The 125,242-nt window shown below is 42.8% G+C and overlaps 2 protein-coding genes across 7 annotated transcripts; one reads left to right on the forward strand and one right to left on the reverse strand.

Moving 5' to 3' along the window:
• Window positions 1–1,821: 1,821 nt before the first annotated feature.
• On the forward strand, window positions 1,822–35,370 carry P2RX4 (purinergic receptor P2X 4). Its single transcript, XM_074297800.1, has 12 exons — window positions 1,822–2,056; window positions 10,282–10,429; window positions 18,833–18,904; window positions 19,076–19,148; window positions 19,767–19,863; window positions 29,395–29,475; window positions 29,858–29,999; window positions 30,257–30,393; window positions 32,619–32,712; window positions 32,844–32,909; window positions 33,958–34,053; window positions 34,665–35,370. Exons 1-12 carry the CDS (start codon window positions 1,923–1,925, stop codon window positions 34,692–34,694), a joined length of 1,170 nt encoding a protein of 389 aa, XP_074153901.1. The 5' UTR covers window positions 1,822–1,922; the 3' UTR covers window positions 34,695–35,370.
• Window positions 35,371–43,376: 8,006 nt separating this feature from the next.
• CAMKK2 (calcium/calmodulin dependent protein kinase kinase 2) lies at window positions 43,377–110,491 on the reverse strand. Of its 6 annotated transcripts, none has more exons than XM_074297812.1 (17): window positions 110,356–110,491; window positions 83,848–84,351; window positions 79,141–79,188; window positions 77,906–77,959; window positions 76,457–76,508; window positions 74,977–75,110; window positions 73,702–73,738; window positions 68,918–68,939; window positions 68,688–68,776; window positions 67,102–67,301; window positions 66,400–66,453; window positions 61,320–61,393; window positions 60,686–60,773; window positions 59,208–59,336; window positions 54,932–55,032; window positions 49,724–49,766; window positions 43,377–46,585 (listed from the first exon to the last, which is right to left on the reverse strand). In XM_074297812.1, exons 2-17 carry the CDS (start codon window positions 84,292–84,294, stop codon window positions 46,412–46,414), a joined length of 1,746 nt encoding a protein of 581 aa, XP_074153913.1. In that variant the 5' UTR covers window positions 84,295–84,351; window positions 110,356–110,491; the 3' UTR covers window positions 43,377–46,411. The 6 variants fall into 6 exon arrangements, with proteins under 6 accessions (XP_074153913.1, XP_074153922.1, XP_074153931.1 ...); XM_074297821.1 differs by lacking the exon at window positions 110,356–110,491 and adding an exon at window positions 109,649–109,671; XM_074297830.1 differs by lacking the exon at window positions 110,356–110,491 and adding an exon at window positions 109,091–109,366.
• Between the last annotated feature and the right edge of the window lie 14,751 nt (window positions 110,492–125,242).

A 125,242-nucleotide genomic window follows, 5' to 3' on the forward strand; every position in this document is an offset into this window, starting at 1 on the left:
CTTCCTAGCTGTGTGACCCTGGGCAAGTCACAACCCCAGCCTCAGGAAAAAGAAAAAAAAAAAGATGATCACTCTAACATAATCAGTAATAATCTTTCAAAAACTTGGCTCTGCTCCATCACATATTGACGGATTTGTGGATAAGGTACAGCAGCTCATCCCTGATGCTCTACCATCAGGGGTTCTCAAATAAAGGCCGAGGGCCAGATGGGGCCCGCTGGTTTATGGCAAATGGACTGAGGGGCAGAGACAGAGGGTAAGCTTTTGTTTTTACTATAGTCTGGCCCTCCCACAGTGAACTGGCCCCCTGTTTAAAAAGTTTAAGGACCACTGGTATAAATGAATAAATCACATTCTGCAGAGGCAGTAGCAATATTGCTTATGTAGAGGACAGAGGGCACATTCTGAGTCTGAGCAATCTCCTAGGGGACCCCCTACTCACACGGGTTCTAACATTAGCCAGGGGAGCATGTGTCCTCTCAGAGTTTAAAAAACAAAGCTACATTAAGGGTCAATCACACTTGTATTAGAATGGCTTAACTAAGGAAAATGAATAAAATTCATCCCCTACATATAAATTCAAGGGGCATGTCTAGCCTAAAGTCCTTCCACTAGGTCCCCTCTCCACCACAACTACCATGGAATAAATTGCCCATCAGTAAAAAGTAGATTAAAAATCAAATACCCAAGGCAGAGAAAGGTGCCTTGTAAAAATGGATAAATGTCACCTCTTCATTAGCCTATACAGTGGGGCTAGTTTAACGAATTGCCCTGCACCGTTTTCCAGGTCTGGGAAAGAGCTGCCCTGGCCCCCTGGACGTCTCTCAATAGGACCACATCCTCCTCAGCATCCCGGAGATCAGTTGCTTAGCAACCAAATGCCTCTGGGGAAGTTCAATAATTGAGAGAGAGAATGAAAAGGGGGTCTCGACTTTGGTGGGGTGGGAGGGCGTGGATCCTGTATTTTAAAAAAAGCTCTTTGCGAAGGTGAGCCATGATTAACATCTCCAATGGATGCGGGAGATTAAGCATTCTGGGATTCCCCCCCCCCCCCCCCCCCGGGTTAAAGCACACCTTTCCTTGTGCTTTAACCCAATCCCCAGGTTTCAGGGGTGAAATGATGGAACTTAGAGGTGGAAAAGGACTTGGGGGGGCAGGGGAAGGGGGAGGCTGGGCCTGTGAACTCCCTGGGAGTCCTCGTAGGTAAATCTCCTCCGTGAAGTAGCTGAGGGGAAGGAAGGAGGGACAGAGAGACGGACTCATGCCTCAATGTGAAATACAGAGGCTGGATTAGATTGTCTCTAAGGCCCCTTCCCGCTCCATAAGGTGCCAGGAGGAACTCGGGGCCAGCCTCGTGGCTTCCGTCCCTGGCCACGGCCCTCAGCCTTAACCTCGAGCCGGCCTCGAGCTGGTAGATGAGAATGCTTGTGTTTTTAAGAAGTTTCCGTCAGCCCCTCAAAGAGCGGCCGCCTCGGAGGCAACAAGTGCTGGGTTCGAATCCTGCCCCTGACCCAGGCTGGCCGGCCCACACCGGGCGAGTCCCCTCAGGAGCCCCAGGAAGTGCTCCAGGGTTTCAGTTACTGCTGCTGGGCACGTGGAGGGAGAATCCACGCAGGACCGATGAAACTGATTTGGTTTCACATCGATAATCACAGGTTCGGACCCCGGACGCGGTCCAGCTCAGCTCTGCTTTCACCTCCAGCCCAGGGCGGCCGGAGGCTCTCCACGGAGGGGGTCTCCGGGGTCTCGCGCTCCGCAGGTCAAAGCGGACTCAAGTTCAAATCCTGCCCCTCCGCGGGCGCTCGGGCTCCGAGGGGCGGGGTGGGGGCGGAGCCGGGGCGGGGCCCGGCCGCTCCCCCTGCGCTCGGTTCGGCCGCCACCGGAGGCTGCAGACTGGGAGCTTGGCCCCGGGCCTGCGGACCATGGCGGGCTGCGCGGCTTCGCTGTCGAGCTTCTTCTTCGAGTATGACACGCCGCGCATCGTGCTCATCCGCAGCCGCAAAGTGGGGCTCATGAACCGCGGCGTGCAGCTGCTCATCCTCGCCTACGTCATCGGGTAAGCGCGCGCCTGGGGCCGAGGCGGGGACTGCTCGGGCGCGCGGCCTCCCGCGGTGCGCGCGCGGCCTCTCTCCGAGAGCTCGCCTTTCCGGACTCCTTGGGCCCGCGGCCCCAGGGAGCAGGTGGAAGCGCTCAGGCGTACGACCGCCCCCCGGAGGGACTATGTGGGACCTGGCGGGAGGGCTCTCCCCTCCTCGGCCCCTCGGGACCACCCGGGGCCTGCCCGGAGCGCGCGCCCGCTCTCCGTGCGGGCACGTGGGGACGAGGACCCAGGAAGGGGTTAACGCCACGCCCCCTGCGGCAGTCCCTCCCCCGTCCCCGGGACGACCTTTCCTCGCGCTGGGAAGTCACGAGTGGGGAGGCCCCGGGGAAGCGGGAGCCTCGGGTGGGAGAATCGAGGGTTTCCGCGAGTGCAGGTGGGAGGGTGAGAGGGAAGAGACCGAGGTCCCTGCGCTGACTTTTTCCAGTCACTCGACCCAGCCTGAAGTCCCCACATCCTCTGCCCCTCACCCCAAAACCTCCCTATGTCCGGTTCAGTTCTGCCCCTCCCCCACCCCCTGCGGATGTCCAGCACACCCCGCCCCCAGGGTCGGCCTCAGCCCAGCTCCGGCGGGACGCGACGTACCGATCCGCTCCCCGACTTAACTGGCTGCCGGGTGCTGACCACACCCCCTCCCCGCAGTGAGATCTCTCCGGGACGTTCGCTTGAGGTTTTGCCGTTATTTTTCCTTCCCGTCTTCCCCGTCGGAATCTGTGAGGGAGTTCCGCAACAAACAAGTATTAATCGCCTGCTGTATGCTCATGTGAGCTCAAATGGGACTTCAGAAACTAGCTGTGTGACCCTGCTTGCCTCAGTTTCCTCATTTGTTAAATGAGCTAGAGAAGGCAAGGACAAACCATTCCAGTCCCAATAGAGGCAGGGACACAGTCCCGTGCCAGGCACGTAATAAGTAAGCACTGAGGGCAAAAACTAGCAAAAGGATCGTCCCTCCCCCCCCCCCCCCCAACCCGGAGCTCACAGCCTCTTGTGGGACACAACCTCCTAACAATTCTAACAAGCTCTCTACAAGATAACTGGGGGGAATCCACCGAGGGAAAACATTAGAATAAAATGGGAAGACTTCCTGGAGGAGGTGGGATTTCAGCTGGAGGACTTGGAAGATTAATTACCAAGGGAGCCTGGGAAAGATTTGAGGACGAAGAGCAGTCCGGATAAATGCCCCCAGCCTAGAGAGAGCGCCCTGTTTGAGCAACATGAGAGGCTTCCAGAAGGCCAAAGTGAATGGATGGAAGAGTTCATGATGAAAGGAGAAGCGGTACAGGATAGAAGTTTGGAAAGCTAGGCTATGAATAGCTTTGAATACCAAGGAGAGGTAAATTTACCTCTATTACCACATTTGAGCCTCACAATAACCTTAGGAGGCAGGTATTGTTATTATCTCCATTTTACAGATGGGGAAACTGAGGCAGACAGAGTGTCCAGGATCACCCAGCTAGTATGTGTCTGAGGCTAGACTTTGCGACTCCAGGATCTGCATCATCTGAGTTGTTTTGTGGGTTTGGGGGACTCTGGCTTTGAAGCACATTGAAGTAATGATACTATTTTAAAACTTTTTTTTTCTCTTTGAGATTTTGAAGCTCAAGAAAAAAAGATTTCTTGGCTTTTCTAGCAGAATCTCTGTGGTGCTCGTGGCTTTTAGCAATCAATTGCCTTTCTTTTTAAAAAAAATTATTAGTTTTTAACATTTACTTTTATAAGATTTTTATTTCCATTTTTTCCTCCCTCCTTCCCCTCACCCCGTTCGGAGATGACAATCAGTTTGATATAGGTCATACATGTATAGTCAGATTAAGCTTATTTCTGTATTAGTCACATTGTGAAAGGAGAATTAGAACAAAAGGGGAAAACCAAGAGAGAAAACGCAATAACAAAAGTGAAAATAGTATGCGTCAATCTGCATTTACACTCCATAGTTTTCTCTCTGGATTTGGAAATCATTTTCCATCATGAGGTTTTTGGATCACTGATTGTATTGCCGAGAAGAGCGAAGTCTATCAAAGCTGATCATCCTCACAATGTGACTGTTACTGTGTTCAATCTTCTGCTTTTTTGTGGGATTTGGTAGGACATTTTAAATGGTTCCCCAGTGCCCATCTACTCAGTCCTCCCCACCCAAGACTAAATGACCCTGGAGAATAGAAATAAGCCTTCTCCATCTTATTCCCACCCTACTTAGCATGAGGGCCTCATTTACCGGTGCCCAGTGAATATTTGTACAGTGAAAAAATGACTCCAGAGCCCAGTTCAACCCAGCAAGATTTGTTTCATGTCAGAGTTATTAAAATGATCTTTCCTGCTTGGCTCTAAGATGGGTCATGTGATTGACAAGCATTTATTAAGTCCATGCTATGTTCCTGGCATTGGGCAAAGTTCTGGAAATACACAGAAACAGCAATAGACAGTCCCTCCCCTTCTCGAGCTCTCGGTTTAATGGAGAGAAGACCAGATATAGAGGATAAAATGGGGATGGGAATGGGAGGCACTGAAATTAAGGACCATGAAAAGCTTCTTGCAAAAGGGAAGATTATAGCTAAGAATTAGAGGAAGCCAGGAGGCAGAGATTAGAAGGAAGAGAATAAAAGGATTGAGGGGCAGCCAGTGAAAATGGCAGAGCCAGGATATGGAGTGTCTTGGTGAGGGAACAGCCCTAGAGAGTGACGTAGATTACTAAAATGTCAAATGACTTGCTTAGGGTCACACAGTTGGAATTGTGTCTGTAAAAATATAGTCTTTCCTCTCTCTCATCCTGCTTAAATCTTTAGTTATATTTGCTTGTCACAAAGTAAATAATAAATGTTTTTGGATTGATTGTTACTGGACTGAAGAGTAGGGAGGGAAGAAAGGTGTACAAAGACTAGAAAGGTAGGATGGGTAGCAGTATCTTCCATCTCACAAATGGGATCCAGCTCCCAAACCAGAGTCAGAGAAGGTCAGGGAAGGCACCCACCTGAATGGAACTTAATGAATTGGTATTTTGCCATTCCTTCTGCCTTTTCAGTCCTATGTGAGCAGGAGCTAAGACTTGTTTGCGTCCTTCCTAGAAGATCTATAAGCTCCTGTAGATCAAAGATAAAATTCTCAGTTTGCTTTAATCATTTCTGTCTACTCTGTTTTCTCAAGTCAGAATTCTTCAGGGAGACCAGCGAGGAAAATCTCTATTTTTCAATTAAATTTCTGGATTCATTCTCCTTAATGATTCTTTGCCTCTGGCAAAGTCCATGCTGACACTCAAAACGATTCTCTTGCAAAAAGCAGCTTTTTAGGGGTAAATTTTAGTTTTTATTATAACTTTGACAAACAGAAACATTTCCATCCACAAGAAAAAGTGAATTGTATATGAAATCATAAATATTACCCACAAATTAGTTTTAAATATATGTTAAATTTAACTTATTAGCAATACTGTACTGTAAATTTAACTTATTAGCATACCCTTTATGAAATTCATTCTGTTTTCTTATATATCTATTTATAGATATTTATAGTCATAATGTATAATGTATATTTATATGTTTAATATTATATAGCATAATGGAGGATGGGAAGCAGGTTTTAATATCCATCTTCTAGAATCATAACCACTCTTTGCACTCATCAAAGTTTTTAAGTTTTTTTACAAATGTTTACCTCATTATAGTCACTGTATAATTTGTCCCCCTGATTCTGCCCACTTCATTCTGCATCATTTCATACAAGTCTTTCCAGATATCTTTAAATCTTTTTTTCATTTCTTATTCTATCCCTTTAAATAATATTCTAATTATATTCCAGAATATAATTGCAAAAATATAACATTATATTCACATATTAGGAAACATTTACTTACATAAGTATCTGTCTTGCCCTTTAGAATATATACTCCTTGCAAGTAGGGATTATGGGTTTTGTTTTTTTTAACATATATATTTGTATCTCCAGTGCTGGGATTATAGTTAGCCCTTAATAAATATTTGCTGATTAACTGACATGATATAATGACATAATAGAACTTGTTTCAAGTTCTTTCTTGTGCCAACAAAAGGTGCTATTTTATAAACTTTTTTCGAACATATGGGGTCCTTTCCCTCTGCTTTTGATCTCTTTGGGATAAAGAACTAACAGTGTTATAGATTTTAGAGACATAAACATATTTCCAAAATGATTGGATCAGCTCACAGCTTCATCAACAGTGTGCCTGCCTGACCTTAGCCTCTCTAGCAATTGTAATTTTTTTTTTGGGGGGGAGGGTTCCTCTTTGCCAATCTGATGGGCTAGAAGATACAACTTTAGAGTTTTAAAGATTTGCATTTCTTATCATGACTGGAAGCATTTTTTCATACAACTGTTGATAACATATCTCTTCTTTTGAAAACTGCCTATTCATACCTTTTAACTGTCTAACCTATTAGAGAATGGCTCTTCTTAGTATATACTTATTACAATTACTTATATAGGTTGAATACAGACAAAAAGTAGTCATTTTTTAGATCAGTGAACAAAGGACTTCCAAAATGAATTTCCCAGACCCAAATTCTACAATTTTTTTTCACTAGCATTTTAGTTTTCATCACATGGGATGGCCCAGGTATGATTGATTTGAGGCCATATATTTTGAGTTGCATTTTGATTGTTAATTAGTGATGGTAAGATATTAATATTCTTGTACTGAGTGAACATTTCCATTAATTTGAAACAAGCTGAGGAGTAACTGATAGAGGTAACTCAGAAAGAGAAACAAAATCTAAATTCCTATTTGTATTTATAGCATTGGGACCAGAAAGTTCTCTTCTCAAAGAATATCAATTTATACTTGTCTTATTACTTAAAAAGTTTTCTGATGTTCATCCTCTGCCATCAGCCCTTTTATCTTCCTCCCTGATAGTCAGGGTTTAAAAAGAATACTTTATTTAGCATGCTTAACATGTATGAGACTGCTTGCCATCTAGGGGAGGGGATGGAGGGAAAAAAGGGAAAAGTTGGAACAGAAGTGTTTGCAAGGGTCAGTGTTAAAAATTTACCCATTCATATGTTCTGTCAATAAAAAGCTATAACAGTTTTTAAAAAGGATAGTTTAACTTTCTTTATGGTTGTCAGAGAAAAGAAATATTAAAATCATACTCCATAGGTACCAGCCTGCCAGAAATAATGTTTATTCAGTTATCAATTTAAGCATTGTTCTGCTTGTGAGGGAACTGTTCAAACTAGAAGAATATGTCATGGCTTCATGCATCCCTTCCAATTTGAAATAACATTTACAGGATTTCTAAACAAGGAAATTTCACAATATGATAAAACACAAGTTATAGAATTCAGGATAAGGGAAAAGTAAGCATTTGGTTTCATCGATCTACAACAATAGTCACTTAATCTTAAATAATCATTTTCCTAAAACCACTGAATTTCTCTCCTCAAACAGTTCTTCCATTCTGGTGACAAGTGGCCTGAAGTAACTGTGACTGTCCCCCAAACTTCATCCTAGGTCATCTTCTACATCCTTCTAGATTATCTTGCTTAGTAATCTTGGTAATCAGACCCCATGGATTTAATGATCATCTTTTTGTCTATGGTTTTCACATCTGTTTTCCAGCCCTGACCTCTCTCTTGACCTGTAGTCTTTGAAATACCAATTGCCCATTGAATATTTAAGCCCTATGTATACATATATTGTATTTAATTTATACTCTAACATATTTAACATGTATCGGTCAACCCACCATCTGGTGTGAGGAGGGGAAAAATTAGAACAAAAGATTTGGCAATTGTCAATGTTGTAAAATTACCCATGCATATATATGGTAAATAAAAACTATTAAAATATTTTAAAAAAACAATATTTAAGTCCTGAAGCCATCTCAAACTCAACATGGACAAAATAAATCTTCTTGTCTTTTCCCCAAATATTTCCCTCTTCCAGACTCCCCTGTAACTATCAAGAGTAACATCATTCTTCTAATCACCCAAGCTCCCTTGTTGTGTAATCCTCAGTTCCTCACTAACAATTCACCCTACATTTTCACATTGTCACCAAGATCTGTCATTTCGATCTTCACAACCTGACTGCTGATCTTAATACCAGAGCCTCCTGGGTTTTTGGTCTCATGTTGTTTTACATTCCAATGGATCTTATCTCCTCCCCCCCATCAAACTCCAGTGGCTCCCTATTACCTCCTAGATCAAATATGAAATCTCGTGGCTTTTAAAGCCCTTCACAGCCATGCCCTTTCCTACTTTTCCAACCTTGTTACCTGCTCCCCCCTCAGTATACTGTAAAATAGTAACATCATCTTTGCTCTTCTTCACAAAAGATATGGCCATAACCCAACTTTATAACTCCTCACTTGTAATCTCCATGCCTGAAATGTTCTCCCTCCTCACCCTTCAGATGTCGGAGCTACTGCTGAGGTGGATCAATCCTGGGCCTCTACCCTTTATCCTTGTCCACATTACTACAAGGGAAGAGATCTTCCTAGGCTAATCAAAGACTGGGCAATAGCTCTTCTTTCATAATTAGAGATTGACTGATTAATAAGAGTTTCTCTTTCAAATTAGTTGAAAGCTCTCAAGGATAGGGTAATTTAAAAATATTTAATGTTCTTAAAATCAATCATTAAACATTTATTAAATGTCTACTATATGCAAGAAAGGCAAAAGACAAATCCTTGATTGGAGAGACAATGTGGAAGCAACTATGGAGAAACAAGATACAAACAAGTAGCACAGGGCAATCAAAGGTGTAAGAGGATCAAAAAAAATTGGCTGGGGGAGCTTAGTGTTCTATGCACTGTACCCCCTGTAGCTTCCGGGGCAGGTATTGAAGGCCTAACAGGGTTTCTGCGGGGGATCCAGAAGGTGTTAGGGAGCCACTGGAATCTATTGAGGAGGATAATGACATGCTGGGACCTGTGCTTGGTGGCTGACTGGAGGAAGGACTAGAGTGGGGGTAGTCCTGAGACAGGCAGAGCCCTCAGCAGCTATTGCCATAGCCCAGGTGGGAGGTGATGAGGGTCTCTCTTCAGAGGAGTAGCTGTATCAGAGGAAAGGAGATTTCTTAAGCTCATTCCTCTACTTCTCCCAGACCAGGAAAACAAGCATTTTCATAGGAAAGGGAGATAAGGAATCCAGAATGTGCTGGAATGTAAATCCCTTGCAGCCAGGGATTATCGTATGCATTTCTGTAATTCCTGCAAATCTGGTGCAATAGGCAATATTGGTATTCAACCTACCATTAATGATTCTGAAATGGGAGGCTCTCATTATCAGAAGTTACCAGGAGGGAAGGAGCTATCTCTTCATCTTATTGCTTGTACTACAGCCATCATGATGGGTGCCATAGTGCATAGACTGCCTGGACTCAGGAAGACTCATCACTTAAACTCTGTTTACCTTAGTTTCCCCATTTGTTAAATGAGCTGGAAAAGGAAATGGAAAGCCACTCCAGTATCTTTCCCAAGATAATCCCAAATGAAATTGTGAAGAGTCAAATATCATTGAATAATTTAATAAAATCATTACTTTCCCTCTTTCCCTCCTCCCACTCATCTTCCATAACCTTGCATTGGACCACCAGAATCCTATAGGAAGCTTTCGCCATATCTTATACTAGCACTGTACAATCACTTCCCAGTATCCTTATCCCATATCCCTAGAACTGCTTATCCCCTCTGCCAGCTCACCTTGATACATCATCTCCCCCATTAGAATGTAAGATCCTGGGGCAGCTAGTTGTTGTAATGGATAGAGCACCAGCCCTGAAGGCAGGAGGACCTGAGTTCAAATGTGATCTCAGATACAACACTTTCTGGCTGTGTGACCCTGGGCAAGCCACTTAATCCCAGTTGCCTCAGAAAAAAAAAAAAAAAAAAAGAAAAAAAAAAAAGTAAGCTCCTTGAAAGCAAGAACTGTTTTCATTTATATCCCTAGAGCCTGATATATATATATATATAAATGCTTTTTCCGTCTATCTAGAAAAAAAATAAAAAATCTGGATCTAACCTTCAGAAGACCTGGAATTAAATTATATTTCTGCTAATTATGTCACTTCCCTTGTCATCTGCAAAATGCAGAGCTTTGGACAAATGATCTCCAAGGTTCCTTCCAACCCTAAATCTAAGGGATGTGACAACTTGGAGAAAGCACTAGCCCCATTATACAAAGATATATGTAATCAGCTTTCTATTTTGCAGGTGGGTGTTTGTTTGGGAAAAAGGCTACCAAGAGATGGATTCAGTGGTCAGTTCTAGTACCACAAAGGTGAAAGGCGTGGCTCTGACCAATACCTCTGATCTGGGGCTCAGGGTCTGGGATGTGGCAGATTATGTGATCCCGGCTCAGGTATGTTTCACACTTTGTCCCTTCCTCGTACTCACTCGTGCCTTATATTTATTTGCTTTGCAGCTGTGTTTAATGGTTATTAGCCCCGTGGCCATCCTAAGTTCCTGCTGACAAACTTTTTTTTTTTTTTTTTCTGGTCTGGACACATGATTTTAATAGTGGGTGGTGAATTCCTGATGTGGAAATCTCCTTCCATTGTTGCAAATCAGGAACTTTTTTGTAACTTAGCACCTCAGCAGAGAGTTCAAGTGAACATGTGTCAAGGGCAAGACTTGGACCAGTCTTCCTGACCCAGAGTGTCCATCCATCCCTTATGGACAAAATGAAAAGCAAGCCTAAATAAATAGTCAATTAGTGTCCATTTAGTCTGGAGGTTTGGTTGGATAGTGGGGTAATCCTTATTGTCACTTCTTCAGCTACAAAGCTTTAAGGGTTAAACAACAACTGCAATATTTAAAACCTGACATATCAAGAGAAATCGATGTCAGGCCCTGAAAAACATGAAAATTCTTGTGCTTTGAGTTTATTTGGAAGCTAGAGAAAGTTAATCTTCTGTGCCTGAATTGGTACAATATTGTAGTTTTTGTTTCATCGTTTCAGTCGTGACATACTCTTTCATGATCTCATTTTTGGGGTTTTCTCAACAAAGATATTGGGGACGCAGGGTTAGATGACTTTTCCAGGTCATACAACTTGTGTGCTTTTGAATTCAGGTCTTCCTGATTCCAGGACCACAGCTCCCTCCATTAGAGCCACCTAGCTGCCCCAATATGCTACACTATTATATAGAGCAAAGAATTACATTTGTAGACTAACAGCTTTGATAGTAATTAGCTGAGAACAAAACTGACCCAGAAAGATAGGACCCATGAAAGGATGAAGATTGAAGGAAGCAATTCAAGAAACCAATATGCCAAAGATAGTATAGAAAACAACTCTGAACTCAAGAACGCTGATCTATGCAATGGCTGACCATGATTCCCTACAACTGAAGGTCCTACCTCTTGAGCTGATTGACCTGAGATACAGAAGAAGAGAGACATTTTCCAATGTGACCAATGTAGAAATTTGTTTTTGCTTGACTGTGTGTTTGTTACAAAGGCTTTGTTTTTCTTTTCTTTTCTCTCTCTTTTTTTTTTTCCTATTGGGAGTGGCTGGGAAGAAGAAAGGGGAAAGGGATATAATATTGAGGGGGGGAAAAAGAAAAAGAAAAAAAAGACATTAAAACACTTTTTTTTAAAATACACAGAATAGAACAGATAGAAGGACAGAAAGAAACACCCACAAATAAGACAGCTTTGAAAGTTATATATTGAACTTATCATGTATTTCTAAGTAAAACAAGTACTCAAAAGAGATCCACAACTTCACATGAAATATTTTATTTGATGTTAAGTTCAAGGAAAAAAAGAGAGAGAACAGGGAAGTTAGAATACTGCATCCTACTCTGACATGTTCTGCTTTTTCTGAGGACACACAGTCTTAAATTAGAAGGGATTTCAGGGACATCTTGGCCAATGTGGGCCCCAAAATCAAATCCATTCTCTTCTTGAAGACTTCTAGTAAGGGGAAATTAATTACTATCATAGTATCCAGTTAATTTGGAGCAGCTTTAATTATTAGGAATTGTTTTCCTTATACTAAGTCAAATTTTTCCTCTGCAATTTCTGCCCATTGTTCCTAGTTTTGTCCTCTCCAACTGAGCAGAGCACATCAAAAACTTCCTCTACAATACGGCTCTTCAAAAATCTAAGGTCTTTCATCATGACCCTTCCCTGAAGGGTCATCATTTCTCCAGGAAAAATAGCACACATGCCTTTTATGCTTTTTTGGATCTACCATTGGGTTAGCCATCCCTCCCAGCCTTATTTGCCAGTGTGATAGACATTCTATGAATGTCCTTATCCAGGTCATTGATAAAAATATTAAATTACATAGGCCAAGCATATGTTTTTGTTTCAAAGAAATGGAGGTAGTCAACTAGAGCTGTCCATCCAAGGTTACAACCACTCATTAATTGACTATTCTTTGGGTCCAGTTTTTTGAATCTACCTAACTATACCATTATTTAACCTGTTTCTATCTTGTTCACAAAGATTGTATTAGAGAAATTTTGTTCTTTCCAGCTCTGAGATTTTGGAATTCTTAAGTTAAAAGATGGTGTGACTAATAATAAAAAAAATTGCAAATCAAAATAATCCTGAAGTTTCACCTCAGCAAATTGGCCAAGATGGAAATAATCAATATTGTCAATAGATAGGTTGTTGTGTAGTTGTTCAGTTGTGTCCAAGTCTTCATGACCCTGTGGACTATAGCATGCTACACACACTCACACACACACACACACACACACACACACACACACACACACACACTACTATCCATTGGAGTTTTATTGGCAAAGATAATGAAGTGGTTGCTACTTCCTTCTCCAGTGGACACCTTTTGTCAGAAAACTTCACTATGATTTGTCCTTCTTGGATAACTACGCATGACATAGCTAATTGTTTCCTTGAGTTACTCAAGCCCCTTTGCCATGACAAGACATAATTCAGGAGGGGGATATATTGTTAGTGAATGAATGGTACAATTATTCCATAAAGCAATTTAGAGTTAAGCAAATAAATGAGTAAAATTTCCATAAACTAGAGGTATTATTGCTAGGCTTGTGCCCCAAAGAAATCACTGACAAAAAAGTCTCCAAAAGTAACTTTTTTCGTGGAAGGTAAGAACTAGAAACAAAGTAGATGCTCATCAATTGAGGAAATACCAAAAAAAAAAAAAAAACCCACTATGATTCATAAAAATAATAGAATGTTATTTTGTTGTAAGAAATTATGACCACAGAGAAGCAAAAGAAAACTGGTATGAACTGTTACAAAGTGAAATAAGCAGAGCCAAGAATATACATTGTGTATTATACTGCAACAATATAACTGAAAGAACAGTTACCACAAAACAGTAGAAAAAGTATGTGGTGGGAATAGAAAGAACATGATCCTAGGTTCCAAATGATCCTAGAGATAGAAGATGGATTCCTCTGTTCCTTGAAGAAGTGGGGGACCCACAGGTGTGGAACATTGAAAATAACATCCAATTTTTAAAACATATTGACTGCTTTACTTTTTCTTCTTCTTCTTCTTTTTTTTTTTTTTTTATAAGGGGCAGTTTGGGGAGGGAAGGAAGTGAAGAAAGCTGAAAAGGGAAATTCAGGGAGTATAAAAACAAAATATACTAATAATGTTTTAAAAGCCAGTGTGAGCAAAAGGCAAAATAGAAGAAGGTTGTTCTTGTCTAGCGACTAGTTTTCTAAGCTATGATCTCTGAGTTAAGGGGAAAAAAAGTCCTAAAGTAAACATTAACATTTTACAACTTTTAATGACTGTTGTTTCCTCTTTGGAACAACAGAATATAATTTGTACCTTTTACTCCATGTAGTTTATATCACAAATGTGATCACATGGAGATAAGCTGCCACCCTTAATTCAGGACTGATGGAAGAATTTTTTTTGGAGGATAATCTTGGACTTACACTTTCATCCATGTGGACCAATCAGATCATGGTAATTCAGATCTCATGGGAGACTTAAAATTATGCAAAGAAAAATATGCAAAAATAAATACCCTAGAGTCTTGCAAATCCCCCTCTCTTCAAGCCTATTTATATCAATCAACTTTTTTTAAGAATAGGAAGCTGTGCATTTTTGGTTTTCTTCCCAAATTGTTTTTCCATTCTTTCTAAATCTGATTTTTTTGTGTGTGTGAAACAAGATAACTGTATAAATATGTATACATATATTGTATTTAGCATATACTTTAACATGTATGAGACTGCCTGCCATCTAGGGGAGGAGGTGGAGAGAAGGAGGGGAAAAGTTGGAACAGAAGTTTTTGCAAGGGTCAATGTTGAAAAATTACCCATGCATATGTTCTGTCAATACAAAGCTATAATAATAATTTAAAAAATAGAATAGGAAGCTGTTGATTCTCATGATTGCTTATCTTTTATCTGAGGGCTACCCTGGCAAGTTGGCAGTTTTATCACCTGGTTAGACATCAGATATTTAATCTTGTAACCATAGAAACTCTTAAAGGTGAGGATTGGGATCTAGGATCCCAGTCATTTGAGTAGTACCTATGCACATAAAATCACAAGTCCTTCAAATATTAAGGTGAGTATGAAGTTCCAGAGAAGGGAAGAGTAGTTAGCATTCTGAAAATGGAATTAAAATAAGTATTGCGGTTAGATAGCTATTGCATGCATAGATTGCAGGTTTTTTAATGAGAACTTAATTTGATCAGCACAGTGCCTGGAATATATAGTAGATTCTTAATAAATGCTTATTGATTTAATTTGACTTTGACCTGTTCCTGAGAATTCAAGGACCTGCCATGTCTTCTTGTAGAAAGACAACATAGGTTAATGAGTAGAATCTGGATGTAGTATGAGGAAGGGCCAGATCTGAATCCTGAATGATCTTGGGCAAGTCCCTTGTTATGGGCCAGAACTCTGTATTTAAAACAAGGATTCTTACAAGGTGCTAACTCAGTGGAATTGAGAAAGACAATGGTTATCTAATTTAGCATGGTGCTTGATAGTTCTATAGTTCAGTATATGTACTTAGTACTTAATATATAGTTCCACAAGATTCACACCTCTGATAGTGTAATTAGAATAGAGCATATAAGCTGGGACAAACTCAGCCAGGGTCAGACAATGCAACGGCCTCTCAATCAGAGAACAGCAACTGCCTCTCAGTCTCCTTGTATCATCCTCTCACAAGAGGAGATCCATTCTGTGTTGGATCTCCAGCAGCCACTGTCAGGTGGCTCCCATGTATTCCAACAGCTCTCCCGTGTATTCCAATAGTCCCTTTACCTCTGAATCTCAGTAAAACAGAAATGAAAATACCTGTAGTCTCCACTTCCCAGGAGGATTGGGAGGGTCAAATGAATTAGCATTAGGAAAGTGCTTGGCAAACCTTAAATTGCTATGGCAATGATAGCTCTATCTTGTCATTAGTATTGATATTTTTATTACAACCATTGTAAGGTAATACACAGCCACAGTGCCTTCTATGGCAGATCTGAACAAAATGCTTTACAGATTATATAAAAACTCTCCTTTCTTAATGGGATTAGAGATTCATTAGCTTCTTCACAAATAAACTTTACGAGTTCCTTCTGTATGATTTCTTCCTGTTTCTATTATTCCCTTTCTGCCCATTAAAAGCTCTTCTATTCCTTCTTTGCCCAGACTGAATAGAGATTTTTATTTGTATTGAATACAGTGCTAGTCCTAAAATTAGCTGTTGGTTCCATGTTGATCAAGCTATCTGTGAAATAATAGAGGCAGTCTGGGGCAATATGGGAGTGCTGGGTTTGGAGTTCATATGTTGGGTTCATGTCCTGCTTCTCAAACTTAACAGTTGTATGACATTGAGCAATTCATTTACACTAGTCCCTAAATTAGGAGGCAACTCCCAGACTGAGTAAATCATGGATTGATGTTTGGACTCTGACAGACTCCTTATGGCGTTGACTCTGTCTTCCTCTGTTTACCACAGAAGCCAGTAAGAGTTTTATAACTCAATTCTCTTCCCTCTCTGTTCTGCAATCAATCCCAAAGTGATTCTCCCAACTTAAATTCAACAAACCTTTATTAAGTCCCTCCTATGTACAAAGCTCCAGGCTGGCCAGATGGGGAGAAAGAGAATAGATGGCATTATTTTTGCCCTCAAAGAACTTGTAATTCACTGTAGGGAATGATGTATAGATAAACATAATGCAAGGCAAAGCATGAAAGAGATCAGGTCGACATTCTCCGAAAATTTGAGGAGGGAGGAGAAAGCAGTTTCAGTTTCAAAAATTGGTTTTAGACTTAAATACTTCTCAGAAAATTCAGATTGATCAGTTAATACTGAAGTTACAGATTTTCAGGATTATATTTCACATATCTTCATCTCCTTTCAGTTTCTTTGGGGAAAGCAGCATGGTATAATAGAAAAGGTATTGACCGCTTGGTGGTGCAGTGGCTTGAGTTCCAGGCCTGGAGTTGGAAGGACCTGAATTCAAATCCAGCCTTAGACACTTATTGCTGGGCAAGCCATTTAATCCTGTTTGCGTCATCTGTAAGAGGAAACCAACACCCCAGTATCTTTGCCAAGAAAACCCCAAATGAGGTCACAAAGACTTGGTTATGACTGAAATGAATGAACAACAAGAAAATTTAATTGGGATTCAGAAGACCTGAATTTAAATCTTGGTTCTGTCAATTTTTTTATTTTTAATGATAGCTTTTAATATTCAAAATACATGCAAAGATAGTCTTCAACATTCACTCTTACAAAACCCTGTGTTCCAAGTTTTTTTTTTCTCTTCTTCCCCCCCCTTCCCCTAGACAGTAAGCAATTTAATATAGGTTAATCATGTGCAGTTCTTCTATACATATTTCCACATTTATCAGCCTGCATAAGAAAAATCAGATCAAAAAGGGAAAAATGAGAAAGGGGAAAAAAAGCAAACAACAACAACAAAGGTACACATACTATGCTATGATTCACATTCAGTCTGTATAGTCCTCTCTGGATGCAGATGGCTCTCTCCATCACAAGTCCATTAGACTGAATCACTTCGCTGTTGAAAAGAGCCAGCTCCATCAGAGTTGATCAGAACATAATTTCTTTTGGGCTCTGTTATTCTGTGTGATCTGGGATAAATCACTTCATTTTTCCAGTTCTTCAACTGTAAAATAATGGGCTTGGATTTGAAGACTTCTTAGATCTGTTCTAAATCTCTGATCCTGATTTTATGAACTAAAAGGACTTGTTGAAAAGAAAGAATCCCAGCTCTACCACTCTAATGCCTATGTGAACCTAGCAACTTTTCTCCTATATTTGTATTTCTCAAATTCTGAATCTATCATTCTCTTTTTCAGAGTCTGTGAAACTGAATTGAAAATGAAATTCTGACATTCCATATTTCTGACTCTCTTGTTTTGCCTTACAGATCTCTTTTCTGCAATCTTATTTCAGAATCGTTATTTAAAAGAATTTGGAGGGTTGTGAAGATGAGCTTGTATGAGTCCTCGCCTTTACTCTGCCATCTTGGCTCCACTCTTCTGCAGTCTTATTTCTATCCAAATTTTAGTTTTAATCTCTGTCTTTATTTCCTCCTTTAACTTCTTACATCTCTTTTAAGCCATTCTAGAGTTTTTCTGGTGTTCTCCTACACTTTAAAGATCTGGTTTCTCTTTCCTTGAAAATTTTCTTATCACACTATGTCTTAACATCCTATTCTCAAGTCATCTGTCTCAGCATAATAGTTCTTTATTATGTTATGACTTACTAGTTGTCCACCTTCATCTTTATTTCTTGTAGTCTCCTTCTTGTTTTTTCTATTTATGTCTTCATTCTCTTCCAGTCAGATTAAGGGTTGAAATTAGTCAGTTTGAAAATTTACTCAGAGAGGCAGCTAGGTGGTGCAGTGGATAGAGCACCAGCTCTGAAGTCAGGAGGATCTGAGTTCAAATGTGACCTCAGACACCTAACACTTCCTAGCTGTGTGACCCTGGGCAAGTCACTTAACCCCAATTACCTCAGCAAATAAATTTTTTTTTAAAATTCACTCAAAGGACTAAAATAAACTCTTGTTTAAAAAGAAGATTTTATACACATAGATACAAAGCAAGTTGAAAATATCATGTGACATACTGCTATGTGACTAAATGCCTAAAGGATACAGGCCAGTCCTGTGGTTATTTGGACCTGGCTGGCAGAGATAAACAAAGACTCAATGTCTCATACACACAGATGTTTGGCAAACACTTGTTAGTATCTTGAGAGAATAAGAAAATGGATTTCAAAGCTGTTTCAAAGAAAATGATGAAGGGAAGATGAGGGACAAGACTTTCAGACCTTTCTTGTGGTAGAAGATCAAACACATGGTTATCCAACCTGACAAAGAAAACACAGACTTTGATCTTATCATAGCTCTCCAATCAGGAATAGTGTGCTAAGGACATTAAATAGGTTCTATGAAATGTACCCACAAAGTTGGATAAAATTTGGAAGAGATTATCCAAAGAAATGTGTAGGTTGTGAAGAAATCCCTCTACATCCTACCATGCTGGTCATGATGACTGATCAGCACCAAGCCTAGATAACCTGAGTACCTGGGGTGAAAGTTTATATAAGGAAAGAACAGTCACTTCTCTAAAAGCATGTATCTTTGTCAAGCGACTCTGAATGATGACTCTTTCTCATAGGGAGCACCAGGTTGCTTTCCACTATGGCACTTGAGAGCAGCCGATAGTATGTAAATCGACAACCAGTTGACTTTTCTGTCTGTATGTGTGGGCTATAGGAAGATGTCAACATCCTTGTCTTTCTTCCCATTCTACAGCAGGAAAACGCACTGTTTATCATGACCAACATGATTGCTACCTTGGATCAGAGACAGAGCACCTGTGCTGAGGTAGGTGATAAGCATTCCTGTAGAACAGGCTACCAGCGATGGTCTTCTTCCTTGTGCCTTATTCTTTTGAGTGCCATAGGTCCTAGGACGTGGGTACTGGCTGTGGTTTTGAAAGTAAACCCACATGGGGCCTTATTTTTCCTCATTTTTCCTCATTTTTGTCTTCTTCAGCTTCCAAGTGCTAAAACTGAATGTAAATCAGACGATGACTGTACTTTTGGCTCCATTGATGTCCATGGCAGTGGTATGAGCTTATCTCCCATGGTGCACTTCATAGAATCTATTTGATCTTCTTAGTGTTAGCTTCTTGGCTAGAAAAGGCCAGCAGGCTCAAAGTTCATGTTTTCTTTGTGGGTTCAGATAATAGCCACGTGTTACATTAGAACAGCAGTCACTAACACTTAGAAAATCAAGCCCTTCTCAATGTGACTTTCTGTAATGGAGAGAATAGCCTTGAGTTTTTTTCTATTAGAGAAGTAAGGCCGTCTTACTTTAGTATGGAGTTATCCCTTCTCTGATAGGAAAAAACTTAAGGGCCCAGAAGTCTTCAGGATTCCCTGGGATTGTCTTATAACAAGACCATATTTAATAATCCAGATCTCTGGTCCTCTACAATTTTCTCAGACCCTGGAAAGTATCTATTTGCCTTGAGAAGTAAGTAATTCCCTTGTGAGACCATTGATCTCATGCTGTTACACAGTTGAACTTCATGCTGATGCCCAAATCTTTACAAGTTAAAGTTGCTTGGTGACTTGATTAAGGTACCCATGGATCCAATAGTAGAAAATGGGGGAGTGGAGAAGTTGGGGTGTCTACAGTATGGTGAGTACTTGTCTCATTGTTCCTCCTTATCCTGCTCCAGGAGTGGCAACTGGAAGATGTATAAACTATAATGCTCATGTGAAGACATGTGAGGTGATGGCTTGGTGTCCAGTGGAGAATGATACTTATGTGCCCCGGTGAGTCATGACAGATTGGCCCAGACCTAAGGCTAAGGAAAGTGAAGAGATCAAAAATTATAATTTGTAAGGGAGGAGTTTGGTCTCATTCAACAAATATTTACTGTGCTAGGTGGTGTCCCAGATGTTTCCTAAAAGTTACCAGTTATGGCCGAGTAAAAACTCCTAGAATATTTTGAGCTAGAAAAAGCCTTAGATCTTTTGATCCAATCTGCTTATTTTAAAAAAGAAAGGATAAAAATTGTCCATTCAAGTGCAAAAACATTAATCAAATCAGTTTAGGAGAGAAGAATTATGACTAGACAAAAAAATAATGCCCAAGGTAAATGACTGGAGTTTTTGGTGAACAGGAAGCCCAGTAAGTCAAAACAGATAAATGATACCTTAAGGAAAAAAAAAAAAAAAAAAAAGCTAACGAACTCTTTGTTATTGTTTGATTGTTTTCATATCTGACTCTTTGTGATGCTTTTTGGAGTTTTCTTAGCAAAAATACTGGAATAGTTTGCCATTTCCTTCTTCAGCTCTTTTTACAGATGAGAAATCTGAGGCAAACAAGGTTAAATGACTTGCTCAGAGTCACACAACTAGTAAGTATCTGAGGCCAGATTTAAATTCAGGTTGTTCTGACTCCAGACTCGGTATCACCTGTACCACCTAACCCTAACCCATAATAGCTATTGGGACACTTAATAAAAGTAGTATGTCCAGAACAGAAGTGATAGGCTTGCTATCCTCTGTAAAGCCTCTAATCCAGTAAAAATCCCAGATCTTTTTTCAGAACAATTGCTGTCCAACTGTGTCTTCCTCATTTTTTATTTTGATCTTTTTGTACCCAGTTATAAATCTTTATATTTATCTGTACTGAACTTTATCTTATGAGATTCAGCTCTTGACCCAGCAAGGACCCTTTTGGATCCTGATTCTATCATTCACTAGGTTAGCTCTTTCTGCTCTTTTACTGTCACCTTCAAAACTGATGAGCAAGCCATCTCTGTCTTTATCCACATCACTGATTTTTTTAAAATGTTAATCAACATCGGGACAAACACAGAATTCTGGGACACTTCTCTAGAGATTTCCTTGAACATCCATATTGAGCTATTAACAATTATCATTTGAATTCAACAATGTTACCAGCTCTAAATCCAGCTAATGATATTGCCATAGAATCCAAATTATCTCCATCTGGAGAGTATAAGATAGGTACTTTTACCCAAAGTTTTGCTAATGAAAATAAGCTCAATATACAGCCTTCTTCTTACCATCTAGTTTAGTAATCCTTTCAAAAAAGGAAGTGACTAGTCAAAAATACAAAAACATCCCGTCCTTGATGACGCCATACTGCCCCTTTGTAACCAACACTTTTCTTTCTCTATATTTCATAACTCTTTAGTGATTTGTTCTAAAATTGACTCAGAAACAAAAGTCACATTCACTGACCCATAGGTGACAGAGTCTACTCTTTCTTCCTTTTTTAAAAACTGGGACATTTGCCCCTTTTCCAATTTTGTGGTCCCTATCCACCTTGCCCGTTCGAGCATTCCTGACAGTGACTCTGCAATCCCATGTGCCTGTTCTCCCAAGACCCAAGGACAAAGTTCCTCCAGCCTGGGCACATTGAATTCATCATGGGAGATGGGTGTGCTCTTTCTTATTCTGTCATCAGAATATTGGCTCTGGGTTGCTCAATCTTTTCCTGTTCTTTCTCTGGCAGAAAAAACAGAAACAGAAGCAAAGTAGGCGTTGAACAGCTCTTTCCATCATCATCTTCAGTTATCATCCCACCCAAGCTAAACAAAGATCCTGGACCTTCTTTGTTCCTCCCTTTTCTCCTAGGGGAGTCTTTTTGAAACCCTTCTTGTTTGCATACTTTAAAACACACCCACAAAATCAATAGCATTTTTGTGTAGTAAGAATAAAATCCAAGAAGTCATATTGGCAATGGAGATTCCATTCAAAATAAGCACAATATAGATAATATATTAGGCAACTAAGCTACCAAAAAAGGCAAATGCTTGTATTTATCCAATTACAAAGTGCTCTTTAATGAAATAAAGAACTTAAAAAGCTGTTGTCTTCAGCTTCCCTCCCCAACCTCAGCTCATAATGATGAGTTTTAGCATTCCCAGCATTGGATTTTTTTTTTATTATATATATATATATATATTTTATAATATTATCCCTTGTATTCATTTTTCCAAATTACCCCCCCTCCCTCTATTCCCTCCCCCCGACGACAGGCAATACCATACATTTTACATGTGTTACAATATAGTCTAGGTACAATGCATGTGTGTGAATATCATTTTCTTGTTGCACAATAAACATTAGAATCCGAAGGTACATGCAACCTGGGCAGACAGATATTAGTGCTAACAATTTACATTCCCCTCCCAATGTTTCTTCTCTGGGTGTAGCTACCTCTGTCCATCATTGATCAACTGGAAGTGAGTTGGATCTTCTTTATGTTGAAGATTTCCACTTCCATCAGAATACATCCTCATACAGTATTGTTGTTGAAGTGTACAGTGATCTTCTGGTTCTGCTCATTTCACTCAGCATCAGTTGATTTAAGTCTCTCCAGGCCTCTCTATATTCCTCCTGCCCAGCATTGGATTTTTAAAATATTATCTTTTTTAAAAAATTCCATTTTACATGTAAAAACAACTTTAATATTCCTTTTTCAAATTTTGGGAGCCAAATTCTCCCCCTCCTCTCCATTCCTCATTGAGAAGGTGAGCAATTAAAAAAGGGGGGAGGGAAAGGGGCAGGTAGGTGGCGCAGTGGATAGAGCACCAACCCTGAAGTCAGGAGGACCTGAATTTTAATCTGGCCTCAAACACTTAACACTTCCTAGCTGTGTGACCCTGGGCAAGTCACTTAACCCTAATTGCCTCAGCAAAAAAAAAAAAAGAAGAAGAAGAAGAAGGTGAGCAATTGGAATAGACCTTTTACAGGACCAACTCTTACTACCATCCTATGATAAGGCCTTACTTCTACCTTCTGTATTAAGCTTTAAAAAGCTGGTTGGTGAGTGCCTTATGTATCTACAGCATTCCGTCAGAACATCCCTTTTTTCCCTCTTCTCTGAAATTGTTTTCCTTTGGGTCTCCTAAATTGAATTCTCCTATCCCTCCAGAACTGATTTTTCCCTATAGCACTTTGGGATCCTACATATCTTTCCTCCGAATCCTTTGAAATCTACTTCCCCAAGTTAGAAGGTGTGTGTCAGACTCTGCACAGACTTCTCCTTCTCTATATTAAACTTTAAGAAGGCGCAATCACTTGCCCCCAAAGTTCTCATTATTTCCACCCCAGCAACTAGTTTCTTCATATTATTTTCAGATCAATCAACATTTATTGTTGTTGTTTGTCCTTCGTTCTCGAAGAGGACCAGGACATCAGGGAAGTGATGCAAGTGAATTGGAATGAAGTGATGGAGGGCTGTGCAAGGTCACCAGCCTCACTTTTCCCTCCAGAGCCATCTGGTTCCAGTGGCAAGATAAAGATCAGAACAACTAGAGATGGCCCCAGATGCAGTGGGAGACCTTGGCCTTTTTAAGCCAACATTTATTTAGTGTTTTCTATATGTTAGTCACTGTGCTAAGTTTAGGGGCACAAAATAAAGCAAAAACAGTCCTTCCCTTAAGGAGCTCACATTCTAATGGAAAAGATGCTACATACAAGATCTGTCCAGTGTTACTGAACCATACTCTTGGAACAGCCAAATGACGCAATGGATAGATTCACTGGCCCTGGAGTCTAGAGGACCTGAGTTCAAATGTGGCCTCAGACACTTAACACTAATTAGCTTTGTGACCCTATAATTAGTCCCAAATGCTTCTCAAAAAAAATGTAAAAGAAAAAGAAAGATATTCTTAGAGGGAAGGAATGAGAAGTAGGGAGGGTGGGAAAGGATTCCTACAGAGAGTGGGTCTTAAAGGCAGGCAGGGAACCTAGAAGGCAGAGGTGAAGGGGGAGAGGATTCCAACCATGGGGAACAGATAAGTAGACCAATATAGCGATGTCAGAGCATGTGCAGAGAAGTGAAGAATAAGCAACCAGAGAAGCAAAAAGGGTCTTTAAGTGACTAACAGAGGACTTTATGTTTACCCCTGAAGGTGATAGGGAGCCACTGGAGTCTGTGGAGGGAAGGACTTATATGTTAAGGACCGTGTTTTAGGGAAATCACTTTGGCAGTTGAGTGGAAGGGGGTAGAGTGAGGAAGACTTAACTGAAAGGCCTTTTGAAGAATAAAAATATCATTAAGGCAAGTCAAGAAGTTGTCGGTCCTTCTGCTTTTAGCAGAGGAAGAACTCTGATTAATTGAAGCAAAGCCTGGTTAATTGAAGCCCTGTGGCTCTACTATGGTATGTTTCTATGCAGGTTTGTGAGTTATTTCCAAAACTCTTCTATTTTCCTTTTTGTCCAGGTGGCCTGTAGTATATTCTAATGGCCAGATGACTTTACTTTCTCCTTCCATTGGCCTTGACTTTTAAATATTCTCTGAGGTAGTTCCCCTCTCTCAATTTTGGACTTGCTCTTACAAACAAACTTTTAGAATATGCTGCTATCTTACCTCAGCTTTCTTTTTTCTCTCTCCTGTTTCTTTCTCACCGATCCATAGCCATAAATGTTCTCATGGTGGATTTTATCGTCATGTCTGAGCTTTGTCCCTTATGTTAGGACCAACAGTTCCTCTTGTTTCCTAAATTCTGGCTTTTGGATCCACCTTGAGGAGGCTTTGGATTTTGCTATTAAAGGCCCTTCCCCCCCCCCCATCTTTCTAGCCTTCTTATACCTTGTGTCATTTCCTTCTCCTTGCAACATACCCCTCTCCTTGCAACATACATTTCAATCAAGTGATATCAAGTTCCTGGCTGTTGCTCTCACCAGATTCTCCATCTCCAAGCTCCAGGCATTTCCCCTGGCTGTCCCCCATGCCTGGAATGCTTCCCTCCTCATCCCTACTTCCAGGCTTCCTTAGATTCCTTCAAGTCTCAGATAGTATTCCCCTTTTGTAGGAAGCTTTTCCCAAATCTCCTTAATGCCATCCCTTCCCGTTATAGATTGTCCAGTTTATTTTGTCAGTAGCTGTTTGTACAGAAATGTTTTTGGGTCTTCCCCATTAGACTGGGAAGTCCTTGAGAACTGCAACTGTCTTTTTGACTTTCTTTATATCCCTGGTACTTAACACAGGGCCTAGTATACAGTAGGCACTTACCTCTGGCTCTTTATGCTGTTCTTTTTCCTTCTTTATATCTCCTATCTATGGGATCCCTAGGCCAAGCCCCATTGGGTCATGTTTGGGTCCTAATTGAATCAGATTCAATGTAAATAGCAGTCATTTTGGCTTTGGCTGGAAACCCTGAGAATCTTCCCCTCTTAGATTTATTCATTCATTCAGATTTGGGGGGGGCTAGTTGAAAGAAGAGATTCTTTGTCTCCATTTCTACCTCACCTTACTCATTGAATGGGTGTTGCCTCAGTCAAACTGAGACCTTTTGAAGATCTTAGCTTAAAAAGGCCAAGGTCTCCCATTTCATCTAGAGCCCTACTCAATCATCCTGATCTATGTCTGGCTACTGAACTCCGATGGCTCTGGAGAGGAAAGTAAATCTGTGATTGCACAACCCTTCTTTACTTAAATCCAATAAACTTTCATGTCATGGCATCCCCTCCCTGATGTCATGGTTCTCTTGGAGAATGAAGGACATCTGTGAGATCTAATTATGGGGATACACACAGGAATTCTTCTCCCTCCCCTGCTTGATTCAATCTGCAAATCTATTCTTGGATGCTTTTGGCAGGTGGATTCCCTTTGGAGCTAGGTATCATCACTCCTATATTTTAAACTATGGTCCAGGAGTGCAGCTGCAATTCCCAGACACCACCATCTTAGCTGCTGTTTATTTCCCAAATTACTTTTTCTGTTCTATATTCCTTGCCTTCAAGGGCCAACAGTGAAAAAAAAAAAGTTTCTTGCCCGAGGCTTCCTAATAGTCTGCAGTATTTTCCAGCTTCCTTCTGGCAATGCCATTAGTATCCATGGGAATCACCAGAAATGAGTGGTTGTATTCCATGGCTGGCATCCATTTGGGTAAGTCTTAGGAGGCTGTTGTTAGACCTTGGTTACATGCCCAGGAAGACAGCAGAGCACTGTGATTCTTAATCAGATCATCAAAGGAAGCAGAGAATCAGCAACTCTAGCTATTCTCCTTTCCCCTGACTCATCCTGAGTGATGGCTTTCTCATCCGCTAGCTCCTACAGCCGCTGGCTCCCTCCCTCCCTGCTTCTTTCTTCAGAAGAGCCCTGAGTCTCTCTTTAAGTTCTGCCCTTTTCCTTCCCTTTCTCCTCTGGGTTAATGTGAGCATCTTGTCAACTGGGGAGGGAGGTGGCTGCTCTCAGATCCCATTTTTCCCCATCGATGCCTCCCTTCTGTTTCCCATGAGATCACTTCTTTCTCTCTAATAGCCTGAAGACCTATTTTGCTCTGAGTCCCATACTCTTGTCCTCTAGGGGAGAGGTCAACCTCCAATTAGAGAAAAGTCACTGATCTGTGACAGAAGTATCAAAAATCTGAAGGCACATATCTGGAAGCAAGTCACTGCAGAGTTTTTCTACTCGTAATGATAGAGGGCAGCACCAAGCTCCCAGTTCCCCAGGCTTCCAACCTAGGAATCATCCTGGACTCCTCCTGGCTCTTACCTCCCATATCCAAGCTGTGGCCAAGACCGTTCGATTGTGTCTTTGCAGCTTCTCTCAAATACACCCCTTCTCTCCTCTGACAATCCCATCCCCTGAAGTAGACCCTTGTTACTTAGCATCTGGATTGTATGTAGTCTGTTTCTATTCTTTTCACTCTAGTCCATTCAACCCCCAAAGTGGTTTTCCAAAAGTGCATATCTAATGATGTCACCTCCTCCCAAATAAACTGCAATGGCTCCTTATTGTCTTCAGAATATATATGTATATATGCTGCGTTTGATATTTAAAGGTCTTCATAAACCAGGGGTTCTGAAACTACGGCCCTCGGGCCAGATGCGGCCCACTGAGGATGTTTATGTGGCCCACCGGGTTATGGCAAATGGGCTGAGGGACAGAGACAGAATGTGAGTTTTTGTTTTTTCTATAGTCCGGCCCTCCCACAGTCTGAGGGACAGTGAACTGGACCCCTATTTTAAAAGTTTGAGGACCACTGTCATAAACTGCCCCCTCCCTCATGTCCATTTTCTTTACCCCTTACTCTCTAAGATATATTCTTTGATCCTCTGAACCTGGCCTCCTGGTTATTTTATAATAAAATACCCTACTTTCAGCTCTGGGCCTTTTCTCTGACTGTCTCCAGTGCCTGGGAGGCTTTCTCTTCTCTACTCTGACTAGAAACCTCCCTGGCTTCCTTTAATTCCCTACTTAGAATCCTACTTTCTATGTAAAGCCTTCTCTAGCGCCCCCCCCCCCCCAATTCCAGTGTCTTCTCTCTTTTAATTATTTCGTATATCATTTGTTTTGTTTGTGTGATGTCTCCCTTGTTGGACTGTCAGCTCTTTGAGGGCAGGAACTGTCTTTTGCTTCTTTTTTAATTTCCAATCTTTAGCACAATGCCTGGGACATAATAGATGTTTAATAAAGATGATGGATTGATTGATTGATTGAGATTTCCAGTATTTTCATTTCAGTTTATTTTTATCTCCTTGTGAATGTTTATGCCTCTTGTCACTTCTTAATAACTTATTTATTCCATTCAGCTCTTTTCCTTAGTCTTTCCAATTCCACAGTCACAGGTACCTATCTGTCAGCCTTGTACCAATCCCCTGTTTCATCAATTTGCCCACCCACCGATCCACTCCATCAAACTGCTTCCCCCTCTAATTGTTCCACTGATCTTTTCCTACTTTATCTCTTCTACTTTTCCTTTTTGAACCTACCTATTCACGTATTACTCCTTCATTCCCTTATAGAACTAGATTCATTATCTCTTTACCCCTCCCCTGCCAAAATCTCCCCTCTTCTCAATCCCCTTCTAATCATTGAAGGCATCGTCAGCCTTCCAATCGCTTTTGCTCATACTCATCTCTTTATGTGCACTCAACTCTATTATCACATCTTGTCATTTCTACCTTAACAATGTCTCTTATAAATGTCCTGGTCTCTCAAGAGTCACGAGGCTACCAAGTGCTGTGTTGAACACTGTGCTAAGAGACTGGGGCAAGAACTCTACCTCATCTGATTTTGTGTCACTCAAAGTTCCTACCCCTACACTTTGTATACAGCAAGTGCCAAATAAATGTTGATAACAACTTCATATTGCTTAGATTAGGACTGTGCATTATCAAGAAAAATCTATAGACTTAACTCCTCTTACAGAAATGTATCAAAGAAACTAGGCCATTTGGAAATTGAGGAAATGCCCCTCACTGGCTTAATGAGCTATGATATATCTTTCTGATGGAATATATATACATATATATATATCATATATATATATATATATATATATATATAGCATATAGCATATCCATTACCAGAAAGAGAACTGGTGAACTCTGAGTGTAGATTAAAACAATGCTTTTCATCTTCTTTTTCTTGTTTTCTAGCCAATGTGGAACTATGTTTTGCATGACTTCATATGTATAATGGGTATCATATTTCTTGCCTTTGCAGTAAGTGAAGGAGGGGGTAAAGTAAAAGGAGGCACAGAATTTAGAACTGAAAATAAAAATTTTAATTTTTTAAAGGAAGATGCAGGGCCCTCTCAGGATCGCTTCAGGCTTGGTGAACAGAAAGCAGCCAGGAAGTGAAGGGGCACTCCTTGATGGTCACAGTGCCAGGAGAGGCATGCCCACAATGAGCCATCAGAGAATGGTATCAGTGTGCGGACAGACTTAATTTTGGTTGAACTTATAAACCCAGACCTGTCACAATGGCTACTAAAATCAATCCCCAAGGTGGAGCTGTAAATGTTGTCATAAATGCACAGTGAATGACCCACCTCCTCAGCCAGTACTCTAGCTTGTTTATTTCCTCTTTCCCCAGGAAAAGCGACTATAATGGAACATACTCTTCTGTCATTTTGATTGAAGTTATGCTTGTGAACTCTACAACAGAGTATGTTCGCTTTCAGCTTAGTCATTTAGTCTGACTCTTTGTTCCCCATTTGGGGTTTTCTTGTCAGAGATACTGAAGCAGTTTGCTATTTCCTTCTCCAGCTCATAATACAGATGGGGAAACTGAGGCAAACAGGGTTTAGTGACTTGCTGAGGGTCACATGGCTAAGAAATGTCTGAGGCCAGATATGAACTCATGAAGATGAGTGTTCTGATTCCAAGCAAAGTGCTCTATCCACTATGGCGCCATCTAGCTGCCCCATACTCATAAGCTAGGAAACTTCTCAAAGTGATTGAAAACCTCTCTTGTCCCCAACATTTAGCATCCTTCTTTGTGTAGTTGGAGGCAGTGGTTCTAGCTGAGAGAAGGAAAGGAGAGACTAACAGAATAGCCTGAAGCTGTCTGTGTTTGTGTGATTTCAGACCTGCCTTTCTGAAGGCCGCAGAGAATTTCACCCTCTTGATTAAGAACCACATCTGGTATCCCAAATTTAATTTCACCAAGTAAGTATTGGGTCCTTCACTCCTGATGGCAGAGCTCTTAAGCCTGTGCCAGCCATGGGCATTGGTCCTCCCAAGCTGGAAAGATCCAGGGTAAACCATGTCCATCATTAGCTAGGCTAGTCCTTCAGAGAATGCTCATCACCAGGGTTGGCCAGCAGCGAGGTCTGTGGGGTGAGGGAGACAAAGCTGTCCCAGAACTGTCTCCTAAGAAGGCGAATAACCTGTTGGTACTGATGGAGAGAGATGGAGTTATGACTTCTCGAAGGATGTCCTCAGGAAGAGCATGAAGCTTGACTAGTGTCCTGGAGGAATGCTGTTGGTAACCATTTCTCCCTCTCCCTTCCTTACCTCCTATCTCCCTTTTGCTCCCTTCCTCCTACAGGAGGAATATCCTTCCCAACACTAATGCTACCTACCTCAAGTCCTGCATCTATGACGCCAAGACAAACCCCTACTGCCCCATATTCCGTCTCGGCCAAATAGTGGAAAGCGCAGGGCAGAGCTTCCAGCAGATGGCCGTGGAGGTAAGTGCAGGCTTTTATTCTGTCCCAGCTTTTTCCTGAAGGAGCATTTCTAGCATAGCTCCACAAGAGAACCTTCTTGGGATTGATAGCCACTCTCTAGCTCGTCATCTGCTGCTGACAGGAGGTTCTTTATAACTCTTTAAGTGGCTTTTTAAAAAAATATATTGATTTTTTTTTTTACGTGATCAGATGGTCTCAGTATATTAGCTTTGCTCCAAGATGAACAAATGACCTCCTTCTTGCTTTGAAACATGCAGGGAGGTATCATGGGCATTCAGATCAACTGGAACTGCAACTTGGACCTGGCCGCCTCCCACTGCTTGCCAAAGTATTCCTTTCGCCGCCTTGATAATCAAGACTCTGACCACACTGTCTCTCCTGGCTATAACTTCAGGTGGGAGGGGTCATAGGAATTATTTTTTATTTGCCTAGATGTTTGGGGAGTTGGGGAGAGAACAAACATTATTGATCATCTGGGATTAAGAAATAATGTGCATTTCTAATGCCTGTGCCCTTTGAGAACTAGGCCAGAGAACTGGGCTTGTAACTAGTTTTGAAAACTGCTGCAGATAAATCCAAGTTGAATTTGGCACATGCATTTGGAGGATTTGTGAAATAAGTAAATTTGAAGTTTGAATCTCAACTGTGCCATGAGGACCAGTCACATTGGACAAGTCACTTCATCCATGTGAGCTCCTTTCTGCCCCAGTAAAATGCAGGATGGATTGAAGGTTCACCCAGTTTTCTGGATTCCAGACCCCTTGGGCAGACAGTTGGGAGAAGCCTGTGAACCCTTGCTCAGAAACATTACTTTAAATGCATAAATAAGATAGAATTATTGGGAAAATATATTATGAAATGCAATTATCAATGTTTTATGAAAGCTCATTAATAGACCCTAGCTTAAGAACCCCTGGCTTGGTGTCCCACCAGGGGACAGCACACAGATGTTAACTCTAGGAGGGCCCAGGGGTTATCTCACACTTATGTAAGATTTTTGGTGAAGCAGTAATAGAGCAAGGTATTCTTGTCTTCCTCTCCCTTTCTGAAACAGCATGATGTGGGGCAATGTAAGTGGTTTTTATTTGGTTTTTCTGTGCAGCCTTCCATCAGCTCCCCTTTTTTGCATGTAAACTATATCAGAGGCCCAGCTGGAAAATGTCTCCTGGCCTCCTCAGCAGTATTCTGTGCTGTGTGGTCTCCCTCTTGTGGTGAATCGGCAGCTTAGACACAGAACCCCAAGTGAAGCATCTAGAGGAAAAAAGTCCTCTTTTACAGTAATGGCCAGACAATAAACTCTGATTTTTGGATGCAGAGGTGATACCATGTCCTTGAGCATGAATGGATTTGTACGTGTCCCAGCAGAGGGGCTGGCTTTGGGTGCAGCTGAACGCTCCTGCTCCCAATTTTCTGTGCCTCGGGGCAGTGCCCACCAGCTCAGTCTGTGGCCACACACAAAGGGACTTCCTGAGGGCAAGATACCAAGCTAAGCACTAGAACATAGTGAAGGGAACTGTGGCCTCCGGAGCACTGCCATTTCCCAACCAGCCACAGGCAGTCACTGCCCACGAGCTAAATGGAGGCAGGTTGAACATTTCATAGTCAAGTCACCTGATGCTTCTGGCATATCCCCATAAGCCTTCAGTGGAATGGCTTTGCCTCTTTCCCCCTTTTTTCCCCTAAAAACAAAGGTCACAAGATGGAACTGGCTTCTTGAATAGGTGATTCTATGTGAGCATGGAGGGATGTAGCTGCTTTCTGCGGTTGATTGAATTAAAACTGTATTAAAACATATTTAAAGGAAGTAGCAACTAGATAGTGATAAAGATAAAGATAATTATCTAGTTGCTACTTCCTTTAAAAATGTTTTAATTTTTTTAAGTGGTCAGGTGATCCTAATGTATTAGAAATAACACTCAATGGCAATTGAATGGTATAGCCAGTCTTGAAACAGAGCCATATGCACAATAGGTACTTAATAAATTGAATTGGTTTGAATTGGTACTGACTGTGATGAAGACAGAAAAAGGAACTTTCTGATGCCCAAATATTGAACCTCCCTCCCTTGTGAGGAAGGCTTTGTCTTGGTCTTTTAGATAGATTATAGAGAAAGTGGGCGAGTAGGTAGTGCAGTGGATAGAATGCTGGGCCTGGAGTTAAGAAAAATGAGTCCTTCTGAATTCAACTCTGACCTCAGACACTTCCTCACCATGTGACTCTAGGCAAGTCCCTTAACTCTGATTGCCTCAGCTTCCTCATCTGTAAAACAAGCTTGAGAAAGAAATGGCAAACCACTCCAGTAGTTTTGCCAAGAAAACCCTAAGTGGGGTCACAAAGAGTCAGAAATGACTGAACAAGAAATAAAAAACACTCAATTAATTACTGGAACTCTCTTCATTCATTCATCAAGTCCCTATCATATACCTAGTATGTGCAAGGCACTGGCTCTGCTGCATGATATTATAACTCCTTAAAACTCATTAAACGGCACCCACTGCTGCTATTAACCTACTAATTGGTGTGAGCAAATTGGGAAGCCCCAGAGTTAATGAAGAGGCTGGGGGTCAGTTCTTGTAGCATCCATAGGGTTATGCTGAAAGATCCACATTTCCTCCCCAGGTTTGCCAAATACTATAAGGATGCCAATGGCACAGAAGTCCGGACCCTCATCAAGGCCTACGGCATTCGCTTTGACATCATTGTCTTTGGAAAGGTAGAATCCAAACTGCTCTCCCGTCTCAGCTGGTTTTAAGCCATAGACCTTCTGAGAAGCCAGAAGAAACACTTCTCCTGCCTTTTTCCCTTCTCCTCTTGATCCAATCTCAAATGTTTCTTATTTATCAGGCTGGAAAATTTGATATCATCCCTACCATGATAAACATTGGCTCTGGATTGGCACTGTTTGGAGTGGTAAGAAGCCTGTATTTCTTCTATGCTAACCAAAATGGTGGGATGGTATCCCAGAGAGGCAGATCACACTGTAATCACCAAACCCCTTTGGCAAGAAGAGACTGACTGTGGAGATCTTTATTCAATTTTCTCCTAAATTGGAGAAGATGGGCAGAATTCATACCAAGGCTCCTTCCCAGAGCTATTGTCATCAGGTTGGGAACCATCCTGAAGGAGCATGAGCTTCCTGGGAAAAGAGGGTGTTCCTTCTTCCTATGGGTCACCAGGCAGAAGGCGGATGACCATTTGGTAGGGATGTTATGGGTAGAGTTTTATTTAAGTGTGGATTAGACTTGCCTCTGAGGTTCATTTCCGTATTAGGTCTTCTAGACTAATTCTCTGATCTGTTCTTCTAGGGTCCATAAGCAGCTGAGGGATCCATTATAGGTGGGTGGCCCTGGAGTCTGGAAGATCTAAATGTGACTTCCACCCTGCACACTCAGTCATTTCAGTGCTGTCCAACTCCTCACAACTTTGGGGTTTTCTTGGCAATGACTCTGAAGTAGTTTGCCATTTCCTTCTTCAGCTCATTTTGACAGATGAAACATCTGAGGCAAACAGGGTTAAGTTACTTGCCCAGGGTCGTATGTGAGGCAGGATTTGAACTCATCTCTTCCTGACTCCAGACCTGACACTCTGTGTACTATGGCACCACATGACTGTGTAACCCAAAGTAAAATCATCTCCCTTCTCTCAACCTATTTCCTCATCTACAAAATGGGAAAGATTGGAGAAGGAATGGCATTCCATTCCAACAGCTTTGCCAGGAAAATCCCAAATGAGGTCACAAAGAGTTGGACACTGACTGAAAATGATGAAACAGTGACAAAACAGGAATGATAATGATGCTTCCCAAGACTATGATCCAATGAGATTATATACTCATTGCCCTCTGAATCTTAAAGTACTCTGCTAGCTGTTATTAAAAGGAAGGAGGGAAGCAAATAATGTAGTGTTAAACGAGAGGAGCTAAGTCACTCTGCTCTTCTGTTGTCTTTCATTCATTCAGGCCACAGTTCTGTGTGATATCATAGTCCTCTATTTCATGAAAAAGAGGTTTTATTATCGAGAAAAGAAATACAAATATGTAGAAGACTACGAGCAGGTAAGCAGTCTCTTAACTTCACAGGAACTGTGAAAATGAACTGAGGTAGATTCTTACTTTCACCTCCAGGCTCTTAGGAGAAAAGAATAGTATGGTTCTTATGGCCATCATGGTGAAGGCTCCCAAAGTGATGAATGAATTACATGAAGGAAGCAGCATTTATTAAGAACTTACTAAGTGCAAACACTGAGCTAAGTGTTAGGGATGCAAATGCAAAAGCAAAGACAGGCTCTGGCTTCAAAGAGCTTATGTTCTTGAAGGGGAAACATCAACAAGGAAGCAATGGCCAAGGTGGGATGTTTTGACCCTGGCAGTTTCAGGGATGATGACTGGAGCCTAGATTGGCGTGTTCCATCTAGCAACAGTGGCAAATTTGATTATAATTCCAGAATTATCAAGGAATAAGAGGAAGTGTGCAGACAATTATGGAAGTTATCAAGGAGATGATGGGAGAATTGGGAGTAAAGCTGGGGCTGGGCTGGGGCTAATAAAGTCAGAATAATCTGCTCAAAATGAGAGCTACACACAGGCGAAAGGTGTGCTAACAGAGCAGCACATTCATCCAGAACCAACACCTTTATTGAAAGGGAGTCACTTGTGCTTCTTTGCAGGGACTCACTGAAGCGTCTAGAACTGAATAACGAAGTTAGCCCCATGGCGTCCAGGATCAGATTCGGCCTTATCCTTACATTGCCAAGGAGTTATTGCCTCTGCAGGATGACAAAGGAGGGAAAAATCGGTTGCCCTGGTGGAGAAGGCCGGTCCTCCTCTCACAACTGCAATTCACTGCCTACTTCTGGGTCTTCAAGATTGCTGTCCTAAGGGTCACATGCTGGACATCTGTTTGCCCGCAAATGGGCTGTTACTTGGTCCTGTTTTGCTCTTCAAGTTTGGCATTCCTTTCTGTTGTTACAACAGAAAATATCCTGAAGGCAGTTGGTCCTAAACACGCTCAGTATCATCAGTGTATTTTATGGGATATTGGATAATCCTTTCCTATTGCCATTTTGATTCCTTCTTTCTTCCAAAACTTTGAGCTCCCTTACTTAGCCTTCGAAAAAGGTCCCATTCTCCCAGCTTCTGACAACCACATCTCTTAATCTAAACACACAAGTTCAAGTACTGTTGAGGAAAAGATCACCCAGGAATACGGTACCCAAGATTATAGGGTCCTTTGAGCTGTTCACAACTTATTTCTTATGAGCCAGAGAAATTTTCCACGTTATTTTGATGTATATTTAGGAGTATTTCTCTTTGTTCTGATTCCTTTGTAACTAAAGACCTAGAAAAAATAAAATATATTTTATCAGTTGGCAATATTATATGACTGAAAGGCTAAAGCTTCCATAGGATTTAAAACTGGAATGAATCTTAGTTGAAATGAATTTAATGTAATTGTTTGACAGATATGGAAACCAAGGCCCACCAAAAAAAAGGAATGACTGCCTTGAATCAGACAGATAGTAATTAGCAGAGCAAGGAGTGAAACCCAGATCTCCAACTTCAGATCTAGTGGTCCTTCCACCACCTTGAGCTACCTTTATAGTATAGAGTCTGTTCTATTGTACATTTTCCCTCATTAGGCTCAATAATCTGTTCCATGAAGATAAGTTTCAGATGTATTTATCCAGTTCCAGTTTCTCTTCTGAGTACCAGACATACTGCCTTTTGGATAGACCAAATTAGGAGTTTTTTAGGCATTTCAAAATCAACACAATTCGTTTTCTTCTTCCCCCCAACTCCCACACAAATTCAACTCTGTTCCTAACCAGGAAGGGATCTGTCAAGGACACTTTTTGCATTATCTACATTGCCCAAGGCCCACTCTCAGAGCCATACACAACTTCTGACTGAAATTTAGCCCACATACCCAGTGCATCATCAAGGGAGCATTCCAGCATGGGAAACAGTGGAGAGACGGATGAAGGAAGAAGCATTCATTAAGGTATTCTATGCCAGGCACTAAACCAAGTGCTAGGGGTACAAGTGCAAGCCTCAAGGAGCATATATTCTAATGAGGGAAGACAAGACATAAGAATGGGGTGTCAGCCTGGTTTGGATTCATCCAATAATTGATACAATATCACATAAGATAAGATGAAAACTCACTTTTCAGAGGGGGCAGAGTGAATATAGTGTCAGGTGGGAAGGAGTTGAGGATGCCCAAAGATCCAGGGATATGTTGTATTAGAAAAACATCTGGTCATTTTTTCCTTTTAAATCTGATTTTTCTTGTGCAGCATGACAAATATGGAAATATATTTAGAAGAATTGCACATAGTTAACCTATATCTGATTGATGTCCAGGGGAGGAAAGAGGGTAGGAGAGAGGGAGAAAAATTTGGAACACAAGGTTTTGCAAGGGCGGATGTTGCAAACTATCTTTGCATGTATTTTTGAAAAATAAAAAGATATTATTTTTTTAAAAATAAAGAAACAGGAGAGTTGGAACTGGAAAGTTCCTTGGGGGACATTGAGTTGAACCTCATCATTTTACCAAAATGGTAATTGAAGTTCAGAGAAGGTAAAAAAATATATCTAAGGTTACATAATAAGTATCTGAGGTAGAATTTGAATCCCTGACTCCAAGTCGAGGGCTCTATCTACTACACCAAGATCTGTGATTTTGTCTTTTGATTTTTATATTTAGGTTTGAGATGAAGTACAAGTGAAAATATGACCCCAGCCACCCAAAGAAGAGCTGTTTGCTAAGTTGCTAGTGTCCAGAGCTAACCAATGCAGTCCTCCTTTGAAAATTATCCAACTTCCTGACCAGAGGTTCTTAATCAGGCTGCATGAACTTTTTTTTTTTAATAATTTTGAGAGTCACTTCAATATAATTCATTTCTTTATAATCCCATACATTTTATGCATTTAAAAGCAATACAGTGATCCAAGATAATTCTGAGGGACTTGAGAAATACTATCCATCCCAGAAAAAAAACTGATGGCATCCTAGTACAGTTGAAGCATACTATTTTACTTTCTTATTTTTCTTAAGGTTTTTTTTTTGTCTGTTTTCTTTCACAACATGTCTATTTTGGAAATGTTTTGCATGACTACACATGTATAACCTATACTGAATTACTTACATTCTCAATGGGAGGAAGGAGGACAGGAGAAAATCTGAAACTCAAAGTTTTAAAAATGAATGTTAAAATTTTTAAAATTTATATATTTATATAATATAAATACCTATATTTATGTGCAATATATTTTATATATTTACATAATATAAGTATATATGTTTATATTATATATCATATATATTTATATAATATACATATATTTATATACAATATATTTTATATATTTATATAAGTATGTATGTTTATATTATATAATATATATTTATATGTGATATATACATATTTATATATAATATATACATCTTATGCATATAATATAATACAAATAAATTAAAAATAAATAAAATCAAAATTATTTTGAAAAGGGGTCAATGTGCTTCTCTGAATTCCCAAGGGGTCCCATAGACAAAGAAGATGAAAGACAGTCCTGCTCTAGAGTCAACTGAAAATATTTTAATATTACTTCCAATTTCCTCTGAATGGCTCTTGTATGTGTGTGGTTATAATATCCAGTTTAGATTCATTTAAAGAAGGGACTGGTTTTACCTTTTATGCTCTCAGCCCTTTCTTTGCACAATACCTGACACATAGTAGGTACTTAGCAAATGCTTGCAGACTGACTATAAGTTCCAGCTTTCTAATCATTCTATTCTAATATGATATAAGTTTAAAAAAAAAGCTCAAATCTTGCCTTGTAACATACATACTATTCATTTGACCTTGGCCAAGGCTCTTTCCAGATTCTTTCTGTGTACAAATACATGCAGTGGCTTTGAAGTTCCCCTCCAGCTTCGAATCTGTGATCTTATGAAAGTATGGTGGCAGAAGTCCAGGGAGGAGGGAGGAGCCTTTCTCACTCTGACGAAGCATAGCCTGTCCCTCCCATAGTCAGTTAGTCCTATCTTGAGCTCTTGGAAAATGTCTTCCATGGAATCACACCTCCATCTGTTGGGCTGCTCCAATATTGCCTCTAAAGATTTCTGAGGGCCCTGCAACCTCATCTTCAAAACTACTAGTATAAAATGGGAACGGAAGATGTTTTCACTCAATACCTCAGCACCAGATCAACCTTCCTAGTCTCATGCTTTCCCTGCAGATCAAGGACTGCTTCCTTCAGGCTTTGGATCTCATCCTGTGATCAAGACCAAGATCAGAATCTTAGGTCCCAAATGTCAACAGATTCCCTCATTTTATTCAAAGTTCCCCATTTTATGGGGCATCTCTTTGCTTTCCACCAGCAGCAGCTGGAAATGGAGAGTCTGCTAGAAAGGGCCTGTTAGAGTTTTATTAATATAATGGAGTCAGCCAATAAGCATTTTGTTATTTTTACTGTGTGTTGGAGCTCTGGAGAGACAAAGAAAAGCAAAAAAACCAAACAATAAAAAACAATCCTTACGCTCAAGGAAATCACAATCTAGTAGGGGAGTCAGTCAGACAATTAATCCATATAAAGCACCTACTACGTGCCAGGTACTGTGGTTAGTGTTGAGAATACAAAAAAAGGAGAAAGACAGTCCCTACTCTCAAGGAGCTCACAATCTAACTGGGGAGTCAGTCAACCCATATAAAGTGCCAGGCACTGTGCTAAGTGGTTGAAGATACAAAGAAAGGGGAAAGACAGTCTCTACCCTCAAGTAGCTCACAATCTAATAGGAAAAAGCAAGAAAAAGAAAGTGAAAGGGAGAGAGCATACCCAAAACAGAGGAAAATGAAATCTAGAAGACTGCAAAAATGATGGTGGCCCTAGGCAGCAGCCTTAAATGGAGGAGATTCCTGACATCCACTCTCCGTCCACTCCAATCAGAGAGAAAAGAGGCTCTCTACCGCACAAATTCTGAGGAGGTGTGACCTTCAGGGATGATGTGATCTTCAGGATGGTGTATTCTAAAAACCATGAGGAAGTCCCGAGAACTCCATATGCACGTAACAAAGCAAACAAGATATACTAGCTGTCCCAAAAGTCTTATAGTTAAAAAAATTTTCATTGCTATCTTTGTTTTTTTTAGATCCATTTATTTTAGTTCCAAATTCTCTCCTTCCCTCCAGTCCCTCTCTCACCCATTGAGAAGATAAGCAATGATACCCATTATATATCTGAAATCGTGCAAAATATTTTCATATTAGCTATGTTGCCAAAAAAAGAAAAAAATAACCTGTTTCTATTTGCACTCAGAATCCACCAGTTCTTTCTCTGGAGGTGAATAGCACAGTTCATCATGAATTCTTTGGAACTGTCTTGGATCCTTGTCTTGATCAAAGCAGCTAAAGCTTTCACAGTTAATCATCTTTATGATATTGCTGTTTGTTGATCCGTCGTTTTTTAACTGGGTCTGAAGCTGATATTGGTTTGCCATTTCCTTCAGCTCATTTTATAGAACTGAGGCAAACAGGGTAAAGTAACTTGCTCAGGGTCATACAGCTAGTGAGTGTCTGAAGCTGGATTTGAACTTGGGTCTTCCTGACACCATAACCAACTACCCACTGTTACCACTAAGCTGCCCTAATATTGCAGTTGCTATATACAATGTTCTCATGGTTAAGTGTTAAGTGTTAAGCTTTAGTAGATTATTAAATGAGATTATCTCTCATATATAGATCCCAGAGGAGAAACAATGTCACTGGCTGAACAGGGGGGTGGGGTTGGGGCTGGAAAGGCCTTCAGGAGATAGGATTTTTATTGAATCAGGTCCTGTCTCCATCGTTACTACCTGTGTGACCCCAGAAGCCCTGGAAGCTAACAGGAATAGGGAGAGCATTTCAGGCCTGGGGACACAAAGAAACATAGTGTCATGTGTGAGGAAGAGCAAGTTGGCTAGTCTGTGTGGAAGGAATAATGTAGAAAGACCAGCATTCCACTCAGGAAATGGATCTTGTGGTGTGAGGAACAGCAAAGAGGCCATTGTCAATTGGATCTTGGAGTAGGCAGGGGGAGGTTAAGGAACCTGGAAGGTGGGGAGAGGCAGAGGATTTCTCTTTGATCTAGGAGGTATGGATTGGGCCAATTAGCACGGTAAAACCTATCTGGGAATCAGGAAGACCCGAATTCAAGGGGTCCTTCAGTGAGATCCACTGCACCAAGCAACTAAGCACATGAGCTTAGACCAGGTGTCTGAACAACATGAATAGAGGGAATGTCTTTAATAGGATTTCTTTCCCTACACTCATGAAATCACAGGCCCAATTTCTGAAAACACACCTGCAAACAAGAACAAGAGAGACAGTGCCCTTAGCTGGCATGGGCAAAACAAAAAGCTGCAGAAAGCATATAAAATCTATTCCCCCTCTCCTGGGCACATCACTGGGAAAGGAGCAAAAAGCCCAGTCTTCACCCTTCTTGGCTTCTCTGCATGTTGCTGCTGGTAATCACCCTCCCAAGCTGGGTATGGTCCCATTTTTCATTACTCTTCTCCTGTCTCTTTTCTCTCTTCTATTGGACTGTGTCCCCCTCCTTGTCCCAGGATCTACATCTGGGCTGTCCTGGACCCTTCTCTCTCTAACCTTTCCCGACAATCTCATCAATTCCGATTATCAATAGTCCTGATAGCTAATATTTATAGAGTTTTTTTTTTTTAAGTTTGCAAAGAATTTTACAAATATCTCTTTTGGTCCTCAAAGCAATACTGGGAGGTAAGTGCTATCATTATTTCCATTTTACAGATTCAATCTTCAGTCTCAAAGACATTGACATCAGGAGGGTGATGGATTTGAGTGGCGCAAAGCTTTGCAAATTACCTGCTTCATTCTTTCCTTCAGTCATCAGAGTCCAGGGACAAATCATAGGTCAGGTCAACCAGTGATAGCAGATAGCAGTTAAGTGACCTGCCCAGGACCACACAGCTCAGTAAGTGTCTAAAGTAAGATCTGGATTCAGATCTTACTGATTTCAGGTACAAAGCTCTATTTGCTATGTCACTTAGCTAACCCTTAAATTTTATTTAAATCAAAATTTTGTCGTATTTTAAAGATAATTTTAAAAATTATTTTATGCAGAAGATTCCAGTCTTCATGCTTCTTTAAAATTTCAGTCGCCAAATCAACTACTGCCTCCATGATTTTTCTCCTTGTTATCACCTTCATTCAGGCCCTCATGGCCTCCTACCTCGATCACAGTAATAGCTGCTGGTGGGGCTGTCTCCCCCGGTCCCCATTTCCAATTCATTCTCCACTTAGGTGCCAAAGTGATCTAAAACCTAACTGTGTGGTTCCCTACTTCTCTAAGATGTCAGATCCTCTAGCTGGCTTTTAATCACTGGCCCTTTCCCACCTTTCCAGTCTTCTACCCCTTACTCCTTGCTATATTCTTCCATCCAGTGATACTGGCCTCCTGGTTGTTGCTTGCACAGTACAACCATCTCCAGGCATTTTGTCTGACTGTCCCCCATGCCTGGATGCCCTCTTTCCCCATCCCCACCTCCTAGTTTCCCTGGCTTCCTTCAAGTCCCAGATACTATCTTCCCTCCTACTGGAAACCTGTCCCGATCCCTCTAATTTCTAGGGGCTTCCCATAATCCCCAATATATAGTGCAGATAGCACATTTGCCATATTAGCTTGCTTGTGATGGCTATTATTTATATAGCATTTCCAGGTTTCCAGAGTACTTTATTTTTTTTTCTTCTCCATTTTTAAAATTAATTTTATAATTATAACTTTTTTTTTTTACAACATTATCCCTTGTACTCCCTTCTGTTCTGAGTTTTTCCCCTCCTTCCCTCCACCCCCTCCCCTAGATGGCAGGCATTCCCATACATATTAAATATGTTATAGTATATGCTTGGTACAATATATATGTACAGAACCGAATTTTGTGGTTGTTGTTGTTGTTGTTGCAAAGGAAGAATTGGATTTGGAAGGTAAAAAAAACCTGGGAAGAAAAACAAAAAAATGCTAACAGTTTACACTCATTTCTGGGTATAGCTGATTCTGTCCATCATTGATCAATTGGAATTGGATTAGCTCTTCTCCAGAGTACTTTATATGTGTAATTTATTTCCTCCTCACAACAACCCTGGGCAGTAGGTACTACTACTATAACCATTTTACAGATGAGGGAACTGAGTCAGGTCAGATTTGAACTTTAGGTCTGATTCTGGGTTCATAAGAGACATTAAATGAATATTCATCTTGACATGCTAGATATTTTTACCTGAAAATTCTATGTTATTTTTGTTGTTCAGTCATTTCAATCATGTCCAATTCTTTATGACACCATTTTGGGTTTTCTTGGCAAATATACTGGAATAGTTTGTCGTTTCCTTTTCCAGCTCATTTTACAGATGAGGAAACTGAGACAAGCAGGGTTAAACCATTTGCCCGGGATCATACAGCTAGTGTCTGAAGGCAGATTTGAACTCAGAAAATGAATTTTCCAGATGCCAGGCCTGATGCTCTATCCACTAAGTTATCTCTGGACTTCTTAAATTGATTTTCAAAACAGAGTTTATCTTTTCCCCCAAACCCATTTCTCTAATACCCCTATTTTTGTGAGGGTATCACTCATACTCCCTTCCAGCTACCTTGGTTCACAATCAATCATTCCTAACTCATCCCATTGATAAATACACAATATTTCACTTCCATTTTCAGATGCCAAATCTCATCAAATTCTATCTCCACAGCTCTTGTGAATAAACTCCCTAGTTCCTCTCTCCTCACATGTTAATAACTTCAGTCTAATTGCCTTCTTGCTCTCCTTTCTGATCCATCCTTACAAAATTATCATATAGATATTTCTGAGGAATAATTCCACCTATATCATACCTGTACTCAAGAAGCTTCAATGGTTCCCATTGGGTTCTGAGATCAAGTATCAACTCTTCTGTTTGGCATTTAAGCCCCTGACATTCTAGCTCCAACCCATCTTTCCATATTGGTGCCCCCCATCCCACCGTAAATACTTGTTAAATGGAAAGGGGAATGGTTGTAAATTTGCATATTCTTGCATTGTAATCTAAGCTTCTTGAAGGCAGAAGCTGTTTTTGCCTTTCCTGGTATCCCCAAAATTTAACAGCCCCTAGCTTACTAATATTGTGCTCATTTATTCATTGTATCCGAGAATACAAAGGTTTTAGAGATGCACGGGAAGATTTATATGAACTAATGCTAAGGGAAGTGAGTGGAAACCAAGAGAACAAATCAGACGGTAACTACAATTACATAAACAAAACCTGAAAACAGTGAAGGGGGGATTGGATTCTGAGGAGAGGGTTTAATGATCACAGCAAAGTACAAGACGATTTTGCTATCTGTTTATTCAAGTTTACAGAGAAGCTTCAACATCTGTGGAAAAACACCAAAGTTTCGTTTTCTCTTAAGTCCATGTAATTTAAGTGATAAATACACAGTATTTAACTTTGTACACCTGATAAAAGGAAAATGCATAGTAAAAAGGACTAGGAATGAACACAAGCATCGGGCATTAAATAGACCATGGAATTAAAAAGGTAGTGGCGATCTCTCAAAACCTGTCACAACCAGTGGTGGAAACCATAGAGAAGATGGAACCAGAGTCAACCTTTTTCTTTTCCATGGCATTTCAGGAGACCTGTGAAGATCACAGCTTTCTAACATTTAAAGGAAATCTAGCCACTGCTGCCAAAAAAATTAGAGAAGGGTAATCCTAACCTAGGGAGAGGAGTTATACCTTGTATGCTAATATTGGGGATCTGCACGGCCCACACATTGCCATTCCAAAGGAAAATGAAGAGAGTAAGAGAAAAGAGGCACATGAGACGGCCAGAGCATCCGCTCTCTTATGCTAACCTGGAAGTTTTTTCTCCCCTGTCTCCAAACTCCCAACCCCATCTCCCCCATTCACTATTAAACAAGTTACCTCCACCAAGCTCAGACCTCAAAGACAGAAGGTTGGCAAATGATGAAAATAGGTTCTGGGGTCACCAACTTAGGAACTGGAAAGAGGCCTTGCATTGTCCCCCCCAAAAAAAAATTTACATATGAGGGAACTGAAGTCCAGAGAGGTGATGGCCCACGATTACTTCATTGACCATACAAGACAAAATATGAACCTTGGTCCCTCTTGGCCTTTGGGGGAGGGGGAGGAGTGGAGGGGAGGAGGCTTCCATGCTTTCATTAACATTTATTATTGGACTTTTGAAAAAAAAATCCCAAGGTGCTTAATGATCACTGTCTTCCTTAATAACTGTGCTTAATTTTTTTTAAGGACATGAATTCCAAAGAGTTTGTGCCAAAGGAAGGTTCTAAGCCTTGAGTGCCCCCTGCCTATGGTGTCCATGAAAACCAATTGGGGTGGGATTGAGCTGGCCAGAGTCATGACTCAAGTCACAGCCTCTTGGACAATTTACCATCTGTGTGATCTCCAGCCAGTCTCTAACCTCAGTTTCCTCACCTATAAAATGAGGAGGGAGCTAGACCGGATGACCCCGCAGATCCCTTTTTGCTTGAAATCCCTGATCTTTGGCTGACCCGCAGCACAGACATCAGAAACCGCAGCGAGACCCGAACCCCTAAAACTGAAAATCCATGGCTCTGCCCGACGCAGCTGTGCAAACACGAGGGAGAGTCGCTAATGGCTGGGTGCTGCTTGGCCACCGCACGCGAGCCGGACGAAGACGAAGGTTCACAGTCACCACTTCCGAAAGGTGCTCCCACTCACCAACAACAGGGGGCATAGATGAGTGCAGGGATTTGTATCAATTTTAAAATGTGCTGGAAGAGGAAATATTCCGTGGTGGAGGACCATCAGGAGAAAGAATGAAGATCGGATGTCAGCATGGCACAGAATGACTCAGCCCTTGGCTCTCCTGACATCCAGAAAGTCTGCCCAAGCACCGCTCGAGGGAAAAGGGACGGAGCCCCGGCCTCTTGGGGAGGCCCGGAGAGGAGCAGGGCACCAGGCCCAGCCTGCCTCTGTGGCTAGTGAGCCGTTCAAACTAGAGTGAAAAGTAGCCCCAAGAAAGCGGCTCGGGCACCTGAACAATTCCACCCACCCCACTCTCAAAGTGTGTAAGAAAGGTGTGCTTTGAAGCCAAGAAACAAAGGTGGAGCCTTTCTAATTCCCCTTCCTTCGGGGCTCAGACCGGCCCGCGTGTCCCTGGCAGGAAGCAGATTCCAAGTTATAAAAGAATGCATAGTCATGCTCTTGGGGGGAAGGAAAAAAGGACATGATCTCGCTTTCCCACCGCCAGGAAGAACTGCCTCAACGTCGTTCCGGGTATGTACAATCTCCTCCGGGAACGGACGGGAAGTAGCGGTTTCCCAGCAGGCTTTACCCCACTGCAGGAAGGATTCCGCTCAGCCCCGGAAGTGGGCTGTGACAGCTCACCAGCTATCCAAGGAGGTGGAAACAAGACATGAGAGGCTTTCCGGGTGCACAAGCGAAGATACTGGAGATCGGGCCCCCCAGCACTTCTAAAAGCCCCGTTCCCTGTGGGAAGCTCTACAGAGAGCCCTTTTTTGAAATCCACTAAGCCGACGTCTAGATCGTTTCTGAACTCTAAATCCTAACCTAGTCAAATAATTAAAAACCGTAAGCCATGTAATGTACATGGAAGCGGAGGATTTCACCCTGAATTTGAAAGTTTACAGTAATAAACCTACGAGCTCACAAATCGATTTCGGAAATGCTCTCCCCACGGAAGGCTGACGAAAAGCAATGGACCACGCCCCACCCCCACCCCTGCTGCCGCTCCCCCTCCCCCAACCGCAGAGTCCTTTCATGAATTGGTTTTTCCTAAGGTAAAGTTGTTGAGGTTCCTTCCTCCCCCCACAAAGGAACAGCCTTCACCAGGGGGAGAGGGAGGCGAAGGTAAACCAAAGTCCTGGGGATGGAACAGTCTCCGGAGCTGTTCGGACTCTGCCCAAAGCCCGGAGGCCGGAGCCCTTTGGGTGGCAGATTTCCCGGGTGGGGCCCACCGCCTCTGCTGTTTCCCGCCCCGTGGCCAAAGCCTCGCCCTTGAGTGCGCCCGCCAGCTTGCCACAACTTGCCACATCGGGCATCGAAGCGCTTTCCCCGGAGTCTCCCCACCTACACCCCCCCCACACGGTGTCGGCAGCCTGCGGCTCCTCCCTCTGGGCCCTCCTGCCGCTGGCGGTGTCTGAGTCCCGGAGTAGATGTCATGCCTCCCCCCGCCCCCCGCCCCCTAAAACGACAAGAAAAGAAACAACCAGAGATGAAGGCGACGCTTTACACAAGTGGTCAGTTTCGGTGGGACATGCGGCTATGGAGACAGCGGGTGTCGGCGGCCCGGCCCGCGGGGTGAGCAGGCCGCTCGGCGGACGTGCCCGGCGGACCTTAATCGGTCTCCATCGCCGCTTCTCCGGGCGGAGGCAGCGGCCGGTGCCCGGCGTCCGGCAGGCGGTGTGCGGCCCGCGCTTCCACTAGGGCGGCCGTTTTCACCAGACCACCTCCTCCTCCCCGACATGCGGCAGCTCGCTGCACCTGAGGATGTCCTCGCTGCCTTGTTTCCTGCTCGAAACAGAGAACGGAGAGTCAGTGAAGCTTCCCCCTCCCGGCGGCAGCGGCGCCCCCGTGCGGACCATAGAGACGCCGCACTGCACACTGGCTCCCCAGCCCCTCGAGCTGGCTTCGCTTCCGAGGTCCAGCAGGGGGCAGGCTCAGTGGGTGGGACTGGCCCGGAAGCACTCCCCATTACATGATAGGCGGGAGAACCAAGAAGCCACGTGGAGAGGTAAGGCGCGAGGGAGCCGGGGCCCTGAGCTTGGTTCTGCTGCTGCCCACCCACAACCTCACGTCTTCGCTCCGTCTCCTCCATATCTGGAACGATCTCCCTCCTTCACTCCAACCTCTGATGTTCCCGCTTCTACCACAGGAATTCTTCCCCAGCTGTCCTAAACTCCAGAGCCTCCCTCTGTTAACTACTTGCTATCTGTCCCACGTGGTGTTGGCTCTGCATGTTGGCTGGGCCCTCCCCCAAGCTCACAAGCTCCTGGAAGGCAGGTAGTGCCCTTTGTCCCGTTTGTGTCCCCACAGTTTAGCGCGCACACTCCGGGCTGGGAACTGAATAAATGTCTACTGGTGGAATAATTTGCTACACAAGAAAAATCGGATCTAAAAAGAAAAAAAACTGAGGAGAAAAACAAAAGTGCAAGTGAACAACGTCGGAGGGAGAGAGAATGCCACGCGGCGAACCACGCTCGTTCCCACAGTCCCCCGTCTGGCTGTAGATGGCGCTCCTCATCACTGAACACGTGGGACTGAATAATCATCTGGGTGTTGGAGAGAGCCACGTCCGCCAGAATTTTGTTCAAATAATTTGAAATGACTGATCACAGAAATAGAAACCAGAGGTCTGGCCCTAGCTCCTACTTCACAGATAGTGAAAGTGAGGCTCAAAAAAGTTAACTGATGACCAAGTTCCCGCACACATGACAGCGCTGAGAGGCAGTGTGGGTAAAGCACTGGGTTCAAATTCTACCTTTGACACTTATTAGCTGTGTGACCTTAATAACCTCTGCCTCAGTTTTCTCATCTGTAAAATGAAAGGACGGACTTGATGGCATCTAAAGTCCCTTCCAGCTCTAAATGTATGACTTTGTGAACCAGGATTTGAACCTGGCTCCCCCAGTTCCAAATCTGGCACTCTTTCACTACTCCACACGATGAAAGGTGTAGAGGTGGGAACCTCTGAGCTACCTTCCTAAAGCAATAGTTCTCTAATTACCAGCCCCCAAACGGACCCCTCAAAACCACCTTGTACCCCTGAGAAGCCACATCTCCAACAAGACAAAGCAGGTTTGGGGGGCTCCAGAGACTAAAAATGGTCTAGAACTACAGAGCTCCCTAAGACTTGAGAAAAGCTGGAAATAGCACCTCTTCCCTCAAGGGGACGAAGGCTCCCACATCCCTGAGTTGAAACCATTCAAAGATAAACTTAAAAATTCCAATGATATTCTAATTTTTGTAATTGTAGATTGGGGAATAGCTCAGAGTGGGGAAAATGCATTTTAGAGACTGGCATCATGGGATTAGAGCTGGAAATTCATTTAAGAGAATAGTGACCATCTAGTCCTCAAACTTTAAACAGGGGCCAGTTCCCTGTCCCTCAGACTGTGGGAGGCCGGACTGTAGTAAAAACAAAAGCTCACACTCCCTCCCCCCTCAGCCTATTTGCCATAACCCGGCGGGCGCATAAACGTCCTCTGTGGGCCGCATCTGGCCGGCGGGCCGTAGTTTGAGAACCCCTGCGTCTAGTCCAATGTCCTCATTAAACAGATGAATAAACTGAGGCCCAGAGAAGGTCACATGGGTGTAATAAGACAAATGATTATTTGAACCCAGAACCTGTGACTCCAAATTCCATGTTCTTTCCCTCCACACCAACTAGGAAAGTATAAGGCAAATAAGCCATTTCCCAATATGTACCAAAATATATAGCAGCAATTTGTTGTGAAAGCAAAGAACTGGAAACGAAGGGGATGTCCATCAATTGGAAACTGACTGAATAAGATGTGGCAGAAGAATGCAATGGGATAGTATTGTGTGATAAGAAAAGACAAAAAAGGACGGTTTCAGAGAAGCCTGGGAAGACGCGCATGAACTGACGCAGAGTGAAGTGAGCAGAACCAGAACAATTTGGACAATAACAAAAAGGATGCAATAAAGACAAATGACTCTGAAAGGCTTCTGAACTTTTAAGTAACACAATAACCAACCCTCCCAGAATTCCAGAGGCCTGATAAGGTAGCATTCAATCTACCTCCTGACAGAGGTGAACAGGCTCTGGAGTCAGGCAGAGTCAGAGAACCATTTTTGATACAACCAGTGCAAAAATTTGTTTTGCTTGACTGTGAATATTTGTTATGAGGGTTTTTATCTTTCAATTAAGGACAGGAAGGTGCAAGCAAGAGAGAAAAGCAGATGATTGCTAATTGAAAAGAAAAAGTTATTGCCCCAAAAAATATTCTCAGGAACCCCATTTCCCACTGCAGTAAATCCTTTCACAAGGTCCTTTTTAAAAATGTCCTTCAAAGAATGAATAGTGAAATAATATTGACCTAAGGGGCTAGGAATGGGAAGGAAAGAATATCTTACGGATTGAAGCTCCCACCACCAACTGGATGTCTCCCTCTCTCCCTTCCCCTCTGTCTCTAGGGTCTTGTCTCCAGTCCCCTGGCAGCAGCCAAATCACACGTTGATCCCCATGCAGAATTCTGGGTGCCTGAGGAGGGTAGCTCAGATGCCTCTCCTCTAGTTCCATGCAGCAGCAGGTCCAGGACTGCATGCACTGAGCCCTGGGTGGTCCCAGCCCCTCAGTCACCTTTGTGAGAAGACATTTGGTACCTTCCAAAGCACCCTCACACCAGTGCCAAAGGGATCCTTAGAGAGTCAGTCCCTTACAGGTCCTAGCCCCTGGCTTCTTTCTCCACCAACACTCCATAGCTGGGGGTTCTGGATCAGTGTCTCAGCTTGCCTGGCTGCCCAAATAGGCTGAGTGTGGAGGGAGTGTGCAGGCCCCTTGCCCCCCAGATCCAAAGGCCCACGTGCTCAGCAGCCATCCCCGTGCCCCCAGGGATGCACAGGCAAACAGAGGCCTAGGCGGTCGGGCGGGTGGGCAGGCAGGCAGGCAGGTACAGCTGGCTTTACCTTGGACTCCAGGAAGGGCTCACATCCCCCTGTTTGTTTTTTTCTGGAATTGGGGGAAGGGGAAGGAAAAGGGACATGAGAAGGGACCCATGAGAACTTCCAAAGATCCTTCCCCAGCCCAAACACTCGGGTCCCAGGCAGGAGGAGAGGGCTTCTCATTCCCTAGTCTGATTTCCACTTTTTTTTCTGGATGCTGTGCCTTGGAACCTACTCATTCCTTTGACTTTTGTTCAAAACAAATCTATGACCTGCTGGTAGCCAAGATTCTTCTTCCTTCTCAAGAGTTCCCTACCTAGTTTGTCCTCTTCCTCTCTACCGTAATCTTGCCAGTATACTTGGAGACTTCAATATACTTGTTGCCATCCCTCTCTCTCAAATGTCAGGCTTCCCATTCCATTAATATCAATGATATCCTCTTTCTTCCACCACCGAGCTGCACACACAAATGGACATAGCCTTCAATTTATCAGCCAAGAGTTCCACCACTGATATTTCTCTGTCCTACCATAACCTACTATTCCCCCACCTCTCCTTGCACCTCATTCATCCTATTTATCCTCTTTCTCTTTTTCTTAAAATCCAACCTCAAGTCCCATCATCCCTTAGTGTTCTCCCAGGGCAACATTCCTGGTATGCCTTCATTTTCTTTCCTCCTTAATCACAGCCCTTCAGTTAACCAATTCAACTCAACCATCCTCTGCCCTCAGATTCCTTGTACCCCATCTGATTTTCACTACTCGTATTTTGTGAAATCTCATCCCTGCACCACTCCCCACATCAATCCGCTCTGCTCCTATTCACCTGCTGCCAAATCAAAGGCTCACAGTCAAACTGGGGATACTATATATTTGTATTATTTAATCTCACCTGGACCCTCAACACTGCAAACTGCTAATGTTGTCTGCAATGCACCTTCCCTCCTCCTCTTCCTCTTCTTCCACCCAGAATGTGCTTTCCCACTCTTATGACCCTAGCTCTGATTAGTGATGATTTATCCTTTCTGACTGGGTCTCAGGCTACTTCTGAGACTCCCCCTTCAGTCACCACAACTGCTCAAAATCCGCCTCTCTGGTTACTACCTTCCTACACCCCTTTAGAATGTGAATTCTGTGAGAATAGAGATTGTCTTTCTTGCTTGTGTTTAGCAGGGTAATAGTAAGTAGTAATATGTGAATAAAGAGAAGGGGACAGATACAGAATTAGAGCTGACAAAACTTGGTAACTCATTAAATGTGTGAAGAGTTGAGAGTTCCTTTGAAGTTGGGAAGCTGGGTGAACAAAAAAATAAAAATGACCTTCATAGAAAGAGGAAGTTCAGAAGTCAGGTGGGTTTGGGCAGGAAGATAATAAGCAGTAAGACTTAAATTTTTTTTTCCTTCATTAATTCATTCAGTACTCCCAATTTTAGCCATTCAAAACATTTTCTTTTCCCCCTCAAGGTGTCTAAGCCATTCTTACTCCAATTCTTTTCAGCAGAGGGCCAGCATCATATTTCAGGGGGGAAATGTTCATCAAGAGATGAAACAAGTGGAAAACATGTTCATCAAGAGATCCCTGTCCTTTCCACTTTACATTTCAAGCCCCCTCAATATTATCTTTGATTGTCTCCTTTTAAACCCTCAGAGAAAAACATGGTTCTCCTTGCCAAGGTCAACCACTCTACTCAGGCCACAAATCCTACTGTTCCCATCTCTTTTTAGGAGTCTGCCCCTTAAATTCTCTTTTTTTCTGCTTAATTTTAAAATTCTTTATATATTTGTTCCCTTACTTCATCCCTCTGATACCCTCTCCCATTATCTTCTCCTTCACTCTACTCCCTGATCACAGAGATGGCCCTTCCCTTTGTCAAGACCAACCCTACTCCATGTGCCCTGACTCCATCCCTTACTATGTTCTCCAAAAGAATCATCCCCATTCTCATTAACTTTTAGTCTTTTCCCATCTACTGGCTCCCCCAGCTGAACTCCATCTTTAGTTGGTCCCTCCTTTCTCTCTTCTCGCTCATTTCTAAATCTTTTGCAGTCTACTTTCTGACCTCATCACATTAAGTGAAACGGCTCTCTCTAAAGTTACAACTGCTCTTTTCACTGCCAAATCTAATAGCCTTTTCTCCATCTTGATTTTTGACCTTCTGGCATTGTCAATTACCATGGTCCTCTGCGTATCCTAAAGGTTCTCTAAGGATTCATGACTCTTCCCCCGCTAATCTTTGTTGAATTATCATCCCAATCTTGTTCCCTAATTGTGAGTGTTCCCCAAGACTGTCCTGGGATCTGCCTTCTCTTCTTAATGACTTCATCGGCTCCCATGGGTTCACTGACCACCTCTATGTAGATGACTCTCAGATGGACATACCCAGTCTTCATCTCTCTCCTGTGCTATAATCCCACACCGCCAACTGCCTGGGAGATAGCACCAGCTATATGTCCCACAGGCATCTCTAAAACAGGCCTAAAATCCAATTCTTTCCCCCCAAATCCACCTTTTTCATTTTCATCCTTTTGGCTACCCTGCTTCCCAACCTCAAAGGAACTCTCAATTTCTCACACGTCTAATGAGTTACCAAATCTTATCAGTCCTAACTGCACAGCATCTATCCCCTTCTCTTCTCACACAGTAATCTAGGTTACGCCCTTATGGTTTTAATTTGTATGATTGTAATAACCTCCTATCTGATCTCTCTGCCAAAGTGATTTCTCGAAATGACAGGTGACCATGTTACCCCTCCCACACTCCAGTAGTTCCCTATTACTTTGATGATTAAAAAAAAAAAAAAAAAACCCTTGTTTGATATTTAAAGTTCTTCATAGTCTGGTCCTTACCTCATCTTCCAAGGCTTCTTATTTGCTATTTCCTTCCCCGTCTCTTTTTTTTTTAATTTAATTTTTTTAAAGTAATAGTATTTATTTTTCCAATTACATATAAAGACAAATTTCAATATTTATTTTTTGAAATATTTTGAGTTCTAGATTTTTCTCCCTCCTATTCTCCTCTTCCCCAAGATGGCAAGCAATCTAATATAGTACCTCAGAACAGGCTGTCCCCCTTGCCTCCTTCACCTTTGCTTTCCTTCAAGACTCAGTTTAAAGCCACTTTCTGCAGGAGACCTTACCTGCTTTTCCCAGACACTAATGTCTTCCTCTCTAAGATCCCTTGCATCTCTTCATTACGGATCTTGCACATGACTGTTTATACACATGTTGGCATCCCCACTGGAGTGTAAGCACTTTAAGGGCAGGGAATCCCTTGCTTTTGTCACTATGTCCCCAGCACCTAGGCCAGGGCCCAGCCCAAAGGAAGCACTTAGCATCTGTTGACTAGTTGAGTGGATATAGAGGTAGTTTCTGAGAAAAACCCCTTATCCCAACTTGGCTCATCCTGGCTGTGTGACCTTGGACAAGTCACCTCTCAGTAAGTTACAGAGAAGGTAAAAATCCACATGCAAAGTAGAATTTCCCAAGCTGATGAAATGAAATAAATACTTTGTATTCATTTCTTTATATAATACAAAAAAACAAAACAAAACAAAACAAAAAAACAAAAAACTGAGTGTTCACTATGTGGCAGGCATTGAGCTAAGCCCTGGGGATACAAATAAGAAAAGAAAAGACAGTTCCTTTCCTCAAAAAGTTTACAATCTAATGAGGGAAGATAAAGCATAAAAGGAAGCTTTCAGGGAGAGGAAGGAAATGGGAAGAGAAAGTGTGATTAAGGAGTGGAATCTACAGTGAAAGTGATGGGAAATGGAGAATTAACTGGGCTTTGGGGCTGTCTATATGGAGGCTTTAGGAGGAGCATAAATTTTTATTATATAAGAATTTTTAAAAGTGAAAAAATTTCACACACCCCAATAAAATGGGAGCTCCTTAAGGGCAGAGGCTGTGTTATTTTATTTTTGGCTTTGTATCTATCCAACCTAGCAAGATGCCTACCACATAATGGGTATTTAACAAATTTTTGTTTAATAAATGAACAGGCTTCAAGAAAGTCTGTACCAGAATTGAAACGGGCTACTGCTTCTTTGTGATGTACTGAAAGGCTTCTTGATTAAAAAAAAATAGCTTGGTAAAAAAAAAAAAATAGCTTGGTTAAAAAAAAATGTTTGCAAAGCATTTTATTATATATGTTACTCCAACAACCATGGGAAGGTAGATGCTACTTTTACCCCCACTTTACGGATGAGGAAACTGAGTCAAACAGAAGTTAATTTTCTTAGGTGTCTAAAGCAGGATTCCAACTCAGGTACTCCTGATTCCCCATCTAGCCCTTTGGGCACTGTAGCACTTCCTACTCTGTAATCATACTCTATATGACTAAGTCTAAAAAGTTACCATTTGAGATTCATTTTTTTGTTTTCTAAAGACTTTTCTTTTGCCAAAAGTTCCACCCCAAGAGGAGTTATGCCTTGTCTTCAACTGCCTCCTAGTGGGGATTAACTGAGAGCAAGGCCCCCAAGAAGGGAAGATAGCCTGGAAGTCAAGAAAGGAATGGAGAAAGAAGAAGGAGGAGGAGTAGATGGGATGGAACCAAATTCCTTCATTCACAACAATGCTTATCGTTGCCTTCCCCTACCAAGAAGTGCCACTGGGTATTATGTGGGAGTGGAGTTCAGGGGATCATAGAGTTAGCATGAAAATGGTCCTTAATGGCCATTGAATCCAAGCTGTTCACTTTATAGATGAGGAGTCTAGAAAGCTTAAATGACTCAAAATAACTAAAAAGGAGCTGAGGTAGGATTTGAATTCAAGTCTTTTTGATTCCTCACCTCCTACCTACTACACCATACTGCTTTGCATTCCTTCCTCTTCCTCCAAGGTTTAATGGGGCTTCTAAAAGTCATCTTCACAACAGAGAGGTACAAATACTCCCCATTTCACAATGAAGGGCCATGTGAACTTACTCATGGTTGTGAGGCAGATGTTCCCATGCCCAGAGAAGACCCCTGCCTAAAGATGACAAAAAAGCCAGAGGTCTTCTCCTTCAAGGTTACCAAGCCCCTGTGAAAGCTGGAGGGGGGAGGAAAAGAAGGATAGAAGAAGAGAGGAAAACAGAGACAGAAACAGAAAGAGATAGAGAAAGACAGAGACAGGGAAGGGAGGAGAAGGAGAAGGGGCAAATGGGAGAGACACATACAGAGAGACAGGGAGAAAAGAAGAAAGAAAAAGGAGAAGGAGAGGAAGGAGGAGAAGACAGGAGAAGGGCACTCACATGAGCAGGTTTCCAGGGGCAGACAAGGACCGTTCTTCCCGCCGACTGCCCTCAAAAGGGTTCCCAAAAGATCGTTTACGGATCATCGTCTTCACAAGGATCTGGAGAGTGAGAGAAGAGTATGTTTGTGATTGCTCAGGCACCAAGGGCAGCCATACCCCTTCTACCTCCACCCTCGGTCCACGGCCTCCTTGAGTCACCCTGTTGTGACACTCTTACTACCAGGGATCCACCTTATTGGAATCCTTTAGGCAACAGACCTTGCTCCTATCTGGGAAAGGCCCAATCAAGGACCTAGCAGCAGGCACTATTACCAAGACCCACCAACTCTTCTTGCAAAATGCTCCTTGTTTCTAGCATGGTGTTTAGCAAATAGTAGGTGCTTAATAAATGTTTTCTGACTGATGGATCACTTCATTTACAAGGATTACTACTAGAACTGGCTCTCATCACTCTTACCTTGACTGTTCCATAACATCAACCATGTAACTCAATCCCCCAATCTATTCTCTCTTTGTGTTGATAGGCAATGTGTATAGTTGATAGAATCCTGAACTTATATAGGAGAGAACCTGGGTTCAAGTCTTAACTCATACTTTTACTACTCTGTGACTCTGGGCAAGAAAGAACCTCTCTGGGACTCGTTTTCCTCATCCATAGTATGAGAAGTTTGAATTCAATGACCTCTAAGGTTGTTCCCAGTTCTAAACCTAGAATTCTAAATCATCCTTCACAAATTAGCACAATGTTTCAAGGATCCATGATTTTGTCAGGGGTAAGGCATCTTCACTCATACAGACTGCAACCCTCTCAGCCTTTAGGAGCTAGTTACTATGGTCAAAAAATATACAATTCATAGAAACCTGAAATCCACAATTTACTGGTATCTGCTTATCCTACTAAGAAGAATATAATTGAATATATCTGAATTTTTGAATTGAAAGCCTTCTATCTGAGTTTCTTCAAAACTTCTAGCTGGGATCTAGTACTTTGTTTCAGAATCCCTCCTCATTCTGGCCTTCCTCCCCAGGATGTCCTCTGGGGTATAAATGTCCAGCTTAAAAGACAGTGTCCTAACGGACTAGAATATTTTAGAGGGAGTCTGCCCAGTTGGGTACAGCAGAACCATCGCCTCTTTTCTTCTGGAATCCAGACTGACTACTATCAATTTATATTAAACTTATGCTCCCCTAAGAACTTCCAGGCCTCCTATGTCCTATATTGATATTGATTGTTTGGATCCATGTGCAGGACTTGACATTTATCCCCACTTAATGTAACCTTGTCACTTATGATTGCTGGATCTAAACACATCAAACTCTTTTAGAATCTGAAATCTATCAACTCAGACATAGCTCTTCCTCCTAGCTCTGTGCTGCAATCTATACATCTGATTTTTTTTTTCATCTAAAATCTAATTTTTTCAATTTAAAGTTTTTAATTAGAAAAAAATTAATTTAAAAATTAGCAATCTTAGACATCCCTATTTTACCTTGATACCTTTTGCATATGGGGAGCTCAGTCAGTGTTTGTTTTATGGATTCATCCTCTTCAAGTAGTCTAGAAGTTATAGACAAGCTCAAGGCAACTAACACTGTGCTAAACTAACACTGTGCTAATTGTCCTGCTGGAAACCCTTTCTGGGTCTCCATTATTCTGTCCATCTTCCTCTCGGTTATTTTCCATCTATTCTGCCTATCTCTGGTACATATCCATAAACACATTTTCTCAATTCCTTGACAGCACAAACTATCTCTTTGCCTTTATTTGTATGCAAAGCAGAGGGGCTGACACATGATAAGACTGTAAATGCTAGTTGACTGAATCCTTTTTGGAGGAAGACAGATGGAGGAGGCATATGGTATCAGGACCAAGGACAGGGAAGTGTCCAAATTGAGAGAGCAGTGGGAGCTAAGGCCCAGCCCATAACATAGAGACTTGTGGGGAGGTGGGGGGGAGGGGAGAATTTAAGACTTCATTTGAAATTGCTACAAAGGGCCTGGCAGACCTAGCTCTCAGGAATCCTGGGCTGAGCCGGAAGAGATTTTGAGGGTCATGTACCCCATCCAATACTTGAACAAAAATCTCTGCAACACTCCCCAGTAGTCTCTGGGCAAAGATCCCACCTCCACCTCAGACACTCACTAGCCATTCCATCCCAGGCAAGTCATTTAATTTCCTTTTGCCTGAATATCCTTAACTAGAAAATGAGCTAGAACTAGAATCCTATGAATTTCCATATTTATAACAATTAAACATTTATAAAACAATTTCCATAAATGATCTCTTTTGATCCCCAGAATAAACCTGGGAGTTTGGTGTTATTCCTATTCCCATTTTACAAATGAGGAAACTGAGGCAGATAGAGGTTAAATGACTTATGCTCAATAAATAAGTGTCTGAGAAAAAATCTGAACTCGGTTCTTCCTGATTTTAAGATCAATGTGCTAACCACTGTGCTCTAAGCTCCCACTTTCTCCTAGAGGAGTCCACTGCATGTTGTTTGTTTGGTTTTTGCTTGAAAATTTCCTCTGCCATCAAACCTAAATCTGTATCTCTATAATCCCCCTCTACTGTTCCCACTTCCACTGCCTGAGTGGAAGGAAAATCTTCCAAATGGCAGCTGAAGGCTGAGGTCACGTTCTCTACTTCTCCCCACTTATGTCATCTTCTCTAAGCTAAACACCTGTCCTGTCCCCTCCTCCCTGAGCTATCTCGTGGCTGGTGCTCTCTGGACGTCCGTCTCCAAGGATCTCCAAGTTCTACTTAACTTCCCAGGAGATGGGGCACAGGAGTGAAAGATCACCCCCCAGAAACCTCATAAACTGAAAACTCAGACCCAGCTGCTCTCCCCAGAACAGTCTAGAGCCTTTGATCCTCTTCATCAGGACCAAAACACTGACTGCATCTCCGAAGCCTCCCCAGCCCCAAAGGAAAGACCCAGAGGGATGGCTCTAGAGTGAGCAGGCTCACACCACCAGGCGTAGGAGAGGCACAGAAGAGTGAAGAGGGGGGTGGGTTTTAAGTTGAGATTGACATGCAGAGACCCTAGTGAAGGAGAAGAGGATGTTCATGAATTCCAGACCCGGGAGATTCAAAGGCTGAGGGGAGAATGAGAGAGATACAGAGTGAGTGTGTGAGGAGGCAGGGGCGGAGGGGGGGGGGGGGTCCCAGCGGGTGCAGAGCTGAGTGAGGGAAAATCTAGGATCCTTTCTCCTCCTGCTGACAAGGGAAGCTCCTCCAGCCCTTAGGAAGCCTACAGTGGCCTGCACGCTGACCCTAATGCCCTTAGACACCTCCAGCAGGTCTCTCGGCTATTCTGATGAGCCATCCCCCAGCCAGTATAATAACTGCTGGGGACCCCATGAGTGAAGGGCAGGGATTTGATGGGCAGATGGGTGCCTTCCTGGCAACCCACAGGAGGGAGCTGGGACAGAACCTGCTTGTCCATATGGCATCTGAGCAGCCATTCTCCAACTGGCCAGAGAGCAAGTTCCTCATCCTGGTGCTGGCTCACCATCCTGAGAAGGCAGGACGGGAGGCCTGGGCCCAGGGCCTGGGGGTCCCAAGCTCCTCTACACCCCCTCTTCTGAGGTAATCTGAACTTCAAGGCATAAGGGCATCAAGCAACCCTAAAACAAACTCCAGACTTGGGAGACTGTGAGCCCCATCCACTAGGACAGAGAGGAAGATTTGTCCAGGTTTTTTCAGGAGAGAGGCTGTAGAGTAGCTAAAATATCCACAGGGTGCCAGGGAGATCAAGTCCCGCTGATAATATACTGGCTGTGTGACCCTGAACAAGTCATTTAACCAGGCAAGTCTCCAATTACAGAGAAGATGCCAACCTGCACTGGTAGGGAGAGTTTCCTCACTTGGGAGTTCTTATATCAATGAAATTGCAGATTCAGTCCCCATTTGCAAGGGAAAGCCCAAAATCTCTCCCAGAGAGAGAAACCTGTTCAGGGTCCTCAGCAAGCTTTATATTAGCCCACTTAGGACAAAGAAGGCTCCTCTCCAGCTCAACAACCCATCTCCTTCTCCCCCCTACCCCATCTCCAATTAATTGGTGCATGACATTCAGGGTTTCCCCAAGTTGGCATCCCTGTCTCCAATCTTACAGAAGTAGAAGTGGAGGCTCTGAGACAACAAGGGATTAGCCAGGAAGCTAAGACCCCGCTGCTCCCAGATGCCTCTCATAGGCTCTCCCTAGGCAACGGCTCCTCCTGCCTTCCTCTGTGTCTCGGTCTCTGCACTCAATGGGCTCTGCCCGCCTTACCACGGTCGCCAGGCTGGGGATGTGTTTGACAGAGTTCTCCACCTCCTCTTCCGTCACCTCCACCAAGGTGCAGTTCTCATCCTCCGTTGGCAGCGGCTCCGCCCCGTGCCTTGTGACCCAGGGGTGTAGCTTCAATGAATAACAGGAGGGGTGAGGGGTGGGGAGCACCTCCGGGAGGATGGAGAGCAACAGGGATGCCCTGCCAGCGTGACAGAAGGAGCATGCAGGGAGAAGGCCAGAGAGGGGAGAGCCCCCCAGGCAGACATGCAGGTGAGTGGGCCAGCCAGGCAGATGGATGGTGGCAGGAAGCAGAAGGGAGAGAGAATCAGAAGGAAATGTGGGAGGGAGGGGAAGGAGGACAGTAACACCACAGACACCTCGGGCTTATTTCCAGATCCATTTGGAAAAAACACATTTAAATCTTGCTCAGGCCGACAACATAACACATGAGGCTTATTACTGCCTCGGGTCCTGCTTTCATCCTGTAGTTCTCAAGCCTTGCCCCCGCCTCGGTTATTTAGGATCCATGATTTCTTGGGGAAGCCAGTATCCCAAAGTCTCAGCTTTTTCCTCTGCACCGTTAGAGGGTTAGACTAGACAGCTTCTGGGGCTCCTGTGAATGCTAGACTTTTAATCTCATGAAGATCTTATGAATTGTCTCCCCATTTCACAGAAGGGCACAAACAAGGCTCAGGGAAGAGAGTTACTGGGGCTGGAGGCAGTTGGCAGCAAAACTGGTAAGAGAGAACCAGGAATCCATCCTGAACGTCCCTTCCACAAGACACCACATTTCAGTTTCACTCCACCGCCTTCAAAAACAATTTGAGATTCCAGAGTTGCTTCCATTGGTGGCTATGGAGAAGGCCCTTTCTCTGGCCAGATTTCCTGGCCACACCAAGGTCCCTGTGCCTCTCCAGACCTCGGGGCTGTGTCTGGGGCTCCAGCAGGGACAGGTGAAGCTGCCTCCCAGGGCATCCTGGGAAGCTCCCCTGTTGTACAGGCCCCAAAAGGCCCATGAAGGACCCGAGTCAGCTCATCAGTCCAGGGCCCTCACCTGGGAATAGAATCACTGGTACCCTCCCTCCTGCCATTGGGAAAGAGGGTGGAATGGGCCCAAGGGAACAGCCACAATGGTTTGAGCTGAGCACGAGGGGAGAGGGCAGCAGACCCCCAGGCCTGCCAAGGGGACATGTGAGTGACCAGTAGGTGGGACCGGGTGAGACCATCAATCTCATGATGGCTCCTAGTGGCCCAGAGGGGATACAATGTGGGAGGGCAGAAGGGGCACAGACCAGCTCCAGCGACCGATGCCCCCATGGAGCCGAGGTTGGGGCGGAGGAAGCAGGGGCTCGTGCCCCAGGGGAGGTCAGCCAAACACGTTGAAGCACACAGGACAAGAGACTAAGCCACACGATGTGCCTGCTGCCCTGGCTCTCGGCCCCTCCCAGCAGCTCTGTGTCCGTGCTAGCTGGCAGTACCTTGATTTCTGGGACGATGATCCTGGACTCAGGGTTCTTGTCCAACATGCGCACGATCAGGTCCTTCAGATCATCAGCAATATCTGGCCTGGGATGGAGAAGACAATCAACCAAATAATTAACAAGCATTTATAAGCACCTACTATGTGCTGCCCATTGTGCCAGGTGCTAGGGATATCAATACAATGATTGAAATAATCTCTGCTCTCAAGAAGGGGGCGTCAATTTAAATATTTGTCAATCAATTAACAAGCATTAAGCACCTACTATGTGTGCGGCACTGTGCTGAGCTAGTGGACACAAAGAAAAGCAAAAACAGTCCTTGCCTTCAAGAAACTTACATTCTAATAGCACATAAATAAACATATGGAGTATAAATATAAAGAGAATAAATACAAAGTAATTGTGAGGAGACCAAGAAATACTTTATATAGAAGGTGAAGCCTGCAGTACTTTTAGAGAAAGGGGCTCTTTTAATACAAGTAAGGAGAAAGGGCACTCCAGACTATAATCTAAGCAAAGGCATGGAGGTGGGAAATGGAGGTACTGAGGGCCAGAACTAGGGTGGTGACTCTGTGCTAAAGAAAAGGAGGAAATGTAAGATAACATTGCAGAAATTTGGGGTGCTACTTACTGGTCAGGGAATTCCAGGGCCTGGCTTTTGATTTTACTATGCAAAGACAAGATCCGTTCATCCATAAAGGGACACTAGAGAAAAGAGTCGATGAAAAAAGAATCAGCTGGCTACAACGGCGACCGAAGACAATTCAAATGGACTCCAGAGGAATGGTGGTTAAGTTTTCTGTGGAAACACCTGCCTATTGGAAATTGGTTCCAGACACTGGCAATTGAATGTAAAATATTAGCACTACTGTCTATCTACCCAGGTTACTTATACCTTCAGAATCCAATACTTAACGTGCAACAAGAAGATTGGATTTACACACATATATTGTATCTAGGTTATACTGTAACACATGTAAAATGTATGGGATTGCCTGTCATCTAGGGGAGGGAGTAGAGGGAGGGGGGGAGGAATGAATACAAGAGATAATGTTATAAAAAATTACTCATGCATATATACTGTCAAAAAAAAGTTTAATTATAAAATTAATTTTAAAAAAAGGAAATTGGTTCCCGAAAGCCAATTATTAAAACTTCCATCCTGAAAATCAGCAAACACTATTAATCAAAGCTTGATTTATGATTATATTTATTATAATATATTATTATTTTTGTCTAGACTCAAGAAAGTGATGGAACAATTGTTATTAATGCAAATAAAATTTAAAAGTGGATATTGTGAGTATATTTTCCCTCCCAAAAAGCTGATTGTTAAACATTTTCCAGCACACCCTTGCCTGGCTCTCATCTATACCATAGCAACGACACCTCTATGTCAAAGGGACTATCCTTTCAATGCTAAGTTTAGGTGGCTAGGATTATTCCTTGCATCATAGATGGGGAAACCGAGTTAGGTCCAGGGCAGGGAACAAAACAAGTGCCCCCAAATCTTGGGAGAAACTAAAGACATCAGGGACTAAAGGCTACATATCACTGCTGCTCCCACTGTGACTTTGCCATATGACTCACGAGGGTCCTGTTTTCCCTATTTCACCAAAAGAATGCTTTTCTCTCCCCTGCCATCTCTCCCAATAGATGACAGAGATTCTCACAGTATTTAACTCTCATATTTTTCTCAGCCTAGACCAATAATTTCAACCCTATGGGGAGTTCTTGGCACTGATACATTCATCTTAGAGCGGCGTCCGGGGCACAGAGATGCAGTACTTTGTTCAGTGTCACACAGCTAACCTGTGTCAGAAGCGGGAAGTGGCAGAGGCCAGTTCTTTCTGACTTAGAAGCCAACTGTCCAGCCCTTACACCAGCTTTCCCTCATGCTCACTATTAGTGACAACTGACTCATTCACCAGAGATTAACTGCGCACCTGTTCTGCACAGGGCCCCGTGCGAGAAGCCACGGGGACATACGGATGAATAAGGCAGAGAACAGAATCTTGCTGTGACAGCCAAAGATGTCGGTTTGAAAAATGAACAGCTTGATGCTGAGTGAAATGAGCAGAAGCAGGAGATCATTGTACACAACAACAAGAAGACTATACAATGATCAATTCTGACGGACATGGCTCTTTCCAACAGGGAGATGATTCAGGCCAGTTCCAATGATCTTGTGATGAAGAGAGCCAATCTACACCCAGAGAGAACTGAGGGTGGATGGCAATAGCATTTTCACCCTTTCTGTTGTTGTTTCCTTGCATTTTATTTTCTTTCTCATTTTTTCTCCTTTTTGATCTGATTTTTCTTGTGCAGCAAAAATTGTGTATATATATATATTTTCTTGTGCAGCAATAATTGTACAAATATATATACATATATATACATATATTAGATTTGTTATAACATATAATATCAATATATGTTATATCCAATATATGTATATATATTTATTACGTGCCATCTGGGGGGGAAGGGGGAAAATTTGGAACACAAGATTTTGTATGGGTCAATGTTGAAAAATTATTCATGCATATGTTTTGAAAATAAAAAGCTTTCATTTAAAAAAAAATGAACAGTTTGTACACAGCTCCTATCGAATCTTCCCAGTCCTCTCCTGCCAAGGGTCACATCCAGAGAATATCACTTATCCCCAAACTACTATCTTTCCTCAGTGCCAGAGACTCGACTCAACTTCCATAGAGAGATGGTCAAAAAGAAAATAAGCAAATGGAAAAAAGTACCATTCTGCATCCTTGGATCTGAACAAAAGAAATCAGAAAATGACAGCCTACAACTAATATAACAAAAATAACAATACCATTAAGAAAAGATAAAAAGAAGAATTATCTCATATAAAGTATGAGAGGAAGAACTGATGCAGAGGAATTAGGGGAGGAGAGCTGGTGGTTCTGGGATCTTACTCTCATAGGGAATGGGTTAAAGAAGGAACAATAAACATCTAGAAGGGAATAAAAGTCTTCTAAATTCAGAATGAAATAAAAGGCTAAGGGGATAGAGAGGGAAGAGAGAATAAGGGATGGATTTTCATAGGGAACCCTATTCACACCAGATCTGGGTTAAAGAGAGAACAAACTAGACCTTTAGAAGGCAATAAAAGTCTTCTAAATTTATAAAGAAATAAGAAGGAAGAGGGTAAGAAGGTGTATAGAGAAAGGTGTGTGATTAACGAGAAAAGGACAAAGAGAGAACAACATACATATTTGGAAGAGTATAAAAGTCTTCAAGTTCAGATAGAAACAAGAAAACAAGGATATGGGGAGAGGATAAAGGAGACATCCTTGGGGACAGATGATAGATTAAATAAGAGGAGGGCAAGGTAGTACATAGAAGTGAAGCAGAGGAGTCAGGAGGGATAGGAAATAAGATTATACATACAAACAAAAATAAAGATCAAGAGTAGAATTTATTAGAAAAAAATCAGGGATAATAATCATGATCTCAAACAAAGCTAAAGCTAAAAAAGATTTAATCAAGAAAAGAAAAATAGGAAAATACACTATATGTCATCCAATGTTTTAGACTATTTAAAATAACTAAACTGTATGAGTTGGAAAATTGCTGAAATGTAGAAGATGAGTGGATTGAGAAAAATGTGGAAAAACTTGGACTGATGAAACTTCAAAGAAACAAAGGTCAAGTGGAAATAAGCATAGTACAATCTTATATAGATGCATATGAAAATACTGTGTATTTATGTATAATTATACATATCTATGTAGATGTATGTGTATATGTATATATATATATATATTGTATATATAAATATATCTGACTTTATTTTAGCCTTCTTGGGGGGGAGTGGGAAGGAAGAAAGAAAACTAGAATAAGGTAAAAATTACACAGAAGAGAAGAAAAAACCCTATAAAAGGAAGCAAAGAAAAGATGGACAGCTCTGAACACAATGGGTGGTATTTATTACACTGGCCTTCTTGAAATGGAAATTTATATCCCGAATCCTCTCATATTCTACTGCATACATGGCAATTTTTTTTCTATTTTGTATTTAAGTTTTAAATAAATAAAACAAGAAAAAAGAATCATGGTAATAACAATAATTATGATGATGATATTACTAACTAGCATTTATATAGTGCTTTAAAATTGGCAAAGTGCTTTACAAATAGTATCTCATTTTATCTTCACAACAATCCTGAGAGGCAGCCATTTTACAGATGAGGGCACTGAGTTGGCCAGGTTTATTGACTTGCCCAGAACTACATAGCTGGTAAGTGTCTAAGGCTGCATATGGATCCAGCAGGTCCAGCACCTTAGGCACCGTGTGCCCCCAAGAAGCCTCTAATACAGTTTTTGTCCAGTAGGATCAGACTCAAATCTGATGAATGATGTTAGATTTTGAGTTAGAAGATTTGGGTCCAAATTCTGGCTCTTCTGATGTAAACTTGAAGCAGGAGGGAACTGTTCCCTTTAAGAAACTGTATTTCCTTTTGATCTGTGATCCCTTTCAGAGTCTCAGCCCCTCCTGGGGAAGGCATACCTCCCCATAAGTTATCTTTCCAGGATGCCAGGACCTTTGATTCAATTAGAAATCCTAGTCAAAAAGCACCCCTCTGAAGTGTTGTTAATTCCAATAGGAAATCCGGGCTGAAAACTGATAAGAATCTAAGCCTGAGAACCTCAGCTCCTGAAGCCTCAACTTGGTCTGATCAGCTCAAGCTGTCCCAGCCCCCATCAAGATGCCCACTATAACAGCCTCCCTCAGCTAAGGTCTTTGCAGACGGGCCTAGGTAGCTTGAGATGTCTGTCACTCTCATCTGCCAGGATCCTTCTGCCCAGTGAGAAATCATTCTCAGTGTCAGAACGCCATTTCCCACTAGAAAGTGATTTCTATCCAACAATAACTTTCATTTTGCAACTAATGATTCGGGAATGAGAATGATTCGGGCCGATTTAAAGAGGGATTCTTAACAACTCTTATTGCCACTAACCTTTTGACCACCAGGAATTGAAACTACTCAAACTGCATCATGTTGAGATTTTTTTGGGGGAAAATGATGTAACCTGGGGGGGTGGCTGTAAACTGTGTCCCCTTTGGGGAGACTCTCAAACCCTGGGAAAAGCCTACCTTTCCCAGACTAGCCTTCCCAAGTTAAGTGGTTTCATTCAATTGGAGATCTTGGTCAACCACCCTCCATTGAAAATGAGATGTTTGGGGGAGGCCCAGATCCCAGACCCTGGGAAAAGCCTTCCAACTCCCAGTTAAGTGATTTTATTCAATTGAAGATCTCTGCCTGATGGTCCTCTATTGATTAGCCCAGACAGCTCCCAGCCCAGGGACAATATTGACCCATATAACCAGGGGTCTGTTAACCCACCTCTGCCAAATTCTTAATGAGTTTTGCCAGCTAAGAAAGCTTCCTTCTTAGAGAACAATAAAATTCCCTTTTGCCACACAGATTTTGGGTGGCATTGGACCTGCACCAGTTCTTGCACCTCTTCATTACCACTAATCTCATCATTTGCACCTCATCACTTCCACTTACTTCCTTATGCCTCCAGGCAAGGTCATCTGTAAATGAGGGGGGTGGGCTCAATGGCTTCCCAAGTTCTTCCCAGCTCTATGATTACATGAGAGTGAATGCTTGGTGACTAGAGAGGCACCCCCCTCCACTCCCTCCATGATAAGAAGTGGGGGAGAAACGCTCCCACTGAGTTACCTGGCCAAAGACAAAGCAGTAGAGGGTCACTCCCATGGCCCACACGTCCAGAGCCTGAAAAGAGAAAAGGCCCCAGCAGGTGGGGTGGAGATAATGACAAAAACAGCAACAGAAACATTGGAATTCTTTTTTTTTTTTTTTTTTTTTTTTTTAGACAATCAAGGTCATGCCCAGGGTCACCCAGTTAACAAGTGTCTGAGGCCAGATTTGAACTCAGGAAGATGAGTCTAGCTGACTGCAAGCTCAGCGCCACCTACAGGCCTCAATATCTAACATTCTGAAAAGACTAAAGTTTATTTTGTAGTGGAAATAGTCTGCTTTTGGTGGGAGGGACACTGTAGGCAGATGAAGAAACAGATTTAGATGTAACTTGACTTGCCCAGGATCCCACACAAGGGAGCATCAAAGGAAAGATTTGCACGCAGGTTTTCCTGTCTCCAGGCCCAAATTCTGCCCACTACGCTGAATCTTCTGGGTCTGATAGGTACCTTTGGCTTTCACCGAGATGCCAACTAGTTCTGCCCTTTTCTAGCTTCCTTTTATGTTTTCTTCCCCTACGAGAAGCTCCATGAGGGCAGGGTCATCTTGCTCGCTTGTAATTGTAAGCACATGAAGTGCGTAATCAATGCTGTTTCTATCTAAACTTTTTCCAATGTAGCAGGACAAAGGGGCACTTCCATCCCACCCACCTGCCCCTCCTACCTTCCCAGAAAAGATCTTCCGGGTCTCAGACAGTGTTTCAGGTGCCATGAAGGCAGGCGTGCCCACGGTGTTGGTGAGGAGGGCATCGGTGCCCTTGAATTCATTGCTCACGCCAAAGTCAGCAATCTTGATGTGTCCATCCTCTCCGACCAAGAGGTTGGATGGCTTGATGTCTCGGTGGATGATCTTCTGGTAGTGCACTGGGGAGGAGGAGGGCCAGACATAGAGTAAGACCAAAAAAGCTCACACCCCCACAAAACTGACCAAGTGTTTCCTCCCATTCTAGCAACTCTAGGATATTGTCCCCATTCTACAGACAAGAAAATTGGGAAGGTAAGTCACGTAGCCAGCTAAAGGTAGCCTGGGCTCAACCCCAGATCTCCTGAGACCAAAACTTTCTAGGAGAGTCAGGGAAGACTCCAGACTCCCTCAGGGATAATCAAGGCTGGCAGGAGTTTGGAACCCTATGCCTTTGAGAAAGTTCAGGCTCTCTGCTTTTCTCCCATTTTCCTCCACCTAACTCTGAAGAGAGGAAGAGAACATCTCTGAGGCAGCTTCCTTTCACCTTCAAAATAAGCAAGTCATTTCTTCCCACTAAAGAGCAAAGGCTCCAAATAGGGAGCAAAACTTCACAAATTATCCTTCTGCTTCAAAAACTAAGGATTAGTTCAAGTCACATTTTAGGAATATTGCTTTCTAGCACTCAGATAAGAGAGGCAAGACCCGGAAAATCCATGTTCTCATAGACAACTAAGTGATATTCTGGGCCTGCAGTCAGAAAAACCTGAGTTCAAATCCAACCTTAAAATACTTGCTAGGCTGTGTGATCCTGGCCAAGTCAAATTAACATCGGTCTGCCTCAGTTTCCTCAACTATAAAATGAGGGTAAAAGTAGCACCTACTTTCCTTGAACTTCGTGAGAATCAAATAAGAAATCTGCAAAGTGGTACCTAACACATAGTAGGCACTTAATAATTGTTCCTTTCCTTCCTTGCTTCCATTTGTAAAAAGGTCTTGGCTCAATTAACAGATTGTTAATTAAATACCAGGAGTTATAGTTTATTTGGTTTGAAAAGTAAACAAATGATAATCCATATTATAGCTAACTAACTTTTTCCCTAACCTTTTCAATCCTTTGAACTTCAAATCAACTATGACAAACTCATTGCTATTTGGGAGAAATCCTGACTTTTATTTACCCAAGATTTGTCTTTGATTTCTGACCACAATGCAGTGGACAAGCTTTGAGTCAGAAAGACTAACATTCAAATCTGGCCTCGGACACTTCCTAGCTAGGTGAATCTGTGAACCACTTCACCTTGTTTGCCTCAGTTTCCCCATCTGTAAAATAAGCTGGAGAAGAAAATAGCAACCATTCCAGTGTCTCTGCCAAGACCCAACAACAACAAAATCTGACGATAATTCTTCATTGCAGAGCCTCAAGCAGTTTATGACTGTATCTTAGAGAATGTACTCCTCCCCTTTCCCCACAGAGAAATCCAAGAAATCTGAAAATGTTTCCACCTCCCTGGATATCCTACTCTCCCCCCACCACCACCACCCAGATTGGTTCAAGGCTGACTTACAATATTCAATGCCTTTGATCAGATCTTGGAAGTAGAATCGGGCCTGGTCCTCAGTCAGTGGCTTGACTGTGGGTACTTCCATTACAGGCCTGAACATTTATCAGTCAAAAAATAAATAAATAAATCTAATTAGGTCAATGTAATCGTTCCCCTCCCCCAGCCTCTGAGCTCACAGCACTCAGCTCAGCCCCTTGGGAAACACGGTAGGGCTTCTGGCCTGGAATACTCACCCCTGATTGACCAGTTCAAACACTGTAAGGAAAGAAAGAAGATGACAAATTGGGAGCTGTTTATTTATTCTACCATTCAGTCTTGTGCTTCCCTTCCCTTCTCAACCCCTGTCCATGTCCAACTAGAGTTCACTCTATTCCACCAGAGTTTTCCCGAAAAAATTATCCTTTAAGTGGATAAGGGATGGGAAAACAAAGGGGGAGGAAGCGGAATTCCTCAGAAACAGAGAGTTCAAATGCCTGCAGCCTACTACCACCCTTGTCATTCTCGGGAAAAAAACAAATGTTAGAACCATGTTTCCATACCGCTTTAAGGTTCATAAAACCAACAGCCCATGGAGAGGGGTAGTGCATCTATCCTATTCTACAGACAAGGAAACTGGGGCCCAAACATGAAAGAATTTGTCCATCACTAAATCCTCATCTGTAAAATGATCTGAAGAATAAATTGTCATATGTGAATGGAATGGAATATTCCCACAGTATAAGAACTAACAAGCAGGTGGATTGCTGAAAAACCTCCAAGGATTCATGAGCTGCTGCAAAGTGAAGTAACATTGCACCTATTTACAGCAAAAGTGTATGATGATCAACTACAGATGACTTGGCTCTTCTCAGCAGAATCAGGAGGACATTGCACTCAGAGACAGCAAAACTGGATGACAATTTATGTGCCAAAATGTTTGTGGCAGCTCTTTTTGTTGTAGCTAGAAACTGGAAGATGAATGGATGTCCATCAGTTGGAGAATGGTTGGGTAAATTATGGTATATGAATGTTATGGAATATTATTGCTCTGTAAGAAATGACCAACAGGATGATTTTCAGAAAGGTCTGGAGAGACTTACAGGAACTGATGCTGAGCGAAATGAGCAGGACCAGGAGATCATTATACACTTCAACAACAATACTGTATGATGATCAATTCTGGTGGACGTGGCCATCTTCAACAATGAGATGAACCAAATCAGTTCCAATTGATCAGTGATAGACAGAATCAGCTACACCCAGAGAAGAAACACTGTTTGCATTTTTGTTTTTCTTCCCAGGTTATTTTTACCCTCTGAATCCAAGAGAACTGTACAGATGTGTACACATATATTTAAGATAAACTTTAACATGTATCAGACTGCCTGCCATCTAGGGGAAGGGCTGGAGGGAGGGAAGGGAAGAGTTGGAACAGAAATAATTACAAGGGACAATATTGAAAAATTACCCATGAATATGTTCTGTCAATAAAAAGCTATAATAAAAAAAACTGGATGATGATCAACTATAAATCACTTGGCTCTTCTCAGCAATACTGATGGACTCTGGATGCAGATTGAAGCATACAATTTTTCACTTTCTGTATTTTTGGTGTTTTTTTTCTTTAGAATTGTATCTTCTTTGAGAACAAGACTAATATAGTCATGTGTTTTGCATGACTGAACATATATAATCTATATCAAATTGCTTACTTTCTCAGGAAGAGACAAGGGGAGATAGAAAATTCAGAACTCAAAAAAAATTAAATGAATGTTAAAAATTGTCTTTATGTGTAACAGGGGGAAATTTTTAAAAATAGTATTTATAAAATGAGCTGGAGAAGGAAATGGCAAACCACTCCAGTATCTTTGCCAAGAAAATCCCAAAAGGGATCATGAAGAGTGAGACACGACTGAAATGACTCAATAACAACAATGTCCATCCCGTTGATCGCATTAAGTCTCTTGACTCCAACCAAGTTTGACAGCCTCCCTTTCCTACAGTGGGCTGCTATGGTGTGTCACAATAACAGCACATACTCTCCAAGCCTTAAATCCAAAACTGATGTGGGCGGGCAGACGCAAGTTAAGGGAAAGTGTCCTTGACTACAATTGAAAAGACAACATCATTGTGTTTTGGAAGTCTTCAGAGAAGACAAGAGAATGCAACCAGGTGTCTAAGCAGCTGGCGGATCACAGACCATGGAGGCCGGATCTGGCTCATAGTTCTCGTGGCTATTTTAGGCTTTATGGTTGAGGGCTGGTTCATAAAACTCACTGTGGTCTAACTTCCTCCCTCCTTCTGCCTCCACCCAAATACCACAAACTAGCCAGGAGCCAGTGGGGTGAACTGTTTGCATGAAACCAGCTCATTTCTGACCCAAATTGTTAAACAACTCCAGAGGCTCTGAGAAGAGTTTCACCAGACTTTCCAAGGAGTCCAGGGTATAACATAGGAATAAGACCCCCTACTACAATGAGACAGATGTATAAATTACAAGTTTTTTCCAGGTCTGATTATCTATCATTTTATTTAATAAACATTAATGGGTCATCATGGTTAGGTATTTAAAACTTGAGTTAACTGTGACAGAGAGTTTTCACGTTAAACCCTCAGAGTTAAATGGTTCTGATATCAAAGTTATCAGAACTGTCATTCCTTTCTATTAATGGGTAAGGTATACAACCAGAAGTGACATGTATTATGTACCTCTGTTATATTATTATTAGGCATTTTAGGTGAACTTTTGTGAGGTAAAAGGAAGCCTAGCACTACATGGCCTAGTGGATGGGGAATTGGACTTACAGTCAAGGAGACCTGGGTTCAAATCTCTCTTCTATGATCCCTTGTTCAGTATCAATTTCTTCATCTGCAAAATCAGTGGAGCTATGTCCAGACTGGGGTGAATAACAAATCCATTCAAGTGGTCTCATGGATTTGAATTCAAATGATTCAAAGTTATAATTATGTTAAATATGGTCGTTCATCTGAGGTCAGAAGAAAATGTGATGTAAAGCTGATTAATGCAACCACTTCTGGGAGATTCATTATTTGCACTAATCAGGATCTAGCTGTATAACAGATTTCCTTCACAGGATTTTTTTTTGGTAGATTTATAATTCTCTTTAGGATTTACGATGATAATTCAACATTTTTTTTCAATGAGCTGGATTAAGGGACAGATGAGGTACTCTGTAAATTAGAAGATGATAGAAAGAAGGGTAGAAAAGCTAACAAATTGTAATAATAGAATTAGAATTTTTGAAATTCTAATTTGAAAGGCAAGGATGATGGACTGAACTAAAATACAATAAAAAGTGATGGAAACAAATGTAAAATCCCATACTTAGGCTGACAAATTTAAAAAAAAAAATTTCACAAGTGCAAAATGAGGGAGATATGTGGTTGGGCAATAGTTCCTGTGTTTGTTAACGGATGTGAAAAAGAGCTAGAGTAGACTGCAAGTACCATGTGTCGACAATCTACAATGGCAGTTGAGGAAGCCAGTGGGATCTCAAGCTGCATGACGTGGGGTCAAATATCTAGAGTAAGAGAGGTGACCAGGCAGCTGCCCTCTGTCCTAGACAGAGTTTATAATCAGCTACAGAAAAGGTTGCAGAGACAGGGTTGGGAGAAGTTGAAGCACCTAGAATTATTTTGTCACGGGAAAAGAAGGCTGGGGGAGTGTGGTGAGGAGAGTTCTCGAGTCTGAAGGTCCAAGATGTGCAAGAGGAAATTGGATTTGGCCCACAGGGGGTTGAACCTCAGGCAGCAAGCTTCAGATGATGAGAGGTTGATTTATGCTCAATATTATAATAAAATAGCTAGTATTTATGTAATGTTGAAGTTTGCAAAGCATTTATCTGTGTTATTGAGCTTCACAATCTTATGAGGTACCATTATCATTCCCATTTAACAGATGAGGAAAGTGAGATCAAAAGAAGTTAAAGGATGATCCAGGTCACATAGATAGTATGTGTCTAAGGAAAGATTCAAACTCAGATCTTGCAGAGTCTGTCACTCTCTCCACTGGGTGCTTTAGCTACTTCTAAGAGAAAACTTCTGAATATGAATGGGAATGATGGGAACTGTCCATAAGAGAAATGGGAAGCCTCAGAGGCTGGTGAGTTCCACAGCCCAAGAGATCTCTAAGCAGAGGCTGGACAGTCAGAGATGTTGTATGAGGGAAATTTAGGCACGTCCTCCATCTTAGGTTAGCCGATCGCTGAGGTCCCTTCCAGCCTGGATGCTAGGATTTCCAAAAAGGAATTTCCCAAGATGCTTTGAGTGAGGGCAGAATCTTGGGACTATGTAGCCAGTCTCCGAAGGAGATTATACTCCTTGGCACACACTAGTTCTGGGTAATTTTTTTATAAAAGTCTCAGATACTTTCAAGTTCCATCTGGCATTTCTGTACAGTGAGTTTTCCATTTCCCCCATGGGTGTGAATGATCCACAGTGTTCAAAGAATAGGCTCCTGCCTTCTCCCTTATCCCACCCCCTTCCCTCCATCCGTAGGACACTGAGTCCTCCCTGCCCACTGTTCTTTGAGGTAAACTCAGAAAACAAGTTCATTTTCATATTAGCCTAAACTAAACATAATCAGAAAGAGGGACTTGTGGCCACAAAAGAGTGAGCTGGCCTAGAATGCAATCCCAGTTCCAAGAGAAAAGATTCTTCCTGTTTATTATTTTTATTATTAAGATTGATTAAGAAGATTAAGAAAATCAACTAGGTTTTAGAGTCAGGAAAATCTAAATTCAAATCTGGCCTTAGCCACTTCTTTGTCTGACCCTGGGCAAGTCACTTAACCTCTGCCTCAGTTTCTACATTTGTAAAATGGGAATAAGAATAGCCCTGAGTTGTTGTAAAGCTCAAAGGAGCTGGAAGACTGGTTCCTAGCCAGTCTTCAGGCACTATAGAAATGTAAGCTATTATGACAGAAGAAGGGACACTTCAGCAAGTCAAAAAGGAAAGCACACTGGGGCTTTGGCAGCCACAGCATGGGACCAGCGGAAGGGAAAGCTGGCTTTCTTACCCATGTACAGATGGTCCTCATTTGGGTCATCCAGGACCTGTCAAGAAAGACACAAAAATGGAAAATGTGAGAAGACAAGAGAGAGGAAAGAATGGGAAGGCATAAGGTCCATATCCCCCCAATCTGTGCTTTAGAGGCAGGTCAGCTATACTCTCTATTCCCTACTCTCCAAAATGAAGACAAAGATATAAGGATCCAAAACTTGGGAACTAAAAACCCATTCCCGTGGTCCACTATGGCCAACCAGAGAGTCCACACTCAGACTTCTAACAACTGCATAAATCCTGACAAACTCCGTCTCTCCTCTCCCCACACACCTTCCCCACTCGGGTTTGGGAAGATTTTTCAAGGCTATGCAGGGGGATAGAGGGGGATAACTATTTAGGGTCGGTACGACCTGGGTTCAAAGCCTGAGGCATGATTTGAACTTAATTTTCTCTAACTCCAAAGAACTTAAAACTCCCTAACTGTCTAATACTCCACACCGCCTCTCTACAAATGCATCAAGTTCCAATTCTGAGACCAGAAAGTTGCAGCTCCTGGTCTCTCTGTCTTGTTTACTGATTGTTGTTGAGTCATTTCCATTGTGTGACACATCATGACCCAGTTGGGCTTTTCTTGGCAGAGACATTGGAGTGGTTGGCCATTTCCTTCTCCAGCTCATTTTACAAATGAGGAAACTGAGGCAAACAGGATGAAATGACTAGCCCAGGATCACACAGCTCGAAGTGTCTGAAACCATATTTGAACACATTCATGACTCCAGGCTGTAGCGAGCTGTCGTCTCCAGAAGCTGCTATGACGACACCTAGCTGTTCCACATTTATTATAAGGCAGGCAAATAAACATCTGTATGATTAACAGACCTATCTAAACTGGCCCACTTCCCTCCATCTTCTTTGCAAAGTGAAGGATTATGGAAAGGAAATATTGTATATAAGTCTGATCTTTTTGGATACATCAGTTTTGCTAAAATGCTTCTTTTCCCTTTTATCCATTCTTTGTTATAAAAAAATGGGTCTCTGGGAAGAGTGATGAGAGAATATGCTGGTAAATGTAGGTAACATATAAATAAAAATAGCAATATGTTATTTTGTCCCTCTCCAGTTTTTGATCTGCCGTAAGCACATAGTACTTGGGGAAAAGCTCAGATGACAGCCATCTCCAGGCCTCCTAAACCAGCCCTCATGTCTTTTCCATCTCTACCATACAGACTGCTTAAACTCAAAACTGCTCTGCCCTCACCCTTCTCCTCCCACTTCCCCGGGGTCTCACCTCCACCAACTTCACCACATTGGGATGGTCCAACTTTTTGAGAATAGCAATCTCTTGGTAGACCTGCTCAATGGGGCCCTTGGGCTGGATGCAGCCTTCCGAGGCAGGCTTGGTACCGCGGGGTGGGGGACGTCCTGATAGGGAAGAACAAACATACCACACTGTAAGGGCCTGATGCACCTGAAAGAAGAGCTAACCATCCCAGAAAAGGTCTGAGACCTCTCCACTGCTAGTTTCTTGCTGCCCAGTCGATGGAGATCAAGCTCATGATTTTGCATTTCTAGGTACAACCTGGTTTTAATAAACTTTTTAGGACTAATTTCACATTATTCCCATTTACACACCATATATCCCAACCCAACGGGTCTGCTTATCGCCTATGGTTTGCAGGCTCTCCTGTTTCCTGCCTTTCTCACATTATTCTTTATACACAAAATGCCCCCTGACCTGTTGCTACCCCAGCCAGGATTTAAGACCCAACATAAATGCCTCTTCTTTCTGATTGGATAATCTGGGCCAAGCTAACCCACTGGCCCAAATCAAAGAAAATGAAATTTAGTAGGGATCAATGGAAAGACTAACAATTGGGTAAAAACAAATCACCTAAATGAGAACAAGAGGAAAAGATGGGGAAAGCACAATTAGATGGCCATTTGTCTGGAAAAATGCCTGGGGATTTAGTGGGCTGCAAGCTCAACATGGCGGCCAAGAAAGCGAAGATCAGCAGGTCTTCCAGTTGCTCTATTTATACATCAGGGGGAAGTTGGAATGTTTTTCTTGGATGTTTTTTCAATTTTCTTTTGCTTGTGAATGATAATGAACAAACATAATCATTGCAACACACAATGGACAAGCAAATGATTGTAGAGAGAACTTGTTATACACAGTATTGTTTCTTTTAAGTGGATATTAAACTTAACAAGGTAGTAACAAAATTATCATTTGTTTCTCTTTCTGTACTTCTTCCAGTGGCAGATGGGTGAGGGGGAGGAGTGTGGAAGAAGAAAAGGGAGGAGGTAGAGGCCAAGGGGAGGGAGGATGGAGGGAAGGGGAGGGAAGAATGAAGGCCAAGGGGAGGAGGGATAGAAAAGAGCTCAAGGGGAAGGATGAAGGGGAGGCCAAGAGGAGAAGGGAGGAGGTAAAGACCAAAGGGAGGGGAATGGAGGAGAGGGAAAGGCGGAGGCTAACAGGGAAAGGAGGGAGGTAGAGGCCAATAGGTGGAGGTTGGAAGGGAAGCTAGGTGGAAGGAAGAATATAGAGACCAAGGGAAGAAAAGTGGAGGCAGAAGCCAAGGAGAGGGGTGTCTGGAGGGGAGGCTGAGACAGCCAGAACTAAAAGGCCTGGCTGAGAGAACATCTCCTTTCCAGTCCCCTCAGTGGCTCCCATCTCCAGCCCAGACTGCTCTCTTCGGTCATTGGGTGCTCGTGGGATACCCCCAAACCAGTCCTCCCTTGAACAGTTCTAATCCCCGCACACTCACGTGGAAAGCCCGCCTGCCGCACCAGCTTCTTTTTGGAAAGCACCTTCATGGCCTGGAAGAGAAAAGTTCCAAGGTCTAAGTGACTGCTGATGAGTCACGCTGGATTCTGCCCAGGAGCCCCGGCCTTCCCTGGGCTCTCGTGGCCTCAAGTCACCACTGAGTCCAGAACAACACAGTAATTCCCCATTGGATCCTCCCAGCTGGTGGGGCGCTCCAATGGCCAGGGCTTCCAATCAGAGAAAGGGGCCAGGGGACAGGTTTGGGCAAGACAACTGGAAAATGTACTGAAAGAGAGGAGAAACTCTGCCAGCAACTCATCGTGCAACTTTGGCGAGCCCTTGCCTCAGTTTCCCCATTTGCAAAAAAATGGGAACAAAAGCATTTTCTGAACACATAAGGATGATTTCAGCATAGGATCATATTCTAGGCTCCTAAGATCCTATGAGATCACACATGCAGAGCATTTTGTAAACCTTAAAGTGTCACATAAATGCTGTTACTATTATTATTATTATTATTATTATTATTATTATTATATCATCACTTTAGCACTAAGGGTTCCTCGTGAGGGTCCTCTGGTGCTCCTAGGCAACCGGATAGCACTGAGTATATAATATTAGACTCAAAGGCAGGAAGAGCCAAGTTCAAATCCCACCTAAGAACTTTACCAGTCATTTGCCTTTGTCACTTTCAGCCTCAGTTGCTTCACTGGTAAAATGAGAACAATCATTGTATTTATCTCTCAGAGTTGTTGGGAAGATACACAAGATAATGTGTGTGGGCTATGTGACAAACCCAAAGTACTACACAAATGCCAGCTATTGTCATTACTATTACTATTAAGAGTAGTTTAAACTCTCCATTTTACAGAAGGCCAAAGTCAGCCACACAGCAGTGAGCAGCAAACCCAAGACTCTGTCCCTCTCTCTGTGGAAAAGAGCGCTGGGCTTGTCTGCACAGGACCTAAGTACAAACCTGGCTCAGATACTCGCTTATTACTCTCTGTGAAACTGGGGCAAGTGTCTTCATCCCTCCCGAACTCAGGGCCTCAGTTTCCCCATCTGTAAAAGGAGGGGTTGGTCTCCATGGCCTCTGGGGACCCTTCCTGCACTGAATCTATAATAATACTTCTCTGGGCCTCAGTTTCCTAATCTATAAGTTGGGGAAGGTGGACGAGATGGACTCAAGTGCCAAAACTATGGTATGATCATGTCATTTCTTCTCTCTGGGTCTCAGTTTTCTCATCTGTAAATTGGGGAAAGTGGACGAGATAGCTTCTAGAGCCTTTGCCCTTTCTAAATTAATGATCCCTCTTCCTTTCCCTGTGCCTCAACTTCCCCATATGTAAAAGGAGTGAGTTGGAAAGGGTTAATCACAGCCAGGAGTGAGGAATCTGTGCAGTGGCAGGTGCAGAAAAGCTCCCCCAGGGGCCGGAAGCCAGATACTCACATAGTAAGTATTGTCGTCTTCATTGTAAGCCAGCTTGACCACTCCATAGGAACCCTGAATGAAGGAGAGCACGCCCATGACCCTCCAGGCCCTTCCATCATGCCCTGGGCCGGGAGCAGGAGGATTCCCCAAGAGCTCCCTACAGTCGCCTGCTATAGTCCCACCCGTAGACCTGGAACAGTCACAGCTGCCGTCCCTCTCCAGTCACCTCTCCAGCTCCCACCCAGCCTGCAGGGTCAAGCCCAGCCTTCCTAGACTGCTCTAACCCTCTCCCCCAGCACTTCCAGGCCAGGGCCCAGCCCAAGATTCTGATTATTTTCTCTGGGTCTTTTCTCCACATCATTTATTTCTCAGCACTAAGCACGAAGCCACAAACATACTTTGTATTTCTCTCACTAAAGACAATAATGGAGCATCCATCCGGCGCCCTCCGTGTGAAATAATGGGCTGTCCTTCTTAGGCAGCCATGATGCTCCAGCCACCAGAAGGGTATAGCAGGGAAATCAAGATGGGGGAGTGGGAAGGCCTGAGTTCAAGTTCCACTGAAGACATTTATTAGCTGGGTTACTTTAGACAAGTCATTTAACCTGTGCCTCGGTTTCCTCATTTGTAAAATGAAGGGAATGATCTCAATGATCTCTAAAATCCTTTCCAACTCTAAATCTATGATCTGTTATGCACCAAATCCTCACTGCAATAGGACTGGGCTGACCTGAACCAACCAAAGTCTCCTCCCCTCCTCCCTGGAGATCACCAGCATGCTTCCCAGTCAGTGGCTGTGACACAGATTGCTTTTTCTTTGCCTCTTGCTAACTCCTGGGATCTTAAGTCTCCCTTCCTGGGCCTCAGTTTCCCCACTGAGGTGATCTCAATGGGATATTCAAGCAAAGGCTGAAAAAGCATTTGTCTGGCTCGCTTTAGCAAAGCTCTGACCCAAGTCCAGATGGGATTAGATGCTCCCTAAGATTCCATCTGGCTCAAAGCTTCCATCACCATAATGGGACAATGTCTTTGCTACTTAGTGGATAAGTGGGATTTTTTCTTACAGAAATAACTTTAATTTTCTTTAAAAATCAAAACAAAACAAAGAAACCTAACCAAACTGAATGGAATCCTCCCCTCTTCTAGGGGAGCCTCCCCCTCGCCCATCTCTCCTTCCCCTCCTCCTCCCACACCGCCCTCCAGTATCTGGGAAGCACCAGCCCAGACCCCAACAGGCCCCTCTTTTTATTTACCTTCCCAATCTCATCTTTCAGCGTATACTGATTAAGCTGTACACAATCCTGTAGGGGAGAGAGGAGGACAAGGGAGAAAATGTCAGAGCCATCCCTATTAAGGGGTAGGAGGGAAGGAGGAAGAGAAAATAAATAATTATAAACTGGGGGAAAAAACAGAAGTTTAAAAAAAAAACCTGAAAGGCATTTCTGGCTAGGCCCAGACGGTAGGAGGCGGGCTCCAAGGCCTCCTAGACACTCACAAAATGTCTGGACTCTGATGCCTGAAGAGGCAAGCCCCAGACAGCAATTCATGGGCCGTTAGAGAGAAAGAAAGCAGAAAAAAGCGTTACTGCCCTTCTCCTGCCAGATCCCTGTGCAAGGTAGAAAACAAAGCAGTAATGATAACAACAACAACCATAGCTAATATTAATACGATGTCATGTATATTACATGTTATAGAATAGATATGTCATTATATAACACATAATGCATAACATTATCTATTATAAAGCATCATGTAATATATAGTGTATGTAATTATCGTATATGTAATACACATATATTACATATGTATGTAATGTGTAATTACTGTATGTGTTATAGATTTATTACATTACATGTTATGTTTTATTTATTATATTGTGCTGTTTTATAATATACATGTTACATTAAATGTAACATATTATATTGCATATTAGAGAACATAATATATTATCATATATAATTACTGTATTACTAAATATTATATATAGTGTTGTATAATATAATGTTATGAGGGTTACGAAGCACTTTACAAACACCATCTCAGCCTGGTAAGGAAGGTAACATTATCTTGATTTTACAGTTCAGAAAACTGAGGCAAACAGAGTTTAAATTACTTGGCCAGGATCACAGAGGCAGAATTTGAACTTAGGTCTCCCTGACTCTAATCCTAAGGATCTTGATTCTATGGCTCAAGAGCCATAGAAGGGGAAATTAACCCAACAAAGAGATGGAGGCCCTAAGGGACCACACCTCCAAGCTCTGGCCCAGCTAAGAGGATACTGTGACCTGGAGGGTGCAATGGATCCACCCAACAAGCCTTGTTCCCCATCCACAACATGCGTCATTTCCTGACGGGATCATCCCATAAGCCTGCAATGTCTTCCCTCATATTGGAATCCCTGCCCCCACCTCCCACAAAGAGGGTCTTCTCCATCGATGTTGGATACAAAGTTTTCCCCTCATCTACCACTTGCTACTAATTCCAGTTGTATTAATTTTGTTTATGCAAAAATGTTTCCATTTCACATGATCAGAATAATCCATTTTATCTTCTAATTAATTTCTTCTAGCCCTTGTTTGGTGATTAATAATTGTAAAACTAGTAGCTGTATTGAAACATAATAGTAATCATTACATTTCTAGCTAATAATTATAATTATTGTTATTATTATTTGAGTAATAGTATTAGCCCTTTAAATTTAGGGCCTGTTCCTTCCTTGCTTTGGATCTCATTTGCCTCCTTCTGGAAAAGATCATCCCCAGGGAAGGGTCGGGGATTCCTTTACCTAATTCCGGAGATCTATAACCTACCCCAGGAAAGGTTCCGACAGGAAACTGCAGAGCTGAGCCATGGAATCCCAGCGTTCACTGAAAGCCCCCAAGTTTAGCCTTCAAGGAAACACACCCAGGAAATTCAGGCCAGGTTGGAGGAGGGGCAGGCAGAGGATGAATTCGTTAAGTTCTTTACATTTGTTATTTTATTTTATTCACACAAAAACTGTGAGGTAAATGCAATTATCCTCATTTTAAAGATCAGGAGACTGAGGCAGACTGGCTAAGAGGCTTGCTCAGGCCCACAGCTGGTAACCAAGGCCACCTGGCTGCATTACTTATCCCTGGGGCCTGTGGCTTCGGTGGTACGGTTGCCAGGGGGGCAGAAACAAAATGGTGGTTGGAGGTGGGGATACCCAGCTGAACATTTCAGAACCTGCCCCCAGAAGGGAGTGATTACCACAAGAACAGGAGGAGGTAGACCGGCTGAGTGTAAAAGCCCCAACTTCCCTAATTATGAGGTTGGGAGGAAGTCACTGCAATTTCACCTGGGCTGGGGGAGCCATATGGTTGACTCTGAAGTTTGCAGCAACAACAACAACAACAACAACAAAATGCGGTTCTGCACATATATATTGTACCTAGGATATACTATAACATATTTAATATGTATGGGAATGCCTGCCATGGGAAGGGGTGGAGGGAAGGAGGGGAAAAATTCGGAACAGAAGGGAGTACAAGGGATAATGTTGTAAAAAATTACCTATGCATATGTACTGTCAAAAATGTTATAATTATAAAATTAATAAAAAAAGAAAAAACTCTGAAGTTTCAGCTCACACCGTAGCAAGACAGTAAATGAGCAATGGTGGAACTGGGCCAGGCTGGTGCTCAGAAAAAGTCCCTGCCTGAGGAGGAATCTGAAGGAGGCGTTAATTAGGACTGGAGATCTAGAACAGGACCTGGAGAAACCTTCTACCTTTTCCGATCAGAGGTGAGAAAAATGACGCTTAGAGAAATTAAGTGCCTTACCTAAAATCATATGGGTATTCAGGGGCAGAACCAAAATGTAAACCAGGTCAATGACAGCTAGGTGGCGCCATAGTGGATAGAGCACCAAGCTGGAATCAGGAAGATTTAAGTCATTTTACCCTGTTTGCCTCAGTTTCCACATCTGTCATTTTATTTTGTGAGGTGATTTCATCTCTAAAATTTCATTTCAGAGGTATGGAAACAAGGCCACAAAGTTTAAATGGTTTGTCCCAAAAGCCTCAGAAGTGGGGATTTGAACCAGGAGCCTCAACTCGAGAACTGGTCTGGGGAGGGGAGGCTTAACCCAGAGTGAGTCTCATTTATCTCCATCTGGAAAAGACCCTCCCCAAGAAAGGGCCCCAGGATTGCCTGCCCTAATTCTGGGGAGCTACGGCCTGCCCCAGGAAAGGTTCTGGCAGGAATCCGAAAGCCCCAAGTTTAGCCTTCAAGGAAATATGCTCAGGAAGTTCAGGCAGGGTAGGGGATGGAGACAGTGGAGGAGAAAGTCATTAAATGGGAGATGCATTCACCTGCCCCCTCCATGCAGAGCATTGTGGGCTTCCAGGAAAAAACATGGATTTGGAGTCAGAGAATTAGGGCTTGGCACATGACCATGGGATCTCAAACAAAAAACTGACCTCTCTGAGCATGGGTTCTTCATCTGCAAAATAGGTGGGGACTAAATTATCTCTAGTTTTCTCTCCGGCACTTCAAATTCAATATGCACCGAATAGAATACTTCCCCCCCCCTTTTTTTTTTCAAACTTTCCCTGCCTCCTGACTTCTCCTTCTGACCCAGTGGTATCCCCTTTTGGGAAATCTTCCACATCTACAACTCATCCATCTTCGTCTCTTTCTTTTCCCCTCTAGGACCACAGTGTGATCCCTGGATCACCACTGCCCCTGCTGCCACCAATCTAGACAGTCTAGACTTCTTCACTCTCCCTCCTCCAATCCAGCCTTCACAAAGAATCATTCTTCCAAATAGATCTGACCCTTCTCACTCCTGTGCTCAAGAATTTTCCATGGCTCCCATTCCTCTTTTCTTCATAACCTAGGAGCACCTTGCTCACCCAGGCTCATCTTAGATAACTGCCTTTCATGCATATAACTCGACTGTTCCGTGAACATTTGCTGTGTTCTCAGGACTCTGCTTATGTTCAGACTCTTCCTTACACCTGGGATGCCCCCCCCTTCTTTCTCATCCTTGGCCACCATAAATGCTGGTCATCCCATGAAGTCCATCTCATAAGCAACCTCCTCCAGGAAGCCTTCCTTGATTGTTCTAATAAATAACAACTTTCTCCTTCAGATCTGACTTAACTTGAAAGACAGCCTCCTCTGGGAAGTCTTCCTTAATTGATCTAGTAAACAACATCTGTCCCTTTCAGATCTGATATAGCTTGACAGGCAGTTTCCTCCAGGAAGCCTTCCTTGATTGTTCTGGTGAAGAACACCTTTGCCCTTCAGACCTGACATAGCTTGAGAGGCAGCCTCCTCTGGGAAGCCTTCCTTGATTGTTCTAGTAAACAACACCTTTCCCCTTCAGATTGACAAAGTGCAATTTTTTCTGTACCGGTATTTTACCTAAGCCTTCCTAATGAGCATTTATTAAGCACCTCTGTGTGCCAGGCAGCATGTCCTGCTAGGTGCTAGATACAAAAACAATGCAGAAAATAATCTTTGCCTGGGAGGGATTTCCTTTCCAGCAGCTGGAAACTCCCCGGGGGCAGGGCCCCAGCCTTGTCTCTCTCAATCTCTTCTATATCACAATCAATTACAGCATAACAGATAAACAATATGATTATAATAGACAATATAGAGATCTAGTGGAAAAGCAGGAGTAATCCCGGGTTGTCTGTGTAAGGTTTTGCTGGGCCTGATGGGCCCCAACTCCGAGCCGCAGGAAAGGAGCTCAGGAGAATGAAGCGAGTTGAGGAGGAAAAGTGGGAAGGTCTCAGGACTTTAGGCCCTGGCTTCAAATCTTACCTGAGGTACTTACTAGTCACGTGATTCCGAGACTTCATTCATCTCCTCTGCCTCAGTTTCTTCATCCGCAAAATGGGGAAGAGGTCTACTCCAAGGCAGCTTCTAAGGAAGCTCCATCCGCCCCGCCCCCCACCGTGCCTGAAAAGGGACGGGTGGCTGGGAGCTTACCTGCATGCCGGTGATGGAGACGTGCCGGGACTCCACGGTGGGTCTGCGGGGGAGCCGCGGGGAGGACTGGGGGGAGCTGACGGGAGAGTAGGGCAGGGAGGGGTAGATAAAGCGGCCGTTGACGCCCCCGCTGCCGCCGGGGGACTGGGCGGCCTGGGAGCGCTCCTGCAGGGACAGCTTGCGGCCGGAGAGGAGGGGCCGGGCCTGGGGCCCGGGGTCGGCGGGGGCCTGCGCCCCGCCCTGCTCCATCTGCTCGTCCGGCCGGCCCTGGCCCTGCGCCCCGCCGGGCTCGCACTCCGTCACCACGATGAAGGACTCCATGCTGCCCAGGTGGAGGCTCAGGGACGACAGCCCGTGCAGGGCCTCGCAGGGCTTTGGGGGCTCATCCCGGGCCGAGGGCCGCTCCGAGGGGGCCGGGGCGGGCTGGCTAGTGACACATGATGACATGGTGCCCGCGGCGGCTTCATCCGGTTTGCGGGGGCTCTCCCATCCGACGGCTCCGACCTGGGGAGAGGGGGGAGCGTTAGCAGTGCCCCCCCAGGCCACGGCGGGGTCCTGCGCAGGCTCGAGGGGGCACCCCGGGTGGGAGGCGCAATCTTCCTCCAAGCCAGAGAAGTGCATTGCCGCTCTTGGACATCCCAGTGTTGCAACTACCACCTGCACTGGTGGGAGGAGGGGGGCACTGAACATCCCTGGGGCTCAGTGTCCCTCTCCAAGAAATGACGGGCTCCCACCCACTGCAAGCTTGATGTTCTCCTGAGCGCCGGGGTCCAAAGGGCAGACATTTGTATAGGACTTGATAATTTACAAAATGCTTTGCAGGCGTCATGTCCCCTCTGTGATCTATCCCACACACCTCCCAAATCAAGGAAGGAGAGAGGGGAGAAGGGGGAGAGAAGGAAAGGGAGGGAGGGAAGAAGGAAGGGAGGGAGGTGGGAGGAAGGAAGGGAGGGAAGAAAAGAGGGAGAGAAGGGAGGAACGAAGGAACAAAGGAAGGAAAAAGAAGGGAAAGGAGGAAGAAAGGAGAAAAGGGCTAAGGAAAGGGAAGAGAAGGAGAGAGAGAGCAAAGTGGGAGTTTCCACTTGAAGGCATTGAAGCCCCCTGGCCTCTGCTTTGCGCCTGAAGCAGGCAGGACCCCAGAAGAGACCCAGGCCCCTCCTCCCAGTTTCCGATTCAGAGCAGCCATTCAGGCTCTCCAATAGGCCGGAGAAAAACTGCTTGAAGCCTCCATCGATTTCCCTCCGCTGCCTCTGCCTGAGGGGACTGCAGCCTTTTTGTAAAATAAATGCCCAACGTGTCACTCCAGAAACCATCAATGGAGATTTTTCTCTGCAGCACAGAAATTATTATCGATTTACACTCCAGGGCAAGGACAGCTCCTGGCCCTGCTGACTAGGAGAAGGATGCAGAGGGAGAAGCTTGTGTCTGAGAGGCCCAGGAAGCTGGGTTCCAATCAAGGGTATGGACCTGCAACCCCTCTGCCCCCCACCTCCCCCCCAACCCTCCATGTATCTGGAGTCTACAGTCTTTTCCAGGTTGTTTCCCCCATTGGAACAGAAACTCTTCGAGGATAAATATTTGTCTTGTTTGCTCCTATTTGAATCCTCGGCACTTGGCACAGAGCCTAACAAAACAGTATTTAATAAATGCCCACCAAGAAGTACAGGTTCACAGGGTGGAACCAGCTGGGCAGCACATTGGATAGTGCTCTGGTTTGGGACCTGAGTTCAAATTCAGCTTCAGTCATTTACTACCTATGGGACCCTGAATAATTTATATAATCTCCCTTAGTCTCAGTTTCCTTTTATGAAAAACGGAGCCAATTACTTCCCAGAGTCATTATAAGGATTAAATGAGACATAAAGTACTTTGCAAAAGTGCTTTACAAATCACAATTTGATTCATTATTTTGTTAATTATCTAGACTCAAGAAAGTAATGGAGCAAAAATATTAATAGCACAGATTCCACTGGAAAGTGTGTCCTGCCAGAGAGCCAGTTGTTAAACATTCAGCCAAGGCTGGATGATTAATTGTCAGAGAGGCAAATGAGGAGATGGAAGAAATGAGTGGAAGGGGGATGAGATAACTTTTTAAGTCCTTTCCAGAGCTGAGAATGTCAAAGTCCCTTCATTTCACAAATGAGAAAATGAACACCCAGAGAGATTGAGTGGATTTGCTCACAGATTCAAGTCCACGTCCTTTGACCCCAATCCTATGCCCTTTCCATTATACCATCTTTAGAAATACCCCAGTATTAATTGATCTCAAAGGAACCCCTGGTCACAAGGGAAATAGAGTTTTTTAAATCCCCAATCTTATCAAATTGTGCATACCCTTTGTTCCAGCAGCGTTACTACTGGGCTTATTTCCCAAAAAGATGTTAAAGAAGGGAAAGGGACCCACATGTGCAAGAATGTTTGTGCAGCCCTCTTTTTGGTGGCCAGAAACTGGAAACTGAGTGGATGCCCATTAATTGGAGAATGGCTGAAAAAATGGTATATGAATGTTATGGAATATTATTGTTCTGTAAGAAACGACCAGCAGGATGATTTCAGAAAGGCCTGGAGAGACTTACAGGAACTGATGCTGAGTGAAATGAGAAGAGCCAGGAGATCATTATACACTTCAACAACAGTACTATATGAGGATCAATTCTGATGGATGTGGCCCTCTCCAACAATGAGATGAACCAAATCAGCTCCAATAGAGCAGTAATGAACTGAATCAGCTACACCCAGCGAAAGAACTCTAGGAGATGATTATGAACCACTGCATAGAATTCCCAATCCCTCTGTTTTTGTCCACCTGCATTTTGGATTTCTTTCACAGGCTAATTGTACACTATTTCAAAGTCCGATTCTTTTTGTATAGCAAAATAACTGTATGGACATGTACACATATATTGTATTTAACATATGCTTTGATGTATTTAACATATATTGGTCTACCTGCCATCTGGGGGAGGAGGTGGGGGGGGGGGGAAGGAGGGGAAAAGTAGGAACAAAAGGTTTTGCAATTGTCAATGCTGAAAAATTACCCAGTCATATATCTGGTAAATAAAAAGAAGAAAGAAAGAAAAAGAAAGAAAGAAAGAAAGAAAGAAAGAAAGAAAGAAAGAAAGAAAGAAAGAAAGAAAGAAAGAAAGAAAGAAAGAAAGAAAGAAAGAAAGAAAGAAAGAAAGAAAGAAAGAAAGAAAGAAAGAAAGAAAGAAAGAAAGAAAGAAAGAAAGAAAGAAAGGAGGGAAGGAGGGAGGGAGGGAGGGAGGGAGGGAGGAAGACAAGGCAAAAAAAATTTAATATAAAAAATTAAAAAATAAAAATCCCCAATCAGGAATCCTTCCCAGGGGCTCAATACCCTCATATCCCAGAATAATCTTTGTGCCTTTTCTAGGAAACCAAGTAGAAATTGTCCTGGAACTGCTGACCTTGAAACTCCCGACCTCCCACCTCAGCTAAATACACGTGGAAGGCTGCAGCCTCACAAGAGTAGGCAGGAAAGGGATTAGGAGATAATGGCTCCTGCACCACAGGCTTGTGGCAGCAGATGCCCAGCCAACTCCTTCCCAAAGTGCTTTGCGCTCCCCCCAGAACCCCAGAACAAAGCTGTCCACTAGACTCTTGGGACCTGGGAAATGCTCTGGGAAATGGGCTGAGGTCCCCGGATGGGATGCATCCTCAGTGCATGTAAGAAACAGCAAAAACGAGGAAATTAAAGGAAGACTTTCAGGCATGGCACACAGCGGGCACTAAGGAGTAAGTATTGGTTGACTGCAGAGGGAAGAACATTTGTGAGCAGCACTGTGGTACCATGGACAGAGCATCAGGAAGGCCTGAGTTCAAATCCTGACTCTGGCATATCCTTATCTATGTAAGCTCAGACAAGTTACTTGACCTTTCTGTTTCCTCATCCCAGGGAGGGAGGGAGGGCCAGAGAAACGGAGGGAAGGATAATTGGAGGAAGGAAGGGAAGGAAGGGAGGGAAGGAAGGAAGGAAGGGAAAGAGGGAGGGAGGGAAGGAAGGAAGGGAAAGAGGGAGAGAAAAAAGGGGGAGGGAAGGAAGGAAGAGAGGGACAGGAAGGGAATTCCCTTGGGAATGGCAGCCCAGAACCCCCATCCTCCCGGGGATGGAGCTAGACATTGATCCACTGAATACCACAGTCATAGCTCCTGAAGACCCAGAAAAGAAGATTCTTGTTGCCAAAATCCTTGGCGCTCTCCAACTCAACATGGGAAATACACACTTCCGTCTGTGAAAATGGCCCTAGGGACACGGTGCCCGCCATCTGCTTTGCCCCTGCATCCTGAGGCTGAAACCGTACACACAGCTGCTGTCTCTCCGACAGAATGTGTGCTCCCCAAGGGCAAGGACCTCTGACTTCTCCATGCGTAACCCCAGTTCCTAGCACAGTGCTCTGCATGTGGAAAGTGCTTACTAAATACTTTGGGATTTATTTCTTCATTCATTCCCAGTCTTGTGAAGCTTCCAGGCTCCCTCTTGCCTCCAGGATAAACAGAAATTCCTCTGACATTCTTCTGGCTGCAACCTAATCTTCCCAGGAGGATTTCACACTGGTTCCACTAACATGGGAGGCAGTATGGTGCAGTGGGCAGAGAAAACAGAAACCTCTACAGCCTAGAGTCAAGATACATAAACGCTAGGGCAACATGCAAGTTTCTAAGGCAGTAAGTTACTGAGAAGATGCTGATCTATGTTGGGAAGAGTCTCCTCACTGGGAGACTCCTCTACCAAGGGGTATCCCTACCAAGTCCAGTCCCTTCCCCATCCCCCACTCACACATTCCCCATTCCAGCCAAAGCTGCCTACAAGCTGCTCTGCCTGGCTGACATCCACCTCTGGATGGTATCTCTGGATAAACATCCTCTGAGCTGGAATGCCCTCCCTCCTCACTTCCATTACCTTTTAAGTACCATCTCCTGGATGACACTTTCTGACCCCTCAGATGCCGGTGCTCTCCCCACCTTGAAATTACTTTGTAAGAACTCCCTTTTCTGGAAAGGACCTATGTGAGCCACACTCAGTCCCCACAGTCCTCGCTCTGGGTGTAGATGGCTCTCTCCATCACAAGATCATTGGAAATGAATTACTTCCCAGTTGAAAAGAGCCACCAGAATTCATCATCACATAATATTGCTGTTGCTGTATATTATGATCTCCTGGTTCTGCTCATTTCACATGTAAGTCTCTCCAGGCCTCTCTAAAATCCTGCTGGTCGTTTCTTACAGAACAATAATATTCCATAACATTCATATACTATAACTCATTCAGTCACTCCCCAACTGATGGGCATCCCCTCAGTTTCCAGTTTCTAGCCACCACAAAAAGGGCTGCTACAAACATTCCCATACATGTGGATCCTTTTCCCTTTTTTATGATCTCTTTGGGATACAGATCCGGTAGTGAGACTGCTGGATCAAAAGGTATGCACAGTTTTATAGCCTTTTAGGCATAGTTCCAAATTGCTCTCCAGAATGGCTAGCTCAGTTCCCAACTCCACCCAAGATGCATTATGGACACAAATATTCCAAAAGAACACAGGAATGTTTGTAACAGTAAGTGAAGTGAGCAGAACCAGGAGATCATTGTACATGGCAACAGCAAGATTACATGGTGATCAATTCTCTTTTCAACTGGGAGGTAATTCAGTTCCAATGGTTTTGGAGAGATGGAGAGAGCCATCTACAACCAGAGCGAGGGCTGTAGGGACTGAGTGTGGATCACAACAGCATTTTCACCTTTCTGTTGTTGTGTGCTTGCATTTAGTTTTCTTTCTCATTTTTTTCCTTTTTGATCTGCTTTTTCTTGTGCATATGATAATTGTGGAAATATGTCTAGAAGAACTGCACATGTTTAACCTATATTGGATTACTTGCTGTCTAGGGGAGGGGGTAGGGAAGAAGGGAAGGAGAAAAAATTTGGAGAACAAGGTTTTTCAAGGGTGGATGTTAAAAATTATCTATGTATATATTTTGAAAATAAAAAGCTTTGATAAAAATATTAATAAAAAAGCACTTCCTTTTCTATTAGTGGAAGTATGGAAGAAAATCAGCCCCGAGTCAGGAAGGCTATGCCATCTTAGACAAGTCATTTAAGTCCTCTGTGTTCCAGATAATTCTCTGAGACTACACAGGCAATAGAAAAGATTTCCTTCTTCTATCGTTTCCTAGGGTCATTCCCTCACCAATCACATCTCAGGGATGGGTGTCTATCTGAATATATGTGTTGGTGGTGGGGTTTTTTGTTTTTGAAACAAATGGAGTTAAGTCACTTGTCCAGGGTCACACAACTGGGAAGTGTTAAACATCTAAGGTCAAATTTGAACTCAGGTCCTTCTGAATTCAGGACCAGCTCTCTACACACTGTACCATCTAGCTACCCTTTGTCTCAATATATGTTATGTTGTTTCAGTTGTATTCAGCTCTCCTTGACCCAATCTGGGGTTTCTTTGGCAAAGATAATGGAGTGGTTTGCCATTTCCTTTTCCAGCTCATTTTACAGATGAGGAAACTGAGGCCCACAAGGTTGAATGACTTACCCAGGGTCATACAGCTATTGAATTTAAACTCAGGCTGGATTTAAACTCTGATTCTCCTGCCTCCAGGACTGGCACTCTATCTACTGCACCATCTGTCTATTCTCTCTGTGTGCATATATGTATTTATATGAAAAAAGATTATATTTCTTTATATATTATTTAACCCTGCTTCATTAGCCCAATGTGTAGCAGCAAACTAGCTTTTCCCAGATGAATAGCTATAGAGATCAAAGGAAACAAGCTAACAAAGACATTTGTTACCCCCATCCCCTACTCCCTGGTAGTATCCTAACTTTGATGTAAGCTCCCTGAAGGCAGGAACTATTTCATTCTTATGACATTAGTCTCTTCACTATAATTAGACTCAGTTTCCTCATCTGTAAATGAGGGGATTGGTCTAAATGGTCTCTTAGGTTCCTTTCAACTTGAATATCATGAACTCTAAGCACTTAGTACCATGCTCGGCACTCTATATTTTGTTGCATTATATTGAATATATATATATATTGCAATATATATTTGTTGCATTAAATTGAATTTAATTGCCTGAATTTCAAGTCATGGGCTGAGGGTTTTTTGTCAGTCAGAGCAGAGCCAAATTGCTCTCTGAAACCGAGGTGGTTGTGAGGCTCCCAGTCTGCTGGGACATCAGGGGTTAAGGCTTCAATTCCAGTATTTTGGCACAGTCTAGTGGCACTGTCATGCTCTGAAATCCCGTGATACCCGACCTGCCAGGCTGGTCTCGGGGATAGGGTTTCACAGCTAGACTTTCAACCACCTCTCTAGGGGGAAGCTCTCAGAGGAAGAATTTTTTAGTCTGATAATTGTGCCCCATTCTAGTCCCTACCTTGAAGACATCAGGATCTTTCCAAAATAAATAGGTGGCCAAAAGATAACGATAGTTTTCTGAACAATTATAAACCATCAACCACTCCCTAAAGACAGAGCTCCAAATCTCTAATCATAAGAGAAATGAAAATGAAGATATAGGCTCACACCCATCAAATTAGCATGATGATAAAAGATGCAGAAATCCAACACTGGCGGAGATGGGGAGAAATTGGTATCCTGGTTCACCTTTGGAGAATCGTGAAGTGATTTACAGAAAACAAAAGGAAAAATCACAAAAATATTCAATCACTTCCAATCTGTCCTCTTCCTGCTACTGAAATTGCTCCCTAATGTCTCTTAAATGCTAACGTGAAAGGTTTTTTTCTTGGTCCTCATTCTGTTTGCCTTCTCTGCAGCCTCTGGCCCTATCCACCTCCTCCTACACTGTCTCTTTGGAAGGTTCCTATAAATCTGCTCTCGATTTTCTTCTTACCCATCTGACAAGCTCTTTAGCCTATGACCCAGCCTTTGTTTTCCCTATATCCTCTCTCCTGGTGATCTCATCAATACCAAAGGGTTCAGAAATTATCGCCATGAAAAAGTCTCTCAAAGCCCTAATTTCTCTACTGGACTCTAAAGTCTCTTTTATCCTCTGCTTGTCAGGGATTGCACCTGGATAGCCTGTAACATCTCAAACTCAGCATATCCAAAATAGAACTCATATCTCACCCGAAATCTTCCATTCTCTAAACTCTATTATTTTGTAATCACCCAGATTTGTAATCTCAGAGGTACCTTTTACTTATCCTTTCTCTCCATCATCTCCCACATCCGAGCAGTGGCCAATTCTTGTCATTTCTACCTTTACAACAGACAATTATCATCTGTCTGAGACTTATCATCAGACCATCACAGCAGCTTTCTTCTTGATCTGCCTGCTTCCAATTTTTTCCTTGCCAGTCCATTCTCCATATTACCAAGGATGAATTCAGACGTTGAAGGACTTCTGGATGCCAAACAAGGGTTTGTATTTGATCCCAGAGACAACAGAGAGCCACTAGAACTTCTTGAAAAAGAATGGGCTCTACTCAGACCTGTGCATTTGTAATAACAGTTTGGAAGCTGCATAGTACCAGCTTCTATCCATTTTTCATGCTGGCAACTGACATTTATTTATTTTTATGAGCCGACTGGGATTAAGGGACTTGCCCAGGATCACACAGCTAGTAAGTGTCAAGTGTTTGAGGCTCGATTTGAACTCAGTCCTTTTGATTCCAGGGCCACCTGCCTCTGACAGCTATTATTTTTGGCTGCTTGGTGGTATCTAGAAGATATGCATTCAAATCCAGCCTCAGATACTTACTGGGTAACCCCAGAACAAGTCACTTAACCTCAGTCTATCTCAGTTTCCTCAACTGTAAAATGGAGATAATAATAGCACCTACCTCCTAAGGTTTTTGTGAGGGTCAAATGAGATATTTGTAAAGCACTTAGTAAAGTGTATAGTATTTAAAAATCCTTGTTCCCTTCCCTTTTCTCCTCTTCAAACAGTACTAGTACAGTACTAGGTATTCAAATCATGTAGCCTACTTACTGAATTGAAGGAAATAAGGTACCATGTTGCTACTGAAATGATACGCCTAAAATAGCTATATGTGCTCAAAAAGCTTCGGTGGTTCCTTCTTGCCTCTCTGCAGATTTTAGACTTAAAATAGATGCTTTTCACCCAAAGAATGTAATGCTGATAAATTTTGCTAAAAGAGAGTAATACTTTTTCAGTGCCCCGCTATGAGTAGCTATCTACTAAAAGAGCTCAACACTGCATCTGTAGCCAAAAAGTGGCTGAAAAGCAGAAGCTCTGAGGAGCAAAAGGGGAAATTCTAGCAAAGTACAGAATGGTTACTACAGAACTCAGTCTAGGTTTCCCGTTGTTATGTTTCTGTGTGTGCCCACTTCCCTTTCACATTATTGTGTTCACTGGCATAAGAATATGTATAACCCAGGTTTGTGGATGGACGATGACCTTCCTATTATTCCTGATATAGATGGGAAACACATCAGTAGAGGCTTAAAAGCTACAGCCTTAAATAACCAAAGAATAATCACCTTATATCAGTGTTATCCCTAGAACAATGAAAGCTGAGTAGTAGCTAAGTGATGACATCTATGGTTATCTTACACTCTGGTGAAACCTCTTAGTACTCTTCAGTGTGGGTTTTAGTCGAGTGTAAATGAGTCAGTTCAAAGATGCAGAAGTGGAGTATGAGTACCAGACCCAGGTTATCCATGAGTTACACTGATAAGCTCCACTCTTAAGAAATTATGACTATGAATAATTCAGAGAAACATGAGAAGCCTGGTATACAATAGGCAGGTAGCAAAATACAGTAGAAAGAACAGTACTCTGAAGTCCAAGGACCTGGATTCAAATCCCATTTTTGCCTCATACTTCCTATGTATAAACAAGCAAGTCAGTTGGGATGTTAGAAAGCATAGTAAATTTACCAAATTAGAAACCCCATTTCCAATCCCAGCTCTGCCCACTTACTATCTGTCTTAACACAAGCAAGTTATTTCTATTCCTCAGTTTCCTCATCTATAAAACCAGGGTGGCAGACTAGGCCTCTGAAGGCCCTTCCAGTTTTATGGTCCTGTGAACTGATACAGCATGAAATAAAACAGAACCAGAAAACAATTTTGATAATGACTACAACGTCAAATGAAAGAAATGTATAAGAAGGAAAAATGTTCAATTATAATAACAAAACATTGCCCTGAAGATGAACCACAAGAATAATAATAATATGTCATTAATGTAACATATTAAGATTCAAAAATACTTTACAAAAATTATTTCACATGATAACAAGTCTTTATATAGCACTTACTATGTGCCAGCTACTGCTCTAAGTGCTTTACAATATTATCTAATTTTGTCCTCACACCTCCAAGAGGTAAGTGCTATGAATATCCTTATTTTACAGATGAGGAAACTGAGGAAAATATACTAAGTGACTTACCCAAGGTCACATAGCTTTTAAGTATACAAGACTGGTTTGGAACTCCGGTCTTCTTTGACTCAGAGTACTACGCTCTATCCAAAACTTCTGTCAAGGATGAGAAAATATATTTTGCTTCCTTCACTGAAGAAGCAGGGAGCTAGGCATATAAATATGGCATACATTATCACATATAACTGGATAGTTTTGCTCAATTTTTTTAGGTTAAACATGTGTAATTCTTCTAAACATTTCCATACTCATCATGCTGTGCAAAAAAAAAAAAATCAGATCAAAAGGAAAAAATATGAGAAGGGAAAAACAAACAAGCAAACAACAAGAGCAAAAAAACAAAAGGTAAAAACACTAAGCTTCAATCCATATTCAGTCTCCATGGTTCTCTCTCTGGATGTGAACTGGCACTTTCTATCCCAAGTCTATTGGAATTGCCTTGAATCACCTCATTGTTGAAAAGAGTCATGTCCATCACAGTTAATCATTACATAATCTTCTTGTTACTGTGTACAATGATCTCCTCATTTCACTCAGCATCAGTTTATCTAAGTCTCTCAGAAATCATCCTGCTGGTCGTTTCTTACAGAACAATAATATTCCATAACATTCATGTATCATAACTTATTCAGCCACTCTCCAACTGATGGGCATTCACTCCGTTTCCTGTTTCTTGCCACTACAAAAGGGGGCTTCCACAAACATCTTTGCACATGTAGGTCCTTTTCTCTCTTTTCTGATGTCTTTGAGATATTGACCCAGTAGAGATACTATTGAATGAAAGGATATTCATAGTTTAACAGCCCTTTAAGCATAGTTCCAAATTGCTCTCCAGAATGGTTAGATTAGTTCATAATTTCACCAACAATGCATCAGTGTCCCAGTTTTCCTGCAAACCACCTCCAGCATTCATCATTATCTTTTCCTGTCATTTTAGCCAATTAGTCGATTAATTTGCATTTCACTAATCAATAGTAATTTAGTTTGCTAAACTTTTTTTGCTGAGGCAATCAGGGTTAAGTGACTTGCCCAGGGTAACCCAGCTAGGAAGGTTTAGTGTCTGAGGCCAGATTTGAACTCAGGTCCCCCTAACTTCGTGCTCTATCCATTGCACCACCCAGCTGCCCCTGCTAAACTTTTTAAATGCCTTTTCAATCTTTTACAAAGATTTTATTACTTTATTACTTTACAGAGAGGAGAGAATTTGTTCAGAAATGAACATGATGACATCAACAGAAAAAGAACTGGGAAAGGAATCAGGCCTGTGATTTCAATGTAGATAAGTGAAGGAAATTCCCTCTAGTGATGCAGGTTGGCATTTTCTATACCTACAGGTGCAGATTAAATGACTCTTCCAGAGTCACAGTCAATGCACATCAGAGGCCAGGTCCTAAGTCTTTCTGACTCCTGAGACAGCATCTATACCACTGCCTAATGATAAGAAAATTAAACATTTTTTTCTTTAAAGAAGACCTCTATACCACTACACACCTCTCGGATTGGCTAAGATGAGAGGAACAGATAATGCTGAATGTTGGAGGGGATGTGGGAAAACTGGGACACTGATACATTGCTGGTGGAGTTGTGAAAGAATCCAGCCCATTCTGGAGAGCAATTTGGAACTATGCCCAAAAGGGTATCAAACTGTATATACCTTTTGATCCAGCAGTCTCACTACCAGATCTGTATCCCAAAGAGATCATAAAAAAGGGAAAATGATCCACACGTACTGGAATGTTTATAGCCCTTTTGTAGTGGCTGGAGACTGGAAACTGAGTGGATGCCCATCACTGGAGAATGGCTGAATAAGTTATGGTAAATGAATGTTATGGAATATTATTGTTCTGTAAGCAACAATGAGCAAGATGATTTCAGAGAGGCCTGGAGAGACTTACAGGAATTGATGTTAAATGAAGTGAGCAGAACCAGGAGATCATTGTATCAGCCACAGCAAGACTGTGTGATGATCAACTGTGATGGATGTGGCTCTTTTCAACAATAATACGATTCAGGCCAGTTCCAACGGTCTTGTGATGGAGAGAGCCATCTGCATCCAGAAAGAAGACCATGAGGACCAAGTGTGGACCACAACATGGCATTTTCACTCTTTTTGTTGTTATTCACTTGCATTTTGTTTTCTTTCTCATTTTTTTCCTTTTTGATCTGAGTTTTCTTGTGTAGCATGATGAATGTAGAAATATATATAGAAGAATTGCACATGTTTAATCTATATTGGATTAATTGCCATCTAGTGAAGGGGTTGGGGGAAAGAGAGAGAAAAAAATTTTGGAGAAAAAATTTTGGAACACAAAGTTTTGTAAGGGTGAATGTTGAAAATTATCTAGGCATGCCTTTTGAAAATTTAAAAAAAAAACTTTAATAAAAATAAAAGAAGAAGACCACCTGTGGGGTCCCTCCTTGCAAAAGCATGAAAGCTGAAACTCTGCTAAGAGTCTCTCCTTCATGCCCCTACGCCATCATGACATTAGGAATCAAGCATCAGAACTCTCCAACTTTAACCCCTACACTGGTCCTCCTGCTACAGCATTGAGAACTTGAACCTTTGAGCCGAAAAGGCTCTGAAAGTTTATATGAGAAAATTTTGACCAAGAAGGAAAGGACTCCTCTGGAGCAGGGGGGCCTGGGTAAATATCCCTCCTCTGGACAATCCTCCAGAGCTGCCTCTCCCTAGGACTGAACTGACCTTGACATCCTAGACTTGCTTCTCTCAAGGCCAGTCTCATATGTGGACATCAGAACGGGAACATGGCTAACCCTTGGCCTGGCTGGCATTTGCCAAAGATCTGAAAGGGGAAGAACGACTAAAAAGGTTGATCTGTGAAACACATGATTTTTAACTTTTGTTTTGTTTTTTTCTTTCTTGTGGTTTTCCCTTTTTGTTTTGATTTTTCTTTTTTCTAGTCATTGACATGACTAATATGGAAATAAGTTTAAAATAACCATACATATACAACCTATATAAGAAAATTAAACATTTTTTTCTTTAAAGAAGACCTCTGTACCACTACACACCTCTCGGATTGGCTAAGATGAGAGGAACAGATAATGCTGAATGTTGGAGGGGCTGTGGGAAAACTGGGACACTGACACATTGTTGGTGGAGTTGTGAAAGAATCCGGCCATTCTGGAGAGCAATCTGGAATTATGCCTAAAAGCGTATCAAACTGTATATACCTTTTGATCCAGCAGTCTCACTACCGGATCTGTATCCCAAAGAGATCATAAAAAAGGGAAAATGATCCACAGGTACTGGAATGTTTATAGCCCTTTTGGTAGTGGCTGGAGACTGGAAACTGAGTGGATTGCTTGTCTTGGGGAGGGGGCAGCCAAAAGAGGGAGAAAAAAAACTGGAACTCAAAATCTTATAAAAGTTAATGTTGATAACTATCTTTACATGTAATTGGAAAAAATAAAATACTATTAAAGGAAAACTAAATAATATATAATATTAATTAATAAATAATAATAATAATCCATTCTCAGCCCAAAGCACATGCCCAGTCCCAGCTTAGCCACAAATTAAGGTATAACATTAGACAAATCACTTACTTCCCCTCTCTATAAAATGAAGGGATTGCCCTATGAAAGATAAGAATTCTGATCAACTCAATGACCAACCCTCGATTCCAGAGGATGGAGTATTCTGCTTCTCCTTAATCGAGAAATGATGGAGTCAAGGTTGCCAAGACTGGACTTTGTGTGCCTATTTATGTATACTTATTACAAGGAGTTTACTTTTCTCCCTTTTTTTCATTTAGGAAGAGGGGATGTGGAGAGATTTTTCTCCATTTAAAAAAAAATTACTTTTTAAAAAACGAGAGGGCAGCTACATGGCACTACAGTGAATAGAGCACTGGTCCTGGAGTCAGGAAGACCTAGTTCAAATCCACCTTCAAGCACTTGACACTTATTACCTATGAGATCCTGGGCAAGTCATCTAAACCCATTCACTTTGCCAAAAAACAAACAAACAAAAAATGAGGAAGTTAGAAAAGAGACACTGAATTTGGTGTTTAAAAAAAAAAAAAAAAACTTTGAAGGCAGCTAGGTGATGCAGCAGATAGAACATCAGTCCTGGAGTCAGGACTCAGACCTTGATCTCAGACCTCAGACATTGGACACTTACTGTGTGACCCTGGACAAGTCACTTAACCTCTATTGCTTCCCCCCTCCAAAAAAAAAAGTCTCAAAAATATTTTTTGAAGAAAAAAAACGAGGCAATTGATAGAATTGGATCTGAAAGAGACCTTAGGGACCACGTGGTCCAATTCTCTTTTGTAGCTGAGAGTTTGGTGAAGTGATTCTCCCAAAGTGGCCAAGGGACTAAAGGCCAAGTAAGGATGAAATCTGGGTCCTCTACAGCCCAGTAGATCCCTCCCAGTCATATGTAACCAGAGGCTGCACTCCCCACCTATTCTACCTTTGCCCCTGTTTTCTTCTTCAGGTTATTCCTTGTTTTTCCCAAGTTAACCTCCCACCGCAGGCGCAAGCCCAAAGACACCAACAAAAGGCATTCCACACATGAACTCCGTGGTCAAGACTCCCTTGGCTCCTTCCAAGGGCATCTTGCCAAGGAAAACAAGCCACCACCTGCAAACCTCCAGGCCACCAGGAGGGACAACTTCCTGCCTTACCGACTTACATCTGCCTAGCAAGCAAACATGCATTCTTAATCTACTAGGCCTTCTCAGACCAAAGCTTCCTTTTTTTTTTTTTTTTTTTTTTTTTTTTTTTTTTTTTTTTTTTAAAGGGTAGGGTAAAGACTATTTGGGGCTAGCTCTAAAATAAGTGAAATGGCTAATAATAATAATAGCTTAATGATATATTTGAGACTGGTGAACATAACTTATGAGATCTTTACTGCAGACAGAGGAGGTAGAAAGAACACCAGTTTTGGAATCAAAGGTCCTGAGTTCAATTCTCACCTATGATGCTTACCACTTGGGTGACAACAGTCCATATTTTCGGTTCCTTCTCTATAAAATGGATGGGTCGGACTAGCAGACTTCTGAGATCTTTCCCAGTTCTAGAACCACAAAAGATTCTATAAGGTGATGAGCCTCCAGGTGCCTCATTATCCTCCCAGGGGCCTCCTATCTAGTGCTATATTACAATCCACCGAGATAAGGTACCGGACTTTGAGGTCTTTTCTCAAGGTGAACTGCATGGAGCTTTCAAACTCTGCAGCAGAGTGCAACAGGTGGGTCCTGTTGTTTGAATGCCAAATGTATGTTTGCCTAAAAGACTATTTTAAGAAGAACTCACACAGGCAGACCTTCACATGGCGGTCAGAAAAAGATCGACAAGGGCACTGTCAAGGTCTTCCCAAAGAACTCTGGAATTGATTGTGAGACATGGGAACTGGCAGGACCTTGCAACATGATGTGCCCACATCAAAGAAGGTGCCAGGCTTTATAAGCAGAGCAGAATTGCAGATAAAGGAAATGTGAACTGTGCGAATCCAAAGCCATCCCTGTGTTCTACTGGAATTTTTGTGTCCATAATGCATAGTTGGTGGAGTTGTGAACTGATCCATCCATTCTGGAGAGCAATCCGGAACTAGGCCCAAAGAGCTGTAAAAGTGTGCATCCCCTTTGATCCAGCAGTCTCACTACTCTCCCAAAGAGATCATAAAAAGGGGAAAGGACCCACATGTGCAAAAATGTTTGTGGCAGCCCTTTTTCTGGTGGCAAGACACTGGAAACTGAGCAGCCCGTAGGTGGGAGAATGGCTGAATGAGTTATGGCATATGAATGTAATGGAATATGATTGTTCTATAAGAAACAATCAGCAGGATGATTTCAGAAAAGCCTGGAGAGACTGACATGTTCATGAGTAAAATAAGCAGAACCAGGAGATCACTGTACACAGTAATAGCCACACTGACGATCAACTGTGATGGAGATACAATACGTGATCCTAGACAATTCCAGTGGGGGGTTGGAAAATGCCATCCGCATCCAGGAAAGAAAAAAAAAGGGACACGTACAATCTGTGGCAGAGCCTTCCGACGCTCCTCTTGGTCTGATCAACCACAGCCAAGCTCGCTGCACCTGGATCCCAACATTGTTATGTCATCAATCTTCTTCCAAAAGAAAGGATGAACAACAAGGGGCTGGCACAGGAGCACAGAGCCAGAGTGCTGGGGGCAGAATCTGAACCCAGACCTTCCCGAGTTCAGATTTAGGGCTTACCCAGCAAGCCAGAAACCAGGCACTTTTAGAATGAACCCATTTCCCTCCCCCATCAAGGCTGGAGAGGAAGCTCCTGGGTCCTCTTCCGGAAAAGCTGACCATGCCCTGGGGGAAAGCTGCTGATTAGCCCACTGATGATTACATAATGTAGCTCTAAGCCCTATGGAAGAAACACTGAAGTCGGGTCTAAGTAGTCTGGCTGGAAGCCCTAAAGCCTTCAGGGATGGGATTTAGGGGAGAGCAGGCTCAGCTTTTATTCTCCCATCGCCAGCCCTAAACAGCCCCCCTCCTGCCAGCTGAAAGAGGCCCCGGGGCTTTCCTGAGAACAAGATATGTGCCCACACACACGGAGGAAAGGAATGAATTCCTCTCACACAGGCACGTACCCACTGCCTGGCAACTTGGAAGGTGCCTTGGTGGAATCTTCAGGCAGCCTGTACCCACTCACAGACCGCCCTCAATATTGCTGTGTGGAATGGCAAGGCTGGAGCTGCCCAAACCAGGCCATCCTTCCGCAGAAAGCTCCCCAAGTGCTGGGGGGGAAGGGGAGAGAATGGGGGAGGGAAAGAAGACGGAGGGGAGGAAGAGAAGGAAGAGGGAAAGGGAAAGGGAAAGAGGAGGGAAAGGGGAGAAGAGAGAGAGAAGGGGAGGGAAAGGGGAAAGGGGAAAAGGAAAAGAAAGGGGGAGGGAAAGGGAAGGGGGAAAGAAAGGAAAAGAGAGAAGAGAAAGGGAAGGAGGAGTGAAAGGGAAAGGAAGAAGGGGAAGGAAGAGGAAAAGAAAAGGGGGAGAGAAAGGGACAAGGGAAGAGGAGAAAAGGAGGAGAAGGGAGAGGGAAAGGGGAGTGGGGAGCAATTTCTCCCACCTAGCACAGAGCCCTAGAAACAATATGGATGGGAGCAGGGCGGTTTCTGGTGAACCCCACCTCAGAGCTCCTCCTGTCCTAGAGACAAATCCCACCTGTATAATCTTGGGCAAGTAAACCAGATAAACTCTCTGAACCTTAGTTTCTTCATCTGTAATTTGAGAAATTAGCCTTGATGAACTCTAAGTCAATAATGATAGGATCCCCCAAGAATATTAATAATAATAATTTTACACAGGGTTTTAAAGCTGACAAAACCCTTTTCAGTCATCAGTTTATTTGATTCTCATCAACAGCTACGTGAGTTCGATGCTCCTGGGATAGGGACCGTCATCTTAACATCATCTTACTCTCCAATACTTATTAATTGACTGTGACTGTTGGAAAATCACTTGTCTTTCCAAGTCTCAGTTTCCTCATCTGAGCTTGACCACACTCCTCTCCCAGGGCTCTGGAGAAGTGCTAAGCCGATAATGGGAGGACTGTCGCGTTCCATCACTCATACTCCTGGCCATGTTACCTGGGCCCAATCCCTCCCCGCTTCCGCCTTCCCCACCTTCTGCCCTCCCCCACTGCTTCTTCCTTCTGCCAGGACTTATTATCTTATCTCTGTAGCTCTGTTTCTTCTAGCTGTCTCTACTATTTACAGAAAGTCAGGATAAAAAGAGGGCATACAAAAATAGTTGTTCTGCAGCTTTCAGAAAAAGATACAACAAAATCTTAAGAATTGCTTTCTCCTTTCTGAAGGGGGAGGGGAGGTTTTCCCACATCTTTTCCAAAGGGGGCCCCAAGCCCTTCTCCACGTGCTTCCAGCTCAAGTCGAAATCCAGGTCCCTGATTCAGGGCCTGGCCACTGCACCCTGCTCTGGTCTGGCCTGGCCGGCCACCCTTGGGTGCCCCTCTTCTGCGGCCTTCTCCGGGAAAATTCCTTCGTATATTTTGTACTTGTTCAACAATAAATATGCGTCCGTTCACAAATAAGTACATTGTATTTATTATATACTTCTATACTTCATCATTATATAATATGCAGATTATTATATATAATAATATATAAAACACCCATATATATGTCTATAGAGTGTGTACATATGTATGTATGTCCTTGTGATCTATTTCATTGGATTATGAGTCCATTACAAGGAGGGGATGTTTCATCCTCTGTTCTCATGCAGTGCCTGACACATGGTAATCAATTAATAAATGCTTGTTGATTGAAGCCTTCCCAATCTTCCAGATCAATCAACAAGCATTTATTAAGCTCCTGCGGTGTACTCCAAAGGCACTTTGGTTACAAAGACAAAGAATCAAACAAGCATTTATTAAGCCCCCCACCCCCTCCACTAAATACACATCAGGTGCTCTGGTTACAAAACCAAAGAATTAAGCAAGGATTTATTAAGCCCTTGCTGTGTACACATCAAATACTATTGTTTCAAAGACCAAAAAAATTTAAATAAACATGTATTAAATCCCTGCTGTGTGCTTGTCAGACACTTCAGTTACAAAGACAAAGAATTAAACAATCTCTGCCTTCCACAAGCTTATAGTCTAGCAAACCCCTGGGGTTTTCAGGTCCAAATCTCTCATTTTATAGACGAGGGACCTGAAGCTGAAAAGTGAAATGATTCATAGTTAGTGGCAAAAGTGGAGTTTGAAGTCAAGTCCTCTGATTGGCTAATCACCAAGTACTTAATGAAGTGCTTACTGTGTCAGGAAGGGGCAGCTGGGTGGCGCCGCAGTGGATAGAGCACTAGCCCTGGAATCAGGAAGACCTGAATTCAAATCCTACCTCAGCACTTAATGCTTTCTAGCTGCTACCTGAGGTCACTCACTCAGTTTGGGGAGTGGGTAGGAGAGCAGAGGTCTTGGTGATGCCCCCAAAATTTGATTTTCCAATAAATAAACAAGTTATTTGGAAACCTTCCCTTCATCCTAACAGGTACAACTCCACAACTCCGCACCCCAAGAAACTGGGTTCCTGAGAAATGGGCAGAACTGAGGCGATAATGGGCAAAGGTCTGGATTTCATGGAGGGTCCCACCATCAGACTGGCTTCCGTTACCCTCCAGACATCAAACAGGCAATCCCGCGTGCCACACAATTCCTGAATAGAAGCAGCAGAGGTCAGCCACAAGACCTGGGTTTGAATCCCAGGTCTAATCTTGCTAGCTGTGTGACCATGAATAAATCTCCGAATCCCAGATTTTTCATCAATTGGGTTTAAAGCCAGCTGTGGACTTTCCAAGTGCTACAACAACAACAACAACAACAACAACAACAACAACAACAACAACAACAACAACAACAACACACACACACACACAGCCCTGGCTTCTTCTCCAGAGGGGCTGGACCCAAAGGCCTCTAAGGCTCTTCCAACCCTAGACTTAAGATTCCATGAGGTTCCCAGCCTCAGTTTCCCCACCTATAAAATGAGAGGATTGGTCTAAAGGCCTCAGAGGTCTCTAAAATTTCCTTCAACCTTTAGAGATAGGTAAGGACTGGAGACAAGATAGCACAATGGGCCTGGAAGTGAAGTCTTCTGGGACCTGAATTTGAATCCTGCCTCAGATCCTTCCTACCCGTGTGATCCTGAACAAATTACTTTGTCAATTAACAGACAAGCATTTATTAGTCACCTACTATGTTCTAGGCACTGTCATAGGCCCTGAGAATGCAAATACAAAGAAGGAAATGATCCCTTTTCTCCCTCTTTCAGCTTGTTTCCTCATCTATAAATGGGAATAATGATAACACCTACCTTCTCGGGGCTGTTATAAGGAGCAAAGACAGGGGAAGGGGGAAGAGAACAAGCATTCATTAAACGCCTACAATGTGCCAGGCATTGAGCTAAGAGCTTTACAAATATTAACTAATTTAATCCCTGTTAAGAGTCCTGAGATGTAGGTGATTTTATAATTCCCATTTTACAAATGAGGAAATGGAAGAAGACAAAGTTTGAATGCTTTGCGGGGATAACACAGCTAGGGTATATGAATTTAGTTTTCTTGACTCTGGGATCAGGGCTCTATCCACTGGGCTACCTGGCCATCATGTACAGTGTTCTGTAAACCTTGAAAGTCCAACTATTATATACATGTGAGTTATTATTACCTTTGTTCTATTGGCAGGGAAGGTTGTGTGCTCTACAAAAGGCCTCTCTGGCCTGAGTCCCTGGAAACTTGTGGCTGTCCCCTAGGGGAATGGTTAGGCCTACTTAACAGAGATCAATTCATTCGGTCATCCAATGATGGTCAACATGAGTGATTTCCCTTCAGCCTACACCTCCCCCCCCCAACCCACCCTCTTCCACCAAGCTCTATGATAACCGGACTGAATTGGTCTCTATTAAGTAGGCCTGATCCTTCTAGCTGTTCCTCCAGAATCCTTGAATTCTTTCAGTTTTAAATCCATAATTCCTTATGCTGAGGGTGAGGCCGGGGATCTGGACTTAAAACTGAAAGAATCAGAGGACTCTGGAAGTACAGTTAAAAGGGGCCTCAGAGTCCAAGAACCCAACTCCCTCCTTTAACAGATGAGGAAACTGAGGTCCAGATTCATAGAGCCATGCTTTGGACTCAGGTCCCCCCCATTCCAAACTCAGTATTCTTTCTAATGCCCCAGTTCCAGTTCTAATGACCAGTTCCAGAAGAGCCCCCAGCTTGGAGAGGAGGGATTAAGCAAACCCAGCCCTCGGTCTCTCGCTCATTCACTGTACTCTCCACCCTGTGAAATATCAGGGGGGAAAGAGAAGGAAAGAGTTCTTGTTTGTGTGTTTGGTTAATCCTATAGAAGCTGTGCTAGATCAGAGCTGGTTTACATTCAGTTACAGTAAGGCAGCGGAAAGGACAAGATGAGCAGACATATCCTCCCCAGACCAGGATTCCTCTATAAACATCCAACTGGAGGAAAGGGGAAGAGGAGGAGGAGACCAAAGTTCAGGAGAGGGGAGGGATGAGGAGAAGAAAAGAAAGCAAGAAAGGAAAAAGGGATGAAGAGAACGGGATGGAGGGAAAGGGAAGAAAGAAGAAAAAAGGAAGGAAGAAAGGAAGGAAGGAAGGAAGGGAGGGAGGGAGGGAGGGAAGAAGGAAGGAAGGAAGGAAGGAAGGAAGGAAGGAAGGAAGGAAGGAAGGAAGGAAGGAAGGAAGGAAGGAAGGAAGGAAGGAAGGAAGGAAGGGAGGGAGGGAGGGAGGGAGGGAGGGAAGAAGAGAGGGAGAGAGGGAGGGAGGAAGGGAGGGAGGGAGAGAGGGAGGGAGGGAGGGAGGGAGGGAGGGAGGGAGAGAGGGAGGGAGGGAGGGAGGGAGGGAGGGAGGGAGGGAGGGAGGGAAGAAGAGAGGGAGAGAGGGAGGGAGGAAGGGAGGGAGGGAGAGAGGGAGGGAGGGAGGGAGGGAGGGAAGAAGAGAGGAGAGAGGGAGGGAGGAAGGGAGGGAGGGAGAGAGGGAGGGAGGGAGGGAGGGAGGGAGGGAGGGAGGGAGGAAGGGAGGGAGGGAGAGAGGGAGGGAGGGGAGGGAGGGAGGGAGGGAGGGAGGAAGGGAGGGAGGGAGGGAGGGAGGAAGGAAGGGAGGAAGGGAGGGAGGGAGGGAGGGAGGGAAGGAAGCAGAAAAAGAGAGACAGACAGAGACAGAGACAGAGAGAGTGAGAAATATGGTACTAGAGATGAAGGATTGGCACCATATTCCCTGAAAACTAAACCTAATGAACTTCCCAATCCACATGCACTAATTCAGACCAGATGGAGGGTGACTTACTTTGAAAATCCCAAAAAACCCAAAACAACCCTACTCTTATAAAACAAACATAAATAAGAGGCCCTCTGACTCAAAGAGAAACCTGAAATAGCGTTCACCCAGAAAAACACTGGCGCAGAAGGCATTCCGAAAGGCAAATAGGAACCATCTGCCCTTTGTGAGCTTATGCACTGGTGAAGAGTTTGGGGAGTTCAGTGACTCCCCAGCTGGGCACTGGAACCGGGAAGTGCCCTGAGTTTATGTGTGCACCAAGTACCATCACTTTCCAAAAACAGCATAAATAATCAGCTTTGCACATATATGGAGAGGTATTTTCAAATGTGTCAATGTTATTTCTGATTTATAAAACACAAAGCTCATTACAATTATAAAATAAATGAATTCTTGGCAGTCTTTTGTTATTACTCAATTATAAACAGATGCTAATAGTATGGCTGCTCCTATGATGGAGGGACGGGTGTGTCTGGGATTTTTTTTTTTTTTAACTTGACAAGGAACCTTTGCATTTGAGAAGGCTGAGGACCCAAAGAGTTTGGACAACAAGGGAGGAAGTAGGATATTTCAGATCGATATTTTTAAATAAAGTATCGGCTACAGGCCAAGAGTGTGCTAGGGATACAGACACAATGAAGCAATCCATCGTATAAACATTGCTGAGTGGTTCTTCTGAAATAGTGGAGGGAATTTCCATGATAAGAGAGCTCTCTCACCCAATCAGATCACTTCCCCCAAAAAAGACTCAAAGTTCCCTTCCCAGTATAGTGACCAAGGACTTGGCTGAGAGATCTTGGGCAAATCACTTGACCTCTCTGTACCTCAGTTTCCTTATAAATATAGAGATTTAGGTATAAATTAATAAATTATATAGGTATAAATAAGGAAGTTGGACTCAAGGGCTTCAAAAATCCCTTCCAACTCTAAATCTATTACACCATGATCCACCTGGTTACTGATCAGTCTGGGTTTATTATGACAAGGTTTATGTAGTAAAAGAAAAAACAAAGTGGAAGTGAGGTCTAGAATTAAATTCCAGTTCCTCCACCTATGTAATTGTAACAAGTTATGTGAGTTCTATGGACCTTAATATCTTCATCTGTAAAATGGGTGCAGAGAAGAAGAGAAGACTTGGACTAGATGGTCTCTCCTCCTGGCTATTATCCTATTCTCTCTGTTGGTTTTTTGAAAACTGGATTCAAATCTCCTCTCTGATTTAAAAAATCTTAGAGAAGAGCCAAAAGTACTATGAAGTTCAAAATTTTTTAATCTTGTCTAAGATCACACTGCTAGGGGATTTCAGAGGCAGGACCTGAACCCAGGTCTTCCAGACTTCTAGCTACCACATTATGCTGCCTCTCATAAACTTACAATCCCAGTGACCTTACTGATCAGTAGGGGGTGGAAGAGGCAACACATGCTTCAAATTGCTGCTATGAGGATCAGAGAAAAATTATATAAATATATAACTTTATATAAAGTATATTGGGGGGTTATAAAGAATTTAATAATGCCAGAAATGCTGGAGATAGGTCAACTATCATCATCACCATCATCATCATCATCATCTAGACTGGGGTTCCTGACTGTTCTCAGCCTCCACTTTCTCAAATACAAAATGGAGAGAGTAATAGGACCTAGTTCACAGTCCCAATGAAATAACATATGTAAAATACAATATGAATATTTTCGTTTTGTTCAGTCATTTTTCAGTCACATCTGGCTCTTCGTGACCCCATTTGGGTTATTCTTGGCAGAGATACTGGGGTGCTTTTTCATTTCCTTCTCCAGCTCATTTGACAGATGAGGAAACTGAGGCAAAAATGAAGTGGTTTGCCCAAGGTCTCACAGCTACTAAGTGTCTGAGGCTGGATTTGAATTCAAGACAGCGTCTTTCTGACACAGGCCCACTGCTCTCTCCACTGTGCCATCTGCTTCCCGTTATATGGTAACTATTATCATTAATGCTAGCAAAGATCTTTGTGGCTGTTGTTTATCCTTCAACTGGAAGAGGACCACGACATCCGGAAGGGGATGTCACGGCATGCAAGTGAATGGGGTTAAAGAGGGAGGGCTGGGCAAGGTCACCAGCCTCACTTTCCCCTCTAGAGTCAAGTGGGTCCAGTGTCCAGATCAGGGAGATGGCCCTGGATGCAGTGGGAAACCTTGGCTTTGTTAGTTTAAAGCCCTCGGGCCAGATGCGCCCTTGAGGACGTTTATGCGGCCCCGGGTTACGGCCAATGGGCTGAGGGGCGGAGACAGAGTGGGAGCTTTTTTACTCTAGTCGGGTCTCCAGCAGTCTGAGGGACAGTGAACTGGGCCCTGTTTAAAAAGTTTGAGGACCCCTGGTTTAAAGTAGTAAGGATAATGGATAGGAAACAGAGCCATATAACCGCTTAATGCGTCTGACCATTGTCCATCCCTGCCCAAGAAACTCCAATTGCCTATTTCCTCTAGATGAATACAGACTCCCCTTTGGCAGCTAAAGTCCTTCACAGCATGGCTTCGCCGTGGTCCTATGATGAAGACTGGGTGGGCTAGTGAGAGCCTGGAGGCAGAGAGGCCGGCGAGGAGGAGGCTGAGGCCAGGGGAGCCTTAGCTAGGGTGGTGGCTGTGTGGGGAGAGAAGTCCGAAGCACAAACAGCTCGCATCCATACAAAGCACTTCCCCCACAACAAGCCTGGGAGGTACAATTTTAATTGTCCTAAATTTACGGATGAGAAGAAAAAAGACAAAAGGGAAAGCCAGAGCAGAGCCCCGAGAAGGAAGAAGTGAAAAAAGACATTTCCTCCTCTCTAAAGGGGGGGGAGGGAACCCAGAGGTCTCTAACTCTTGGTACCTAAGGTCTCCGGACCTGTGGCAAAACACGGACAAGAGTCCCAGACCCGGGAGGATGAAATCTGTGCCAGAACTATGCAGAGGCTCTCGGGGCCCTTAAATTCTTGTTCACTTTTCCCTCTCTCCCCACCCGCTCCCACAATGGACCCATGTATCATCTCGAGAAATACTAAGTAAGTGAATTTACCTTCCCAAATTAGGCAAAAGGGACGATTCCACCAGGACCGACCCTGGAAACCCAGTGTCTTCCCGTAGAAGGTGATGATCACACAAAATAACAGTTCTCGGGAAGAGGGATATTCCATCCGCACCCACTCTCTTCTCTTCTCGGGGAGAGGAGCCCTTTGTCTCCGAAGCTTTCCCTCGGGCCCTCCCTCGGAGCACGAGAAATAGCAGGAGAGGAAAGTTCAATTTCCAGGAGGAGGTGGACGGGTCACACACCGTGTTTGTCCCCAGATCTTTTCTACCCATTATATAAAGGAGGAAACTGAGGCTGCCGGAGCTGGGCCTCGGCCCCTCCCCTCCAGAGGTGATCCCCCCCCCCCCATGCGCCGCTCGGGATTTAGAGGGGCCTCAGGCTAGGAAAGAGGCGGAGGCAGGAGGTGCGGGGGGCCGGGAGACCGGTGGGAACCGCGGGGGAGTCGGTCACTGAAACACGGCTGAGACGGAGACAAAGGAGGTGGAGGGAGCCAGGGGAGCGGGAAGGAGCAGGAGAGGAGCAGCCCCCCCCCCCCCGACCACTGACCAGATGGCTCCAGAAGTTGCCTCAGAGCCTCCCCCGAAAGGTGCTTCTCCCCGGGGCAGGGCGGCACCTGGGCTGGAAGACTAACTATCGGTAGAGAAGGGAGTGGGCCAGCAGAGCCTTCGGAGACGCCCTCCGATAGGGCAGGGAGGACCCCGATGGGAGGGGCAAAGGCTCAGTGCGGGGGTCCCGCCCCGGGGGTTCCGGGGGTCCCGCCCCGGGGGTTCTGGGTCCCTGCCCCCCAGCTCAGGAAGTGAAGCGAGCCCCGCGCGGGCGGGCGGCTGTCCCCCGGCCGGAGTCCCCGGCTACCGGGACCCGGGACCCCTGCTGGCCGAGCCGGGGCGCGCACCGAAGGGACAGGGTGAGGCCGACGCAGGGAGAGACGGACCTTGAGCCGCCGGCCGGGTCAGCGGGGGCCTGGAGGACTTGGGCGGCGGGCACCTCGGCCACCCCGCTCCCTTCCCGCCCGGGCGCCGCGCGGCGCGGCCGCTGCAGAAGCCGGCCCTCGGCCGTGACCACGACCGTGACCGCGCGCGGTGGGGGCGCCCACGTGGAGGCGGCTCCGGGTCCCCTCTCCCGCGGGGAGCCCAGCCTCGGCCTCTCGGCCTCCCCCCTTTGTCTGCGCCGGCCCGGGATCGGAGCATCCCTCCGGGAAGGACGGGGCCGCCCCCCCGGACCCGCCCCGCGTGCGGCTCGTGCCCCCTGCTCACCCGGCGGGGTTCGTGCGCGCGGCTCGCGGGGCTGCCCGGAGTCCTGGCGCCTCGGGGCCGGGGCTGCGGCGGCGGCGGCCGGGCTTCTGACTGCCGGGGCTCGGGCGGCCGGGCCGGCGCGGGCGGCGGCGCCGATTGGCTGCAGCCGGGGCTCCCCGCGCCGGGGAGGGAGGAGGAAGAGGAGGAGGAGGCACGAGCAGCCGGGGCGGGGATTGGCCGCCCGGAGGCCGGCTCCGAGGCCCAGATGTGCGCCGCTGTACGCCCGCTCCCCATTGGCTGGCCGGGGCCCGCGGCCCCAGGACGGGAGGGCGGGGGAGGAGAGCCGAGGAGGGGAGGAAGGGAGGGCGGCGCGATGCCGTCCGCCCCCGCGGGCGCCTCTCTCCGCGGTCGGCCACCTGCCTCAGACTCCGGGGCTCCGGTCCTCTTCCAGACCCGGGGAGCCGCGCTCAAAGTTCTCCCCGCGAGCAGAGCCCAGAACCCGGTCCTCGCCCGCCCTCAGTACCGGTGCTCCCCTGCCGCAGCTCACCTGCCACTGATTAGGGCGGAAAACAGGTGCCTCGCGCGCGCCTGCCCCCCGCACCTCCCCCCCTCCTCCCACGGAAGCGCCGGTCCCCGGGAAGGGCGCTACTGCGAGGCGTCCCGGCGCCGCCACCGCAGAGTTTGCGCGGGACACCTGCAAACTGCGGCGGGGAACCCCGCGAACTCTGCGGGGCCGAGAGCCGCGGGGGGGCCGGGAGCGCTTCGCTGCCGGACTTCATCAGTAACTGGAAGAGTAGGGGAAGTTAGAAACCCCTTGGAGAAGAAAGGGAGTTAGCCCGTTTTAACGCATCCCCATCCCTGTGGAGCACCCCATCTCTGTGGAGCCCCCTATCCCTGTGGAACCCCCATCTCTGTGGAGCCCCCTATCCCTGTGGAACCCCCATCTCTGTGGAGCCCCCTATCCCTGTGGAACCCCCATCTCTGTGGAGCACCCCATCTCTGTGGAGCCCCACATCCCTGTGGAGCACCCCATCTCTGTGGAGCCCCCTATCCTTGTGGAACCCCCATCTCTGTGAAACCCCCATCCCTGTGGAGCCCCCTATCCCTGTGGAGCCCCCCATCTCTGTGGAGCCCCCCATCCCTGGGGAGCCCCCCATCTCTGTGGAGCCCCCATCCCTGTGGAGCCCCCATCTTTGTGGAGCCCCCATCTCTGAGGAACCCCCATCTCTGTGGAGCCCCCCATCTCTGTGGAGCCACCATCTCTGAGGAACCCCCATCTCTGTGGAGCCCCCTATCCCTGTGGAGCCCCCCATCTCTGTGGAGCCCCCCATCCCTGTGGAGCCCCCCATCTCTGTGGAGCCCCCTATCCCTGTGGAACCCCCATCTCTGAGGAACCCCCATCTCTGTGGAGCCCCCATCTCTGAGGAGCCCCCATCTCTGTGGAGCCCCCATCCCTGTGGAGCCCCCTATCCCTGTGTAGCCCCCATCTCTGAGGAACCCCCATCTCTGTGGAGCCCCCTATCCGTGTGGAGCCCCCATCCCTGTGGAGCCCCCATCTCTGAGGAACCCCCATCTCTGAGGAGCCCCCTATTCCTGTGGAGCCCCCATCTCTGTGGAGCCCCCATCCCTGTGGAGCCCCCCCCAATCTGGAAGCTTAGGTTCCCTGAATCATTTGAGCCTGGATTAGGTTGAGGGAGAGAGCCCAAAGGGGCCGAGAAATAGCCCACGGGGGTCAGGTGACGAGGGACTTGGAAAACTAAACAGGCTTTATCTCTGAGCCTAGAAACTGCAGGATTTCACCGAGTTGAGGCAAGTCAAATGGACAAATCTGTACCCGAGCAAGATTATTTGGGGCAGTGTGGGCAATGAGCATTTCAGCGGCTGCTGCAACACTCTGGGGGCGAAGCGCTGGGACGATGAACTAAAGTGTGGGCTCGGTGGGCGGAGAGGTGCAGTGAGGGAAGTGGGAGGCTAAAAAAGGGCAAGAGCTGGCATCTGCTTTAGTAGGGCAGCGTCAAGGTGAATGAGGAGTCCAGCACGGTACCAGACTGAGGAACCTGATCGATTGGGACAATACTGGGGTCTTCCACGGAAACAGGAACATTAGGCAAGAAAGCCTCGGGAGTCTCCCCATCCCCTGCACTGGGGATTGTTGTTGTTCGCTCATCTCTCACTCTTCATGACCCCATTTGAGGTTTTCTCGGCAAAGTTTTGTCATTGCCTTCTCCAGGTCATTTGACAGATGAGGAAACTGAGGCAAGCAGGATGGCTGTCACTTGCTCAATGTCATACAGCTAGTAAGTGGCTGAGGCTGGATTTGAAATCAGGTCCTCCTGACTCGGGGCTTCACCGCCGGGGAATACAAATATGAAAAAAGAAAGTCACTGCTATTTAGAGGAGCTGACAGTCTAATGGGGTAAAGCAACACTTTTGCCCCTCTTATAGGACGGTGGAGCCATGAACTCCAAAATCTCCATTTAAGGAAGGAACTCACATAGCCATCTCATTTCCCATCTGGTGGTTCTCCTTTGGGACTTCTTTGACCTTCCCCCATTGTTAGTGACCTCTTCTCACTTTTCAGTTTCCTTTAGGGTATTATGTTCCCCTATTAGATTGTAAGCTCCTTGAGGGCAGGAACTTTTTTTTTTTTTTCATATTTGTATTTCCAGCACTTAGCACAGTGACTGCTACAGAGTCACTAATATTACTAATAAATGCTTATTCACTATTATTGGCTAGTGAGAAGACAGTTTGAAGTTCTGTGATCATGTCCCACACACAAACTCTCAGCAAACTCCCAGTGGCTACTTATTGCCTCCAGGAAATTCAAAGTGCTTTATGACTTAGCCCCCTCCTACCTTTCAAGTTTCCTTACACCTCACTCCTTAATATAAAACTCTTGGCTCCAATGACACTAGCCTGTAGGCCTTCTCTCTGGCCTGTGCCCCATTCCTTTTTTTTTTTCTTTTTTAACTAATTTTATAATTATAATTTTTTTTGACAGTACATATGCATGGGTAATTTTTTTTTTACAACATTATCCCTTGTATTCACTTTTGCAAATTGTCCCCTCCCTCCCTCCACTCCCTCCCCTAGATGACAGGCAATGCCATACATGTTACACGTGTTACAGTATATCCTAGATACAATATATGTGTGTAAAACCAAATTTCTTGCTGCACATTAAGTACTGGATTCAGAAAGTATAAGTAACCTGGGTAGAAAGACAATAGTGCAAACAGCTTACACTCATTTCCCAGTGTTCCTTCTCTGAGTGAAGCTAATTCTGTCCATTATTGATCAATTGGAACTGAATTAGATCTTCTCTTTGTTGAAGATATCCACTTCCATCAGAATACATCCTCATACAGTATAATTGTTGAAGTGTATAATGATCCCCTAGTTCTGCTCGTTTCACTCAGCATCAGTTGATGTAAGTCTCTCCAAGCCTCTCTGTATTCCTCCTGCTGGTCATTTCTTACAGAACAATAATATTCCATAACATTCATATACCACAATTTACCCAACCATTCTCCAACTGATGGACATCCATTCATTTTCCAATGTCTAGCCACCACAAAAAGAGCTGCCACAAACATTCTGCTGTGCCCATTCCTGCAATGCTCTCCCTCCTCCACTCCAATAGGAACTTCCCTGACTTCTTTTAAGTCCAAACTAATGTCTTACCTTCTACAGGAAGCCTTCCTTAACCCCTTTTCATTCCTCTGCCTTCCCTCTGTTAGTTATTCCCCATTTGTCCTGCATACGGCCTGCTTTATATGTTTGTTGGCAAACAAATCACATCCCCCCATTAGATTGGAAGGTTTTTGTCTTCAAGGAGCTTTATTTTCCTCTTTTTGTGTCTCCGGTGATTATCACAGTGCCTGGCACATTATAAGCACTTAATAAATGTTTATTGATGGATTCTTTTCATCTGCTTTTGAGATGTCTTCAAATCATCCATTTTGAAATAGGCAATTGGTAATGTAGAACAGGAATTCAAGGGAGAGACTGGGACTGATCTGAAAGTGTTCTGTATGGAGATGACAGTGAAATCCATGGGAATTGAGTTTGCTGAGAGTGGATTGCAGCAGGAGAAGGAAATAGGACCCAGGGAAGATCTTTGAGGAACAGCCACAATATGGCAGTACAATTTGGACCACAAGGCAGTACGGAGAATAAGAAAGACTGGTAAAGCCAGTTGGAAGTCAAAGTAGTGTCATGAAAATACAGAGAAGAGTGCCCGGTGAGACTGTCCAATAGTATCAAATGCAGCAGAGAGGTTGGGCAAGGAGAGCTGACTGAAAAATGACCATTTGACTAGACAATTAAAATAACAATATACAAGATGGCAGGTTAGAGATAACCCAGAACTCTCTCGACATTTCCCTTCAAACAACTCTAAAATAATTCCTCCAATCAAATTTTGCAGTATCAGAGCCAACAAAGGTCAAGATAAAATGTTTTTCCAGCCTAAGAAAACTCAAGCAGGAAAAAATCATGACATGGGGTGGAAGCATTCTGAGCCCTCACCTGCAATGGCAGCTTTGGGAGCTTTCAATCCTGACATGGTAAGATCAGACAGCTGGTCAGAAAGAGATTACAGGGGACATTTTACTGGCAGTGGATACAGCTGGCACTGATTGGCAACTCTATTGCTCATAGTCCACTCTCACAGTTCCAGAGTGGAGAGGAACACTGGAGGTCAGTCACAAGGGAACAGGAGCCCTGGTCACAGTTAAAAGGCAAAGTACTGGCACTTGTGGCTGTTGGGAACCAGGGGTCCTTCCTGAGTAAAAACCAGAGTGTAGGCCAGAGGAACAGTAATCCTAACTCTCCCGGGATCACACCATGCTGGAAGCACCAAAAACTTGGGAAGCACCCCAGAACTAGCTCTGAAAACATAGCATGAAAAATCCTGAAGCTTAGGGCACTACCTCCCCACCTCCAGGGGAACAGAGTCCAACTCTAACATAAAGTTCAAAGTCAACAAATAGGCTGGAAAAATAAGAAAAATAATGACAACAGCAACAACAACAACAAAAAGGAATTTGACCTTATAGTGGCAGGGAAGATCAACATAAACTCAGAAGAAAACAAAAATGTAAAAATAGTTATCAAAAAAAGCCTCAGAAAGGGGCAGCTAGGTGGTGAAGTGAATAGAGCACCAGCCCTGAAGTCAGGAGGACCTGAGTTCAAGTGTGATCTCAGACACTTAACACTTCCTAGCTGTGTGACCCTGGGCAAGTCACTTAACTCCAATTGGCTCAGGGAAAAAAAAAAAAAAAGCCTCAAAGAAAAATGCTAATTGGACCCAAGCCCAACAAAAAGTCCTGGAAGAGTTAAAGAAAGGGAAGAGAGTGGTAGAAAAATGGGAAAAGAAATGAAAGTGATACAAGATCATTATTAAAAGAGAATTCACAGTTTGGTTAAAAAAAAAACATTAAAAATACTGTAGAAAACAACACCTTAAAAAAGAATGGGGGTCAAAACCAAGAAAGCAAATTATATACTAATTTCCCTAATGAATATTAGTGCAAAAATTTTAAATAAAATATTAACAAAGAGATTATAGCAACTATCACCAGGATAATACATCATGACCAAGTAAGATTTAGAGAATGCAGGGCTAATTCAATATTAGGAAAACTATTAGCATAATTGACTGCATCAATATCCAAAGTAACAGAACTCATATGATTATTTCAATAGATGCAGAAAAGGGATTTGACAAAATCCAACACCCATTTCTATTAGAAACACTAGACAGTATAGGAATAGTTTTCCTTAAAATGATCAGTAGTATGTATTTAAAACCATCAGCAAAAATGACAGAAAAAGATAATGATGAATGTTGGAGGGAATATGGGAAAACTGGAATACTGATGCATTGTTGGTGGAGTTGTGAACGGATTCAACCATTCTGAAGAACAATATGGAACTATGCTCAAAAAGTTATCAAACTGTGTATACCCTTTGATCCAACAGTGTTACTGCTGGGCTTATATCCCAAAGAGATATTAAAGAAGGAAAAGGGACCTGTATGTGCCAAAATGTTTGTGGCAGCCCTCTTTGTAGAGGCTAGAAACTGGAAACTGAGTGGATGCCCATCAATTGGAGAATGGCTGAATAAATTGTGGCATATGAATGTTATGGAATATTATTGTTCTGTAAGAAATGACCAACAGGATGATTTCAAAAAGGCCTGGAGAGACTTACGTGAACTGATGCTGAGTGAAATGAGCAGAACCAGGAGATCATTGCACACTTTAACAACAATACTATATGATGATCAATTCTGATGGGCGTGGCTCTCTTCAACAATGAGAGGCTCCAAATCTGTTCCAATTGATCTGTAAAGAACAGAACCAGCTACACCCAGAGAAAGAAGACTGAGAAATGAGTATGGACCACAACATAACATTTCCACTCTTTCTGTTACTGTTTGTTTGCATTTTTTTTTCTTCTCAGGTTATTTTTACCTTCTTTCTAAATCTGATCTTCAGGGCAGCTAGGTGGCGAAGTGGATAGAGCACCAGCCCTGAATTCAGGAGGACTCGAGTTCAAATCTGGTCTCAGACAACACTTCCTAGCTGTATGACTCTGGGCAAGTCACTTAACCCCAGCCTCAGGGAAAAAAAAAAAACCAAAAAAAAAAATCTGATCTTCCTTGTGCAACACAATAAATGTATAAATATGTATATATAGACTGTATTTAACATATTTAACATGTATGGGACTATCTGCCATCTAGGGGAGGGGGTGGGGGGAAGGAGGGGAAAAGTTGGAACAGAAGTTTTTGCAAGGGTCAATGTTGAAAAATTACCCATGCATATGTTTTGTATATAAAAAGCTATAATAAAAACATAAAATAAACCATCAGCAAGTATATGTAATGAGGATAAATTAGAACAATTTCTAATATGATCAAGAATGAAACAAGATTACCCCCATCACCATTTCTACTTAAAATTGTATTAGAAATGTTAGCTTTGGCAATAAGAGAAAAAGAAATTAAAGGAATTAGAGTAGGTAATGATGAAACTGAATTAATACTCTTTGCAGATGATATGATGGTATACTTAAGAGAATCAACTAAAAAACTACTAAAAAAAATTCACAACTTTAACAAAGTTTCAGAATACAAAATAAATCCACATTAATCGTCGGCATTTCTATGTGTTACCAACAAAATCCAGCAGCAAGAGATACAAAGAGAAATTCCATTTAAAAGGATTGTAGATAACATAAAATATTTGGGAATCTACCTGCCAAGACAAGTAAAGAACTATATGAACACAATTAGAAAGCATTTTCCCCACAAATAAAGTCAGATCTAATCAGTTGGAAGAATATCAAGTGCTAATGGGTAGTCTGAGCTAATATAATAAAAATGACAATTCTATGTAAATCAATCTATTTATTCAGTGTCATACCAATCAAACTCCCAAGAAATTATTTTACAATTAGAAAAAAATAATAACAAACTTCATCTGAAAAAACAAAAGGTCAAGAATTTTAAGGGAATTGATGAAAAATGCAAATGAAGGTAGTCTAGCTGTAGCAGACCTAAAACTGTATTTTAAAGCAGTGGTCATCAAAACTATTTGGTACTGGCTAAGACATAGAATAGTGGATCAGTGGAATAGGTTAGAATCACAAGTCACAATAAGCAATGACTATTAATCAATGTTTAATGAATCTAAAGACTCCAGCTTCTGGGATAAGAACTCACTATTTGACCAAAATTGTTGAGGAAAATTGCAAACTAGCATGGCAGAAACTAGACATTGACCCACACCTAACACCCTCTACCAAGATAAAATGGAAATAGGTTCATGATTTAGGCATAAAGAGTGATATACTATAAGCAAATTAGAAGAATAAAGGATAGTCTACCTCTCAGATCTGTGGAGAAGGAAAGAATCTATGGCCAAAGAAGAACTAAAGCACATTATGGAATGCAAAATGGATGATTCTGCTTATATTAAGTTAAAAAGTTTTTGTATAAACAAAACCAATGCAGACAATAATAGAAAGGCAGCAATAAATTGGGAAAACAATTTACATTCAAGGGTTCTGATAAAGGCCTTATTTTTAAAATATATAGAGAATTGACTCAAATTTATAAGAACACAGACCATTCTCCAATTGATAAATAGTCAAAGGATATGAACAGACAATTTTCAGATTAAGAAATTAAAACCATTTCTAGTCATACGAAAAAATGTTCTAAATCACTATTAATCAGAGAAATGCAAATTAAGACAACTCTTAGGTACCATTACACACTGCTCAGATTGCCTAAGATGATAAGAAAAGATAATGATGAATGTTGGAGGAGATATGGGGAAAATGGGACACTAATACATTGTTGGTGGAGTTGTGAACTGAAAAAACCATTTTGGAGAGCAATATGAATTATACCCAATGGACTATCAAACTGTGCATACCTTTTGATCCAGCAGTGTCTCTACTGGGCCTGTATTCCAAGAAATCATAATAAAAGAAGAAAATGCCCACACGTACAAGGATGTTTGTAGCAGCCCTTTTGGTAGTAGCAAGGAACTGGAAACTGAATGGATGCCGTCAGTTGGAAAATGGCTGAATAAGTTATGGTATCTGATTGTTATAGAATATTATTATTCTATAAGAAACGATCAGCAGGATGATTTCAGAGAGACCTGGAGAGATTTACATGAACTCATGGTAAGTGAAGTAAGTAGAACCAGAAGATAGTTGCACACAGCAACAAGATATGATGATCAATTCTGATGGACGTGGCTCTTTTCAACAATGAGGTAATTCAGGCCAGTTCCAATGGTCTTGTGATGGAGAGAGCCATCTGCACCCAGAGAGGGGACCATGGAGACTGAGTGTAGATCACAACATGGCATTTTCACTTTTGTTGTTGTTTGCTTGCATTTTGTTTTCTTTCTCATTTTTTTCCTTTTTGATCTGAGTTTTCCTGTGCAGCATGATAATTGTGGAAATATGTCTAGAAGAATTGCACATGTTTAACATATATTGAATTGCTTGCCATCTAGGGGAAAGAGGAAGAGGAAGAGGAGAAAAAAAAATTGGGACACAAGGTTTTGCAAGGGTGAATATTAAAAAGTAAATATGCATATTTTTAAAAATAAAAAGCTTTATTTAAAAAAAAAAGCAGAATGGGCCAAATGGAAAAAGAGGTACAGAAGATCCACTGAAGAAATTAATTCCTTAAAAATTAGAATTGGGTATGTGGAAGCTAATGATTCTATGAGATATCAAGAAACAATAAAATAAAGTGAAAAGAATGAAAAACAGAAGAAAATGTGAAATATCTCCTGAAAAACAACTGACCTGAAAAGTAGATCAAGGACAAATAATTTAAAAATTATTAGATTACTGTCATCAAAGCTATCACATCAAAGAAAAAGCTCAGTCATCATTTGTCAAGAAAGTATCAAGGAAAACTGTCCTGGTATCTTAGATCCAGAGGGTAAAATAGAAATTGAAAGAATCTGTCAATTACTTCCTGAAAAGAGATCCCAAAATGAAACTTCCCAGAAATAGTGCAGCCAAATCCCAGAGATTCTGGGTCAAGGAGAAAATATTTCAAGCCCAATACCATGGAGCCACAATCAGGATCACACAAGATTTAGCACCTTCCACTTTAAAAGAATGCATGGCTTGGATGTTCCATAATTTTCCAGAACATTCTGGATCTAGAATTACCTATCCAGCAAAACTGAATATAATCCTTCAGGGGAGGGGAAATGGACATTTAATGAAATAGAGAACTTTCAAGCTTTCCTTATGAAAAGATCAGAGATGAATAGAAAATTTGACATTCAAAGAGAAGACTCAAGAGAATAATGAAAAGGTAAACATGAAAGAGAAATCATGAGGAACTCGATCAAGTTTAACTATTTACATTCCTATATAGGAAGATGATACAGATAACTCCCAAGGAAATTTATCATTATTAGGACAGTTTCAAGGAATTTACATAGACAAAGAGAAAGTCAATTATTGTATATGTTACAATGGGCTCAGGAAAAAAAAAAAGGAATGGGTGAGAAAGAGGGAGGCAGAATTAAGACAACTCTGAGATACCACTACACACCTGTCAGATTGGCTAAGGTGACAGGAACAAATAATGATGAATGTTGGAGGGGATGTGGGAAAACTGGGACACTGATACATTGTTGGTGGAGTTGTGAAAGAATCCAGCCATTCTGGAGAGCAATCTGGAATTATGCCCAAAAAGTTATCAAACTGTGCATATCCTTTGATCCAGCATTGCTGCTATTGGGATTATATCCCAAAGAAATACTAAAGAGGGGAAAGGGACCTGTATGTGCCAAAATGTTTGTGGCAACTCTTTTCATAGTGGCTAGAAACTGGAAGATGAATGGATGTCCATCAATTGGAGAATGGTTGGGTAAATTATGGTATATATGAATGTTATGGAATATTATTGCTCTGTAAGAAATGACCATCAGGAGGAATACAGAGAGGTTTGGAGAGACTTACATCAACTGATGCTGAGTGAAACGAGCAGAACTAGGAGATCATTATACACTTCAACAATGATACTGTATGAGGATGTATTCTGATGGAAGTGGAAATCTTCAACATAGAGAAGATCCAACTCACTTCCAGTTGATCAATGATGGACAGAAACAACTACACCCAGAGAAGGAACACTGGGAATTGAATGCAAACTGTTAGCGCTACTGTCTATCTACCCAGGTTACTTATACCTTCAGAATCCAATACTTAACGTGCAACAAGAAAATTGGATTTACACACATATATTGTATCTAGGTTATACTGTAACACATGTAAAATGTATGAGATTGCCTGTCATCTAGGGGAGGGAGTAGAGGGAGAGAGGGGAAAATTTGGAAAAATGAATACAAGGGATAATGTTATAAAAAAAATTACTCATACATATGTACTTTCAAAAAAAATTTTATAATTATAAAATTAATTTTAAAAAAAGAGAAAGAGGGATGCAATCAGAGAAGAGGGTAGGGAAAAGTAGAATGGGTAAACATAAAAGTGTATATAAAAAAGGAATATAAGTGTATATAAAATAAGGAAGTATAAAAATGTAAAAGTGTATATAAAATAAGGAAGAACTTTCACAATGGAAGAAAAAAATTCATGGAAGGAGATGACAAGCAATGCTTGAATCTCATTCTCATCAGAATTAGCTCAAAGGAGGAAGAATATACATATACATTCATATAATCCATTGGTGAAATAGGATAAGAAGAAAATGAGAGAAAGGGGGGCAAGGAATGATAAAAAGGAAGTCAAATTAAGGGAAGCAATGTTTAGAAGCAAAGTAGATTTTTAAAGGAATGGCCAGATAAAAAGAGATAGAAAAAAATGGGATGGATGAAAATATACAGTAATCCTCATTGTGAATATAAATGGAATGAGATCACTCATAACATAGAAGCATAGTAGAAGGGATTAGAAACCAGAATTCAACAATATGTTGTTTAAAGATAGATACACTTGAAACAGACATAGACAGTTAAAATAAAGGTCTGGAGCAGAATCTAATATGCTTCATCTAAATTAAAAATAAAAAGTTAGGGATTGCAATTCTGACTTCAAACAAAGCAAAAGCAAAAATAAATCTAGTTAAAAGGGAGAGCCAGGAAAAGTATTTTGATAAAAGGAATCATAGACAATGATGAAATATAAAGTTTTAATAGTAAATTTCTATGATAAAGACTTCATTTCTCAAATATATACTGAATATAGTACTGAGACCAATTTACAAAAATAAGTGCCACTTATATATAACCTATATCAGGTTGCTTATCATCTCAGGGAGAAGAGAGGGGAGGGAGAGAATTTCAAATCCAGAATTAAAAGAAACAAACACCCAAGTGTTAAAAATTGGGGAAGGGGAAATAAAAAACCATTTTTTAAAAAGTGCCATTCTCAATTGATAAGTGGTTAAAGGATATAAACAGGAAGTTTTTAGAAGAAATAAAAACGTTATAATCATATGAAAAATATACTCTAAATCATTAATGAATAGAGAAATGGAAACTAAAACAACTCTGAGGTACTACTTCATACCTACTAGAAATGACAAATGCTGAAGAGGAAGTGGAGAAAATAGGTACACTAATGAAATAAATGTTGGTGGACTAGTGAACTTTCCAAACATTCTGGAGAACGATTTGGAATTTTGCCCAAAGGGCTATAAAACTATTCATGCCCTTTGACCCAGCATTAGTACTAGTAGGTCTGTATCCCAAAGATTTCATAAAAAGAGGGAAGGATCTATAGATACAAAAATATTTAGAGCAAGTAAATTTTTTGTGATGGTAAGGAACTGGAAATTAAGGAGATGCTCATCATTTTTTTGTTTGTTTTTCTTCCCAGATTATTTTTAGCTTCCGAATCCAATTCTTCCTTTGCAACAACAACAAAAAAATTCGGTTCTGCACATATATATTGTACCTAGGATATACTATAAAATATTTAATATGTATGGGACTGCCTGCCATCTAGGGGAGGGGGTGGAGGGAAGGAGGGGGAAAATTCGGAACAGAAGGGAGTACAAGGGATAATGTTGTAAAAAAAAATTACCTATGCATATATACTGTCAAAAAAAGTTATAATTATAAAATTAATTTTAAAAAAGGAGATGCTCATCAATTGGGCAAAGGATGAACATGTTTAGGTGATGGAATACTGTTGTGCTGTGGGAAATAATAAGGGGAGAAGATGGTTTCAGAAAATAAATAGTAAGACTTATATAAATCAGTGCCAAGCGAAGAGAGAAAAATCAGATCACTGTGTACAGTAATAGCAATGTTGTGATGACGATCAACAGTGAAAGACTTGGCTGCTCTGATCAGTACATGATCCAAGTCAATTTGGAAGGATTTATGATAATAAAATGCTCTCCACTTCCAGAGAACTGATGAACTATGTCTGTGAATTGAAGTATAATTTTCTCACTATTTTTCTTGCCTTTTTTTTTAAATAAAGCTCATATAAAAATGTTTTGAATGATTTCACATGTATAACTAATATCATATTGCTTGCCTTTTCAGTGGGTATGGGAGGGGTAGAAGGAGGAAGGAGAGAATTTGGAACTCAAAATTTTTAAAGAAAAAAAGTTAAACATAAATATTTTTATAATAGCTCTTGATTTTCAAAAATATACAACAATAATTTTCAATATTCACCCCTTAAAAACCTTGTGTTACAAATTTTCCCCTCCCTTCTCCCCATCCTCTCCCTTTGATGGCCAGTAATCCAATATATGTTAAACATGTAAATTTTAGTAACATATGAAAGATGATATGAAGGGGGAAGGGAAAACATGTATAAAAATATTCAAAACAATTTTATTTGTAACAAAATAGCAAAAAAGTAAATGCAATCTATAGGCCCAAGGACTGAGAAATAACAGTACAAATTAGGTTTTACAATGTAATGAAATACTCTCGAATATACACCAGTGTCCCTGTGATATTATCCACAGGGGTATATACCCTCCAATCTTGAAGATCACAGCTCATCAATGTCTGCCCATCCTGTGCCCAGCACATAAGTTTACCTTCTATAAGTTTACCACAGGAGGCTCATGCCAACTACCAGGGGCTTCCATTGAAATCTCTTGGCAGATAGGAAGGATGCCTAGAAATGTGGAAATCGTTATACAAAGTGATATAAAGTGAGGACAGAAAATTAAAACACAAACCAAGAACTATGTTTTATGTATAAACCTATATGTGTGTGTGTATGTATATAAAATATGTATTTATATAAATGGCAACAAATAGAAGGGGACAGAGAAAATAAATTGATGTAATTTATATATATATATATATATATATATATATATATATATATATATATATATATATATACATGTTACATATATATATATATGTGCAAATTTTATTTTTGCCATAATAACATGGCAAAACAATCTTTTAGCATTTTTTTAAAGTCTTAAGTTCCAAATTCTCTCTTTTCCTAGCTCCATTTTCTCCCCCCACCTGAGGCATTAAACAATAAGATTTCCATCTTAGTCATTTTGTATAAGAAGACTCAAATAAAAGAAAAAGAATGACAGAAAGTGAAAAATCCCCTGTTTCCGTCTGTACTCAATATTAGTTCTTTCTCTGGAAGGCATCATTGTATGCTTCATGATTAGTCCTTTGGGATTTCTAGGATAATGATTACTGGATATATTCATAGCTATTCATCTCACCATGTTGCTATTACCATGTGTACAATGTTCTCCTGGTTCTGCTCACTTCACTTTGCATCAGTTCATATAAAATTTTCCTGGCTTTTTTTTTTTCAGTTTTTCTGAATTTATCTGAAATTTCTGAAATTATTTCTCATTATTTCTTATAACACAATAAGGTTCTGATGGTAATTAATTTTAAAGTTTATATCACAATATTACAAATAAATAAAATTCAAACTAATTTAAGGTTTAATTCTATACTCTTTTATTTATATTTCAATTCACCAAATACTACATGGAGGGTACTGAGCCTCATAGCATGGCCGAAAGAAAGAAAGAAAGAAAGAAAGAAGAAAGAAAGAAAGAAAGAAAGAAAGAAAGGAAAGAAAGAAAGAAAGAAAGAAGAAAGAAAGAAGAAGAGAAAGAAGACAGAAGAGAAAAGAGAGAGAGAGAGAGAGAGTGAGAGAGGAAGAGAGAGAAGAGAGAGAGAGAAAGGAGAAAGGAAGGAAGGAAGGAGAAGGAAGGAAGGAAAGGAAGAAGGAAAGGAAGGAGAAGAAGAAAAGAAAGAAAGAAAGAAAGAAAAGAAAGAAAGAAAGAAAGAAAGAAAGAAAGAAAGAAGAAAGAAAGAAGAAAGAAAGAAGAAAGAAAGAAAGAAAGAAAGAAAGAAAGAAAGAAAGA

The sequence above is a fragment of the Sminthopsis crassicaudata genome, chromosome 1 (genome assembly GCF_048593235.1).
Source record: "Sminthopsis crassicaudata isolate SCR6 chromosome 1, ASM4859323v1, whole genome shotgun sequence".
Lineage (NCBI taxonomy): Eukaryota > Metazoa > Chordata > Mammalia > Dasyuromorphia > Dasyuridae > Sminthopsis > Sminthopsis crassicaudata.

Bases quoted from the DNA above. Each gene is read 5' to 3' on its own strand.
- P2RX4 (XM_074297800.1), top strand. From the start codon at position 1,923: ATGGCGGGCTGCGCGGCTTCGCTGTCGAGCTTCTTCTTCGAGTATGAC. The intron at 30,000-30,256 runs GTAAGTGCAGGC...TGAAACATGCAG, and splicing joins TCCAGCAGATGGCCGTGGAG to GGAGGTATCATGGGCATTCA. The intron at 32,910-33,957 runs GTAAGAAGCCTG...TCATTCATTCAG, and splicing joins GATTGGCACTGTTTGGAGTG to GCCACAGTTCTGTGTGATAT.
- CAMKK2 (XM_074297812.1), bottom strand. From the start codon at position 84,294: ATGTCATCATGTGTCACTAGCCAGCCCGCCCCGGCCCCCTCGGAGCGG. The intron at 68,940-73,701 runs GTAAGAAAGCCA...CTTTCCTTACAG, and splicing joins TGAGGACCATCTGTACATGG to TGTTTGAACTGGTCAATCAG. The intron at 66,454-67,101 runs GTAGGAGGGGCA...TTCTCTTTTCAG, and splicing joins GGAAGATCTTTTCTGGGAAG to GCTCTGGACGTGTGGGCCAT.